The following is a 114,899-nucleotide window of genomic DNA, read 5'->3' as shown; positions in this document are numbered from 1 at the left end:
AAAAATCGAACCAATGAAAAATGAATCGTCGGACTAAAAGTCTGATCGTACGATTCAGGGGATTGTGCATATCCCTGAACAACAAGTCTCCCACGATACCTAACAATTTTCCTCGATTCATCTCTTTTAACATTGAAAACCCATCTCGATCCGATTGGTTTTTCATTTGCAGGCAAAGGTGTTAAATCCCACACTTTTCTAAAATGCATAACCTCTAATTCATCCCTCATTGAATCTAACCACTGGTCCTTTTGCTTAGATTTAAGAACCTGTTTGTAATTCTTAGGAATTACAATTTCATCATCTAGTCATAAGTTACATAAATTTAAATGAACAGTTTGATCAGAAATTTCACCTTGATATAAATTTTTACCATTAAAATCAAATAAATGTGACTTAAACAAAATAGCATTTTTAGAACAATATTTTTCAACATCATTTAAAGAACGTAATCGTTTAGAAGAATGTTTCTCACAAAAATAAATATCAGTACGAGATTTATCTGACCTTGGGATTGCTTTCCTCACCCATTCTGTTTCACGCAGCTGGGCGCGTGGTGGGTTTTCCCATAGGCGGATTTACGGGGGTGCCAGGGGGTGCGCCGCACCCCCAAAGATTTTGGTTAGGTTTTGAAAAAAATTAGTATATTTTTCACTCAGAAACACAGTTGGGGGAAAAAATTCATAGCTGCTATACTAGTAAATTTACTTGAATCCAGTGTATCACCACACATCGCTGGTGCAAGAAAAACATAACTGTGCTCATATTAAGAATTAAAGTAATTTTATCCATTTGGAAAAAAAAACTAATAAATAATTTCATGCAAATAAAGAAACTTCTCAAACAGTTTATTGTTCAGTGCTGTGTTATTATGTAGAATAATTTCATGTTCTGTAATTGGGTATTTATTCATATATCAATACCAATTCTTCTATTTTGAAACAACAATGGCTAATAAAGTCAGAAAAAAAAAAAAAAACAACAACATGGCTATTGCAAGAATGCAAGAAACTTTATCAATAAAATCTACACCGAAATCAACCGAAAAACAACATTTTTAAGGTAAATTTTCAAAAATTTTTGAAGGAGGACTCTCGGACATTTTGCTGCAGTGGTGCATCCAAGGGGGAGGGGGCACAAGGCTGGTGACCCTCCCCACAAAATGCTGAGTAGATGTTTAAAAAAAAATATTCTTTATTATTGAAGAGAAGAAAAGATCTCATTTTGGGAAAACGCAGTTATTTTACGAAAAAAAAAAGAATGTTGGGAAAAAAATCTTAATTTCTTTCAAAAATAAATATTGACATTTAAATTAACAGCTTCAGATTACTGGCGGCGAATTGTGTGCCTCCTCCTCCCTCCTCTCACAATCCTTTTTCTTTCATAATTCCCCCCTCCATTTTTTCTATTTCGTTTTCATTTTTTCTATTAGTCCTCAAAATTTTTCTTCTCCAAAGTGCCAAAGCCCTTTCTCCAGCCAAAGTTATTACAGAGTACCCCAAATTCGTTTCTTGAGCTTCACTTTCGCAAAATTTCCAAGGAAGATCTTCTAATCACCTAAATACATCGAAAATCGTTTAAAATTGCGTTTTTGGAGTTTTAGTTTTGAAAAATGCTGTGTTCCTAACGTTACCAAATATGATCTTACACTCATGTGTTTAAGACTTTAATTTTGAAAAATATTCGAACAAGGGCCTCCGACCCCTTTTCTCTAATATCATCAAAGAGTTAATATTTTGGTTTTGAAAACTACTATTTCGAAATATTTAAGTGGGAAATTCCTTTTTTTTTTTTTTTAATACCATGGAGTATTGCAGAAGAACTTCATTTTTTGGACTTCAATTTTGAAAATTTTCCCGGAGCGAGCTCCAGAACACCCCGTCCGGTAACAGCATCAAAAATTGTCCTCCGTGGTATTTTTGAAATTTCAATTATGAAAAGTTACAAGAGGTAGCGTGCGGGACGTATTTCTATCTGCTTTTCAAAAAAATCGATTGGAGACAGTCTGTGAGTCTCATTCCTAACCCAAACTATAAATATGGACTATAATCACATTTATAAGACTAAAATTTCTAAAAATAGCCTTGGAGCCACACGTACCTTTCCTGCCCCTAAAATATCACCAGGAACTGTAAAACTGCGTTTTCAAAACTACTCGTAATATTTCAAATTTTTTCTGGGACGTCAAACCCATTCCAAACCAGTAGCTGGAATCACATATTGCTTCCTATATCAACTTTCGTTTAAGACTTTTTCTGCAGTTTGAAATGTTAAGAATTGCCCATCCCCTAATCTTACTAAATATGGTTTACATCCCGTTTTTTAGATTTAAAAGTGTGTCCCGCCCTAAAATTATTTTCTGATTTCGTCACTGCCTTGTTAGTTCGGGAATACCCCCCCCCCCCATATCCCTGTTATTGTTGCACCCCCAAATATTTCGGCTTAAATCCGCCTATGGGTTTTCCCCATTTTCACTCAAGTCAGAATTCGAATCTGATTCATCCCCGCTCGTCTCGCTTTCACTCTCATCAGAAGATAAGAATTTAGACGGCGTACTCGGGCTTTCACTTCCGTTATCCGATTCAGAATTCGATTCATTTTCTGAATTTTCAGAATCTGATTGAATATTTGACCATTTGAGACAGGGACCCAGCACAGCTCCACTAGAATCACTCTCTGATATATTTTTAAAAGCTTCTTTGTAATAAACATTTTCATTAAAATTTACATTTATACTTTCAAAAATTTTTCCGCTTTCGGGAATCCAGATACGAAAACCCTTAGTGTTAAATGCATAGCCCAAAAATATACCTTTTTTGGCTTTAACATCAAGTTTATGTCTTTGCTGACGGGGTGTTCCAAGATAACACAAAACACCGAAAGGTTTGACGTGCCTAGCACTTGGCTTACGTCCACCATATAACTCAAAAGGTGTTTTAGTTTGTCCTGAGTGACAAATCCTATTCCAAGTATAATTGAAATAAAGCATAGCATCCGGCCAAAATCTTTTACTTAGCCCGCTTTCTTCCAATGATACTGTTGCAGCATTAGCGGCTGAGCGATTGTACACTTCGGCCAAACCGTTCATCTCTGGAATGAAAATATTGGTTAACTCATGTTTTATATCGTTATCCAAACAATAATTGTCAAAAACTTTATTTACGAATTCTCCCCCGTTGTCAGTTCTAACAGCTTTTACTTTAAGATTTAAAAATCTTTCAGCACGCTTTATGTGCCTTATGAAAATTTCTGGTACTTTGCTCTTTTCACTAATTGGATACAAAGCAGATTTACGTGAAAAATCATCAATAATTGATAAATAAAAACGTTCCCCCTTATTTCCCTTAATATTACACGGACCCCACACATCAGCATGAAGTAATTCAAGGGGACATTTAGACCGTATTTTACCTATTGGTTTAAATGAAACACGTTTAAATTTACCAATTTTACAATTTTTACAATCTATTTTTACGTTTTTGAATTTAGGCAGGCCATGGACACACTCAAATTCACCGCTCTTTCTGATACTATCGGTGTTAATATGTGCCAGCCTTCTATGCCACAATTCTAATTTTTCTACATTAGAGCATTCAATTTTCTCATTTTCGAAATGATCATTACTTTTATTTGGTTTTATACTTTCTTTATACGATTTATTATACAAAATTTGAGGTTTTACAAAATAAATCCCATTTCTTAAAATTGCTCTAAATATAAATCCATTTCGGCCAGATATCGCCACGGAGCCGTTTCCCCCTTCAAACTTAGCACCCCCCTTATCGAATTTAGTACCCGATAACAAATTTTGACGCAGATTAGGAGAGTACATTACATCTTTTAAAACAATGATAGTATCATCAAACTTTAATTTCACAGTTCCCATCCCCAAAATGGGGAAAGTTTCATTTCTAACGGCTACAGCCATTTCTTTGTTTCGCAATGGTTTAAAGTCCTCAAAAGCACTACGAATGTTGACAAAATGATGGGTGGAACCAGTGTCTAAAATAAATTCATTTGGGTCTTCTGATACTTCATTTAGATGTACTTCGGAAATGAAAAAGTTCTGGTACTCACATGCTTCCTTTTCCACTGATGGGGAACTGCACCTTGCAGTTTTCTTGTTCGCCTTCCTCTTATTCCGGATTGGTGATCTTGACTTTCTGTTTCGTTGCTCGAGGTCCTTGTCAAGCCTCTTATTTTGACACACCTTCCACTTATGACCGGGTTTATTACAGTTAAAACAAATTAGTTTCCCTTTTACTCCTTTCTTGTCAAAATTACCCGGTTTCTTTACAAAGTTAGCCCTGCCGATAATTTTATCATCCTCATCTTTTAGTCGAATTCGCGATTCCTTGGCAATAAGTTCGCTGACTACTTTATTAAATGTGAATTCCTGTGCAGTAGTTCTAAGAATAACTTGACAAATATTGTCAAATTCTGAGGGCAAATGACGCAAAATTTGAAAAATCAAATAATTTTCAGAGAAATTCGCGTCTATAGCCTTAATTCTTTCAAAAATTTGCCGAGTACGGGCAGCGAAAAGATTTATCGACTCTTCCTCTTTTATACGACATTGGGATAACTCTGAAAACAATGTCATATGCTGACAACGATTGTCAGGAAAGAAGTGATCTTTCAAAGTCTTCCAGGCATCAGCCGCGTTGACCTGATTTTCGATTATCTTTTTGAAATTTTTCTCCAAATTTAAATAAATTATGGATAGGGCCACATCTTGTCGATTTTGAAAATTACGAATCTCTTGCTCAGTAGCCTTTTTTTCATCATTAGAAAAAGGTTCTTTTTCAATGCCATTTACTATCTTCCACAGACCTCGTTCCATTAGGACAAATTTAATATCCGATGACCAACTCACATAGTTGTCAGACCTTAATTTTTCGATAGGAACACTCTGGGATGCCATGATTGATAAGAACACGAAAAACGCCAAAAAAAAATAAAAAAACCTAATTTCAAAAAAACAACCAACAAAATCTCAAAATATCCCCGAAAAAAAAAACCTAAATAGTGCAACTGTTACAGCTTCCCCCCTGGAACAAGTCCAGGTCTTCCGCTGAATTTAGCAGCCACTATTCTGCCTAACACCAAACCAACTATATCCCCCCATAAAATGCAAACGAAACGTCTGAGAAAAGTTTATACTACACATGGCTTAAAGATTCGATACAAATTTCCAAAAAGTAAAAGAAAAACTTCTATTTTCACAGTTTTCATTCAACGCCGATGCGGGGAAAACAATTTGAAAAGATTTCCAAACACTTGTCATCTACCGATTCAGCAAAAAGACAAGTCAGTTACAACATTCCATTTCATCACAAAAACACGAAGTCTAATACTCTACTCTGCTGACAATTCGAAAACATCTTAATACATTTCTGTAACTTATGATACTGAACACGTAATTATTATGATACAATTGGGTAGGGCTGGGCCCATAACCCTTATGATAACTTACGATGTTTAAACGAAAAGCCGAAGGGCTAAATTTCGTAAGTCAGTCAACAATGTTACATGCTTATACAAGCAGAGATAATACCACACAGTGGAAGGTGCAGAATCAAATGTTAATGTGAAGAAATAAACATTGGAAACTTGTTAAAATCTCACCAAAAATTTATTGGTCCATAGTAACTAAAATAAATAAACTAACAAAAATAAATTCATAAGAATAAACCCTGGCCATAAGTGGAGGCGGAGTTCGCAACTCCCCAACACCTATCGGACCTAACTCACAAGAGGCTGACGAACACAAAAGAAGAGAGAGAGAACGATTGGAATCGTTCACTATTTATACTTGCCTCATTTGCATATGATTGGGCATCAAAGGATGCCAACCTAAAACTGAAACTTTACACGTGCCGAAAGAGTTGAGAAGTTAATCTAATTTGAATAAAGTTAATTTTATATTACATTACATTAGGAATGAGAACGCGGATAAATATCGTTTACCGATGTCTATCATTTATAATTTCTCAGCTTCGTATTGGTCATACCAGATTCACACATGAACACCTTTTTTCTCAAAAACCAACTCCAATATGCAACATATGCAATGTAAATCAGACAGTGTTGCATATCCTTTGCAATTGTTCAATTTTCAATCGTATTCGTTTCAAATTTTTTATCAGTTTCATCCATCTTTGAAGGAGCTTTTGGGGGACACTCCTCATCCCCAATTGTTCCTCTTCCTTCAGGAGATTTGCTTTTTGTCTTTAATTTAGTCTTTGTCCCTGTGTTATTGTTTTTTGTCTGCTCTTTGTTTTGTTGTATATATGTTTTTTGTTTTTCAAAATTCATCAACATTTGATTATTTTGGCATCTTTTTCAAAATTCAAAACTTTGTTCTTGTTTCTTTTGAACATTTTCTTCTAAATTCCAGAAGTTTGTGCCTTTTACAGTTCAAGTAATTTTTCACTTTTGTTTTTTTTCCCCACTCTCTTATATCTTCAAAGCTATCGTTTGACGCAGTATTCTATGCAAGAGCCTGACTATTCAGGCTCTTGCATCATTAAAACTAATAGAACCAACCAACCAATCTATCTCTATTTGTAATGTAGTACTTCTTGCTGTAATCATTAGGTTATCTGGGAAAGGAGGAAAAACATACACACACACACGCACACAAGTATAAAAAAATAATCTCATTGATATTATCAACCCATTGCTTATTATATTTTCTATTCCGTGCAACATATCATCCACGTTCTGGCAAAAGTTGTTATAAGTCCACAAAAAAAAAAAAAGAAAATCACTACAATGAATTCGACTTAAAAGTTATTGCATGATGTAAACCAGTCATAAGGTTTAAAAGTTACATGAATAAACTTACTGTAAGACTTGGGGAAAGGAGGAGGGGGTGAAAGGGTTTTTGCTATTTTTCATTTAACCATTCAAAAGTTTGAATTGACTGTCAAAATACTGGAGTTTTGGACTTAGTGACTTTTGCTCGAACCCTGACGATAGGTGTCATATTGGAAGTAAAGGGGTTAAATGTCATCTCTCTTGTTAAAGTCCTAAAGAACAAAGAAAGCAAAGTCATGTACCAAAGTTTCATGATTCAAAATCGAAATGAAGTTTCCTTTTTTCAGTCTGTTTGTGTTACTCCTATGGTGCAACTCATCATTCGACTACCGGATGGTCAAACTATGCCTGTTCAGATACCCATGATGGCTTCCACTGCTACAACAAGTACTCAAAAAGCACAGCTAATTGCTCCAGCTCAACAAGTGCAACAAGTTAATTCTACAACATCATCTGTAACTAAAATGGTACTGTTGATCATTCGCAAATTTATATTTTACAAACATATGTACTCATGTTGTAACCCTTTCATTTTTACTTTCTTCTATATCTAATATATAGAAGAAAGTATTGGATTCGTGCAAATTTTCGAATTTCGAATTTTGACGGATTCGAACGTTTTGAGGTGTGCTGAGTCCATTTCGACCATTTTTGGAAAATGTCTGTCTGTCTGTGTGTGTGTGTGTGTATGTGTGTGTGTATGTGTGTCACGTCTGTGTGTGACCAGTTTTTTGTGGCCGCTCTACAACAAAAACTACCGCATGAAATCGAACGAAATTTAGTACACATATGTGCCCCTATGTGAACTTGTGCCCATTAGTTTTTGGCGCGAATTCCTCCAAGGGGGGTGGAGCAATAGGACGTTTTTCGAGTTACGCGTGCTTGCTATTCCTCGGGAAGTAACTGGCGGAATCAAACAAAATTTGGTACATATGTTGGTATTAACAGGAACAGGTGCTGATTCAATTTTGGTGTCAATAACTCAAACGGGGGTTGAGCTATAGAACGTTTTTTGTCGTCAATTGTGACTGCTGTATCTCAAGAAATAATGAACGGAATGAAAGAAAAATTTATCGGCAAGTAGCCCTTAGTGGGTATAAGAACTGATTTTATTTTTGTGTCAACAGCTAAAAAGGGGGTAGCGCAATCAATCGTTCTTTTTTTCCATTTTGAGTGCCCTATCTCAAGAAGTAATGCTACGTTCTGGTTGAAATTTGGAATATATGTGAATCTATATGTAAACAGGCTTTGGTTCAATTTTGACGCCGATCGCTCCAAGAGGTGTTGATTTTTTTTTTTTTTTTTTTTTTTGCGAATAAAAATATTTTTATTAATGCAACAATAAGAAAGATAAATCGTTATAGATTGTCGTCTGCGTATTTCTCGTGATTTTAATTGTATGGAAATGATAGGAAATATTATCTCAATGATTTAAAATTTTTAACTGTTGCCATCTTATGTTTGTTAACAAATAAAATATTTGTAATTAATTCAAGCAAGGCTTTTAAAATAACTTTCAATTTTTGCTCTTTGCTTTGCTTTTGCAATAATTCAGACATTGGGATAGTCGTCAAGTTTTTGCATGTGTAATTTTGTTTTTGTTGGGAATATTGCTTCCTCGTCAAGCATGGGGAGGGATCAGAAAAAAAAAAAAAAAAAGAAAAGAAAAATATAGAAGAAAGTTTCGTGATGGCCACAACATACTAGTTTTTCATGTGTTTAGTCTTTTGTTTTGTTTATAATGAGCCCCTCTGTTTAAGGCTGCTTTTGTAATTTTGAACAATTCAACAAATTTAATATTAGGCTCTGTAGGGAAATTTAAACCTTCATAAACCCTGATCAAAAGACATTTGCAGATTTAAAGCAGCATCATTCAACGCATCTTTTGATGAAAATCTTATACATATTGACCATTATGTTCTTCATTGTTTAAGTATGTTTCGCTCTTCAAAAAAAAGGAAAAAAATCATGAAGTATTATAATGCCATGAAAGACATCCTAGCAATATACCAGTATATATGAATGACATTAGTGTTAATGAACTTGGCAAAATTCTAGCTTCTTAATCTAAAATCCATTGAAAAATAATTGTTTTTACCCAAACATTCAAAATTAGAAAAAATAAATATCTGTAAAAACAAAATTAATTTGTTCTTAGACTTGTTGACTATTAACTAGTTAATTAAACAATCAACATATCACCAAAATGTCAGTTGTTGATTGTTTAAATGGTTAGATTAATTTTAGAAAATTTGAAAATTTCTCGTGCTCTTTATAAACAAAAACAATTTTCTTATGAAGTAGGTAAACATAGTGGCCATGAGAAATATTTGTAGTACTTTTTTTCTTTCGAGTTCTTCTCAGAACTACATTAATTTCTATAACCTAGCAAAGTTGCTAATTTAGCACAGCAATGGTCTCATATATGCTGAGTTTTAAGAGTGTGTATAAGAACTGCTGGTTCTTGTACAAATTTTTTTGTCTAGGTATTATGCAAAATCTCATAGTAAAGGTTTCAAAATCTTTCACTTAAGTAGGTGCTTTTTATTTTTTTATTGAAGTTTTCAGTTTGGTTTATAATTGTTTATGCATATTGTTTTGCATTTTTTTTTTCCAAATAATTACAGGTAAAAATGATGATGAAAAAAAAAAGTGACTACTTTTATTAGCTAAAATATTTTATGTGAATTGAAAAAGGAAACTAGAGGTGTACTGTGTTTTCCTGCGTATAATCCGTGGACTATGTTAAAAAAGGCAAAGTTCATTTTAAGCTTCTTATTTTCAGTCTGATATTTCTCTGTGCCTAAATGAACAAAAAAAAGCGTTGCAGTATGGAGTTAAAATACAGTAGACCCTTGTTTTATTCGGATATAATGTGAAATGCTCTTTTTGATTTGATAGTAAAAGAAGATCCCATTATGGAAATACGTGAGAAATGCATTAATGCCCTACAAAGAAATGTAGCTAAAACTAATTAATGACTGCAAACAGACTAATAACCGTCTATTTTTATAAACAGTGGGTTTATTAATGTTTTCTTTATGTGTGTTGTACGTATGAATTAAAATAATTACACATTCAGTTTGTCACACATTTATCTATCACTATAATGGAATATTTTTCTCATATCTAGAACCTAATCCTGATTTTAACATATTAATTTATGCAATTTTGATTTACACAGCATTTTTGTGGTATCTAAACTCCGCCTAAGACAAGGTTCTACTGTACTTTTAAAAAACATTTACTGTATATACGCGTATAAGTCGACCCCCTACTTTCAGGTATATATTATCGGGGGGGGGGGGTCGAAAACCCATGTTTAAGTAGAGTCCCTACTTTTGAAAAACACGGGAGCGTTTTGCCGCTAATTTTGACTTTAAACGTTATAAAAAGGAGGAAAATAAAATGTAATAAACATTTTTATGTCAAAAAACGTCCAATTTTCATTCTTTTGCATCAAAAATGTTCACTTAATAATCCAGATTTTTGTAAAGAGTTCGATTTTGCTATTGCATTTTTTTTACTTCTTGCTTTTATTTAGATTTTATATCACTAAAATTGTATGCTGTAGCCATATTATATTTTTTTTAAAAATGAGAAATAATTCACGACTATTGGGAAATTTCGCAAATACGGTGATCCCCGTACTTTTCACGTAGTCGACTGATTACTGTAATTATTTATGCTTCATTTCACAGATCATGTAAAATCATAACAAAATGTTTAAGTATTTACTTCTTTAGCATCTGCTTAAAAAGGATGGACTAAAATCGAAAAAATCGGTGAAAACTTTCGGAAATTCTGCCCCGGCGTATAAGTCGACTCCCGAACTTTAAACATCATTTTTCTAATAAATTTTTCAACTTATACGCTACAGTATGTAAAATTTTGTTGACAATGGTGCTAAGCATCCATTGAAATCTATATAATCAGATGGAAAAATGTTAATTCTTTTTACTCTTATCATTATGTAATTTTTAAATGGAGTACAATTATTAATTTATGATTACTTCTTCATTAATTTTAGAAACTGAAAGAGATCATTGAAATGAATCAAAAGTCACCTGCATCTAAGAAAGACACTTCGAAAGTAAAATCTCAACAAAGGCATCAAATTCATGACTATACAGACTCGTTAGATGGATTTGGTTTGAACCTGTCTCCTCCTTCATCTCCTCAGCCATCACCAAGACCGGGTGAACATGGGTATGTGTATATTGTATTCAAAAAGAATTTTAGGGGAATTTTCAAAAAACTAGTTTGTATGAGATGCGTTATTGGAAAAATGTCTTATGTACGCTAAAGAGCCTTCTTTAATCTTAGTTATGACTATTTGAGGAATTTTAACATCACACATGTATTTCATTTTTTAAATGAGCATGAAAGTCATTTTTATCTTTTACCATATAATTTTTAAAAAGACCAAATTTTCTTGACTGAAATATGAATGTGCTATGTTGAAGAATGTAATTATTAGTGCAATGCTGCAGATTCATAAAAATCTTATGATGAGGACAGTCCTCAACCACTGGACGAATTACAAGTCATCGAGTAACCCATTTTATAATTTGATGTCGCCCACTTGAGTTTTGGAAGTGTAGTGTACAAATATAAATTATAAAATATAAGTATAAACACACTTAAAAGATTAAATACATATAAAAAGATTAAAATGAAAATATTTTTGTTTGATTGTAAAGCTGTAGCAGCAAGCATGTCTTCTCATTTTATCAAAAATCAAAATTGGGACATAATTTCTGGAAGAAATTGAAAAGCCTAGACACATGAAAAGACCATTGATTTGAACAGATAATACTAGTATTGAAAATACCATTGACTCAAAATGCATTTTTAATAGACATTTTTGTCGATTGCGGCTATATAAAAAAAAAGGTTCCCCACATTTGGGTTACTTCAGTGTTATCTCATACTTTTCTTGTTTAAGGTTCCTTTTTAGTTTCTAAAATATCATAATTTTTAAGAATGTGGTTTTTATTTAGATATGTTCATATTAAACAGCAAATATGATAAACCTGAATAAAAAGAACCATATGAAAACAAAGTAGTGGGATAAAAAAAGTGTATTGTTTGTAGACAATTAACTAAGTTTCAGTTCAATAAATTGTTTTTAAAAAGTGAAATGCCGAAATTTAATTTAAAATTTACCAGTCTGGTATACAATCTAGCTTTAGGATACAGTAGAATTCTCCATTTCTTTTTTTTTAAACTCCTTTATTGTGTAATATTTTCTTCTTTCATTAAATTTCAATTAGGGAATTCAGCTCTTCATGGGTAAAAACTAGAGATTCCTTTTTTTTTCTCTCGCCAGAGTTCTTCATAACAAGATTTTTTGATATTAGTCACAAATTTCGTTTGATTACTTTTTACAGACATTTCATAATTACATTGATTGAATAGTTTTTAAATGTTTTAGTACTTTTTGTTGTTTCATGCATTGAGGCAAGTTCTGTTCAATTTATTGTTCGGTTAGGCCTCAGTTAATGTTTTCTTTTAATTAATAAAAAATAGTTTTTCAAAAACAATTTTGTAGCTACTTGTTTCAGTGTCGATTTTTTATAATGTAAAGAATCAAAATTCTTAAATTTTTACCAGAAGTAAAAGTAGTCTGAAAATTGATGTTGCTTATTAGATTATCTTTTAGAATCTCTAAAAGTAAATGTTTCACATTTTGAGTTTTAACACCTGCATATGCATCAATTTTTCAAGTTATATTTGTACTTTACATATGATTTTCATTTCAGACGCAAACGTAGAGATGTTAATAGTGATCCAGACGAGAAACGAAAGAAATCTCTTGAAAGAAACAGGTAAGCGTTATATTTATTTTTTCTTTAATTTATATTCTAAACATATTATTTTTTATTTACCGCAATATTAAGTGTTACTCAGTGAAAATATTTAAAAAGTCGACTTTTTTTTTAATGTACCAGTTACATAATTTTATTTTGCATTACACATTTGAATCAAAATACTTAAACTCACTATGTGCATAAAATTACATTTCTTATTAACTGTTTATAGTTGTTTTACCTGTAGCCAAGGCATCAATATAAAATTACTGTTATTAGTAGGTAGAAAGACCAAGATTAAAATGAAAATAGAATTGAATAGAAGTTTGCAAGATCTATCTACATTTAGCTAAGAGTTCTTTTTCATTTTAGTTTAGGGTTGATTATCATTAATAAAATAAATTTGGTGATCCCAACAAAAACGAAAATCTTTACTAGAATTAAGAAGTTATGAAAAGCTAAACCCCCAAATGAAAATGTTGACAAAACCATAAAAATAGCTTATTAATCAATGAAATACAAATCTTCCTACAAAGGGAACTATTCTCCAAGCATGGACAAATGAGGTTCTAAAAATATTCTGTACCATGTTCAACCATAGTTGTAGTATTTAATGTGCAATGAATGTGCTTGTCATACATCTTATAATTTAGGGGGAGTCTGTACATATTTGTATGTACAGTAAAACCCCTCATAACCAGACACCCCTCTTATATGGGCAGTTTTTAATTCCTCCACAGTGAGGCATTCATCTCTTGTACGATTTGCTCAAGGACAGGGCCGGACTGGGTGGTCGACAGGGCGCGGTAAAGCTGAGTTGAAGGGCGCCAACTGAGCCTCCATAATATCTGAGAAATTAAGATTTAGTGCGGACTTTTTATAAGGATAAAAAATCATTGAGAAGCAAATGAAGCCCTTTTTTGTTGCAGAAAATGTCCAAACAAGAAGTCATATTTTTTTGCAAGTTCAAAAATAGTAGGAGAGACCTCCCCCTCCCCCCAAAGAGTGTTGGCACATCCCCTTAAATATTAATGATTACCCCCTAGAAAGAGGCTCTCCCCTTAAAAAAGAGAGGAAAGACCACCAAAATACCCCCTGAAAATTTGAATAACTTCGGGCTGCGGTTGGGGGGGGGAATAATTTCTAGTTTCGAAGAATGAGAAGTTTTGCGAAATGTTTCTCAACAGACACTTCTTCCGAAAATTCACTTTCGGAAGATTTTTTTTGATACTTTTTTTTTTTTTGTGTGTTGTCGTTTGAATTTTTTTCACTGGTATCTGCTGCTGTTTTAAAACATGATGCTGTCATTTTGTTACACGAATTTGTCGATTCCTTAAGCTGACGAGGTTTTTCTCCATGCGATTGATATTCATGCCCAGGTTTTATTTTATTTTTGTCCCTGCACATACTAGTTTGTCATTTTCGACAAAATGCTTCTGCAATTTAAAATTAGAAAGAGATATACATGACGTTTCAAACTGTTGTCTGTTTTCAAAGATTGTTTTAAAATATTTTTTCCACTTTATTTATTGTGCTAAAGTTCAAAACTCAAAAAGAATGAATTAAAAATATCATTTCATTTGTAAATTTTTTTCATTGGATTGTTAAAAATCTTTGCATCTCTGCATGGTGCTCTTAATGTTTGCAATACATATTTTTTTATAAATAAAACATAAGTAATATCTAGAGTCTTTCAAGTCTATTTTTAAAGTTTGATTTTTTTTTTCAAATCCTATATTTATTTATTTATTCATTTATTAGTAACATGATCATGTCATAGCAAATATCTTGGGGGAAAGTTACAAGAAAATACAACCAATCGAATTCTAACTCATCCAGTGAACCTGATTGCGTCTTTGCAGTACGTAATAAATAGTATCATTTTTGATAACACTGAAACTAGTGGGAAATGCTCGAAATTAAATTATTTGAGGAATCATTTTTCTATGTATGGATATACATTTAAAATTACTATTATTGTTTGTGACGATTATAAGGAATAAATGAATTTGATTAATTAATTAATAAAACTTTTGCGAGAAAACACAAAGATTTCAGTTTAAAAGAAGAACAAATAAATTTCTTGACCATGTCCAATTTTCCTCTTGCCTCCATTTTTCATTTAAGAATTCCTTATTTTTTTTCGAAGTAAAATTAAAGTTACAAGTTTTTGTTCCACAGTATAAGAAAACAGGAGGGTTTTTCGTGATGATATTTTTTCCTCCAAATTCTTAGATCAGGATCTAATTTCTGAAAATTCGTTTCAGAAATTCTCGCTGTCCAAAGTGTTGTACTTTTTTAAGTATATATATATATATATATATATATATAAGGGTGGTCCTTATTTTTGAAGTTGCAGATATTTTACGCGACGCCCCCTCAATTTGTTCCATTGTACAAATAAATGATCCTTGCAAAATTTTAAACCAATTCATAAATATTAACACGTGCCCCTAGGGCCTCCTTCTTTGAGATTCGAAGAAAAAATTGTGGATTTTCTCATTTTTATGTAAAAAATATTCTACCGTTTTATATTTAAAGTAATTTTGAACCTCAATAGGTGCTGCTACTTCCAGACCGATCATTCTCTCACTTTCATTCTGTAAAATTTAGCATGTTACAGAGAATAAAATGTACACCAATGGCCTTGGGTTGAGCGTACCTCTCTTCTGCGCTTGTTCCAACCAAGCGGCAGGGGAACGTTTCTTCCCATCAAGATGGACACAAAGGATTCTATACGCCATTAATGAACGGCCTAGGCCATTAATGAACGATCTTTGACAACAACAAATTGCCTTCTCCAGGCTTTGGGGGTGTTGATTTACGAAATTCCCTGTGTATGTAATAGGTGTGACAAGTAGAATCGCAAGATTTCAATGCTATAAATATAAGTAATTGCAATTATATTTTAATTCGCTGTTCTTTAGTTATAAACATACCTAAATGCTTATGCAATTTTTAATTTTTAAAATATAAATTTCAAAAAATCTTCTATTACTCCTAACATAAAAATATACTGTATTTTCCATAGCTAAAATATAAATTTAAAATAAAATCCAGATCGGAACAATGTAGAAATCTATACTTTAAACTAATTTTCTTCTACTTCAGTACATAGTCCTTTATTATTATCAAATTCTTGCGAGTCATAAGATTTAGAAACCGAAATGGGTATCTATTCTAACCTGTTGAACTTTTGTTTTCTACGGCTGGTCTACCACAATGCAAAAAAGCTTGACAACTATTGATATCTGCTCGCCTTTCATCAGTTAGACAAATGACATATTAGGGATAAAGATGTTGTTCATTTATATGCGGTCTATGTAGATGCAGTAAATTTAAATCCAAATGACCTAGTGATCAATCGTACATTCCTTAAGAAAGCAAAAGAAAATCTTCGAGAGGTAAAATTAAATTTCATGAATTTAAATTTAGATTTTGTAGTTATTCACTGGGATACAAAGCTACATCCAGATGTAACTGGAAAAAGAACGCCGACAGGATTACCGTGATAGCTTCAGGTCCTAATATTGAACAGCTACTCGGAATTCCTTAGATATTTCTTCAGTTGTATATGATATCTTAGATGATAGCTCTTTATGGCTAACTGTTCTAGTTGTAGTGTTTGATACAATGACTTGCAATACCAACCGTATAAATTGTGCATGCAATTTTTTAGAGCAAAAACTGAACGGTGATACATTACATTTGGATTGCCATCATCATGCACTTGAAATCGTACTGCAGAGTGTGCCCTTAAAGAAGTTCTTGCCTTTCTTAGTTCTAGATCAGATTTTCAATTATTTAAGCACTTCAAAATTTTGTGGAAAGATCGCCATCATTCAGAACTTATAACATTTCAATCAAGTACACATACCACTTAAATTCTAAATGACGAAGTTGATGACATATTATTGTTCGTAAAAAGCGGAATCGAGAAAGATTACAGAGAATTCTCGTAACTTGTAATAATATTTCCTGGTGAATCTCCTCCTGCAGGGATATGTTTTCGGCAACCTGGATCTTATCTCTGAGCCACATGGGTGGCAAAAGGAATTTTTGTTTGAAAAATTTTATATTTAGAAAACCATTTAAATTGACCTTACATGAAAAGAAAGTCCTTCAATGCTGTTTTACAAAGCTGTTTTACAATTAAATGCTGCATGAAGATACGGTTTTTCGCAGCAACCCAATCGAGGCTCCTTTGAATAATATAATATATCTGAAAAACTAGCAGCGTACAAAATGGCGACAAACATGCAGCAGAAGCAGTGATTGGAAAATTCATAAATCACTTATGGTATTTAGGGGATAAACTAGTAGCTTCGTCCGTATTGGATGAAGGAATTAACTTTGAAGATAGGAAAAGACTAGTCCAAAAAATTCTTGTGATAAGGAACACGTGTCTGATGACTGTTTAACAAATTTCAGATAACAGTAGATGATTTGGAATACTTTCTTAGTAAAGATCTTCCTCTTTATAGAATCATCTACGAGTCAGTAAAACTGTTTGATAAGTTACAAATACTAAAAGATTTTTTCCTATTTGATCCTGATTCAGGCAAAATGAAGGAAGCTATTTAAAGGGAATTGTAAATGATACAACTGAAAGAGGAGCACAATATTAATCGAAGAATTTCACAACTAATTTACGAAATATAAGCCACGAAGCAATTTATTTTACAGACCGTCCAAGCCTATCGGAAAAAAATACACACTATCGAGATACATTGAGAAAAGCATACGATTCAGGAAAGTTTCTAAAGCATTATTTCATTCTTATTCAACGTAAAATCTTTAGATGAAAAAAAGTAATTAAAAAGATTAATTTTAGTGCTACCTCACTGTAAAAATATTTCGCAAACCTAAGAGAAACGATGTACTGGGTCTGAAGTAAAAGAGTGTGAGAAGATTTGTGAGAAAATTATCAAAAGTGTTAAAGTTCAACGGCCTAGGGGCACGTGTTATTATTGACCGATCGAGTTCAAATTTTGCACACGTTACTTTTTATTATAGTGTCACAAAACTTAGGGGGCGTCACTTGTTGAATTCCGAAAAAAAAATTTTCCCATATAAATAAGAACCACCCTAATATATATACATATATATAATATATATATATATATATATATATATATATATATATATATATGTATATATATATATGTATATATATATTTATATATATATATATATATATATATATATATATATATATATATATATATATATATATATAGCAACGATTATTTTAAACGTTTCTATTCATTTTCATGGCATTGTTGACTTAAAAGTTTCGAAAACTTTTTGAGTGTAAAATTTTGTTTTTGAAAACTGACCCGACCTAGAAAGAGCCGTCATAAAATAAACCAATTTTTTTTTTAAGATAGGGAGAATGAAAAAAATAGTTCATGGACAGGCTTGATCTTAATCTTTTTTACTTTTTAAAATAATAGTTTTCAATTGATAACACAAGACACTTAAATTTTATCTTTCAACTTATCTAAGTACGTTGTTTTCTTAACTATATGTATTGTCGAATATTTTGCAATATCATTTAGTTGTCGTTTCGCAGCTCATAGATCATGTTACAGTTAATTATGAATCATAGATCGTAATTCTATAACTTAAGATTATACACGAAGGAAAATATTTTCGCAATAAAATGAAAATGAAAACTGAAACGAGTAACCTACTGTTGAAAAGATCCTTGACTTAATGTATCCAATTTTTCTGCCGCTTCAAAATTACTTGTTCACTAATGCTAAAATCTGATCCAAATGACTCTTCGATTCATGTAAGTAATAGCAATCGGACCTCTGTCTCTGTCATCTAACTGGATACAATTTATGATAGTTGTCCTCCTTTGTCCAGTAGAAATCCGTTGCTACAAATTCCCAAGCATCGCAGATCCTGATCCGTAAAAAGCATCTTAAAAGGTGACATTTAAAGCCATAAAACAAGTGTGTGGTCTACATTTATGCTCCCTTTTTTTCTACTTACCATAAGATAGTTAGTCAAAAGCTCTTGTACAGTACAAGAATGCTTCGAAAGACCCTCATAAAATGCTTTAATGGTTAGAATCTTTAGCTTTTATTCTGTGAAAAAAAGTGCTCTCTATTTTTTAGGCTTTGTACTATCCTGATGTGTGAAAAACTAACTGCAGATAGGAAACGAATAGGGTTACTTCGATATTTTTCACATTACATTTCTAATACCACCTTTCTTGACTCTTATTAATATTTGTGATACCAGTGGCGTACCTAGCATGGGTGACACTCGGAGCGGTAATTAGTGATGTGTCACCCCCCCCCCCCCCTCTCCCTCTAAACGCAAAAAAAAAAAAAAAAATCCAGTTCTATGTAAACATGAAAATTTCACAATTTTTAGAAACAACTGTATTTTTGAAAAGCAAAACTTTTATGTGGGATAATGTACAAAAGACAAATAAAAACTATGAATGCTTTTTATGTAACTTGCCCTAGACGCATGTGTGCATCGAGAGATCAAAAAAATAAGGGAGTCTGTGAAATTGTTGGCCCCGTAATTACTTTAAACGTATCTCACACACAGGGAAAGATAATGGGTTTTCAGTTTTTTGTTATAAGAGGTCACTACTAGATCTAGGTATTGACAATATGAACCTAATTCTGAGTATAGTAGTATGTATTGATTCCATGGAGTGGGGTGAGAAATATTGGGGTCCGGGCGATCCCACTCCTTGTAAAATTTTCAAATTAGAAGTCTTAAAAATGCATTTCAGCTTCATTTTTTTTTTTTTCAAAAACTTGCAATTCCACTTTGGGTATCACCCCTCAGACAGTTAAACCCTAGGCGGACAACCCCACCCCCCTTCGTGACGTCAACTAGTAATAGCTTTGCGTTTTACTTATTAACAGCATCGTTATACATTCCTTCTTCAAACTCAAACTTCGAAATAATGAATTGTATTGTTTCATTGATGCAAAGTTTATTAATAATAATCTTCACAAGTCAGCAGGATAGCGAGGGAGGGCGGTATCGAGCTTCTCCTGAGGGAAAACACAAATGAAAATATTCCGAAAATGATATACAGGCAGAATAAAATGTAATAATATAATGATTTTATGCAGGAATTCAAATATTAATATTTTTAAGGTAGTATTGTAGCTTTTTTTTTAGATAAGAGCGACAACACCCCACCGCCTGGGGAATGACGAACCTCCTCCAACTGCTGCACAGCCCCCCCCCCCCCCCCCCGCCACCCAAGAACGTGACCCCCAAAATGAGATTTAAAAAATCTTAAGTTAACCCCTAACAATTTCAATGCCGAAGGCTATGCCATGACCCCCTTTCTTTGTGCACACCTCTAGCGAAAAAGACAGTGAAAGAATTAATCCAGTTAAAAAAACTGGAATATATTTTGAACACAAAGCTTCCCAACGGCAAAGATTTTGAACTTTTGTTATAATTTTTATTGACAAAATTTAGTTTAAAATCGAAAAATCTTTAATCTTTAAAAGTATTCGGCATCTTTATTGGTTTAGTCCAGTAATTCCCCAAATGTGCTCTGGGGAGCCCTGCAGTACTCCTAGGATCACATCGAAAATTAACTATTTTTTCGCAACTGATTTAGACTTATTTGTTAAAACCTTTTTTTATATTTTACAGAGCCCCTGCAGGATAAATAAGAGCTATTCAATGCAGATACACGACTCGTATTTATTTTTTGAGTGTCAGTTACAAGTCATATTTTTATTTTGGGAAGAGCGCCATGCGAAAATCTTAGTTCCAAAAAGGGCGCCTTGACTCGAAAAATCTAGGAATCACTGTACAGTCCTGTCCTAATAGTTTTTTTTTCTTGTGAAGCGACAAAAAATGCGACATCTGTCATCGTGTTCATCCATTCACAAAAATATTGCTTTTATGCGGCTTATTTAGACATTACACTATTTTTAATGAGCAGATTTCAAAAATTAACATTATTTGTCTTCTTACTTGCTTCTATTGCACTTATGGTCGTTAGCAGAACAGCAAACTTTTTTTTAATTAACTATATGTGAGAATAGATGCATGTTCATTCATGTATAATAGATATGCATGTTTTTTATGGAGTCATGCTATACGCTCTTTCACAGCAACTTAGTACAGTCAATAAATCAAACCATTCTCGTATTGAGCAAAAGATAAGCCACAAACGATGCCCTGGGAGCAGACCGTTTACGAAAGGAGAGAGGATTAATTGCCTTTATGAGAGTAATAAAAGGGAACGTTTTATAAATAAGAACATTGCTTTTGCATGTGAAAATACTCTCATGCAAAATCACTTTTTGGTTTCACATAATTTATTTCCATTTTGGTAAAACATTGTTTTGGAAAATAAGAAAAGAACAGAAGGGCGCCTTTCAAGAGGGCGCACCGGGAAAAGTCCCGGTCAAGTCTACGGCCAGTCCGGGCCTGCTCAAGGATGTCTGTAATCCGTTTGCAATAATGAGCGATCCTTTTCTAGCTGTCACATACACTGCTATAGTTTAAGCTGTAGTTAAAATTTCTGCAAGTGTTATCGATCTTTTTAAGCACTATGTGCGTGCGTACACTAGCATCATTTTTACCTACTTTGTGGATTATCCTCAAATTCGCTTGTCCGCATTTTCCATGCCTTCCTATTCTGCAGATAGTCGGGAGTTTACTGTATTTTAAAAAATCCTAATAAAATAGCGCTGATACTATATTTGAAAACTACTAAATCAAAAAGTACTGCAGTTTAAGTGTAAAATGTAACGATATTTAATGTTAAGAGTAAGAAATAAATAAAATAAGTTAAAACGATTATAAAACCTTCATCCTGCAGATTCCCCTGTTCTAAGGACAAAAAATGCTTGTCTCACTCGTATCTGCCCCAGAGGTTTTACTGTAAACACTTGTAAACAAATATTTTTTTTTTTTTTAATTCAAGTATTTAGAAACTATTTTCTTAAATATATTTACTCGAGTCCTTGTTAAAAATGCATTATTCATTGCACAAATATGATTTAAGAAATTTTTTTTAGCCAATTCCTCCTTTCATTATTCCAAAGATAGGGTGAGTAAAGTTGATGTTAAATTTATTACAAATCTCATACATATATTTTCATAATATAATTCTTGATGCAGGGCTGCTGCAATCAGGTGTCGAGAGAAACGAAAACAGTGGATTACCAATCTGGAAAAAAAAGCTGATGAACTTGCTCGTACTAATACTCAGTTACAGGTAATATATACTTTAATATCTTAATCTTTAAAAAACACTTGATTCTTTTTAATCTCTATTGGTTTTTAAAAATCCGTTAATAAAAGGAACAACCTGAATAAAGCATTTTAAATATAACTCTTGAAAATATTTTTCAACTTTTTTTTAATTAACTATATGTGAGAATAGATGCATGTTCATTCATGTATAATAGATATGCATGTTTTTTATGGAAGTATATTTGTGAAGTTTGTTTTCAACCAGCAATATATTTTGCTGTTTTTCAGCAACATAACATAATGTTTTCTCTCATATCAAGTTAATCATGAGTATATTTTTGTATTATCTCTTTTAGCATGAAGTTACAACACTGAGAAATGAAGTTGCTCACTTAAAAACTATGCTTTTGGCTCACAAAGATTGTCCTGTAACACTCCAACAGAAAGCTTCTGGTTATGAGGCTGATAGAGATAATTGTAAGTCTCTTTTCTGCTTGACTTTATCATTCATATGTACTGAAATTATTAATTCTAATATTTTTCTAAATTTTTCTTTATTTGTTCCAGGGTTGGCAAAAACCCGGGTTTTTGAAAAAGCCCATGGGCTCAGGTTTTTTTTTTAATAAAACCAAAAAAAAAAAAAACAACTAAAGCTGGGTTTTTTAAATGAAATGTGGTTTTTTTTTTTTTTTTTTTTTTTTTGTCTTTTTTTAGGGAAAATGTGGGCTACATCTAACATATTGTAGCCTAAGTATATAGACAAAGGGCAAAAATTGTCTTAGGGTAAAAAAAAGCTGGAAAACTAGTTAAAATTCAGCGTTATCTGAAGAAAAGTATAAAAGACGACGAAACCCAAGAATGCTGAAGTTTCAGATTTTTTAGTTTCCATGATTACCAACAGTTAAGGCAAAGTTACTTCTCGAATGATAAAACCAATTGTTCATTTTTAATTTTTTTTTTCTTTTGCATTTTACTTTATTGTATTTCATTTTGTTATGCAAAACTACTGTAGAACCTCATAGTTTAAATCAAGTAGTTCAATTTGTTTTCCGTGTTTACTAAATTCCAGCTTAATCAAGACTTTTCTTTGAATTTTATAATGCCTGTTTTTCTATTTCTGTGTACAGAGTAACTAACATTAAACTTTTTCTAAAGATAATGAAAATACTGTACTATCCTATTCTGTTTTCTGTCTGACCGTTTGTAAACCTGTTAATTTCTAAAAAAATATACCTTATTTATACGAAATTTGTGAGGTGTTGGTTTGCGGAATATAATTCATATGAAAGCCTTTTAGCTACAGTAGTTTACTCTGTACAATCTACAAATATTGAGAAAATAAGATGTGACAGGACTTAGTCAAGATAATTTGAGTTATTTATTGACCAGTTAAAGAAAGAAGTTCATTTTTTATGTCCATTGTCTGTGGTAAAGACCAAATAAAAAAGAAGTTTAAAGTGTAAAAGTATTTAAATTAATTATTTTTTTAAAAACTTCTCAGAAAATTTTTAAAACCCAAAAGTGGGCTAAATAATGGGGTTTTTTTAAAAGGGTTTTTTCAAAAAAAAAAAAAAAAAAACCATTGGGGCCAATCCGGCCAACTCTGATTTGTTCTCTAAGCAGATCCAATAGTATGCACCAAAATGTTGATAATAACTACTAAAATTTAGTACATTCACCCTATTTGGGGCCTCACTTTTTTAGGAGCCGCTCCCTCCTACGGTAAATCCATACTCACTATACTGACATGCTAAGCACAAAAGTCGTATCTATTCTTTTTGTCAAAATTGAGTTACAGTCACCAGGTGGTTCTTTGTCACATATTTCACCTAAATACAATATTTTATGGACATCTGTCGATGGGAATTGTTAAAAAAAACAAAAAACAATTAACTTGCATCTGAATCGAATACATGGAGGCACACAACTTTAAACGGTAATTTCTTCTTTTGAACTCAAATGCAGATACAACTTTTGTGCTTAGCCCGGCAGTATAGGAATATGGCTTTTTCAAATTGTAAGATAGCCTAAAATATAATATTTCAAATTGTTCCATCATCATCCAACTCTCTAAACTGTAGAGTTAAAAAGGAAAAAGAAAGAGAAGTGCAAATACCTAATATTTTTGGGTGATTATATAAAAATATTTCGTTTTTACCCCATATGGTATGCAATCTTGACTTAGGTACTTGTCAGTGTGTTACCTGAACTCATTTAATTCTAACTGGGATCAGGCTGCAATATTTTGATATCATGGCATTCAAAATAAAACAAAATATTTAGTCTTTTACTTGATGAAATTCATTTACTGTTTTGTTATTACGTTCAATTTTTTTTTTTTTTTTTTTGAAATTCTATATTCCATTTTAGTTTATTGGAAAAAATTAGTGTTTATTTAAATATTTTGCTACTGTAAAAAAGCTTCTTGTATTTAAAACTATATTTTGCCCTATTTGCTCTCAATTTTATGGCAAATGTTAGCGGTAAAATTTGGAATGGTAATAAGTCAATAAGTCCCAAAACCATTAAATCTTTTGGAAATCTGAAAAATTGCATATATGTTGCTTAAAATATGATCTACAAACATTAACACTTGCCTTTAAAAACACCAACTAAGGAAAATGTGTTGGGAATAGTCAATCACTTTTGAAAATGAACTTGTTTGATTTCTTTATCAATACATGCTGGATGGATATCTTTTTAGCAGAGATGGACAAAATTATTTGTTAAACTGTTAAATCATAGAAGCCAAGAAAAAATGTTTGACGCCATATGAACTATTTCTTGGAGTTTTACGAAAATTTAGTTTATCATGCCTCCTAAAAGATTCTTGTTATAAAAAGTCTGACCAGTCTCCAAGACATTTTTTGTTAAGTGGCCCAGACAATGTGGCGTCCAGAATTTATCAAACCCTGTCAATAAGTATGCATTGACATTTCTGTTAAAACACTTTTGTGCTTAACAAATAATGTGTCGTCTCATTTTCATAAATATTTAACTATAGTTATATTTTTTTACTATATATATTCCCCTTGATTTGTAGCTTTTTTTTTATTTTGAGTATGAATTTCACTGTACTTTTTAATTTTTATTAATGAACAAATAAAACTAGATTTTATTTGTCCTGTTCATTCATCTACATTTTTTAGATTAAGTTATTTTAAGAACACAAATTTCTTCGGGCTATTAAGCAAAACTAATGAAATATTTACCCCTACCATTTTTTGAAGGCTGAGGTGAGATATTCTTCTTTTATAATCTAAAATACAGATGGATACATTATTTTAAAACAGGTGTATGCAACAGAAAATATACTCTTCTCAGCTGTAGAAAGGTATCATCCAGATGAAATTGTCAACTATTGATACTGAACAGTTAATACAGTAGAACCTCACTATTCCTGACTAATAGGGGTTCCAGGTCATCCAAATTATTGAAACTGTTTTAAATCAAGTGATTTTTTTAAAAATAAAATCATTAATTAAAATCAGTTAATTCTATGTTCATAAATTAATTTTGCATTTCCTACAATAAATTGCAGGTGAAGAATTATTTTGAACAGTGAACATATCACCATTTAAATGTGCACACAATGTACATCTAAATGGCTGTCTGGATCGAGCAAAATCCAGTTTAATAAAGTCTATATTAATGAGAATTAACTAAATTTGACAGGTAGCTGGGCTGCTGAGAGCCAAGGCAGGCCCCTTGTCTGTTTGGTTTGCCAGGCTCCTTTCCTCCATAGAACTATAAAATTTATACTACTTCGAGCTGGGGCCCTAGTTTCCAACTAGGCCCTGCTTTAAACAATTTAAGAAAGATTTAATCAAACTTTTCTTCCAATATAGTTACATCCAATAACAACTATAATCCCACTTCCCACCAATAAATGAATACAATAGCACTAAATTCTTAAGTGTAGGAAAAGGGTTGTTTTATGTGAATCATTTTTAGAAAAGTAAATAATTTTCACGCTTTTATTTTGTTTCAGTAATATTTTGCTCTTTTTATCTCCAAAACAGTTACTACCATCCGCATCATCACATCTGTCCCAGAGGATGTACAGAGGGTGCCAAACAACTCCGTCATTTCACCATTAAATGTAGAATTCATGGAGATGGACGTAAATTCGGTACAAAGCAGCAGTGACGCATCTTTCACTTCCGATGCCAGTGAGGCGTCCTATCGAGAACGGTAGTAGTGGGGAAATAATTCATTTCAATGCATCTGTTTAACGCATATCTCAAAAATTGTGTTGACACATTTTAAAAATGAGTCACCATGGTGAATTTTTCATTGCATTTTGTACAGTATTTTTTATTTTTGATTATGAGGGTGGATATGACTTTTTCTTTAATGTATACCTGATAGTTTTAAAAAGAGGAATGAATGTGCCTTTTTTACCTTTTCAAATGTAAACAAAAAAAATTAGCTTTGTTTGAATGTGGAAAAGAAATGAGGCTACATGATGATTTTGGTGTAATGATGCGTTTCTGTATATAGGTTTGAGAGTGAAAGAAATTAAAATAATCCTGAAATACATAATGAATTATCCTGTTTATGGGTATTAATAGAAATGAATAAGCTTTTCTATTATGTTTCTTAAGTTTTTTCTAATATTGGGTCTACATTTCCTGAATGTAAAATTATTGATTGATTGCTAATCATAGCATTTAAAATTTAAATAATGGAAGTTTGATTTGCATTTTGTTGAAAAACTTGATGCTGACAGTAAAAATGCCAGTTATCTACAAATCATAATGAAGTCAATAATATTTTCAATGGCGACAATGTTTAGTGTTACAGCTAATAAATTATCTTCATCCCGTGCTTATTTCATGCCCCAAATCTCTGCATGTATTATAAAAGTGTTTATAATTGAGTGTTTAAAACAACGCCCCTTTAATACTAAATGCCTGTCGTTTTCTTGCTTTTAACAGAGCAAAAGTGAGCCCAAGTTGAGGGAAAAAGGAGAAGTAAATGTTGGTACACCTGCCACTGTCACCTAACAGAAGGTATTAAAAATTAATAGGCAGTTTAATTAAGGCAGTGAGAAGCAAAGGGATGTAAGTGGACATTTTCAAGTTTTGAGTAAAATGGGTTTCAAGATATGGTCATAGGTAGGCTTTTATTGAAAAGTTTTTCTAAATCATGCTGTATAACAGCACCTACCAGGACTACTAGTACTGTCTCTTTCCTCAAGACAGAGAAGAGGTTCACTTACCATGTGTACTGGTAGTCTCCAAATTTTTAATTTTGTGTCTCAATTGGTTAATTTCTAAATTTAAATTTTGAAGTTAACCAATTAACAGTTTGATTTGAATTGTTTGGATTCATTGCCATAGCAATGCCATCCTTGTATTATCGACAGGTAGCTTGAAAGGTGTATCGAAAGTCAACGCATTCATATGACAAAAGTACACTTTTTGAGGCAAATGCATTAGGCATTTAGTTTTAAGGGGGCATTGGTTTAAAGGGGTTAGAAGCTATGTTACTTTCCTCTTTTGTGAAAACAGTGAAACACACACCCTTGGTTCTTTGATACAAAAGGCCTTATCATTATGTACATAATGCTGTCATACATTTCCTGTGGGAGCTGCAAATCTTTAACTTAACTGCTGAGCAGTAGAATGTGTTTTCTGGTAAGTACTTACTGGTAATTTGTTAACAATCTTTTCCAAGTCTCATGACAACAGTTTCAACATTCTAAAAATGGTTTTTTAGCATTAGAGACTCAGTCTCAAAATATTACCATAGTTTACTGCTTCCATTATTATGTGTCCTGCTTCTAACCACTGAAAATTCAGTGATTCCTCTTTAAATATTTAGTTATTTAAATATTAGTTAGATCAGATTTTCAGTTTACATAAAAGATGACAAGCTTTTTGTTTTTGCATTGCAAAAGCTAATCGAGAGATTGTTTCATGCTGTTCTGCAAATAAATCCCATTTATTGGGCACTTCGTGGAGTACCATCCTTTCTGTTTACGTAAAGATTATTATGAGCCTGATTGCTATGCTATTAGTTTCAATTCTACCATTATTTCTGAAATAATTATTGAAAGGATGTTTAATAAATTCTAATAGTTGCCATTGGATTCTAAGCATAAGCAATCTCTTGCCACTGTTTTGCATGTGTAAAAACTGATCAGCGAAAAACTTATAAATGTTTATGAATTAAAAAATTTATTCTACAACCCAAAAGACCGAGTTCTTCCCCATAAAGTAGATCATGTTATTTTAAGAATTGCTTATCTACGTTATAAAATATTGAAGGAATTCTTCACTAAACTAGTCCTCTAATTTACAGGGTGTTTCAAAAAAGAATGATCCGATTTGAAATGCATATACAATGAAAACTTTAAAATAGACACTTCAGAATAATTTTAAAATTCATGGATAATAAATAATCAAGTTTTTGTACATTAAAGGTTCTCTATCTGTCCACCTATAGATGCACGGCATATGTCTACACGGTAGCCCAATACTTCTGCAATCATGTCTGCATCAACTGCTGCTGTTATGTGTGGCTTCAGTTCGTTTTTACAACGCCATGAAACTCTAGATTTTCCCCTTCCTAATGATACCTTATTTGATGATATGGATTAAAATCTGAATAGTTATAATTTTTTTGAAATTGGGTCATTTTTTTAAAACACCCTGTATATTAATGTTGGTAGACAAGTGAAGTTAATTTCACTTTTATAAAATGAATGTGTGTTTTAATTATGAAGTTGATTTTATTAACTGTTAAGTGTTGCACTGTGCCAAGATGAACGGCAATCTATTTTTCGTAAGATATTTTTTTTTATTGGTCTGAATTTGTTAAAATGTTAATGAAATATCTATTTAAAGTTAATTTAAATCTTGCTCATGATCATTTAACCAAGTTGTTTCAAATTGAAAAATGTGATGAATTCTCTCAATCAGTTTCCAGGCTGAATTAAATTTGTCTAGGGGTGGGGGGTTCACTTTTTCTAACAAAAGATAATGATTATCTTAATATTTGAAATCGATTGAATCCTGAAAATCAATCTGTGAAGTATAGTTCATATGTATATATCATTTCATACAATCAGTATTTCTTTTTAAGAGTAACATATGTAAATTTCTCTTGAATGTATTTTTTTCATGTGTGTTTTAAATTTGTTATTTAAAATGACAGTATGAGGAGATGGAAATCTATTGTAAATATATAGGAAATGAAATAAGATGTTGTAATGCCAATACCATGCATCAGTTGGAGAACAAAATATGCCATGTTGGATTTATATGAATGTCACCATAATACTTATTTCTTGCCATAATTCTATGCAAAGACTTGTAATTAAAATCATAGTAGAAACTCTATAGTGACTTAACTACAACCTTGAACTTTACTACAATTCTAACTTATTTAACGTTGAAATGTTTTTAAGGGTATATTTCAAGTTTTCCCTTCTTGGTCAAGCATTTACTTATTCATTTGTTTGTAATACAAGGATGAAAACTTATAGTATAGAATTTCTAATGTAAAACATACCTTTGTTTGGAAGGTATTGAATACTTGAGCTTTTTCTTTTTAATAAAATATTTGAATTGATCAGGCAAGGCAAAGTTTGTATTGCAGTTGCGATAATACATATACTTTTTTTTTCTTTCTCGTTTTGAATAGCAAATATAATAACCCTGGCTTGTATATTATTTTTCTGTTAAAGACTAGACAGAATGATTTAGAAGGAAAAATTTGATAATTGCTCTTGAAGGTTTTTGATAAATATATTTTGATATTCTGTTCTCTATTTTTCACTGTTTTGTAAAGTACCTGTTTTCAGCAATAATATTTCAATTTGTAAATTTTTATCTTTATTAAACTGTTCTTAGATATTTTTAGTATAATTGTTTATTTATAATCCACAACAGTTTATATTTTTTTAGTCTAATATTTTGGAATTGAAACCATAATTAAAATGCAAAAAGGCATGTATTTGCAAAATGTACCTAAAGAAATAGCATATACAACGGAATTTTTAAATGGAGACATATGACAACTACTTCCTTTAACCTTTTCTGATAAGAAAAAAGTAAAAAACAAATTTATTTACAGCATTCTAGAAATAATGCAGAAAAGTACCAGGTTATCCATTTTTATATTTCATTTCAAAAAGTATGCATAAAAAATATATGTATTGTAAACTTAAGACCTACTCTAACAGTTACAAGAATAATGCATATTATGAGTAAAAATTTATTCCTAAAAGTAAGCAATACATGTGTAAAACATAAAATCTTTGATCTTTGTATAATTTTAAAATTAGAAAAATTCATGGGTACCTCCAATGCACAAAATCGTGACTTAATTTTTCTCCAAAAATGTACAAATGACTTACTTTTAAATATAAGTCCTTGATACACCTACATGCCACTTTCTCCATGTTCGTTTTCATACAAAAGGGTTTTGAAATGTACAGAAATTGTTCATGCAAAAGGATTTTGAAAAGTTCAGAAATTGTTTCACAAGGGTAACAGTTCAACTGTTTCTAAAAATTTCCACTAGATCAAGTTGTCTAGTTTTGAAACATTTAATCTGGAAATTTCCTTTTGAAAAATCATAGAGACATTTCCAATTGTGAAATATATATACACAAAAATGAAAAAATAAAATTAAAGCCATGAAGTGAAGTTTAGAGTCTTATGCCGATCCTCTTCTCTTCTAAAATGCTTCTTCGAAGAATGAGAGCTTTTTACAAAAGTGTGGTTTTCTTTGGAAGTAAGTAATTTAAAATTCTTCAGTCCAAAGTATTAAAGTAATGCCAATACTTCATATCTGAGGAAAGCAATTTAGTTCTGCAAAATAGTGGATTGGAATTTCTTTAGCACCAAGTCAATTGATATTTTGTTGCACGCCTTTTATAAGAGACATATCAACGTCTTGCCTTCTAAAATCTCTTCTTGAACTTTGTCTGTGGATGTTGATACTTCTGCTTGCACTGATAGAACGGAGCAAATAAATGTCACTAATGTGCTGCCAATTGCAAGATAAAACGCTAGTCCTGAAATTAAAAGTAAGCACTTTTTACTTTAACTTTCGAATAAATTCACTTTTTTTGATAATTATATACAAGTAGCAATATCCGCAAAGCGATGCCTGTGCTAAGAATCTAAAGAAAGTCCGTTGAATTAAAAAAAATCCCAATTCCCCCCCCCCCCCTCCTCCACCCGATGTGAAATGATCATTTTTCTTCAACTAAGATACGTACACACGATTTCAAGTCTCTTTGAAATTTAAAAATATTTGCCAAAACACATAAAAAGATTAACAGTAGCTTTAAAACTCAAAATAATCCTTCAACTGTATAGTTCATCGCTTAACGCGCCAAGCAACCACGCTACCGTAACCCTGCCCTTTAGCGAGTGAAGTGGTTTTTTTTCTGTAATTTAAAATGTTTCACCAAATAAACAATTGCTATAATAATAAAAACGTTTGAAGAATAATCTCAATTGAATAATACCACAAATCAAGTTATTTGTTTAGATAAGTAACTATCTTCAACTTTAAGAACAAAAACTAACGTTGAAGAAATAAGGAAAACAAAACCCAATGGAAAAATCCTACAAAATCAAATTATGTACTTGAATATTGAAAAAAAAACTGATTCAAAAACCAGTTTGTTGATCACAACAGTCCCCCCCAATAGCGTAGCCGACCGCGCCTCTGAGCCGCGCGGGTTGCTCCTTGCAGCTATCGACCGACACTATCGGCCAGCACCCTCTCTATGAGTTAACTGATCCTGCCATCTATTAGGAATTCATAGAACTAAACAATTAAACATTTAATTTGTAATTAAATATTTCGTTCAATCTGATTAAAAATGTTAAAACAAGCCTATAGTCTTCCTCAATAAATGGACTATTCAACACAAAAAGAATTTTTCATTTCGAACCTGTACTTCCTGAGCTTAGTGCATTCAAACAAACTCTTCAGCTTTGTATTATTAGCATAGATTAAAATGCAGACATTGTCCTTGTGGTAAATTACATCTTACTTACAAATTATTTGCCCCTATGCATTTAGTTTTCTCATAAGTAGGTTAAATTATTTCCTAAAATGATTTCAATATTTTGTTTTGCTAAAGTAAGCATTGTTTTCCATTCACTTTTTTTCAGAGGGCAAGTTTTTACTTTAAGCCATTTTTCTCTAACTATAGTGACACATTTAAATGTTCAGAATTAAAAAAAATAATCTAAGTCCATAATTTCAGAAAGCTGCAAATTATTGATTTATGTTAATGTGAGTCGTCTCTGTTCTCCCCCCCCCCCCCCCGTAAGTATATATTTTGACTGTATTTTGTGGACATGGAGAATAAAGATGTTGCATGGATCTGATACATCAAAAATTCAAATTATGTATTTAGTATTTATGTGCTGTGTGTGACCAATAAACAAAACTCTTAATTTTGTATTGATAGCTGTTTTAAAAAGCTGTTAAAATGTTTCTTTTAAAAATCTTGCTTTTAACCTACTTTTACATAAAAGTAAATATTAATATAGAATAAAAATAAATATGAGAGAGATAAAAATAGTTAGGATTTTATGAGACAGTCTTATTTTATCAAAAAACAAAAAGTTCAATTCTTTCATGTTCAAAAGAAAATGGCTCTGACTTAAACTCTTATTCAATACAATTTTTTTTTAAGAGAGCCTAAAAAGTTGAAAGATGGAATTATGGTGGTGGAAAACGGATTCCTGGTGCAGGTATGAAAAGTTCATTAATCTAATGAAATATCTGCAAAATACCATCAAATACTAAAAGTGATACAAAAATAGAGCAAATTTTAAGAAGCAAAACAAAAAAATATACCAACCTAATGTGCAGTCGCCTGTGTTAAAAGGTTCGGCTTTATCTCCACAGATTAAGTGAACACGTCTGCTGTTCCATCCCGCTGGGTATAACATGAGGCCAAGAATGTAAAATAAACCTAAAAGTATTTCACATTTGAGACATGTCTATCAATGAAAAACACATGGTATTATTTCATTAGATAAAAAGGAAATGGAAGTTTAATTAAGCTCTGTCTAAGGGGGCTGTCCATAAATGATGTCACAGTTTGAGGGGGGAGGAGGTTCCTGAATTTGTGACAAGAGTGACATTACGCATTTTTTATTGTATGTTCATCAAAAATAGCGTGACAAGCTCAAAGGGGGAAGGGTATGATCAAGTTCAACGTTTTGTTACGGGCGGAGTCAAAATTTGAAAAAATGACGGCATTTATAAACAATTTCAGCTACATTAACTGCCATATCAGGCAGGAGCATGCACACTGCTAATAGTGTGTCAACATGATCTATCGTTTGTGACTCATACCTCATGTCAAGTAACATAGTAAGCCATTTGACAGCTGGAAGATCCAGTAAGAGAAAATCTTTTTTGGATAAACTATAACAATAACCTTAAAAATAGGGAGGGGGCGGAATTAAAAATCAGAAGAAAAAGTTGTTTTTATCCTTGTGTTAAACAAGTTGAAGTGTATTAAATTTTGAAGCTAAATTAACTTGTTGAAGTCTCAAATACTGAAGCTTCAACTATAAGTTTTTTTGAAAAAAAAACTCTTATTCTCTTTACACTTCTAAATTTTGTGTATTACACAAAAGGTTCAAAACAATCAACATTTTAAGTAACAATATATGTACTTTTTCATAATTGATTTTCTCTTCAACAATAATGCTCGTTACCGCGACCTTTCCGTATTTCAGAAATTTCCGGATTTTCTATTCTGACTCAAAATTTTTCACGTTTTTCTCAGTTTCGCTTATGTTGTGCTAAATTTCTTTTATTTTTCGATCAATCTGAATGAAAGTATATTTCATAATGCTAAAACAAAAGTCAGAGCTAATCTGCGGCGGCATAGTCCGCGGATGTCGCTTTATATTATTATGCGATGTACCGATCGATACAATAAATAAATCAAATTTTTTGTAAAAATAATTTTGTATTTTTGTTCAATAGACTTTGTATTGTATACTTATCAGAAGAAAATAAGATTCATCGTTAGCTGAAAGTGGATGTTAAAAGATTGCTGCATAATTACAGCAAAACGCTAATTTCCACATAACACATAGCAGTGAAAAAACGCTGGAAAAAAAAGCTGAACTGAAAGTACTGTGTACAAACGTCAACGATTTTGGATTTTTAAAACTGGGAAAAAAAAGTGGGGAGGGTTTTTTTTTTTTTTAATATTTAAGAAAAAAGTTCCGGTTTTCGGGTCTTCTGGATTTCGGGATTCCGGATTTGGAGTCTCAAACTATTGTAAGATAAGGAACGATCCGAAATACCTGCGATGGCCTGTATGGTTCCCGAGACGGTGAAGATGCTCTTCTTGAAGATGCTCTGGACACAGCATCCGAGGATGGAGGAGAGGAGGGTGACGAGCATGAGGGAGAGACCGCACCCGAAGAAGATGAGAGAGGCCTTCCAGAAGTTGGGGAACTGATCGGAGGGCATCGCGAAGCTGGTCACGAAGGGGGCACAGTTGTCTGTGTACATGCGGTTGATCTCGTGGATCTTGATGCAGCGGTTGTAGATGCCTGTGGGAAAGAAACAAAAATCTCGTCAGGTTCCGGTAATAACAAATTTAGCCGTTATATTCAGAGGTACCGATCTCCCCTAAGGGGAAGGGCGCACCCCCTCAATATCGCGGAGACCCCCGAAGAGCTAGTGCACCCAATTAAAAAAAATACCCCCAAAAAGGCCCCGTCCTCGAAAAATTTCATTGGCGCAGTGTGCGCCAAGATTCCCTTGGGTGGGCACCTCTGTTATATTGGAAAATCAATACCCGTGTAAAGATTTTGAGGGCAAAACACATTCCCAGCGCCATAGCCATCAAAAAATTTAGGGAAGGAGACAGGTTTGATTTATTGAGCTATAATAATAAGAGGAGAGTGAACTTGGCGGTCCGTTTTTTGCCCAAGCTAGTATGGCATAAGAAGCGCTTTTTTTTACACATTTAAACTCAAGTTTTATTGTATAAGGCGCTTTGGCCATGCATTTTTAGAGTCCTTAATCTGGAATGGGGAGTTCTCTCTCCTCTCAATTCTCGAAGATTCTCTCTCCTGAAGGGGGGGGGGGGATTTCGGTAGGGAACAGTGGTTTTTGGAAGCCCGTCGCAATACATTTTCGGGAGCAATTAGCACATGTAGATAAGCAATTTAGTTTTTACAGTTACTAGTCTCTACTCCACATTTTCCATCTGTTGATATTTTTATGCACTTTATTATTGTTTCCCTCCCTTAACTGGCAGAAGTAAAATCTGTTCAATTATGGCAGAACAGATGTGGCAGTATCTTCATGGAAGAAGTATTTAGGCTTTTGTAGGATCACGGAACAATTTGCTATTCCACAGAGTTTCCAAATGAAAAAGTAGTATATTTCTTTGTAGAAAAAAAAATGCATTTTCAATAATTCTTGCTTTTTTTTTTTCTTCTTCAAATATTGTTTCATAGATAGCAAAGATCAGTCAAAAAAAAAAAAAAAAGAAAAACTAAAGAAGAAAGCTATCATCATTTAACTGAAATCAATTATTTGACGGACACTTAGTTCTGCATTCTATCTTTCTTTTCTTTCCGACTATGTGACCAAGGATAAACATTCCTAACATCCCCTTTTTGAGAAATGAAGGATCGCTTATTGTTTTCATTTGCCCTCCTTTTTTGAAACCCTAAACAACAAAAGTATACACAGGGGTGCCTAGCCCCCTAAGAACAAGGGCGCAACCATCCCCTAAACATCGCAAAGACCCCCCCCCCCAAAAAAAAAAAACAAGACCTCCCCCAAAAAATGAGAAAAATACCCGTAAAAACACCCCCCCCCCAAAAAAAAAAAACTTCAATGGAGCAGTTTGCGCCATGACCCCCTTTAAGTAGGCACCCCTGGTATACATCGGGTGATCCAAAAGTCAGGACGGACTTTACAAATAAATAATGCAAAAACGAATAAAGGTAAAAAAGATACGGTTTGCACTAAACGGACGGTAAAGAAGTCGGGTTTGGTCTGACAACGAAAAAAAAAGAAAAAAAGTTCGGTCGGCGACCAACAAATGGCGCTGTCGGATTTCTGATTATGTGAAACAAGAGAGGCCATAAAAATTAGCAACGGCAGCAGGTAATGGTAGTCGAAGCTTATATGCATCGAAATGCTGCTTATAGTTGAGAAAGCCCTCTCAGTTAAACTGTATGTGCGAATTATTTAGAAATAAAAAGCTATAGCGCCATCTGTCGGTCGAAAGCAGAACTATTTTTGTTTTGTTGCCACACAAAACCCGGCTTCCGTACTACTCGTTCAATGCAAACGGCATCGTCCTGACTTTTGGATCACTCTGTATTTTCGACTGCATGTCACGCTATCTCTCAAGAATGGCCGGGATTTTAAAGGTTGAGAAAAGTTCGAAACGACTCGTAAGTTTTAAAAGGAATCCATTTTTGCCGGTCTTAAAAACGAAGATAGTCATGAAAAACCACAAAAAAAGCCTTTTCTTCAGCTCTTATTTTTAGTAACTTTGCTAACGCTAACACGGACGGCTTTCATCCATGCCTGACAAATTAAGTTCATAAAAACTAAAGTTTGTTGAAAAAAAAAAAAATTCCGCTTCTGGTAATACATATTCCCTACTAGCAAAATTTCTTGCATCAACCTTGACAGATCTTGATATTATACTGACGGCGTCAATATTGACATGTTTCATACTGCATAAAGCTTGCATAAAGATTAAAAAGCAATATTACAATAACAACACGTATGCAACATTGAATTCATCTTAAAATATCAATATTGATATTACCTTAAAATAACAACACGTATGCAACATTGCATTCATCTTAAAATATCAATATTGATATTACCTTACAATAACAACATTGCATACATGTTAACGCCGTCAAGATGATATTGATTTCATGCTGTCGCCGTCAAGGTAATTAGTACACAATAGAACAGGTGGACCTTCGTTGATACTTGCGCATGCGCACAGTTCTTTCTACCCAGCGTCCCTCGCATTGCTTGCTGGCACATCTTTCTAATTCGTTCGATTCAGTCGGTTCAGAGGAGCTGCACGTGGCGTTGCATTTCTTTAGGCTTCGTTAAGTTGGTTGCTTAGTTATTAGTGTGGAATCGTATTGTTTTAGGAATAACTTATGAATGACTGATAACTGCATTTGTTTATTAATATAGTACTAAACAAATCATATAGCAGACGATGTGCGATCAATGTTAAAAATGGCCGAAAATAACTTTTTTCGTCCCTAGACTTTGAAACAAAGGACATGAAGCCCAGAATTTAGTATTATCACTTCAATCTCATGAGTAAGATCAATTTTATTCAATGGTTATTTATGTTATTCTTTAAGATAAATTCATGTGTTTTGTCCATGGGATATTTCAATGCTGACATCCATTTGGAAATGTACTTTATTGTATTTATTTACTTATTTATTATTTTGCTTTCTTTCCTCCTAAATGTGTTATAAAAACTTCTGCAATTATTATTAACTAGGCATTTTATGTATTTATAATACAATTAGAAGCATGAATTTAAAAAATAAGTCAAGTATTACGCAAAACGAAGAAACTTTCATTTTTTAAATTAAATTGCGAGTACTATTAATACATTTATATGAATTTCCGATCAGATGTCAGCTTTAAGAAAATATTCTTAGGCTAGAAAACTAAATTGAAGAATAACAGAAATAATTAAAGAATGAAACTTAATTCCCGACTTTAAAGTGAAAATAATACAAAATATAAAATAAAATAAATAAATAAAATAAATAGATAAAACACCTTGCAGACGTGCTGATTTCATACTGTCATGACAATGTATCCTGACATTTTCCTGTCATATCAATACGTATGCAATGTTACAAAAGCAAGATCATCTTGCATAGACCTTGATTTCATGCTGTCATGACAACATCTTGATATTATCCTGTCATATCAATACGTATGCAAGATTACAAAAGCAAGATCATCTTGCCTAGACCTTGCTTTCATGCTGTCATGACAACATCTTGATATTATCCTGTCATATCAATACGTATGCAACATTACAAAAGCAGTATACCTTGATATTTTCCTGATATTATGCTGCATACACCTTGTCAGTCAATATTGCGGCAGCCTGCTGACAGCATAAATGGAGTAACATAACAACATTGAGGCAGCATTAATGCAAGATGATTTTTCTTGCACGTCAACCTTTATGCAATACTGAGGCAAGATATTTTGCTTACTGGGTTATCGTTTGCTGTTTTTGGAATATCCCCAACCCTCTTTTTTTTTGGTACTTTCTGAGGAGTTGGATTTCTTTTGTACTTGTAATTATTTTTTTATATTCAGCAGTATTATTTAATTTTAAACGTTTCCATACTGTATTCATAAACCCTAACTTTGCAGGTCAAAGGCATGAAAATTGAATGCATTCAAGTTATACTTTGCGTTTTCATTTCAACTGTTTTAAAATAAAAGCTTTTAAACGTACTACAATTTTTTAACAGCATGATTTTGCTGTACCTAGCAATTTAATATTATCGTGGTTCACATTTCTTGCTGTATAGATAATTCAATTTCTGATGTTCCGATTTATAAGCGCGTGTTGACAACAAATTTTTTTTCAGAATTGTTGTAAACAACAAATCTGAAAAAAAATAGTCTGAAATTTATGCTAAACTATAACTTTTGGAAGCGTAGAATAATTAACTACAGCATGTAAAACTATGCTTCTGGCACTTGCGCTCGAATATGAATCGTCTAGCTTCAAATAACAGCTGACCACACATACGGCCACTGACCTGTACGTAATATCGTGGGATGCTGTCTGCGGAAAAGTAACACGAAGCCATTATTTCGCATGGATGGACATCATTTCTGTTTGTTTCAAATTCGAAAGAGAGAGGGGGTGGAATTACGCTTCGTCAATTGAGTGTAATAATGATACGAAGTTGCAATTTAAATACAGTAAAACGTCGATTATTCGAAATTGTCGGGTTCGGCCCTAGTTCAGATTTGCAGAAGTTCTTTCAATTGGACAAACAACTTCAGAGAAGCTTCTGATAATAAGAAAACGATCATACATATTTTTTAAGGCTGAAAACTCATATTTCAATCAAATATAGCAGTGAATAGGTATATTTGAATTTTAAAAAATCTCATGCGGACTCCCTCACTCCTTTATGGTACGCCTATTAACTGATCGATGGTTTAATAATTCAAAAGATGGGTGTGTAAGTACGCCGACTACGGGGGTGCTACGATGCTTAAGAACCCCCCCCCCCAAAAAAAAAAGAAAAAAAACATTCGTAAAGGTGCTGGACACCCCCATAGCAAGTAAACAGGAAAAATAAGAGCGCGAAATAAAAATCTTAATTTTTCTTAAAAATTCATTCTAAGGCTTGAGATTGTTATTTACGTATCGGTTCTACGAGTACAAGAATGATTTTGATGCAGAAAGATTAATTTTGCACAGAAACTACATGATTAGGGATAAAAATTTTTGTGAAACAAAAAATTTTATCGTTCAAACAAACGGTTCAATGCATTTTTTTTTAATTCAAATAAACATGTCATTGAATGGATTCCAGACATGGTTAAATTGATAACCATCTCTTTAACCTATACTCATAAGATTTTTAAACTTTCACTCTCTCTTGACTTACAGTTTTGAAATATCAGCACACATTTTTGACGGTTCATGAGGTTTTGCAGTTATCTGCATTTTTTTTTCTTTTATCAAACTCAAAGACCAAACTAGACTTGTATTCCTAAAACTTATGAATATTTTTTCTATTTGCCCGAACGTATCTCCGCAGCCGTTTTTCGCTTCTGTCATATATGGACCCTGGTGCACCACATTTGCCATGTCGCTAATTTTGGACAGTTATCTTAACTAGTCTTCATTTTGCTCCACATTCCCCTACTAAAGTGTGCGTGTGTATAAATTAGTCAAGCAATTCATGTTTTTCCTTAAATGACACTCATTATCCTATTTTTACACTAAATATTTTTACAGTCAATACCGTAACAGATTAAGAATTATTATATTTTTGGCCTCTCTCTCTAATAAAAGTATTATTTTTCTTTCCTAAATTTATTTAGGGTTCAGTTAAAGGACCAGATGAATTTGCTGAGAGCTTGGCCCGAGGCGCACAAAGTTTATTAGGCCACGTCATTGGTAAGCTTTACTCACAGATGCTCTTTTGTTTTTCCCGAAATTAGTAACTTTATCATGACTTTGCCTCACTGATATAGTCCTTTCGCAAACAAATGACCCTTGTCGATCACTTGAGAAAACGAGTCCATTCCTTAAATTAGGCAGAGAAGAAAGAAAGAACGTGTGCCGTACTTTGGAGTTTAGCAACATTTTGACGATATGAAAAAAAAATGTACTCCTAGTTTTAAATAAAATGTTATTTATTTATTGAGCATATTGAATGTTTGCACTCATTCTTCGTGACAGAGAAACGTACCAGTTGGATTAATATCTGATAATAAATTGATGTAAAAACTTGTATTTCCCATAAATTATTTCTCTTTAAAAAAGAGTTAAAGCACGTTTTCTTGAAGGTTAAATTTTGAAAAGTTACCGTCTTTAGTACATTTTGCGCTATTCTATCTCTGATTTCTTTTAGCGTTGTCATTAAAAAAAAAAAACAATAGATAAAGCAGATGATAATCATATACAGGGTGAATTTGACCTAATGTGCCAGACGAAAGGCGGTGTTAGAAGAGCCCAAGTAAAGCATAGAACCACCCATTATCGTGTCCAATTCGTAATCGTAACCAAGTTACGGTCCAAAACACAAATTTCGGAATTTAAAACCGATTTCTGAAATTCCTGGGAATTCTACACACAAAATAAGAGCATATGAAAATAGCAGACAAAAATCCTATAAAATGAAATTTTTACAATCGAGCTAGTTTCATTTTTCAGCGAGGTACAAACTTTGAAACATTTGAAGTACTCAAAGTTGAAATGGCGCAAAAATCTGTAAACGGCCTTTTCAAAAACAATCTTTTAAGCTACAAGCGGTCAAATCTACTAAAAACTGGGCTACCTATTTTAGCTTTGAAATGATATCACTGTATATAGTACAGTAAAAATAGGGGTCGGACTCAAACATCCAAAAAAAAAAAAAAAGCTAAATCTGGTGCAAATTGTTTATTACCCTCCCAATAAGAACAGGTTTAAAGTCCCACCCCATTGTGCGTCGGGTTTTGGAATGGGGGGCATCTAAAAATTGCTGTTTTGGGTATTTTTCCAGAATTTTTAGAGTAAATTTAAAATGAGAATATTATGTTATACTAAATTTAAAGGCATGGAATTAAAGGTGTTTGACCGTCAAGAAGGATGACATAACCCATCAATGCTACAGAGCCCCCCTATCCCCGTAAAACGAAGCAGTACCCCCGAACCCCCCTCCGTACATTTCATATGGAAAAATTATTTTATGCCAAGTTAAAGTTAGAAATCAAGTGTGTCCATTCTCCAAGAGCGATGGTGCACCTCCTCTCAAAGCTACAACACCCCCCCCCCTCCGCCAAATAAAATAAATACTCACCCCCCTCCCCTTTTATTTCAAGTAGAAGTATTATTTCATGCAAATCTAAAATGCATTAAATCAAGACTGTCCACCCCATAAGAACAGTAGCTCACCTCCCGAAACGAAATTATATACTAAAATATTATCCTCCCCCCCCCCCCTCTGATGGTGCACATTTGATTCAATGGCCAGAAACATTACGCTGAATTGTTTTTTGCTTTCAAATGATTTCTCCTAAGCTTTAACAAAAAGTCTTCGTTATCATTTTTTTTTTTTTTTTTGGAATTTAGATTCTCAGCAAAATCGTTATTGTTGCACACTTCAGTCCACTTTCAGACTTTTCAAACACTCACTATATCCAATGAAACCCTCAGAGCAAGCACAAGGTTTGAGGCGCAGAAAGTCTTCTAGAGCTTGGCTGTTGAAATAAGACGCAGATCATGTTTCTGTGGTGCTTTCTTTGCACCCATCAAAAATGACACTAGCTTTCCCATACTTACAAGTGACCTATACACTGCATTGCTGGCATATTTCCTTGAAGCTTACGAAACCAAAAATATGATCAAGCAGGAAGCAGGTATCTTCCATCTATTACATATGATTCAGTGAGAAGCAAAGGGGTGTCAGTGGCAAAATTAAAAATTTGGAGATAACCAGTACAAATGGTTGGTGAACCTCTCCTCTATCTTGGGGCAAGAGATGGTACTAGTAGACCTGGTAGTTGCTTCTATACAGCATGATTTAGAAAAGAAAATCAATGAAAGCCTACCTGGGATGTTACCTTTAAACGCGTTTTATTCAAAACTTGAAAATGTTCACTTACATCCCTTTGCTTCTCACTGCCTCATATATGACACCAGCTGTTCGTTCTGTGATGGTGGATGAACCTTTTGTTTCAGATAATAGCACTTTAACGATACAGGATTTCTTTCCTTCTGAAACCAGATTCATCGAATACTGATGGAGGATCAGCGCATAACTCGTACCAGAAGCTTTTAGCAATTTGTTATTCCATCTTTACTGTTCATACCATTCGGTATAAAAGATGGTTTGGGCTTACACATCTTAACAGATAATAACTACTCTCGTAACAGAAGCTAAAGACATAACTGCTTACCTCCTTTACAAAGAAATGCCACAAAATTATTTGCCTTCAATATCCTTTGATTTTACTACACGAACGTTAAAGGTCTCATCGCAACTCACTTTATCATTTGCGAGCAATACTACTACCAACTTGAGAGGGAAGAAACTTTTGGGGGCTTTAGAAACAGATTGTAATTTCCAAACTGAGATACAAAAAGGTGTAAATATTTAGCATTCTATTGTTGTATTGCTTATTGCTCTCATCAAGACTTGTTTTATCGTTGAATCACTACAGGTTCTAGACCACCTGAATTTGTCACTGCGTTAGATCGTTGGATAGCTGATGTTTTAGCCTGATGTTTAATGTGATCAAATTTTTTTTGTCGCATAATGTACTCAAAAGTTTCAGATAGTGTTGAAAGTATATGTCCGCATATTTAGCATAATTCACATAACCATCTGCGTAAAAGAGAGGTAGCTTGGTGTTTGCAAATGAGAACCCCCCCACCGACTTAGAGGGTGCAGAATTGCAGCATTGCCCGTCTCACTATTGGCAATTTTGGTTTGTCCCCCCTTACGGTGATGGCAAAAGATTGTAGAAAAGTTGAAGTAAGTTAATCAAGAAGAAGTAGAGAAACTTTGGTCAATTTGGACTTTTTTTTATGCTGCACAGGAATTTGGTTTTCCAGCGCTCTAAACAGGTTAATAACTCCAGTCACAAATAATTTGGTTACTGAGCTCGCTTAGATCTTTTAGGATTATCATTCTGATATTACCATATCATTGTGTGACATTTTTTACTTCGGAAGAGTTTAACTCAGGGAATTTTTTTCGTGAACTTCACTGCAATAGTTGATTTTAGAATGTAAATTCAGGGTCTCCCCCCCCCCAAAGCGATGGCGCACCCCTTAAGTGTGACGGAGTACCCATCCAGAATAAAAGTCCTCAAAAAAGAAAGAAATAATCCTTGAAAAAAACTACCTTAAAAATTCCAAAAACGCAAAGCTGCTCCATGGACACCCCCCCCCCTCCGCCTGTCCACCCCTGTTAATTAGAATTTTTTTCTGTGAGAGTTTATTATTTTACTATTATAGAGTGGTTTCTGCGAGGTTTGAGAATTTTTTTTAAGTAATAGAAATTATTTTTATTAAATAGAAGATTATTTCGTCCCCCCCCCTTTCCCCCCAAAACCCGACGCGCAAAGTGCTGGGACTTTTTACCCCTTCTTGCTGGAAGGATAAGAAGTAATTTGCAACAGGTTTCGCCTTTTTTTTTTGGATGTTTGGGTTTGGCCATTTTTTGGCCTAATTTTACTGTACTAATATCAGATTGGAGTTCAAGTTTGGCAGAAATTAAGCCTTTTGTTTGAAACATTAAAATCAGTGTTTGTAAAAAAAAAAAAAGGACCAGTGAACGTAGCTCTTTAAGTACAAAATACCCCATGTGCAAATTTCTACCTCCATCTGTTTTGTGAACAAAACTCAATTTGTATTCATAATTATGATAAGATGCATGTTTTCGTCTTATTGTTTCAAAATGTGGTCGGACGTCGGGGAACCTCGCGCTATAGTTTTGGATTCTAGGTACGTTTTATCAGTTTTCGTTTTATACCGCAAAAACTTTTTATTTGCAGGTAAAACAACTTATGATGAGCTAAAGAGCATAAAATAACCTTTGAAAAAATATTTTCATTTTTATTGTAGCTGTTAGAGGCGCAGAGATATTTAATTTTAAAGTTCACGAATGTTGATCCAGAGTCTAGCTAAAACGAAAAGTGATATGTAATCCTTTCGCAGACACTAGAAAATAAAGAAAGTGGGGGGAAAATAGTCACTTACCAAAAAAAAAATCACCGGCGGAAATTGGAATTAAATATCTCCGAGCCTTTACAGTTACAATAAAAATAAATTTTTAAAGGTAATTTTGTGCTCTTTAGTTCGACATAAATTATTTTACCCGCAAAAAAAAAAAAAAAAAAATAATAATAATAATTTGAATTTTGTCATCTTTGAATTCAAATTATGTTTTTCGCAATCACGAGTGTGCGTTTGTATGTGTGTGTGGGGGGGTGGGGTATGTGTATGTGTGTAGGCATGTGTGTTTGTGTCTGTGTGCAATCATGAGAGTGGGTAGTTGTGTGTATGAGTCTTTGTGTGCGTGGGGGTGGGGGTGGGGTATGTGTATGTGTGTGTAAGCATATGTGTTTGTGTCTGTGTGCAGGCATGAATGTACGGGCAGTTGTGTGTATTTGTGTGTATGTGTTGGTGTCTGTATACATGCGTGTTTGTGTATGTGTGTAGGGGTATTTGTGTGTATGGTGGTGCTTGTGTTTGTGTGTGCGTGTGTGTTGGTGCGTGTATGTATGCGTGTGTGTGTAGGATATATACGCAACCTGGAGACGGTTTTCGCTAGAGGAGCAGCATCGTGAGGCCGGCCGCCGCGACGGGTGGTGCTGGCAGAGGGTGGCGCCGCGCCGGTGGGAAAAATGATAGCACGCCAAAAACAGTCAAATGAAAGCAATAAGCAATCGTGATTGCTCAAAAAAAAAGTTTTTCCGATATGAAATGAAAACCGAAACGAGCAGACGTGTGCATCACATGACTTCATTTTACGTCAATTCAATGATAATAGTGCCTTGGAGTAAGCAAAGAAACACTGAAAACATTTTTATCCCAAGTTTGTTGCGAACTGAATCAAAAAAAAAAAAAAAAACGTTTTATACAGATTAATTTTCCTAACATTGGACATTTTAATTTGATTCAATGGTTAACTCTCGATCTCGCCAATATAGTGGCCAAAACAAAACCAGATTTAAAAATTAAAAAAAAAATTATATTAATTTGAATTTTTGGCATCTTGAATTCAAATTATGTTTTTCGCAATCACGGGCGTGTGTGTGTATGAATGCGCGTGTGTGTTTGTGTAGGCGCATGTGTGTATGTTTGTGTAGGCGTATGTGTGTGTGTTTGTGTAGGCGTATGTGTGTGGGTGTGCGTGTTGTGTATGCAGTGCTGTGTGTGTACGCGTGTGTGTGTAGGCGTTCGTGTGTGTGTGTGTGTGTGTATGTATGTAGGCATATGTGTTTGTGTGCAGGCATGAGTGTGTGTATGTGTGTGTGTAGGAGTGTGTGTTTGTGTCTGTGCGCAGGCATGAGTGTGTATGCGTGTATGTGTAGGATATGGACGCAACCTAGAGACGGTTTTCGCAAGAGGAGCAGCATCGTGAGGCCGGTTGACGCGACGGTGGTGCTGGTGGGAAAATAAAATGATAATTCAAAACAGTCAAATGAGAACAATAAGCAATCGTGATTGCTCAGAAAAACACGCCAAATTTGAGCCAACTTGGTGATATGACGCCAAATTTTTGGTCGCCAAGTGTTTGCCAAATTATAACATCACTTGAGTTTGCAAAGTAACAATGATTTTCCCACAAAAACGTAAAATACCCCCTTTGGATCATCCGAATGCAAAAAAATTGAAGGTGGACAGCTAGCCTCCACTAGGAGTCTACGTACTAAATTTCAACTTTCTAGGACATACCGTTTTTGAGTTATGCGAGATACATACACACATACATACGGACGTCACGAGAAAACTCGTTGAAATTAATTTGAGTATCGTCGAAATGGATTTTTCTGGTGTCTATACGTTCTTCGGAATATAATTCGTTCTGTCCAGCGCGAATGCCTCGCACGGGTCATCTAAGTTAAATTAAACGACGCAGTGGTTCAGCAAAGGGTGGGGTCTTGGAGGTTAAAAAAAACAGAGGCATTGGTTTTAACATCTATGCAGATTATGCATATGAAAGGACTGTTTTGATTTAAAAAAAAAAAAACCCTCGAGAAGGTATTTCTAGATGCGCTAGTGATAACGCAAACGGCATACGACAAATTCAAACAGCTGCACCCCCCCCCCCCCCCCCGAGAAAAGTTGAAATTAAGGTACTAGAGTTAAATAAAAATTGTTGTAAACTTTTTGTGCTTACCGAGGGATGGCGAGTAGAGGTCTCGCTCCGCAGTGTCTCCCCTCGCTCTGACTCCAGGCCGCCTGGGGGCGCCTATGAGCCAGGTGGGCGTGACGACAGCAGCCAGCATGGCCAGCGTCGTCGCGATCGTCAACAGGCACCACAGCAACGTCCGGGACGTCACGATCACGTTACACATCCTCGCTCTCTGGGGAACCTGTTACAAATGAAACAAAAACACCAAATTGACTCAACATTTATTTCCACCGTTCTACCTACCAGTTCTTATACTGCAGCCAATTTTTTTTAAAGCAGCCACCGAAAGCGACAGTCTTGGCGTAAAAAGGTCGATGGCATAAAATGTGAACTACGCATCTTGCTGCTTGTGCATATTTATATGGGATAATGATAAAGAACATGTATTTTAAACAATTTTCGATTCCTACATAAAGTTTTTTTTTTAATCCTCATCTCAAAAAGTTTATTCTCTCCTTTTGGTCATATAAAAGATGTCGTACTTTTTTTCATCATTTTTGATCCCTTCCTTCCTTTGTCATAAAATGTCACTTCTTCAGTCCCCTTCCCTACCTCCTTTTTGTAATGTTACGATATTTTTCATAAACTCTTATAAAAAAAATGCGTGATGTCACACTTGTTACAAACTGTGACAATTTAATGAACTCCTTTCCCCTAAAAGCGCGATATTATTTGTGGACGGCCCCTAAGAGAAAACTAATAACAGTTCAGGCTCTAATATTATAGCTGAAAACTATTTTTAAAACTTAAAAATTTTTACGTGCATGAAAAAGAAAGAAGCAATTGATAAAAATTAATTACTAAACTTGCTTTTCCAAAATATTTATATTTTGTTACTATTGTAGAAATTTAATACAATATTAACATTTTGAGTCATATTTTTCACAATATCATAAACAAGATGCTGTAAGGCTTTAGAGACTTCCTCGCTATTTCAAATAAGTTTTTGTTTCCTAGTCGTTACACCTAGTTACTTTATTACAAGACGCCTGCATGCAAGTTATGAGTAAAAATACTTCTGTAAAAGTAGTTTCTTTGTGAGTGCAGTGTCGATGCAGTGAAAACAACTTATACTGGCTTTAATACGATGCTGTACTTGTTACCTACAAACTCCGCGGAAGTGAGACCGAGGCTTCCCCGGAAATTTCCGAATCCGTTGGTAACGGTTTCGGCCTTTGCTCCCGGATCTGTCAGAAGTAGCCGGACACAGACATTTGTTTACTATCAGTTTAAAGTGTATGTTTCTTACCAATTATACGCATACGAGATCAGGCGAAGTGGCTTCTTCGGAAATTTCCAAACCTATTTCGACTACCATCTCGATTCCCGGACTCCGAGTCACTGATGAGATGATGCCCGGCATAAATACATTTACTTACTCTTCGATTATGGTATTGTGTGGATCGAGTTGGGTTTTCTTTTTCCAACAAACAATTTCATCAGGACTTTTCAAACAATAATTTCTATTATTTTTTTTCTTTTTTGTACCTAAAAATAAATTTGCTCCACGATACGAACAAAAAAAGCACTTTTTAAGTAATTTGTAAAATATAACTTCAGAACTCAACAACAGATAGATTACATAAGTTTTAGCCTTCAGTAAAGTTACTCAGTATTTAGTTCTAGGAAATTTCTATCGAATGTCAATTGGAGGAGTAATTGGGATCAAGTTAATTAATCCCAATTGATGGATCCAGTTTTTGGTTTGAAGTGTGACATGGCATAACAATAAGCTTATTCATTTGGTATTTTTTACAATATGCTTATGAAAAGCAGCGTGGCAGGTAACAAAGTAGGGGGGGAGGTTAGGCTAAGTGTGACACAGGGAGAGGGAATCAATTTTTTTGAAAAAAAAGTGTGACATCATTTACAGCCCCGTATGAGCACACAAATCAAAAAGAGAATGAGGAGGGGTTTCATAATAGTAGTATTTGAATACAAATGAGCTGTGTGAGTCTGTCCTTGGTTGAAGGCCCCAAAACGTGAAAATTTACGGCTATCTGTGATGATGGCAAATAGTATTTACGTTCATGTATCCAAAGCAGCAGTCGGCAATTAGCGGTCTAAGTAAACCGCAGAAAAAGTTTTGAAAGTGTAAATTACACGAATAAATTAGTTTAAAGCAATTTTACGCAGAAAGTAATATCTTTATAGAAGCTTCTTTTGCAGAATACTTTTTTGAAGAATACTTTTTGCAGTATTTTGAAGTAATTGCTAGACTGATCTAAGTTTTTAATAGTTTGGGTAAAATATTTTTTTTTCTGGGCATCGATAAAAATTTTCAAAAGTGTCTGATCCTAGTTTAAATTTATTGTCGACCTCTGATCTTAAGTTTCGAATAAAACAAGTTGTTTGAAGTGCCACTCCTTGTAGCACCAATGACACATAAAACACGATTCTGACCCAAGTCGGAGATATTATTTATTTTCAAGCACTTAAGTCGTTTAAACGACACCCGTCATTCACACACTATATCTTTTGTCTCCTCTTAAATCTTGGAGAACGGAAACTAGAGAAAAAGAATGGAGAACTTCCTGCCACAATAAAAACCGCAACTGAAACACAGTAAAATATCCTCTTCTTAAGGTCAGTTGATGACTTCTCCGGAAGATGAACAAACCTACTGTGTTAGTGAAACATATCGCAGTGAAGGAAAACTCCACGTGAAACAACTTACATTAGCAGTCCTATAGCTAAATATTTTCGTTGGTTAGTGCTTGAGAAACAAGGAAGCTGTACAACTCAAGGAAACAAATACTCATTAAGTAGAGCTCCCCTGCAGAAAGGTGATCTGTTAATTGTCTGCTATTTGCGCACATTGTCTTAATCAACAGACGATTATGTAAGAGAATAGAAAGCGTTTTAAACCTTTTAAAAAATCGACCATATTTCCATGAAAAACAAAACGAATTCCAAAAAATATATTATCAATAAGTCATTAACGACACATATGAGGTTTTGAATACTTTAAAGCAATAACTCGAAGTTGTGACTGTGATAGATTTAAATATTTTTTTAACAAAAGAACTAAAAGCAAGCTGAAGTTTATGCTGAACTTTTTGAAATTGGTTTAAGCATTTTATGCTAATGCATATGAGAAATAAAATGAAAACAAACTGCGTTCTGTGGAAATAAACAATACCAATGTATTTACAGACATGCGTATGCCCGTCAAGAGCAATGGCATATCCCCCCCCCCCACACACACACAAATAAATTAATATTTTTAATTACTTTTAAATTTATGAACCAAAAACTAAGAGGGAAATGTGATGAGAAAACGGATGGAAAGAACTTGATGAACACAAATAGAAATATTATTGAGGTGAGGAGGGGGGGGGGTCATAGGGGCTATTCTCCATGCAAATTATACCAAAAACAACAGAAAACCATGTCCACTGACAAGGTCAGATTGAGGCATGGGCATATGGGTCACGGACCCAGGCCACCAAAACATGGGGGCACTTAATGAGCTACGAAATGTTTTGAAAAATGGACTAATTTCATATTGCTTAACGTAATACGTAAAAATGTAATCAAGAAAAAAAATCTCCATAGAATTTCAAAGCCATTTCAGCTTTAACACTAATAGTATTAGTACATTTAAAAGCTATATAATATATTACTTTGATATTTACATCTTACTGTAACCAGGAAAATTTGATGACATCTAACATCTTATTTTTTGCATGCTTTTTTATCGCATCACTTTTAATCAGAATATTTTCATTACTTAACTTATAAGCGTAAGCAAGGAAAAATACATTTATACGAGATCGTCAATTCAAATTTAAGAAATACAGTGGCTGCCGCTTATATGAATCACTTTTTTTCTAAACAGTTTTGATTCTATAAAGCGGCTTATTCAATAAAGTTGGATTTTGTTATGTTTTTGACGATTTGATTCAATAAAGCGGTTGATTCAATTAACCACTGATTCAACTAACCGGCGTCCACTGTATATTTGTTCAAGTTCAATACATTTATTCCCGTTCAGCAACCATCACCTCCCATTAAAACGACCAAAATTACAGGTGGAAGGGAGGACAGCCCCCCACATTCTCTACTTGTACCCCAAATATTATCATTACAATCTCCTTCCGACTTCTATGGTCATTTTAAGTAAGGCTTCATTTTAAGAACATTGCTTATTTTAGACTAGTGGTACCCGCAAGGCTTTGCCCGTAATAGAAAATTAAAAGGTCTTTTGGTTCGCCTATATATTTACAAATAATGTATGGTGAATTTTCTCGCAATCGGTTTGTGCCCATGTTACGGTTCCACGTTATGATAATTTCGTAATTTACTCGTCTATCTTATGATAATTTTGTTTTTAAAATTGGAATAGAAAAAGAACCACATTGAATTTTCGAAAAATCGCTTCGAGGTGCACACCCCCATACTACAAACTAACTTTGTGCCAAATTTCAACGCCTTGCCGATCGGTCTAGGCGCTATGCGCGTCACAGAGATCTTGACAGACAGAGAGAGAGACTTTCAGCTTTATTATTAGTAAAGAAGCACAGAGGAAAATCACGCTATGGTTTATTTTTTGATCAGATCGTTTTTCGAGGAAATACTCGTTAAAATCGGTTTTTCTAAAAAAAAAAAAGGAAAACATTTATACTCTCAAGTTAATTTTTAAAAAAAATTTATTACATTGCTGTTAATTTCTCTAATCGCCCCTCCCCACGGGTTCTGGGATAGATCATTTCACATCTATAGAACGACTTAATGTCACTTTAAATTTACTGAATGCTAGTATTTTTCATAAAAAATGTAACAATTTTCTCAAATCGATTTTGCAAGGCACCAAAAAGCATTGGTCATCTTGATATTATTTTAAGACATTTTGCTACGGATGGGATAAGGTTCATAGAATTAAAGAAAAATCTCGTTCTAATGACAATTCCGAGAATTCGGAAGTTCAAAGAACACTGTTTCATTGTATTCACCAACAAGAAAAATTTTAAGAATTTCCTCCATTAAATGCTGGGGTGCAAGAGGGGGTTAACAACCCTTGTTTTAAACCATTTTGCCGATCCCAAGTGTGGTATTTTATATTTATATGATATAAGGACTGTAAAATGACCTACTCCTTCCACCCCATTGGTAAATTCTGGCTGCGGAGGTGCATTGTAGCAAACTAAGGACGGATACAAGGGAGGAGCGATCCCCCCCCCCTCCTTGAACCGAGATGCAGAAACTCTCCTTCGGCATATTTTCGGTACTGAAGTTCCAAAAGCGTAATTTTTGAAGATCTTTCATAATGTTACAAAGAAGAGGGCTCTCCCTCGAAAAATTTCCCGAACTGTAGTCTAAAAAACGCATTTGGGGCAGTTTTCTTAACATTTTAGTAGGGGATCTGAACTTTGGACAGAAAGTTTTTCAAATTTCCAAAAGCTCAAATTTTGGACAATCTTATATGACATTAGATGGGGTTCGAGAACTCTCCTCTGGAGAGTCCAAAAAAAAAAAAAAAAAAAAAGCAATTGTAGGACACCGAAATAACGCTAAGGTTAAAGGATGGGATTCACTCCTCCGGACAATTCTGTAGAAATGGAAGTTCAAAAAAAAAAAAAAAACTTAATTTGAGACAATCTTTTATGATGTTAGGATGTTAATGTTTGGAAATTTGTAAAAGGGTAAGTATCTGAAATCAATCGCTCACACCTTGAATACTTTCTGGATCCGTCCTTGTAGCAAGCATAAGACTCTAATCACACAAACAAGTCATGAGATATTCCAGTTGAAGCAAAAGACAGGGCAAAAAGATACTCACCCAGCAAACGATTCTCCTATATCCCGACAGAAAGCGCAACAGCAGACGATCTGTAGGAAAGAGCTTTTTCCCGCCAACCGATCCCGCTTGTGGGCGGATCGAGGGAGGATTGCTGTCACGTGACCATCGGCTGAGGGGGGGGGGGGACCCCGCAAGCCCATTACTCAAACCGATGATCTTTCAGCCCGGAATCTCGCCCCCTTTTCCAGGGGGCGGAAGTCATCGGTTTTAGCTTAGGAACTCGGATCATAGAGTTCCAGGGAGGGGTGAAGGTGGCGCAACAAGGTCGTTCTCTTGCCTTTGAAAGCCACTCAGTCAGAAAGAAGGTTCAGACATCTTTTATGGAAAAGGGCGCTTTTTTTTTTCTTCCTCACATTCTTTTTCGCAACATTAGCACCAATCTTCAGATTGCATTCCCAGCATCAACAAATGTTCGGTTGAGGATCAGCAATGTAACAGGGAAGATAAGTTGTTTTATGAGAATACCGGCGAAGCAATCTTCTATTTTTTAGTGCCTAGACCCTCAACCTTTCAGGTTTTGCGCCTCCTTTGAACACTGATGTGAGATGAGGCCCCCGCCCCCTCATTACCACTACATGAGAAAAATAGGAATATTACAATTTAAAGCTGAACATGGTTAGAAAAAAGCTGAACTTGGCTTTTTCACGAAAATATAGATAATTTCATACACAGAAGTTAGCATCACTGTCAGAGGACTTAAATTTTTAGGCCGGCGGAAATTCTCAATTTGCAAAATAGAACTAAAAATTTTCCCGCATAGAACTCCAAATTTTTCCAAATGATGATAATCTTGGCGAATCCTTAGACAGACAAAATTTGCCGAATAAGGAAATGTTTAGGAGGTCACAGTGACCTGCAACAGGGGGCCCCTAATCGTTGTACAGGGAACAGGGGGATTCAGAAATAATGGAGGGGATTCAAACGTGTGTATTTCTAAGAGTAAAAATGGTACAAAATGAGATTTTGGATACATAATTAAACTGTTCCAAAGACGTTCCATGCGCCCTCCTTCTGAAGGGCAATATCGCACCTGTAAAGTTCTATCATATGCATTGCAGCCTGTACTCTGTCCACAGAAACAATTGCTGCAAGTGACCCTATTTTTCAGTTCGTCAAAATTAGTCAAGCTTGCTTATCTTTTACTTATCCCCACAGGAACAAATCGCATGGTGTTGTGTCTGGTGATCTCGAAGGGCGGGGGGAGGGGGAGGAATCATAAAGTGCGAACTCGCCCCTTCCTCGATCATCATTATGACTAACTAGATAGTAGTAAAAAAAAATGGAACTCAAAAGACAACACACAGAGACTTCTAGTCTATCGGTAACCAGTTTGTATTCAAGCTGCTCAACAGAGCTGTAGGTCCAGTATTCCTAAATTAAATTGGTACTCATATACGAAACCCCACCATTCTTTTTGCATCACCTAATACTTCACTTTATTTCAAACATATTATTAGGACTCACGAAACAAAAGAATGAAAGAAATAAACACCAATTAATTTGAGGTGAACTAAGACAATTGCGCGGCGTAATTTAACTTTTCATATTTTAGTTCAAAGTTGTTGATGTTTTCACAAATATCATGGTAAGTTTCCCCTCCCCCACTTTTTTGGGAGGGGGAGAGAGAGAGAGAAAATATGAATTAGATGATATATTCATTCGAATTTGAAAAAATGCAAAACAAAGTTCATTTCTTCTTCAACTTTTGTTTTTGTTATTCAAACACGAACTATTTCTTGATCTCATAACTTTAAGATGACTACATTTATCAATTCAAACTTTCCAGAGTTAGAGGAGAGCCGGTCCTATGCCTTTATTTATTCATTTATTTTCAGTGTTTCTATTGCAACATACCATTTAAATCAGGTGTGATTCATCGCCAATGACACAGATTTCTCGCCCCACCCCCCGCTCTATTTCCGATCTTTTTTTTCCTCCGACAAAGAGCACCCATTAATTCACCCTTTCAAGATTCAAAGCCCTATTTTCTATTTCTGTCGCCATGTAGAATATTCAGCGATTTATGACTCGGTCCTTTAAAAAAAAAAAAAAAAAAAAAGAACCCTGGCCGCATTAATTGCACAATTTCATGAAAATTGCCGAAAAGAATAAATTAGTTTAATGGATAAACAAATACAAATGGAGATCTCACTCAAGATAGTATTAATAAATGCTCGCCCAGCTTGTCTGCTGGTTCTTTACGACTTTCTCAGAAAAACCTCCTGCTGATCGACGAAAAAAACAACACTGAATAAAAACCAAATAAAATGATGCTGAAATTCGTAACCGAATCATTTTATTCCATCCAATTACTGTACCTTTTTACTCCAATGTGGCTGCCCAAGAAGAACATGTTTTACTTCAATGAACGAAAATGGCCGCATGTTGCTAGAGAAATGGGATGTGCTACGGAAGAATAAAAAACGATTTCCTTTGCTTGACAAGAACTTAGCGGCTTGATTTCCGGCTATGATTCTCAACTACTATGAAGGAAATTTCTCTTAACTTTACTCGGAAAGAATTGAGATGGAATACAAAGAACATTTGAGAACTAAAACCTAAGAAAATATTTTTAATTACGGATTTTCTTTTTTTTCTTTTTTAAATTTATTTTCGAAATTTAAATAAATAAGCTGCAGAATATTGAGTGCATTTAGAATGTCTAACTACATGACTGGCTCGCGGACTAGCAATACTGCATTTGACTTGACACCCAGAACATGACAGGGTTCTATAGTCTGGCTCTTACAAGTCGATTTTTGATCCGCTGAGGCTCCCACGAATCCATTTGTTAAAACAGAGGTGAGGAAAGGGGACGGGAAGATAATAATCATTGGCGCTATGCCAATCTAAGGATTTCTCTTCTTTACCCCCCAAATATATGTAAATATGCATTTCCAAGGTTAGGCATCAAATTACCAGAGGCCACGCTACATTATTGGTGTTGCTATCGCGGACCCAAGGGAGTGGCAATCGCCTTCTCCTTGAGTTTAGATTTAAAAAAACTCTCCAGCAGAATGTTTTTCGGCACTGAACTATCAAAAATTTCGGGGTCCTCCCCTGAAAAAGTTCCAGAATTGAAGCCCTAAAAAGAGCAGGCCATCCTTTGGGCAAGGGATGTGGCACGGTACTTTAGTACTGGAATTCAGGACACGTTTTAAGGGGAAACTAATAAAAATAAATCGTCCTCCCCTTGAAAAATTTCTGGATCCGCCCTTGAGTGGTTGCTGTAACCATTATCTATCGGATTGCTTGACAGAAGTTTCCCTGGTTTTCTTTTGATCAATCTGTAAATGATGGATAGACACTCTTAGACATTCACCAAGGAAGCTGCTTATCCCGAAAGGTCCTCTGAACGAGGGGAAAAAACTCCAGCTTCTTACAGGGGCAGTATAGTCCATTGAAATTTTTTAAACTATTTAGTCCAAAACACATAAAACATAAAACCACTGCATTGCTCTGAAAAACAAAGTGAAGAGTGATAATCAAAATAAAAGAAAAAGTTAAATAATCGGGACCATTGAACTTGAAATAGGCTTTTCTTCACAGTTTCGCCGAAGTTTCCTCACATAAATAATAGCCAGTGATAAAGTAACCCGCGTGTTTCAACACTGAAACTCGCGCCACGGCATGATAATTTGATAATGTGCTTTGCTAATGCTTAACATGCAGGGAAATGCTTCATGTGACGAGGCTGAAGTCGATCCGGTAACTTAACTGTTTTACTGGTAAGGACTGTCATTTCAGGAGAGCGAAGAAACGAAAAAGCAGTCAACTATGAACGCTAATCTACTGGAGTTGAGGGTTCACCACTGGAGTTAGGGTTACAATTTAACTATCAAAATATCACCATACAGGCAATGGCTTCGTCCAAATGTAGAAGAGAAAGCAATTTTCACCCATCATACCATGACAGGAGATTTTCTAGCATTAGAATAAATTGGGTTTTCCGGGGTATCATTTAAAGTTTTAAAGGCTTCATAGTAAACTATTAATATTAAAAGTACATCGGCATACTTCAATGCAGTCCTGGGTCACAGGTTAGGATACAGCATCAAAAAGAAAAAAAAGAAAGAAACAGAAGTAATACAATCAAGAAAAATGAAAGTATGAAAAAAAAACCAAGAACGGAAATAATTTTTTTTTCCAAAAGTATAGAAAAGAAACTAAGAAATAACTTTTCCATTCAAGGAGGGAATGTACTGAAAGAGGTCATTCGTATGCACTGGTAAGCACAGAGCTAAAAGAGAATCTGAATAGGTTCGAATTTTACAAAGGAAAATCTTTGAGAATGATTTTCTTTTTCTTTTGATATTCGTTATGATTACTAGGACCTCCCTTGTTACATAATGTTTATTCTATGCAGTTAGAATATTCTCACGTCATGCAGAGCATTTTGAAATGTAAAACGCGAGTTTCTTCGAAAGAGGCGAACATTTACTTCCATTCATAACTCGTTTACATGAGCGCATTTTGAAAAGAAAAAAAAATCAAAAAACTAAACTTAGCAGTAGTCAGGGTGGCAATTAGTCATGGTTGTTTGGAACGAAATATTTTTGCCCTCTACAATTAGGTGTTGACTATTTTCAGCAATCTATTTCCAATTTAAAAAAAATTCTGTGTATCAAAAACTTAAGTGCGAAATATGAATTTTAAAATGACCAAACAACGTCATCCCTCTTAAGCACTTACCTCAAAAAAACGTAACACCATCACCACCAACAAGATTCAGTTTGAATCAAAATGGCGGTTTACGGTAAAAACTTTCACTAGCACCACCCCCTTAGAGCAAATTAGTAACAAAAACTATTGAGCACCAGCTTATCAGTGTAGTGTCTTTTATTTACTTACGTGTACGAATACAATGTTGCCTTGGGCAACGAAGTCCGAGGACGACCGACTGGACTCCAGGAATTTTAGAACCTTCGACTCCAACTCCTTTACCCCAAAATCAGTCCAATTCCAACTCTGCAAGCACTGACAGATTCGGAGGGGAAAAAAACCGACTCCAACCATTGAGAAGAGTAAAAGGTAGAGAGAGTGAAGCCTCCAATTCTTGAAGCAAGGATCCCAAGTCGCGTGATATATTTAAAAGAAAAGTATTGGAAGAAATTAGTTTCACGCCCTAGCGCATCCAGAAATACCTTCTGGGGGGGGATCAAAAATGCCTACAGGAAGGGGGGGTTTTGATGAAAAATACCTACTGGAGGTTTTTTTTTTTTTTTTTTTTTTCTTGATGAAAAATACCTATTGGAGATGTTTTTTTCTCTTTTTTGATGAAAAATACCTTCTAGAGTTTTTTTTTTTTTTTGATGAAATATACCTTCTAAAGGAAATATTTTGATCAAAAACACCTTCTGAAGGTTTTTTTTTTTTTTAATATCAAAACAGCCCCTTTATGTGCATAAACTACTGTATTAGAATTTGCATTTATGTTAACACCAATGGCTCTGATGGTGTTTTCACTCTCTGAATATCCCATTAGCTGCGCCACTCACGTAAAACGTGTCTCCCATTCGTCGAACTTGAGCCATGTGACTTGAGATCTTGCCTCAGCATTTTTAAGGCAATGATTGGGTTTGCTCTCTCCGTCCCTCCATCTTCAATTCCTGCTCTAAGACTCCGACCTATTGGAATTTTAAACTTTCGACTCCGACTATTTTGCCCCAAAATCAGTCTAACTCCTCAGCCGTTGACTTCGACAATGTCTACTTCGTTTTGGAGAGTTCAGTGAAAAAAAGACGTGTTATTGGCGCGGATTCGAGTTGGAATTTTTCGCAAAACTACTAGGAAAGTAACTCAACACAACAGCAATCATGCTTATTGTCCCCAAAGAGAAGTAAACGTTGTGAATATCACACTAACTTATCACAGTCACACTATAGCAGTAACGCTTAAGTAGAAAAACATTCAATTGACTGTGGCGTCCCCTTTGTCCCGATTGACATTAAAAATTAATCTGCACAAATTTCCTCTCAGGGTCCATATGTGATTTTTTTTTTCTTTTTTCTTTTTTGCTTTACTAAAAAAAAATGGAGCGCTCGCAGAACTATCTTAATTCACACACAAATACACAATTTCGGAAGATGGCCAAACCAAGTAAGGCCACTCTAAGCCTAAAAATCGGTTAAAATTCGAATTTTTAAAAAATACTTTTTTTCTTCTTCTTTCAAATAAAAGAAAGTAAAAAGTCAGAAGGGAAAAGCATTCGTACTAAACACTCCTAACACCAAAAGATTCCTTGACTACAAACACAAATTACTTTATTCCTCCCAAGTCCACACGAATGTTGCATTCTTCTAAGCCTCCTTACATATTTTCCTCCGCAATTCCAAAACCGGTATAATCAATGGCAAACTGTCACAAGCCGCGCTCGTGGCAATATTACCCAGCCATTAGATCGGAAGATGGGTACTAGAGAATTACAGATAAAATGCCAACAGGGGAAGCTGACTGCATCAAGAACTCCGCCCCTCCCCCTATTAAGAATCCAGCCCCTTTATCGGCGTCAATAAACAAGATCGGATTCGAAATATGGGGGAACAAATCAGATTAGGCAACGGCCCAGGGCGGGTACTGGAAACTTCTGACCATGGAGTGCCCGGGCACATATGGTAATTTATTACTCCCAGGCGAGTTTCCCAGGTTGTAATCTGCCCGCCGCAGGAGTCAACCGATAGGAAGGGGGGAATTTTATAGGCAAAACACGCAGCAAGTAATAAAAATTGATTTCCGTTGAGAATCGGGGGGGGGGGGGATAAAAAGGTACTTTGGAGGTGAAATAAAAATTGATAACTGGAGCATTGTTAATATTGATTGGATGTTGCAAATATGGTAACCCTATACTCATGCATCATTAATTCGGTAACTCTACGGGAGTGCTCTTACCTGGAGGATGGAGCTGTAATCACAGAAGGTTATTTTTACGAAAACATCTGCCACCATCCGCAGCTCCCCTCTTTAATCAGCCGTGCGTGGGACCAAAATGTAAGGGCTGTAAACATTGTAAACTGTAGAATTTGGTAGATTTTTTTTAAGAATATATACATTTTATTTTAGTTAAGTTCGATGATTCAGATTTCTAGAATTCCTAAGAAAGTTAACTTTACATTGGAAAATCAGAGCGAGAATGAGTATCTTATCTTTACTAATAATAAAGCTGTACGTCTGTATGTCAGGATGTCTGTTACCAGGCCCGGCTCTAGGGGAAGGCGGCCGCCTAGGGCGGCAAATTCCGAAATTGATTTTTTTTTTTAAAGTATGAATATCTGTTTCAGCGCCTCCCCCCCCCCCCATAAGAGATGCACTATTTTAATGTTTATAAAAATATAATTTAAAGTGTGTACCAGGGCTTAGAATGCAAACCCCAGTTTGGAATTTAACTAGAAACTCCCTTTAATTGTAAACACTTTACTATTATTTTTATTTTATTCAAATATCATTAGTTTATTCTTTTATTATTTTTATTGGGGAGGGGGGGCGGCACTTGTCAATATCGCCTAGGGCGGCAGAACTACTAAAGCCGGTCCTGTCTGTTACACGCACAGCGCATAGACCATTCGGCTAATTTTCATGAAATTTGGCACAGAATTAGTTCGTAGCATAGGGGTGAGCACCTTGAAGCGATTTTTCGAAAATTCGATTTTGTTCTTTTTTTATTCCAATTCTAAGAACATTTTACCGAGCAAAGTATCATAACGTGGACCAGTAAATTACCAAATTGTCATAACGTGGAACCGAACATGGACGAGCAAATGAACATAGCAAATTGGCGAGAAATTCATCATCCATTATTTGTTAATATACAGGCGAACCAAATGACCTTTTAATTTTCTACTTCGGGCAAAGCCGTGCGGGTACCGCTAGTATTTAACAAATGAAAACATTTTTTTTCCTTTAGTTGCTATTAATGCCAAGCAAAATAGTTTCACGAAAACAGCTCTCACGTAGCTGTTTTTATGTCGTGAAAATCAACGCCAAGCAGACGGCGAAAATTTCTTTATTCTTTTCAATAGCAGAGAAATTACCCAAAAACTCAAAATCTGACAAACCATTTGTTTACTTTCTTACTATCTTTCAGCTGGACAAAGTAGTATATACAGCAGGAATTAATGCAGAAGAAGGCGGCCCGTGTGAACATGAGGCCCACATAAGAGCAGGAGTAGTATTATATGTCTCGACCGATGATAGATGGCAGCGCCAACTATCACCACTTCCACAATTAAGGCATGGTTCTGAAAGGGAGAGGAAGTTTACAGGCACCCTGAACCCATGGCAAAATAAACGTGTAAAAGATCTGCATCAATTACAAAAACTCAAAATCCATTTTTCGTATGAGAAGAAACACGAAGTACTTCTTAACAAAATTTAGCAGAAATTACCAAACCCCAAATTCTGTTTTGTTTATTAATCCAAACCAGTGGCATCGCGAGCTGGAAGGTCACCCCCTCCCCCTCCCACCTCAGCCTTTGTTTTTAAAAGTATTACAAATCTCAAAACAGTAGATCATAAACATGTAAGGACTTATAATTCTCACCTCCCCCCCCCCCCCAGAAGATAAATTCTGGCTGCGGTAATGACCCAAACGCTTATTTACAGATTTTGTGATAGTAACTTTAATGGAACTTGATGTTTAACCCGCAATACCATGTCATAAAAATAATAACCAAGCAGACCTTAATTCGATTCAAGTAGCAAACACATCTAAAGTAGTGCCACTGAAGATTTCCTTCCGAAAACATGTGGACGATATTGCCATTTTAGATCCCTTGACCTTTAATTCTTCCTCGAAGGGAGACTCGATTATGAACGAATAACCAATAGGAAAAAATAGCGTTGTAGTGTTCTGAAAGCCCTTCCAACCGGATGTTTATAAGATTTGCGCACAGTACACAGTTCATATGTGTATTTATTTTTAAATGGCACGTTGAGACGCATTTGGGCATTTATTATTCTCTAGTGTGGCGCATTGAAGGTCAATATTAGCTGTCGACACTTGCCACGTGGCGATTATATAAAAACTAGCGACTAAAAATATATCATTCGCTGTACTAACCTTTATTTAAGGGGGTCCGGGACACATTTTGAATTTTTTTTTATTATGTACTTTAGAGTTTTGAAATTTTTTGAACTGATTCATCATTTATTTAATAAGCAAAATCATAACATAAATATGAAAAAAAATTATTTTTTTATTTAAATTTAATTAGTTTTTTTCAAAAAAATGGGGTTGCTTTAAATTGCTATAACTCAAAATATTGTTGGTCAATTTTCAATTTTTTTTCAAAAAAGTATGCACAAATATCTAAGCTTTAATTTTTATTCGGTGATTTTAAAAATATTGATTCAATAAAAAATAAAAAATATTTGAAGAAAAATTTCGAAAAATTCGAAGATACTTTTTTTTTTAAAAATCATAATTTTTGAAGTAAACGTTTTTTTCAAATTCGCCGAATAAAAATTAAAGTAAATTGCTTGAAAAAGATATGCTCCAAGTTTCATTACTTTATCTCTATCGGTTCCTGACTTATAAGAGTTTGAATGCAAGAAATCGGAAAAATTGCATCATGGAGAAAAACGCGTTTAAAGTTTTAAAGTTATGTACACATTCGTTAGATGCATGCAACAAAAATAACTATAACTTTCGTTCTATTTAAGGTAGAAACAAGATTCAAACGTCCTCTTAAGCAGAAAAAAACGGAGCAATTTTTCAAATTATAAAAAAAAATTGCAAAATTTGAGGATTTTTGTGTCCCGGACATAAAGTAATAATTTGTATTATTATTATTTTCTTATTTTATTTTATTTATTTTTTAAAGCAATGTAAAAGCTAATTTGATTCTTTGTTAATTTTCTGGTCAACAAAAAAGTGGCGACTAGAAAGAAAGTAGTGGCGACTAATAAATTTGCTTCTACTAGTCACTGATGACCGGAAAAAGTTCTCAAACTTGATTTTAAAACTTTTTTTTTTAATGTTTACTAAAAACAACTGTACATTTAAAAAAAATCTAGAAATGTTTCATTCATTTCGGCAGGCATCTTTATCACCATCAGTAGGGCCAATGTATTCCAGCCAAAACGTGGGCACTTTCGTTCACATATTTCTAAAGTCATGGGATGGCGATGGGGAAATACCTATCTTTCAGTTTTGAACAACTAAAAATATATATCCAGAAAAAAAAAAAAAAAAAAACTCTACGGGTAAATAGAATTCTAATATGATGACCTCAAACAAATTTAACGTCAACGCCTACTAGAAGAGAATGCAAAACTTGTTATCAAAGACACCAACAATGCTGAAAAATTGTTAACACAAGACATGAAGAATAAGTTTTGAATCACAATAATGAAATAAATTTCTCCATAGACTCAGTATTGACGAAGGTAAGAGATCGATTGATGAGGCAATTACTAAATTCACTCAATTTATAGTGCTTTATTTTTCTCCAAGAAAAAAAGTCTGCAAACGATTTTATTTTTATTTTAATGGTATGAATTTAAAAAATTTTCATTCTAATTTACTCTATTTTTTTAGTTTCATTTTTAAAACTCTTTTACAAACTTATTTAAAGCATTTTCTCTAAATTTAATACGAAGAATGCTACTGATAAATTTGGTTAAATATTTTGTCAAGACGGCTGCTGCCGCGGGAAGGTAAAGCGCAGCATCTGCAAATTTTTCTTTTCTTTTTTTATCTTTGTTTATTTTTTGCAATTTTTGTCATCTACTCTACATTAGCTTTCGCTTGCTTATTAGCTTATTATCAGTAGCAAGAGTGCTACTGATAAACTTGATTAAATATTTGTTGAGACGGCTGCTGTCGAGGGAAGGCAAAGCGCAGCATTTGAAAATTCTTTTCTTTTTTTATTTTTATTTATTTATTTTGCAATTTCTGTCATCTATTGTACTTTAGCTTTGGCTTGCTTATTAGCTGATCATCAGTTATCAGTTCCGAAGAGTGCTACTTATAAATTTGATTAAATAAATGCTTTGTCAAGACGGCTGCTGCCGTGGGAAGGTAAAGCGCAGCATCTGCAATTTTTTTTTCTTTTTACTTATTTATTTATAATTTTATTTATTTATTTATTTATTTATTTATTGCAATTTTTGTCACTTATTGTTTTTTTGCTTTATTGCACAGGGTTGCTTATTTGGTTTCCGCTGAAAATAAAGCACGAAAAAAAAAACGTCAAGTTTCAACATATCCCAGATTGTTAGCACTTAAACAAAAACGGGTTTCTTCAAGCATGTCAGAACTCCGTGAAATACACCGCCAGCTCCGTCATTTCCAGCCGAGGACTGCAGTTTCGTGCTTATTAGCACTCATCAGCCCGGCATAGGAAAGTGACTGAGCTGGAGATGGAAATAAACCTCTTAAGGAAGCCAAGAGTGCGAAACAAACAGGTAGCTAATCATGGGCGGATTTATGGGGGGTCAGAGGGGGGCAATGCCCCCCCCCCAGTTTTGGGAGGACTTTATGTAGTAACAACACATTTTCCAAAAATTAAAAAAAAAAAATCATTATTTTTTCGTTTTTGAATAGTTCAGAAGAGCATGGGTGGATTTATAGGGGGGGGGGGGGTCAAAGGGGACAATGCTCCCCAGTTTTGGGAGGAGTTTGTATAATAACAATTTATCTTCCAAAATCTTATAACAAAAAAAAAAAATCTTGATTTTTTCTTTTTTGAATAGGAAGTTAAAGTTTATTTTTTCTTTTAAACTTAAAATAGCCGTTTCTTACAAAGTTTGAACAATACTGTACAAGTGTATAATCTACTACTCAATTTCAGAGGCTGGAAAGTGCAAATTATTAATAGGTTCTAAAATCCCTGAAAAGATTGGCGCAGTATAGCCTACAAGGGCTCTTGAACCAAAAACCCAATCTAACCAACCAAACCTTGAAAATAATTAGACAAGTCTTTGAAACTCCTAAGCAAAGTGTGCTTCAATTTTATTTCTTATCAAGTGTATAAATTAAGAATTGTTCAAATGGGTAGTATGTTACTCTCTTGATACCTATTCTCTAAATCTGTGCACCATTTCTTTTAAAGTATTAACTTGCATCACAAAGCACTTTTAAAGCGTAAAACTTTAAAAAAAAAAAAAATTATTTGCCTATTATTTCCAATTAACCCTTATAAGACTTCAAAATGCAGAATTTTATACCCATTTTAGATAATTTCCTCCGGGGGAGTAACCCCCGGGCCCCCTAAAACTGGAGATATTCTATATCCCACTTAAAAGGGAGCACTGCATTACTCTCTTAATACCAGCCCCCTCTCTTTTAAGGTCAATTTAAAAAGGACAGCATGATTACACACAGTAATGAAAACGACACATAAAAAAGTAAAGAATGGCCTTACGCATCACAGAAAACAGACAAAAACATGGGAAGGGGAGGGCAATTAAAAATGTTGCTCCAAAAAATCCTGCCCCCCCCAGGAACTCGGTCCTAAATCCGCTTATGTAGCTAATATAGAATTAGCAGACTTCGCACTCTTGGCTTCGTTAAGAGGTTTTCCATCTCTAGCTCAGTCACTTTCCTATGCCGGGCTGATGAGTGCTAATAAGCACGAAACTGCAGTCCTCGGCTGGAAATGACTGAGCTGGCGGTGTATTTCACGTATTTTGCTTTAGCCCTGGCTAATGGGCGGTAATTTACTGAATATGTCAGAACTCATTTCGGCTTTAGCTTTACCTTCCCACGGCAGGGTATTTTTGCTTACAGTTTTACTATTATTCAAGTTTTTATGTTACTACACTATTAAAACGGGTTGCTTAGTCCAAGGGGTCACTTAGTCTTGGGGTCCAAGACTATTTAGACAAAATAGCTTATTTTTAAGCACATCACTTACTCGAAATGGCTCCGAACTAATTTGGCATAAAATTGAAAAATAAGAGTTCTTACTTATGAAATACCCCCCCCCCCTCCCCCTCAGAAGAGGATCTCCTTCTTGAGAGGACACGTACTCGCTTTTGAGAAAACACGTACTCGTTCTTAAATCATGAACGTATCGTTAATCCATAAATTATTAATTTGCTGCAATAAAAGCAAGACAATGTTTGCCTTTTTTGTGATATGGAAGCATTCCTTAGTTTGAGCAGATCCATTTGAACATTCCTTAAATGCTCTTATTTGAAACTTACACCTTCTCCTGTTGGAGTGAAAATTACTCAGAAAAAAATAAGTACGTGCAATTGCTCGTTTTAAAGTAGGATCATTTTAACAGTTTAGGTAGTATATTTCTTGCTACCTTTTTATTCCTTTAAAGTGTCCTACATTTTCTTTAATGCACAGAAGTTTAACACGCACACGCATAACAAACACATGAAAAAAGAAAAATGAGGAAAAAAATGAAAACCGCGAGTTTTGTAACAATAAAAGCTCTGTTTAGGTATAACTTATTTTAGGACTATTTAGGTATCGCCAATGTAGTCTCTTGATCCATCCTGAGTAATCTTTAAAAGGTTACTTTTCAACAGACCGCACACGTTCGTATCCTTTTTACTTTCCCTCTTTCGAACCTCTGAATGAAAACATACATGTTCCCGGAACGTATTTACGCAGGGGTGAGGCGACACACAGTCTGCCCATTCGAGTTGGAGGAGTGGGGAGATCTCGAGGTAAGATCGTCTGCTTCGAAGAGCAGCCGATCTTGTTTGTCAGGAATGCCTTTTTTCTTTTTTTTTTTTTTTTTTGGCAGAAAGGGAGAGAACTTGTCAAGGGTGAAGGTTTCGGAGGGGCTGGAGAATATAGATTTTTCTCCAAAAAGAAATGGCATTGCTACTCAGGCAGAGGCCTGCCTAAGAAAAGGCTTTCAGTCTTCCTATTGCAGCCCTAATTTTGGAAAAACATTTTTTTTTTTGACACATTCATCGATTTTTATTTATTTTATTCACTTAAAATCTTTTTCCTTTTCGCTTCTTCAAACTAGATTTCGCTTCCAAGCAATTATCAGCCCCCCCCCCTCCAGTGGCGGCGCTAGGCGTCGCGGATGTCGGCGACTGCCGACGGCCTCGCGCAGATAGGGCCTCGCAAAATTCTCAGAAGTAAATTCTCAAAAGTTTTAAGCAATTTCCATGTTTTCAATTGAAGCTCTTATTAAATGCAACAGACGCAAAAGCAATCAAAATAGTGCGTGTAGCGGAGACTGCACAGAGCAAGCCTTAGCAAATGCGGGGCCCAATTCTGTCGGGGCCTGATTTTAAAATATTCAGTAGCTACAGCTTATTGATCAGTTAACTCTATTCTCCCCACCCCCGTCCTATTTCTTTTCTTTTTCTCTTGTTTCCTATGTTCGTCTAAAAATAAGAAAATATTCAAAATGCTGCTCCTCCGAACACACACCCCTCCCCCACTTCCCTACACACCCCTCCATACACACGCACACCGAAAGCATTATGGAGCATCTGAAATTTCGTTTCCAGATCTTAAATTTCGCGATATTTCCAGCTTAAAGCCCCCCAAATACTAAACAACATCGAAAATCGCTTAAAATTCTGTTTTTGTAGCTTGAATTTCAAAGATTACCGAGCCTAATATTACAAAATATGGCCTTACAATCGCACTTTTAAGGCTTGAATTTCAGAAAATATTCGGGCAAGGGTCCCCATACACCCTTTCTTTTATATCATTAGCAATTAGGTTTTTTCAACTACATTTAACAAAAAGTTTAAGTGGACTGGCTCCTGAACATAAAATATTGCTAAAGTTTTTAGGACCGTAATTTTCAAAATTTTTCGAGGGAATAACTCCCTTCCTTCCCGTAAAATCTTCAAAGTTTGTCTAAAATTCTGTTTTTGAAGCTTCAATTTCGAGAATTTGCAATTGATTTTGACCTATTTTTTAAACAAAAGAATCGATCTGGGACAGTCTCTGACCCTAAAGTCAATAAATGCGGCCTATAATTGCGTTTTTAAGGCTTCAGTTACTAGAAATTTCCACCGAGACCTCTGAAAATTTTTTCCCGTGACATCAGCAAAGAAAGCCTAAAATGGCGTTTTTAAACTACAAATTTTAAAAAAAATTCCGGGGGAGGACCCCCGGACCCCCCCCCCCTTCTCTCAGGTCATTTTCTCCCTTTCAATGTACCGCCCCCTCCCCACACCACGAAAAAAACTTTTCGATTGCGCTACTAGTCACGAACTGTTTTTGTCCTAGCAATTAAGTGAATTGGGAACTCTAAGTACCAATAGTTAGTACAAAAATTAATTCCATGGATTTGTCTGAAAATATTTTATGATTGAAAGGGCCTCGCAAAACTGCGTCGCCGACGTCTACTTTTGCTCTCGCGCCGCCACTGCCCCCCTCCCCAAGTGGGTGGACATAGGGAACATGGGAATGGCAGTGGCGGATTTAGCATGCCGCAGCTGTCGCAATCGCGAGGGGCACCGATGAAGATTCAAAGATGTACATGATAAATGTTTTATATAGTTATTCTGCGACGGGTAAAAAGGATCTCCACAAATGTATTCGACGGGTTCCCAAACTTGTTTCCGCCATTGGGGAATGGTACTTACCATTTAAAGAACGATAATACTTAAATGATATGGTTAAGAGCAAATTTTACAGCACATAGATTGATCCTTTTTAAGAGTTCTTTTTTAAAAAAGCTTGACAAAGTGAATGGGGGCCTGATAACTGACAAATTCAATTTTCCTGAAACTTTCGGGATATTTTACTAGTATTGTGATAAGAAAAAGTGAAACTTCTTTCCTCTCAAATTTTACTTGTTGGCCCTCGCGTGGAGGTCAAAATTTAAGGTCATGAGAAAAAAAAAAGAGCTAAATATATGATTGCTTTGCTTCAAAAGCAATGAGTGAACTAAGCCAATTCTTTAAAAAGTGGATACTACTTGATACTAGGTACATTCTAGCATAAATATTTTGGTGACTCACTCATGGCTTTAATGGCAAAGGTCAATTGAAAATTCAACTGTTTAAACATTTTTTGCCTTGTTTGGGCCCGGATATCTGCTAAAGCCGTGAGTAACCCTCGGAAATAAGTATATGATTAACTACTCACCACAGTATAGTACTAAGAAAAACATGAAGTAGCATTGGTTTCTTTTGGCTTAGGTAGTTAAACGGTCTCAAAGTCGATGTTTTTTTTTTAATGGCCAAGTTTAGAGGTACGCAACTTTTTGCGCAACGGGTCAACAACTTTGGGACACAGCTGTAGTTACAGTCCGAGTGGTGTAGTTTAAGGTCTAGATTAGAAACCCAAGGCAACTAATCAACTGTTTAAATTATGCGGTCTCAAAGTTGATAATTTGAAACAAAAAGAATCAAAGTTTTAGGTTAATTACTCTAAAACGCCTGAGTCAATAACTTTGAGCAAGAGCTGTAATTATACTCTACGTGGTGTAGTTTTAAACTCATGTCAGAAAATAGGCCTATATTAATGGAAAATTCTTACCCCCGTGAATCTCACTTCCGGGACAGACCATATCAATGTCATTATTTATGAGGTGAAAATAAATGATGGAGGTTAAACACATCAATCTTAGGCATTCTACCACAATTTTAAATTGCCAATATATTCTCAAATTTACTAAACATTTTTAACACATCATTGAACTAAAACGATAACTACTAATTAAGCCGTATTTTAACTAAGATAGCTTAATATTAAATTCCCACTAATCATTTGTTTGCACAATTAACAAAATTACTTTGATATTAAATTGGCCTCAATTTTTAAACATTAAACAAAATTTTCTTTTTTTTTTATTTCCGTGAACAAGACATTTTTTAATTTTTTCATTTATGAGTAAAATAATTGAAACTTAGCTGGGCCATTTTCTAGCAGGTAACACTTTTATGTAAAAATTAAAAAACGGAAAACAAAAGATTTAGAAATTGAAAAATATTTGCGTTCAAAAGTTGCGTTTTCTGGAGAATGACCCATATATAAATATAACGTCAAAAAAGACAAAAAAAAAAAAAAAAGCACAGATTTGTTAGACAATAACAAAAGATGCGGGTGAAATGTGATAATGTTTGTATTACAGTGATTCCATGTCAACTGACCTGGTTTTTCAAACTGTCCCCGCTCGATCATCCCCGAGTGGGATGAAATTTCATAGAGGCGTAACGATTTGAAACTAACCCAATGCAAATTTTCAGTTTTCGAGATCCGAATCCTGAGGATCTAGGATCTCCGAAAAATAGTGCTTCAAAAAGGCGGATCTGCTTTGTGAGACGAATTGCCATGTTGTGGTAAAGGTTACAGAAAATTTTATTACACTGAAAGCATGAAGTTTTGGGAACTTAAAATACATTTGGCTGTTGATTCGTTCTAGTATTTATGTCAGCTTGCTTGAGCTCATAAGATTTTGAGTAGCACGCATATAAACTCGTGAAAAAACGCTCTTTTATACTGAAATCATCATTTTTGAGACCGTTTAATTAAGATAATTAGATCTCATGGTTTTTTGACGTGTGTCTCAAACTACACCACGTGGAACATAATTTCAGCTCTTGATCAAAGTTATTGACCTCTAAACATGGTCATTTAAAAAAAATAATTGACTTTGAGACCGAATGATGAAGTTTCACCGAATAGAACTCCAAATTTCGCCGAATGGGGATAATTTTGTTCAATCGCCAAACAAAATTTGCCGAATAATGAAATTTTCGGAAGGTCACGGCGACCTCCCATAGGGCGCTCCCGACTGCACCCTTGTGTCTACACAAACGATGGGAAAATCATTATATTCACCCCAAATCTGAATAAAACAAAAGATAATTAAATTGAAAGTAGGATACAGAAGGTATACACACACAGGATATACATAGTTGTAATTGCCCCTTCATAGCACCTGGCGACCACGGACTCAAGTTTCAATTCTCTCTCTCTCTGGAATAAATCTGACTCATAAATCTCCCTGATTTGCTTTAAAAAAATGAAAGCGTGCTGGGATAGATCGGAGGATGAAGAGAATAGGGTTACCACATGGAATTAATGAGCGACAAAAAAGAAAGGAGATCGTGAATTGATTTTTTTTTTTTCTATTCAATTTCAAAACTGAACTTTTATTATTAAAAATTATTCATGGGTCGTTGGACAATACGACTAGAAAAAATAGTGGAAACTCGTGTTTAAAAAAAGTGTTTTCAACAAAAGAAGGAGTAAAGGAAGGTAATTAAAATCGATTTCCAAGTTTTGTGCAAATGCTATCATGATAATGTGTTCAGAAATGACGATGAGGGTAAATTATTTTATTCATATCCAGATAACTTTGTAATAGCTTTAAGTATTCTAATGGTATCATCTCAATGCCAAAACCAAAGTTGATAGCGCAGAATGTAGATGCTTGTTTTTATGAACCTGTACAAACTAGCAAGAAACGGAACCAGTTTCTGACGAAGAGTTTGTTATGTGGAAAACATTTATATTTTGAGCATCTAACTCAAAGCAATATTAAGAGTCAGAATCTCAAAAGATTTTGTTCATTGAAATGGGATTCTTTGTGGCATCGAAACATTCCAATGAAATATTTTTTGTCCCTTCCCCACCCCTCCCCTTTTACACGTACTCGAGAAATAGCGTCCTGCACGTCAACGCTCGAAGAGGATATGTGTGTGCGTTTTTTTTTTTTTTTACTCTGAATTTTATTTTATGACAAAACAGGGTCAAGGTTTTTTTTTTTTTTTTTTTGGCGCAAAGTACGTAGACATCGATTTAGTCCGCAGACCGATAAAATTTGTGAAAATAATTTCTCTGGTCGACGTTATTTTTCCCCTGAGAAAAAAAAGTTACATGGCATTTAAAAGCATTAGTTGAGTTGGTGGTAATATTCTTACTTTAAGTTCGGTGGCCTTCCAAAAATGCCCTTATTCGGCAAGTTTTTTCCGACGATTCGGCGAAAATTTTTATTCGGCAAATTGAGAATTTTCGCCCTCCCAAAAATATACGTTCGGGGCGCCCCTGGATGAGAGAACAGGAAACTTCCATCTGCCATTCTTTTTCTTTTCTCCAATCAAATATTTGAACTAATTAAAATTAAGAACCGAAATGAGAATTCAAACGAACGCTTCGAAAACGCGAGTAAAAAGTTCCAGGTGCTAAATACCTGCTTTACAAACTGCCATCCAGAGGCCGTGTCCGCCTAGTTCGAAACTAGGAACCAGACTTATCATTTCAAATTCTCTCGGATCAAAGGGTGTATACGTTCAGCAAATAAAACCAAAAAACAGCAAAAACCACGCCCACTAGCACGTTAGTTATTAATTTTTCCTCAGCAGTGCAAGGGCGCGGCAATAGGCGGGTAAATGGGGGCTCAAGCCCCCCCCCCCCCTCTTAAAATTAAAACTTCTTTGCTTTTAGTACTTTTTTTCTTTGCAAAAATGAAAAACATTTCTTCTCCAGCCTATAGTGAATAAGTTATTAAAAATATCAAATTTTAATAACTCGAATCTGTACTGAAATTGACTATATGGGGAAAGTATGTTATTTAAAATTTTGCATATGGGCGCCCATGCAGCAGTGTGCCCCCCTCCCCGCCCCCCGAGACCCCAAAATGACGGGCCTGGCAGGAGCCCGGCTCGGAATCGGAGCAGGTAAAGTTTTATAAGTTTAACGGAAAGGAGATAAGGGGGGGGCAAGGGGGGACAAACTGTCAAGAGGCCCTAAACCCCGTCATTTCTTCATTTAAAGGTAGGTCAATTTCTCTTATATGTTTTTCATACAAATGTGCATAGTTTTTGCCTTTTACCGATAAAATTTTCAATAATTGAATTAAATTACCTCCCCCCTCCCCCCCTGGAAAAATTTGAAACCACTGACCTGCGGTCCATTTTGGTTCTCTGCTTTTCTTTGAAATGTTCATATTTGGAAAATTTAGAACAAGAAAAATTTTATTTTCGAAAAGAACAGGAAAAAGTCCGGCATAAAAGAAAATAATACATTGGTTGGAAACAAAAATTTATAAGGAAGTACGAAAACTACTTAATTCAGTGCAAAGAGCCAGAAATATATAAATAAATCGAGAAGAAATGTTGTATCAGAATAATATCAAGAAATGATGAAGATAAAGAGAGTAAAAAGAAGAAAAAAGTTATTTTCATCCTATTTGTTGAAACGACTCGAGATGACTCACCATAGCAGCACTAATTGGCATTTATTAGAAGCGGTAATACGTTGTGATTTGGCGACTTATCTTAGTTATGGCTGAACAGAAACTTTTTTTTCTTCTAAAAATAATTAGATCCGGTTTGTTGCAAAAAATAGGGCTTACGTTCAGGGGATGTCACTTTTTTTTACGTAGAATAATTAATGTTGGTTCATGCTTAAAAAACATTGACACGGGTTCAAGAAATACATTTTATTAAACTTAAGGATACATTTATTCAAATTCAGTAATCATCCAAAAATGAGTCTTCAAGCGCAAATCCAGGGGCGATCATAAATTAATTCCGGAAGGGGGTTCAATTTTGAGAAATTAAGCTATAAAAAATGTTTATTTTGAGGTGCTCTTTTGAATGACGATCTTAACTAGGGCTTATTTTAGTTGGGCAAATGTTGAAAGTCAGCAGAAAAATCGTGCTTGACTTATTTCTTGATTGGTCTCAATTTCAGAGAAAACGGTATTTGAAATAGACAAAAGAGTACAAACTTTAAAATAGCGATATATTTGCAGAGAAAATTACTTTTTTCGATTAATAATAAGATAGCAATAAGAGCTTATCGATAGCAATAAGAGATGAGGCCAAATAAACCTCGACTTAAATTTTAGATGCGATGCACAAAATATTTTATCTGCTTGTCCGGTAAATGAACATTAAGAAAAATAATTAATAAATAATAATTAAAAATCCATACACACTTAGCAAACACAATTTAGTTTAAAATAACTATCAGGGCTCGATTATGGCCTGGGGCAGAAATTTCATCGGAAGCCTCCTTATACGTTGTTTTAACAATGAGAATAAAATTAAACTATCCCAAAATATGAAAATGTTTTGCATATATCTAGGCAGAAAAATCTGGTTCTATGGAAGTAGTAAAACAACACAGCATTTACCTAAAGGACAGGGACGTCCCGAAATCAAATTTTTGGGAGGGGGGAATTTTCAAATTAACAAAAGAAAATCCCATTTTTACAGAACAATAAAAGATGAGTATGCAGATAAACAAAATGAGAAGAGAGACTGGGACGTAAAAAAAAGAAAATCTTCTCTCCAAATTCACCGAATCGTCAAAGATTGCCAAATAAGGAAATTTTTAGAAGGTCAGTGATCTCCAGGGCCCGATATAGAAATTTTAGGACTGTAAGCACAACAAACCTGTGGGGCCCCCTCAGTGATGTTCCCATCAATTTTTCCGAGGGTATACTCCTCAGTAATCCATTACGCACAATATGTGTGTGCGACAAGGGCGCCCATATAGGGGGGCAAGGGGGGAGGCTCGAGTCCCCACTTTGAAATTAGAACTTCCTTGCGTTTAATACTTTTTTCTTTGCAAAAATGTAAAAACATTTCTTCTACAACCATTAATACATAAGTTATTAAAAATGTCAAATTTTAATGACTCTAATCTGTCCTGAAATCGGGAAAATATCCAGCTAAACCACGGGGAAAATATTTGAGCCCCCCCCCCCCTTGAAACTTTGCATATGGGCGCCCATGGTGTGAGATCATATACATAATTTGTCATAATATGAAATTTTTTTAAGCTTGAGGGTACACGTTATGTGTCTAAAAAATGTTTGAGAGTATACGGCGTATGGGAACACCACTGGGCCCCCTTAAATTGTACAATCGAAGAACGTGCTCAATCGCACATATTTTCGTCATTGCAGAGGTTTCCATTCTCCAAGAGCAGTGGCGTACCCTCAAAAAAAAAAAAAGCTTGCACCTGCCCCCCCCCCCACAAAAAAAATCTGGTCTAGTCTGTATCACTGATACTTTTTTTCGGGGGGGGGTGCATTCATCCCCCTCCCTTTGACACCCTAGGCATTTGCATGGCTATAGCCTGCCATGTATAGCCCTCCAATCTTAAAAGGAAGTTCTGAAGTTACTAAGTAATTTCTGTATAAATGTACATTTGTAATTTGAAGTTCACATAAATAAACAATCACAAAGGATTCAAAAATCTTGAAATATTGTAAATTAACAAAAACAAAATAAATGCCATAAGCAGTAACGTAACTAGGGGTTGGCGGTAGTGACTCTCGCCAGGGGCGCAGCAGCCAAGAGGACGGCACTTCGACTGATTAAAAAAAATTTAAAAGAAATTTTTTTTTTTAATCATAGAATTTGAAAAATGCTTCAAAATTTTTTTTAAAAAACTTGCAAGAAAAAGGGCTAGAGGAATAATATATATATATATATATATATATATATATATATATATATATATATATATATATATATATATATATATATATATATATATAACATCTACAGTGAAGGAACACTGGGGATCATTGAAAACAATTCTAAAAAAGAAAATAGGGAAAAAAAATTACAATGCTGCCTCCTACTTGTTCAAACTAATGTTAAAAAAAAAAAAAATCTCATGTGGAAAATCACATGGGAAATTGCGCCCCCTGGCGAACTAAGGAAATTGCGCCCCCCAGGGGTGCTGGACCCCATATTTGCGCTACTGGCCATAAGCTGTAATAGTCAGCAACATTCTAACAAGGAGTGACAGGTGAGTATATCTAATTCTAAGATAGATCGCTCTTCGGATAATTGTATCAATGGGAGAAAGTTGGTTTTCCACTGAACTCATAAACTTTGTTGAAACAGAGTCAGCAATAAACAATTAAGTTTTTAAACTTACACCTGAACAAAAATATTTCTCAAAATTGTATAGTTCAAAACAATTGAAAACATTTATATATGTAAAACAAATCTGGTAATTTTTTTGGGGGCCTTAAGCGGGGCTTCGCGGGCTTACACTTAAATCAAGCCCAGCTCTATCGGGGCGTCCCTACAAATGGCTAAAATTTCCTTTTCTTAGCAGAAAAATATTTTTCAAGTACACCTTATGATTTTCGTTGGATATACACAATTAGTACGCACAATTTATTGAACAATTACACAGGAGTTTTGTACATTTATTCGAAATACAAATCGATTGTTTGGCGAACTTAGAGTGACGTTCTTGCTATCATAATTTCAAATTGAAATAAAGGTGAATATATATCTATATATATAACTAGTATGTTGTGGCCATCACGAAACTTTCTTCTATATTTTTCCTTTTTCTGATCCCTCCCCATGCTTGACGAGGAAGCAATATTCCTAACAAAAACAAAATTACACATGCAAAAACTTGACGACCATCCCAATGTCTGAATTATTCGCAACTCCAACGAACTATAGGGGGCACTGAAGTCACTGTCTAATGGCGGACTTGAAAACTAAAACAAACGCACATGGTAACGAAGAAAATGCTAAAAGTGTTGTGATTTTTGTTCGTGCGTATGATTTTTTCGCTTTATTCTTTTTAAATTAATTTTCAAAGTCTTGTGGATATTCTGGCCCACGTAGAAAGAAATGAGAATTCAAGAAGCATTACTAAACGTCAAAGATTAATGCAAACTACGTAGTTCGTAGTTCTAAGCAGCTATTTCCACGATGTTGAATTCGATATTTATCAATTCTTGATAAAACTAAATAATAATTGTGGCCTGACAAGAAAAACAATTAATGCTAGAAAATTCAATATGACATTACAAATTGTTATCGAAAGAAGATGATACTTTTTTGCCTTGCTTGGCTAGCGCTTATTGTTTTCCATTTGTAGCTGAGTTATTTCTCTCGAATTCCCGAATCGGTTATTTAAAAATTTTCTGTTTCGATTTTTCTAATTTCTGAGTTACAATTTAATTGTGTCATGTTATGCAAATCATCAACAAAATTCTCACGGATATATGGTGGTAGTTTTCTTTTCAGTTGATTGACCATTATTTCTTTCACTTATCGAATTCTGTAATCTTACTACCATTTTATTCCACTCATGATAAAAATTAAAAATGGTTTAACTAAAAACGCGAAATCTCGCCAAGGCTACTTTACTCGCACTATACTAAAACTATAACCCTAAACAAATTTGGCGAAACCTTTCAGCTGAGAATAAAAGGAATAAAGTAAATTCTTTCTCGGTTATTCATTTTGTTCTACGATAATATATTCAAGAAAATATTTTGCATACTGTCCATTCCAACTAAATGCTGCTGTAAAATATGGTAAGTTTAATTAATTTAAGATTAAAAAAAACCCCATATTCTTACAAATTCATACAAAACAATAAAAATTTTTTACCTTGTATAACGTTATCCAAGTTTGTTAATCCAGAATTTTTGCTTTCACCAATTATTAAGGAAATAATGAAAACTAACATTATTTTGAGAAGCTCGAGAATACTACTAAGGGACGAATTAATTTCTGTAGCTGAAAGCAAACTAAGACACATCGATTGCGTTAATAAATACTCAGAACAAACTGCCTGTGTTTACGTCAACAGACACACGTGGAACGCAACGTGGCAATGTTTTAGTTTCATTTGCAGTTTTGTAAATCACCGCAAGGTAGCGTATTCGAGCGCTGGGTTCCGAGTGCAAAAGCAAAGCAAAGAACGAAAATTGAAAGTTATTTTAAAAGCCTTGCTTGAATTAATTACAAATATTTTATTTGTTAACAAACATAAGATGGCAACAGTTAAAAATTTTAAATCATTGAGACATAGACTAATAATAAGAATAGACCGAGCTATGGCAACCCTTTTGCTGCTCATAAACCAAACCATGTGACTGGTGGATATCCTAGCAACAGCGGGCGTTGATGGTAGCAGACGATCAACGGACGCGAGAAATAAAATTAATAGAATTGATGGAACACGGAAGAATGATCTTTTATGGAGTCCGATTTGTAAATTTGTTATTCTAAGTTGTAAATATTTTGTTAATATAGTGAGTTTTTCGTTTAGATAGTATTGTGCATTTTCTTTAGTCAATTTCAATAACTCTCTAAGCAATTAAAGATGCAAGCGCCCAAAAAGAATCGGCAAACGGTAAGATTTTTACCTACAATTTCAATTTAAGATACCGATTAGTACATTTTTGCGTTAACGCAAAACGTTTACGCCATTACGTTCACGCCAACGCTGACGTAGCAGTTCCAAATGAAATAAAAGTTACTGAAAACTGTGATCAAAAACTAATTACTAATGTCAAAATAATGCATAACTAAAAGAAAAACAGTTCAATCTCTGCACCTGGAAAAAAATTATAATGAAAACACATTACGTCTTAAAATACATGTCGAGTGCCAAACTATAGATAATGTTGCCATCTAGCAACCATGCTGCCAAAGTTTTCGCCAAGCCCTTCCACCAGTCACATGATATATCCATGAACCAATTTTTTTCATCAGCAAGTCTGAGAAAGCTCGGTCTACTCTTATTATTAGTCTATGATTGATAATATTTCCGATCATTTCCATACAATTAAAATCACGAGAAATACGCAGACGACAATCTATTACGATTTATCTTTCTTATTGTTGCATTAATAAAGCTATTTTTATTCGCTAAAAAATAATGATAATAAAAATAAATCAGCACCTCTTGGCGCGATTGGCGCCAAAATTGAACCAAAGCCTGTTTACATATGGATTCACATATATTCCAAATTTCAACCAGAACGTAGCATTACTTCTTGAGATAGGGCACTCACAATGGAAAAAAAGAACGGGCGATTGCGCTACCCCCTTTTTAGCTGTTGACACCAAAATAAAATCAGCTTTTATACCCACTAAGGGCTACTTGCCGATAAATTTTTCTTTCATTCCGTTCATTATTTCTTGAGATACAGCAGTCACAATTGACGACAAAAAACGTTCTATAGCTCAACCCCCGTTTGAGTTATTGACACCAAAATTGAATCAGCACCTGTTCCTGTTACTGGCAACATATGGACCAAATTTTGTTTGATTCCGCCAGTTACTTCCTGAGGAATAGCAATCACGCGTAACTCAAAAAACGTCCCATTGCTCCACCCCCCTTGGAGGAATTCGCGCCAAAAACCAATGGGCACAAGTTCACATAGGGGCACATATGTGTACCAAATTTCGTTCGATTTCATGCGGTAGTTTTTGCTGTAGAGCGTACAAAACTGGTCACACACAGACGTGACACACACACACACACACACACACAGACAGACATTTTCCAAAATATAGTCGAAATGGACTCAGCACACCAAAACGTTCGAATTATTCGAAATTCAAAAATTTGCAATCAATACTTTCTTCTATATATATTAGGTATTAGTCGGTGGAGTTTGTGCAAAAACATTTCACTTCCGGATACCAGTATGAAATTTTGTACAGCACTTATATTCATATAAGAGAGCAAAAAAACGCCGGGAGGCAATTGATTGGAGGTCAAGACCTCCCTGTGGTGACGTCATCAAAATGGCCGCCATGTATTGGTTAGCATGTTGGTTTAACTGCTTAGAACTACATAATTGGTCATAATTTTGTAAAATTCAAATACATTATCTGAAAGCCGTTTAAAAAAGCTCTTCAACAGTGCTTAAATATATTTTCTACTAACGGTACCCGCACGGCTTTGCTCGTAGTAGAAAAATTAAAAGTTCATTTGATTCGTCTGTATATTTACAAACAATGGATGATGAATTTTTCCTCAATTTGCTTGGCCATTTTACGGTTCCTTCCTTCCTTCCTCAGGTGCACGACAGCCCTGGGTGGCCCTGGCCTTTTCAACAGTTGCTTCATGTTACGGTTCCACGTTACGATAATTTTGTAATTTACTCGTCCACGTTATGATAATTTGCTCGGTAAAATATTCTTAAAATTGAAATAGAAAAAGAACAAAATCGAATTTTCGAAAAATCGCTTCGAGGTGCACACCAACATGTTACAATTTAATTCTGTGCCAAGTTTCGGGAAAATAGGCCGAACGGTTTAGGTGCTATGCTCGTCACAGAGAGACATCTGGACAGATATCCCGACAAACTTTGAGCTTTATTATTAGTAAAGAAGACAAATAGTTTAATTATTATTACAATATCAACGTGAAAATTGGTAGGAAAACTGACTTTCCTGTATTCTGCGATATTGGAGTAAAATTTTTACTGTTATACCTGCATTATAAAAGAACCTTTCCAATTTCAGTAAATTTAAATTTGTATTTCATGTTTTAACATTTTATGTCAGTATATTACTTTTATATTGAATGAAAGAAAGGTTAAAATGCAGAAATAATCAAAGTCACCGCCCCAAATGGATCGAGAACTTAATTATTAATGCTATCGTATAATAAAACAATTTTGTTAAAATGTTTACATTTTAAACATATAAGACAAATAGACGAAAATTACATGTTTTAATACAAAGAAAAAATACCTGTTACAACAAAAACCGTAATAAGTGTTTGTAAAGAACGTTTTACGCATTGCACTGACCCTCACAACTACAAAGAAGTGTACAATTCAGATCTGATTTGACGCATCGACAGCGTGTAGACATCTCTTTGCACTTGCCTGATATAAGTTCCTGAATTTTCTCCATTGTTATTTCGGGGTGTGCATACCAAAGAGGTTCAAACTCTTCACCAATTTTTACCCATCCCCACTGATATGGATCCAAGAGCTGAAAATTTTGCTGAAGACATTTTGTCCACGGTAAACACTGTAATATTACTCTCTTAAGGTGATGCAGAAGATCATTGCTAGAAGGTGGAATACAGTCAACTGGTCTGTTTTACTGGGTGAAGAAAATTCTCCTAGCCTCATTTGCTGTTTCCATTGAGCTTGATGAATGATTCGTCAGGACTTCGAAGCGCTGAATAAGTAGGAAATGCTCATCGTCTTCATTGATGCTCTCGGGTACTTTAGTATAGTGCAAAAAAAACTTTGTCAACATCTCTAATTGCCATCCACATTTTCCATGCAGTACCTAGTTTTACCAATGCTGGTAAAACTAGACACCGTGTGCTCATGTAAAGGCATGGGAAAAAGGCAGAAGATCTGGAACACCTTGTGGAACTTTACGGTGCAAAACGTAGATGGGAAGATACCGCAGATATTTTCCACTTCCATACTCCACCCATAGCTCTTGCAGTTTCGGAACTCGGAACATAGCAATCACTACATCATCACTGTCAACAGTTTTCACGGTGATCTTTGCATGACCTGAGTATTTCGAGTATTCATGCTGCACATAAAGGAATAGCCTCGCATCGGCTTCTTCGTGAATACGGGAGGCATGGTTTCAAAACTGTTCTTGACTCAAGCAATTACAGTGTCTTTGTAGGAGCATACAACCTGCTTCCCATCTGGTAGATCCATCTTCACGAGATTTTCTGCCAACAATTCAAAAAGCTCCTCTGTATTTTCATCTTTCGCAAGAAATTTAGTAAATGACTTTGGCATCAAAACATTGGATTTAATACTCATTCTTGGTCCAGATCCTCTCTATTGTCTCGTGTCGCTTTTCAAACTTCCTTTTGAATACCGGTCAAAAACTAAATCTACCCTATAAACGCTTTTTAGTCTCATTAATATTCACAATCTGATCGCAATTTTGTTGGACAGTTCCAGAAGACTGAGGAACAAGCATGGAATCAGTGCAGCCCCATAAATGAACAATTGCTTCCGGAATAGCTGTCAAAACCAGTCCAGTTGATTGGACGATACAAGAAACTACGTCGGACTTTTTTTCTTGGTTTCCTAAATTTGCCAAAGTTGGATATAGAAGGTGGACACGAGCTGTTTTCATGAGAAAAAATTCTTTTACATCTATTTGAATTGCTTGGCAGGCAACATATAGCTCAGTAAAAAGAGTGCTGCCCCTCCTCAAATCAACAATATTTTGCTTGTCTTTGGACTGAACAGATATATTTTTCTGCTCATCAAGAGGAGATTGTTTCTTTTAATAACATCATGTATGGATAATTTTCTTAACACTAAGCGATCTTCTACAAATGAATTGAATTGGCTTGCGCTGACATCACAGAAATGGCACTTTTTTCCGAGAGAACAATTTTGTTGCTGTTTACTGTAGTTAAATCGTCATCTTCGAAAAGATTCCCGTGTTCTTCAAATGTTTCAACTAGGCTGGAAACATGAGTTTCATACCGAATACAAAAGCTTCTAGTATCTTCATGTATCTAGTATCTAGCTTTTCAGTATTGACGTCAGACTTCAGGCTCTGATTTTCTTCAAACTCCCCAATCATGCGCACAACTTCCGGTCCAGCAACCATCCACTGTATTAATGACGCCTCATGACTTAAACGTGATAGATTAGTTGATGATTTTTAAATCAATTTGTTGTTTTGCTCATGCAAATGGTCGTGTGCCATCCTGGAAAATTTCCTCTCAGTTTTGGAGCCAGATAAATTTCCCCTATGAAACTCCTGAAAAATAGCTGGATGCATCTCTGGTAACTGCTTCAAATTGAACAGAAATACTGAAGGCCATCGGGCATAACTTGTATGATCAAGAACAAACATCCATGGACATATGTTCTCAAGAGGGACAGTAAAATCTGAGAAATTCCCTTGACGAATAGTGCGCACCAGATTTAAAAATATACATTCTAGCTCCATGGTGATCTTCCAGTACTTAAACTAAGGCAATTCTTCTGATCTTCGCTTAACCCAGTCTGTAAATGTTTCCTCTGTATCTTTTCGATTTTGATACGCTTTCTCTAACAGAACTTGGAGAGTAGTTACTGCAAAGTCGTGAGCTTATCGAACTTCTCTTCATATGCGAAACTTTTAGTGTTCTTTCTGCTCTTCCCGATGTTGTTACATGAGCTTCTACTAGAAGTTCAGTTCATCCACTTCCTTCAAGCCATGTACCTATTGCAGATGAAACAGCCATTTCTATGTGGAGACCACCTGACATGACCAACATTTTATCTTCGCCATACTCATTCAGCATAGGCCACTGAATAGATTTTAGCAGGGCGTAGATGGGACCCAGATTACAAACACTCAATTCATTAAATATTTTACTTTTTCAAAAGCACATGAAAGAAATGATTGCAAGCTAGGTTAGTATTTTGAGGTCACATGGACCAAATGAAGGAGAAACATTTATTCTAAAAAATATTACGAATTTTAAATACGTTTTGTTTATTGAAAAGGACATAAAGAAATGAATACAAGCTATATGATAATTTTAATGCTAGATGGAACCAACAATTGAAGTTATCGATTTCAAACCGTAACAGAATTATATGACTGATCTTTATTTGATATTATTTGCTACAGCATTAACCAGTCAAATATTCAGTTATTGAAAATTATATCTGAATAATAAACATATCACTATGGAATTAATTATTGCTGAGAACAGCAGAACTGGAAAGAAACGAGCTAGGTGGACTGCAATCCAAAGTTACAGCTTATTGGTGGGAAAAAATCGAGTAGTAGTTCTGATTCTTGCCGCGAGACGGCTGACGTTCGCACTTGCAGGAGAAGTGAATTATTATGTGACAATACATATGTGTATTGAATCCGGTAAGGAATTTTTAATTAAAAGTTTCAGTGCGGGTTAGATGTGGCGGAACAGTTGGAACAATTCAATGAGAATGCCCCCCCCCTCCCGCCCTATGCAGTTACGTTATTGCAGTGAAATTTTTTAAACTCTTTACTAAGGGGGAGGGGGGAGAACAAATGCATATTTTTATAGTTTATTTTAGAGATTTTAATTAGTGTAGCTATTTTTTACAGAAGAATGATTTCTAATGGCATTTTGAGCAGTTAAACGAAACTTTTCACCTTTTCGCGACGGCCATTTTAATGACGGAAATTTTAATAACTCTAAAACTACTTGTCTTAGGAGGAAAAATCAATATCTCTTAAATAGCTCTTTTAAAGCTCTTTCAGATGATATGCATTCATATCACAATATAAAGATCTGTAATGTAGTTCGAAGCAGTTAAACGTACGTACTTACCTTTTCAGGCGGCCATTTTGATGACGTTATTTGTAATAACTCTTAAACTATTTGTGATAGGAAAAAAAGTCAATCACTATTAAATAGCTCTTTTAAAGTGCTTTTAAATGATATACTTTAATATCGCAATATTAAGATCCATAATAGAGTTCTAAGCAGTTAAACGAACGCACTTTTCTTAATAAGGCGGCCATTTTGATGACGTCATCACAGGGGGTTCATGACCTCTGATCAAATGCCTCCCGGCGGATTTTTGTTCTTAAATATGTACATAAGCACTGTGCAAAATTTCAGACTGGTATCCGGAAGTGAAATGTTTTGGGTATTTTTGTCACAACTCCACGGACTATAGAAGAAAGTAAAATGGAGTTTGGTAAATTTGTTCCCTAAGATCTCAAACTACCCGGCAGATTTGGCTGAAACTTTCACCGTTTGTTCAGTTTGGTACTGGGAAGGTTTATAGACCAGTTCGAAAAAAATCCGATTGATAGTTCCCTTTTTATTCCAATTTTAGTCCCAATTTTCGCATAAATGCCCCAATATGGGGTGGAAAAAAACGTGCACATATTAACATTATATGTCCATCGAAAGCGCCAATTTTTCTGCTGAAGATAGCATCTGTTCGAAGTTTCTAAGTTGTATAAAAACGAGTTATGAGCTTTTTTGTTCCCTGTTCGAAGGCTTTCATCAACCCAAGTCATTATTTAGTGTGTCATCTCAACTCCCAAGAATTGTTGTATTGTTGAATATTTTTGCGTTTCGTCTGACTTTTTGAGGCTTTTCTCAAGTCAAATCTTAAAGTAACGTTTTTCCACAAGATTGGCTAAAATAAATGGATTTGGCTGATCATTTTACTTTTAAACGGAACTTTTGTAATTAATGGTTTATTATTATTATTTATGCTGATTGGACACTTGCTCACTATATCCAACCAACCAGCAGAAATATCGCCAGAATTTTTTCAGAAAGATTTCAGTAGCTGATGCATTTGGCAGTTTTTCCACTGTCGCTGTTTTTGAGCCCAAAGACTACGTAATAATGTTTCTCAGCTTTCACCATATAAACAAAATATCGCCAATCAAAGATACTTAAAAAAAAATACTGTGTAAAATAATTCAACAACTAAATTAGGCAAATCCATAAACCGCACAAAAACTTCCATTAATTTTTCTTTTTGCACGATTTCAAACAATCGCCAAATTTTACAACTTATTTTAGAAACATTTCGGAGAAACCGTTTAGCGCCATTTTACTTTGACCAAAAGTATCTCAGCATCTGGCAACAATATTTCTATATAAAAAATTAGTAAGGAGGGGGAGTATTATCGAAAGTGTCCCAAAATGATTCTTGCAAATTTGGTAAGATTTTAAACCGTACCAAGTGCCCACAAAAATTTTAATTTCCCCAAAATAACTAAAGCAAGTGTAAGGGGAACACGGGCGGCTACATTTTTTAAAACAGGTTCGTACATCAATAGCCATACAGAGAAGGTTTTAGATTAAAAAAAAAGTACTAACAGATAAATCTTTTTAAACATGTAAAGTTTAATTTCATATTTCGGAAATTCTTCAAATTTGTAGCTTAAATGTCGTGCTTCCGTTTCAAATTGAATACTATTTTGTTCTTTATACTTATTGCTATTTTAGTTTAATGAGTAAGGAAGAAGCTCGATTTTTAATCACGTCAAAAAGGTTTGTCTCATCAACGTTATCCGGATCATTCGAAGAACCGGATCAACGATTGCTCGAAGATTCTAGCAGTTTAGTTTGCTGTCTCCTAAAAAATTATTTCTGGTATTATAGTAAATCCGTATTAATTCGTACCATATTAAACCGAACTTAACTTAATCCGGACAGCCATTTAGGTGTGCAAAACGTAAAAACAAAAAGGAGAGTTATCGCACACATTTTTGTAATTTTCTCTTAATAGAGTTATATTTCACGAGCTGCGTTGCCCGGCTTTGCCAGGTCTATCTTGAAAATAAAAATTGTGTCAAGGGACGAATATTCAACAATCAAGCGTAAATAAAAGAAAAAAAAAACATAATCCAAAATTTCCTTTCCAAACAATGGCGACAGATATTAAAATACTTTTAAGAAATTCAAATGAGAAAGGATGACTTAAAAAGCGTAACCATGGAAACACAAAATAAATATTTTCCAAAAATTTGAAATGAATTTTTCACCCCTGTATTCCGGAATTTATGCGAAAATTGGCCCTCAATCGGAATAAAAAAAAATAACTATTCATCGGATTTTTTTTCGAACTGGTCTGCCAACCTTTCCGGTGCTAAAAGAAAGATGCTGTGAAAATTTCAGCGAAATTGGATGGGTAGTTCTCGAGTTTTGCGCGTTTGAGCAAACAGACGCTCTTTGGAGACTGCATTTTATACTATGTAGAGATTCTCTTAAATTCAAAGTACAATTTTTACTGTTTACAGTAGTTGGCTTATGTTATGCTTGGCTCAATTTATAGGTAATTTTGTTTAATCCGTACTTTCATTAATTCGGACGATCTGAATCCCCTATTAATGAGGGCCTACAGTATAGTAATTTGAATCATGCACTTGTTGACCGATTCTCTTACGGGTGTAAATGGCTTTGGACCTGGGGCCTGGTTACAGGGGCGGATACAGACAACCATTTTAGGGAGAGGTCATGCTAAAGAATGATTCCCTCCTCCCCGAACGAACCTACGGTTTTGGGCACGAAAAAATTCTTAAAATGCTTGAGTGTCAATAAAAAGTACGAAATCGGTCAAGAATTGGGCTCCTAATAGGCATAAACGTTTGAAATAAATTTCATAAGCATTGAAAGGAGAAATTTTAAAAAATTACTTTCAAAAATCTTTACTAATAATAAAGCTGAAAGTCTCTCTGTCTGGATCTCTCTCTTTCTGTCTGTCAGGATCTCTGTGACGCGCATAGTGCCTAGACCGTTCGGCTGATTTTCATGAAATTTGGCAAACTTAATTTGTAGCATGGGGGGGGGGGGGTGCATTTTTCGAAAATTCGATGTGGTTCTTTTTCTATTTCAATTTTAAGAACATTTTCCCGAGCAAAATTATCATAAGATGGACGAGTAAATTACGAAATTATCATAACGTGGAACCGTAACATGGGCACAAGCCGATTGGCGAGAAAATTCATATTATTTATAAAAATACAGACGAACCAAAAGACCTTTTAATTTTTCTATTACGGGCAAAGCCGTGCGGGTACCACCAGTAATTAATAAATTGAAAAGACAACTGAAATTGTTTACATTTCATTCATTCAGTGTTTGAACACAATGTGGACGGATACTAATGTCGACGGTTTAGGGGGGGGGGTCACGATCCACGACCCTCCCCTTGTATCCGCTGCTGGGCCTGGACGTATGTAATTCTTTCCCTTCCAAAGAATACAATAAACACTCTACATGCACTAAAAAATAATAATAAAGGGTGGACGAATTCTTACTTCTCGACTCCAGCTCTTGTAGCCATCTCTGAACATGTTTGCACAAACTAACAGTTAGAACTCTGGCGAAGAGAGGAGCTGCAGCTTAGGTATGTGACTGGAACACAGGGGAACACGCTGTCGTATACCCACTTAAAACATGAATAAAAAGCGACAAATTCAGAACAGAATGAATCTTTGTTCCAATGAATATTGTCGAGAAAGACAAACACAAAAACGCTTTTGTTTTTTCATGACCCTGCCAGAAAATGTTGTACCATTAACTGTAACTGAAACTGACTGCGTCAGCGAAATGAACTCTTTGACGTAAGAAATGCGTTGCTCCCCGTGTTGTGAAGAAACAAAAAAAATCATTTTTACCAGAACGTTGTGTGTCAGAATCACACGTTCTTTCTTTAAGGAAAAAAAAAGAAATATAAATTTTTGTTAATTGTAAGTGTAAGACTTCCACGCCCTTTCTTTTCTAACTAAATTATTTAACAAAAGTTCAAAGTGAACTTGTTTTGGACAATTTAATGAAAAAGTGCTAAATTGATTATGGGAAAATACAACTCAACAACGTTTTGCGAGGAAAACAGTAGTGTCGCAAACTAAACGTTAAATCCCGGTTATCACAAATTTGCCATTTCAACTGCGCTTGCGCGCGGACTTAGCTTTTTGGGCTTTCTGTTTTAAGATTTAGCGTTGCTTCTTTATATTTAGGCTGAGTGAGGGTTCCACTAAATTAATGAATGCGATTAGAATATTTTCACAGCGATTTCGTGAATATTATATGAAACTACGGATATGAATAACTGATAATCTTAAGAGAAAAATGACACTTCAATATTTATTAGTTTGGAAATATTTCTTTAACATAAATGTGAAACACGTTGTGTACTTCGAAATTGATTGTAATATTAGTACAGAAACCCGTCTTTTGAGGATATTTTACTTTAGGCGTAAACAACTTAGTATTATATATTTTTATTTAAGTTGAGGGTTCGGCTTTGTATTAGAAGTGAAGCTGCAATTCTAGTACGCTCTTCTGAGGTTAAAAATTTGATCCTGAAAAAGGACAGACAAATCAGACACCGAATCCATTAATAATTAAGACGCAAAATTCAATCTTTACCGAGGCCTAAAAACTAAATCAGAGAAAACTTTGTGATTTCTAATTTTTATCTGTTGCTATCTCATATTTATTACCAAATTTAAAATGTTTGTAATTAATTTCGCTTGAAGAACTTGAGCTGGATATCTAGCCGCTCGTCAGTATGTTTCACTCAATTATCTCTAAAAGACTAATTAGTTATTGGTTCGTTCTTTATTTAATTTTAAAAATTCGCAATTGCCATTAATTTTTTTATAATTTTAAAATTATTATCAACTTCATTTGTAAGAAATAATTTTCTACTCCTCTACTTTCTAAAAAAAAAAAAACATTTTGTCTACGTTCGAACAATTACACTTAAAAAACGAACTCAGTTCGACTGGTTTTGGTTTTGAATTTTAAGGGTTCGATTAAAAGAAAAAATTGTGCGGGCATTTAAGCCGTAACAGTTAAAGCAGCCTGCCATGGGAAATTGTTCAATATTCAAAAATAAAAACACTTATTTTCAATCGAATTTATTACTTCTCTAGAATATTTGTTTCAATCGCTTCGTGAGATCTTCCTCATTCTTTAATCAAATTCCATGTTTTACGAATAATTTTAAATTGTATCATGCTGGCTAATGACAAAACATAGACGCATGATTTTTTTTTTTTTTTTTGCTGTTTTTTATTACGCATTCCTTCAAAGAATAGCATTCGAAAAGGAAGGCGCAATTGCTAGGTTTGTTGGAGTGTCGTGCTGTTAATCAGAATGGCGCCAGTTCGAATTCGTGCCAATAAATATCTCTTTAATGTTTCATTTTTTTCCGACAGATGCTCACATGGGCTGGACTGTATTTGCCACAACCTGTTTTTTCACATGCAAAATTACTGCTTTTTCACGAGTCACTCAGCCACACTTTTAATGATATTTATGCTTGCATTGAAATTACGTACAACCAAAAGGTGAGCGATGATGAAATTATCACAGGCTTGTATTTACCAAGGTTTTGTTACTGATGTCTTCAAATTACATGCCTTCTCTTGTGCGCTTACTTTTTTCGGTTCTTCTTCATAATGTTCTTTCTTTGAAATTTTTGAAGAGCGAAATGCCTTCCGAAACGTTTCGAAGCAAAGTGCGGAGTTCCGCACGGGTCGACTAGTTTAAAATAATACATCGCAGTCAACCACTCACTAAGGCCTACAGAAAAGTCAGGTACGGGCAAAGTGACAGCAACATGCAATTTTAATTGATCAAAAATTAAAAAAAACAACGAATTCCTAACGTCAAGACGTCAATAAAAGCTGAGATACTTGTAAGGAATTTAAAAATCGTACTTATTTTGTTACTTCTAAACGCAATTACAAAATTATAGTGCACAATATTGATAAAATCGATGGGTTAGGTGAAAAATACATAAAATGGTATAAAAGTGTACGTCAAAAAAGACACAGAAAACAGTCAAAGTCTTGCAGAAAAATAAGTTTTTTAGTTAAAAGATATTAAAACTCTTCAATGGCAGTTCATTCTAGGCAGAAATTCAAAATAGGGAAGTTTTCGATTTTTCAATTTTATTTTTATATGATAGAGTAACATGTATGAACATCATAGGTGAAAAAAATTTTGCGATACGATAAGTAGTTTTTTTTAAATTAATTTTTAAAGTTCAAGCTCTTGTGACGTCAAATGGCATAGGAAGTGACGTCATCCCCTCTTCCGATAGGGGAGAAGCGAAGGTCACGCATTCGACTTCGAAGACGAAACGTAAAAGGCTTTCTCCTCGCATTTAACTCCTCGCGTTTCTGGAACATTAAACCTCTCATCCTCTCGAAAATATTCGAATATCTCATTGGTGTTACTTGAGGAAGATTATTTAGATTGTGCTTTAACGAATCCGGCCTCCATAGTGTGTTCAAAAGGATTATTGAATTTCTAAAAAATAAAAATATCAGCGCGCTCAAAATGTTCCTAGCGAAAACAAGGGATCTTCGGCGGAAGGCTGCCCATTCGCGCCCTGTGACGTAGGCTCGTGACGTTTCAGAAGCGCGCACTTTTGCGCGTGGATTTTTAAAAATTCATTAAAAATCAACCACGGTGTTTTAAAATTCGGCGATGGTGAATTTTTTAGTTTTGAGGGTCAATTAACAATATCCAATAGCTAAAATATGAACATTTAATAGGTTGCAACTTCCTATTCTTTTATTGAGCAATCACGATTTGCTTTTTTTCCTTACTTGACCAAAATTGATGTTGCTCTGATTTTCATATGACAACTGTTGTTTTTAGCCCACTTTCCCAGTAAAAGTCAGAAAGAGCATGAAAGAAGGCTTAATGCATCTTAAAAATATCGCGAAAAACAAAAAAAAAGTCAAAAATAAATAAAATAATTAAATAAATATCGAAAAATTAAAAATTGGAAAGTAGGGTATTGAGATGGGGAAAAATGTCTGTCGGTCTGTCCCCCCAATAACTTTTGAATGAATAGTCCGATTCGAACAAACTTTTTTGTGTTCGAAAGATCTCGGCGAGAACACCTCATTCCCATATTTCACTTTTTGATTTGAACTATTTTGTTCAACTTTGAACAGTTCAAAAAAACTTAACATTAGCGCCTACGGGGAAATTCAAGGCAATTTCGAACTGTGAGGCGAATTTGCGTCAAACAAACTTTGTAAGAAAAAGTTTTTGATGAAAAACTTGTATATAAAATATCTTCTTGATTTGAACAATTTTCCGTTCAATTTTGAACAGTTCAAATCCCTTAACATTAGCGCCTACGGGGAAACTGAAAGTTAATGTAGATTCCGTACTTGAAGGCGGATTTACTTCAAACAAATTTTGTTGGAAATAGCTCTTGACGCCAAACTCCAGACTCCGAGAATTTAGGGGTACCTGACTCCGACTCCTGTGCCCGATAATTAATCGGACTACGACTCCCCGACTTCGACTGACTTCGAAGCTTTGGCAAAAATTTATACACGGAGGACAAATGACTGAGTCCGATTCTCGGATATTCGACTCCGACTCTTTTACCTCAAAATGAGATTAACTCCGACTCCGCAGCTATGGTTTTAACTGCGAAATAATTGTTGTTGATATGACTTTTTTTTTTTCAAGCTAAAGTTTTAATATATGTATTAGTTTTCGTGGAATAAACTCGAAGTCATTCATGTTTCTATATAAAGATATGCGCAGACGATTATTATTATTGAGCAATCACGATTGCTTATTGTTCTCACTTCACCGTCCTTGATGTTACGGTTCCTTTTTCAGCTTGGACCAGGGCCTCTACACTGCCGTGCTAAGCACAGATGTGGTATCTGCAGTAGAGCTCAAAATGAGAAATTGATGATTAAAGTTTTACAACTCGTTTCTTTGATTTATGACTTAATTAAATGCTCAACTTGCGGTAGTTGTTTAGTAAATAATTTGTCTAAAACCTGTAAGAGAGTATGTTTGTAAAAATCTTAATTTGAAATTAATAAATGTAGTTACGACAAATTTTCTTTTCTAAACCTTTCCATATATTAAGCTATTTGCACCGTAAGTGACAATTACTAGGCATTTTTTGGGGTATCTACACAGATACGACAAAAGTAGCTTAGGAAAACGTGCTCAATGTATCATTAAATAATACTGAAAACATCTGCTTTCTTTGGACTTGGCTGTTTCGCTTTATTTGGTAATACAAATCTAGCAGAATCTATCTTCTGAAAGATACCATTTTATTCAAAACTCCGGACAGTTAAAACTGTAATCCATAACAATTTTCTGTTTTTTATATTCAAAGAATGTGTTTTTTTAATGTTTTATTTTCTAGATTCATTTTTACCGAACATGAAGATAATTTTGACAGCAGACGATACTTATAAAAAAAAAATATTATTGGCCGTAGAATGAAATGCGTTTTTTTTTTGCATGAAAGAATTGGTGAATATTTTACATGCATTTCATCTTTAGAATTCGCATTTTAAATAACCATTTAAATAGAAAAAGCTGAATATTTACTTTAACAATTATGCAAAGTTGTATTAGTTTTTATTATCAACCTGTATCAATTATTCAACGGTAAACTAATTTTAATATTCTGTGTTACAATAAACTGCTACATTATTAAATTTGCTGCTTTACTAAGGTGTAAAAGTCGTATCTACAAATTACTAAGGAAAAAAGTGGTAACTGAGCAGATACCACATTAAAGGCTTGGTATTTGTCACTTACGTTCACATTGCCTTAGCAAACTAAGCAAATTTGCAGTTACGACTTTTTTCTTAAAGCTTTTTTTAATATTTCGCGTTTACAAATTGCCAAAAAACTTGAGATTTGGGTAAATTAAATTACTAACGACCACCTGGTGACAATAACTCAATTTTGATAATATGTGCAGACACCACATCTGTGCTTAGCACGGCAGTACAGCACCACCGCCCGCCGGCCGTCCTCCAGGCGCGGCTGTCCCCCGGTCCTGAGCTACCCGCTTCTCCTGGTTGGAGACCCGCTTCTCCTGGTTGGTCCCGCTTCTCCATGTCCTACACACACGCACGCTCACACACATACAAACAAACGACTTCACACACTCCTACACACACACACATACACACACTCATGCCTGCACACAGAGACAAACACACATGCCTGCATACACACACACACACGCGAACGCCTACACACACATGAACGCGCGTACACAACACTTACTCACACACATGCATACATACACTTACACACACGCACCCACACACAAACGCCTACAAAAACACACACATGCGCCTACACAAACATACACGCGCGCGTGATTGCGAAAAACATTTGAATTCAAGATGCCAAAAATTCAAATTAATATAATTTATTTATTTATTTATTTATTATTTTTTTTTTTTTGACAATGAAAAGTATTTCTTTAAGTTGACATTTTATTGTTTTTATTTATTTTGGTAAGTGCATGAATTCATTTAAAAAATTATTTTTGGCAACAGGGGAAAAAGAAACGATTTTCTTTTTGTATTTGAGCAATCACGATTGCTTATTGCTTTCATTTGACCGTCCTTGGCAGTGTTGCCAGATTGGGGAAAATTTCCCCATTTTGGGGAAATCTGGTGCTTTCTGGGGAAATTTTGGGGAAATGGGTTTTGAGGGGAATTCTTTGGGGAAAAATTTTTTCCTTGGGGAAAATCTGGGGAAAAAAACCTCGGGGAAAAAAGATTTTTTCCGTATTTAAATTTGCGGGTAATTTTAAAGTAGTGGGAACACTGTTTGTATCAAACAGCGTTGGGTTAGCTTTGCTCAACTTTATGGAATTCGCATTTCGCATTATGTGGAATATTACGCTATGGAATTCGTATTAATGTTCTGCGTGAGTAACCAGTTGATACGTGAAACGGGTAAAAATAAGTGTGATGAAGAGTGTCCTTGGATAAATATATACAAAAATCATAGTTTAAATGTACATACAGAAGCAGAATAGTAAATGCGAGTAAAAAAAAAAATATTTCGTTATTTCTTATCTTTCGGTCAGGCGCTTGTATTTATGACTAGTGGCACTCGCACGGCTTTGCCCGTAGTAGAAAATTAAAAGGTCTTTTGGTCTCCCTGTTTGGTCCCGTATTGGGAGATGAATACGCTGGTGAAAGTGGTGAATCTGTCGATAGACAGATAGCAGTATATGTGCCATTTGCAACAGAAGCATAATGGGATGACGCGATAAGCATCGTCATGTGTTGTGGAGGTGCATATTAAAAATGGTGGTAACAAATAATGCATGATGAATTTCTCGCCAATTGGCTTGCCCACGTTACGGTTCCACACAGAGCCGTGTCCAAGGGGAGGGTTTTAGGGGTTAAACCCCTCCCATTGAAAAAAAAATCAATGAATCATTAAACGATTCTCCAAAATGTATTTTAAGTTTTAATTAATTTTAGAGCTAAACTCTGATACAGTATTTACCCTCTTTAATATTTCCCCATGCTTAACAATTAGCATTTTCCTCAATTGTAGGATTCAAGCTCCTTCGCTTCTAAGTGCTTGAAAGAATTAATGCGGAGGAACGGTTGAAGAGTCCGGCAATGCTGTAAGCATGCAGGGGAAATGCATGTTCCGCTTCTCCTGGTCGGAGGCGTCCATGTCTAACACACATGCGCGCTCATACACACAAGCCTTTACACACATACACACACGCCTACGTGCATACACACAGGTCTACGCACACACACAAGCCTACACATGCACGCACGCGTGCCTACATATACACACACGCCTGCACGTACACACACAACTATACACACGTAACCGCCTAGGAGGAGGGGTAGGCTTGGGGGGACAAGAGCTGTTTCTAGAAACAATAGCCCCCCATGAGTAGGGCACTGTCGCAACTCGTGATTGCGAAAAACATAATTTGAATTCAAAATTTCAGAATTAAAATTAATTTTGAAAATTCGAATTTTTTTTTTTTTTTTTTTTGATATGATGTATTTATTTTAATGAGCTTAATAATTTTTATTTTATTTTTTCGTTTTGAAAGCTGTTAAAGATTTTTTTTTTAATGGAAAAAGTGTAGTAGCTGCTTTGTTTAAAAGGTGCTGCTATTTTATTTGTTCGTTTTTTTTTTTTTTTTTTTTTGAGCAATCACGATTGCTTATTGCTTTCATTTGACCGTCCTTGATGTTGTGGTTCCTTTTTCAGCTTGGACCAGGGACACCAGCACTACCTCCCACGGGCCTCTGCAAGCCGGTTGGCATTTTTCTACGCATTTTTTTACGCATCTAATTTTTTTAGATGAGTGAGGAATATTTTATTCCTAGAAATCAGCTTAAAGTATTTAAAAAATATGTTTGAAACAATTTGCGATTTTAGCTATTTTTGAGCATATTGATCAGGTACTAGAAAGTAGTATGGGTATACGGGAAAATAAGCTCGTATAGTTCTAGACAGAACTTCTTGTTAATATTTATTTGGAGGGCGTAATTTTCAGCAGCATAGATACGAATCGTCTGCAGTTTGATCTTTTTCATACTTTTTTCAGGACTCAAACAGATTTCATATTTAATTTTTTTTTTTTTTTTTGTGTGTGTGAAAAATCACGTGTTTTTTTCAATAAAAAGATCAACATAAATGAACTTAAACAGCAAAACTTCATCTAAATACAAAATTTCCAGATTACTAATTCCCATCATTTAATATTGATCAGAAATAAAATACATTACGTTATACGCAGTAAATAATCATGATAAGTGTACTGATGAATATCAGCCATAAAATCATTAGCTTTGTTACCACATCCTAAATCACCATTTCTTTTTTATGGACGTGCCTTGTATTACCTATTCTAGTCCTATCATAATATGATGGGTGCAAATTTCTTGGCTTTTTCCATTCCATCCAATTTATAGAAAAAAGAAACTCAACGAGTAGGGTCCTATCGCAATTCGTGATTGCAAAAACCATAATTTGAGCAAAGACGTCAAAATTCAAGATTTTTTTCTCCCTCGCTGTGATTGGCAGCTTGTGTTAACGTAAATGCACATGCTGATAACACGCTGATATCTCGCCTTCCCCTATGTAGTAAAATAAATAATTCTGTCATTTGAAAACACATAAAACTTTGGTCAGTAGCCTTGGAGGCGCACATTTCCGTGTCCGACGAAGAACTTTGAGAGCCAAGAAGAGGCATCCTAATGGCACCAGTTTCTATGACAACCAACACTGATTAATCGATTACGGTCCATAACTTTGGACGGAGGAGTTCATGGTCATTTATCGCATTTTTGCAAAGTTTCGTTGGTGAAAAATTCTGCCGTGACAGAGAGAGACCGAGAAGGAAAAGATGGTTTCATTTTTACTTCCTTTTACAAAAAAGGAAGTATTGTATTCGTAAAAAAAAATTTCATTCAAAAATCGACCTTAATTTCCATTTTGCTCACCCCCGAATGAATGTTGAGTTTTTTTTTTCGACTCGTACACACGTGGATAAGAGCCTAAGAACGTATAGACACGCGAAATATCCATAATGACGATTCCCGAGTTAGTTGCAACGAGTTTTCTCGTGACGTCTGTATGTACGTATGTATGTCGCATAACTCAAGAACGGTATGTCCTAGAAAGTTGAAATTTGGTATGTAGACTCCTAGTGGGGTCTAGTTGTGCACCTCCCCTTTCGGTTGCATTCGGGTGTTTCTAAGGGGGTCTTTTGTCCATTTTTGGGGGGGGGGAAATCATTGTTAATTTCGATGTAAACTCAAGTGGTGTTAGAATTTGGCGGACACTTGGCGATATATCGCCAGTCTTTTGGTCGCCAAATTTTGTCACCAACTTGGCGACAAATTTGGCGTTTTTTTTTTTTTTTTTAAATCTGGTTTCAATTTGGCCACTGTTGGTCATATTTAGAGAGTAAAATAGTGAATCACATTAAAATGACCAATAATGGGAAAATGACATTCAATTGGAGTAAAAGGAAGTAATGTGAGGCACACATCAGTTCGTTTTAATTAAAATAAAACGGCGAGCCGGGCTTGATTATTGAAAAGGCTCAGGAAGATGGAGGTTTCAATAAGAATTTACTTAGGAATCCAAAAACGATTTTAAAACTTTTATTAGAAATATCAGTTTATGTTTTTAACGGGGCTGCAGAGTCGGAATTGTTTTGGGGAAAACGAGTCGGAGCAGCTGGAGTCGTTAGTCGAAAGTTAAAAATACCAAGAGTCGGAGTGGGTAATTTTCCCTCAAAGCCCGCAACTCTGCCAGTGCTTGCGGAGTCGGATCGATTCTGGAGTAATGAAGCGGAGTCCAATGCTCTAAAATTTTCGGAATAGGAGTCGAACATTCCCCCCCCCCCCAAACTCCGCAGCCCTGGTTTAATATTTTTGCGTAGATTTTAGAGACAAATCCCCAACCAAAAAGTAAGGGGTCTCTGAAAAGACACTGAGCTTTCCTTAACTTCAGATTCTTTCTTTAACTGCAAATTTTTCATTTTTTTCGCCTATTGTCGTTACCTTTACTGTACAAACTCGCTTATTTGGATTCTGCTGATAAAAAAAAGCGAAAAAAACGTCTAATTCCAACATTTTCCTAATGTTAGTATTAAATCCACCACACAATTCTTCAAATATCTCGAAAACTCATTTCTGCAGATACTGCCATTTACCTGCACATGGCAGAATTGGGTTTTGACGGCGAAAAAAAAAAGGTGTTGGCTATTTGTCTCGCATTATGTTCGTTTGGTTCTAGTTATGCGCCATTTAATAGTCAGAGAGCAACAGTGTATCAATAACTATGTGAATTCTTGAGTATCTAAGGTCCTCGTGCCCAATTTGGAAAAAATCCGACATAAGCTGAGGATTTGAAAAAAGAACACACACAGGCACAAAATAAATAAAAAATAATTTTTTTTTTATTATGAACGTTCTTTGCAAATGGACAAAAATTTAGGACGTTCAAAGAAAAATAGTTAACATTTCGCTCCATTTTTTGGGAAATAAAAGTTTTTAAAAAATGGAAAATGAAAGAAACATGTTTCAGTAATTTTCAACATATATAACTTCCGTACTAGTGCACGAAAAGTCTCGTTTTTGCGATCGTGATCGTTTTACCGAGGGATTTTTCTCGAAATTCTAATCACTTAAAACCCACAATTTTTGGAGAAATTTCGTTGCTTTGATGAAAATTCGGGAGATATTTACTACTTCATTCGGGAGAAGGCATCAAAATTCTGGAGTCTTCCGAGCGAATCGGAAGAGTTGGCGGCTATACTGCCGTGTGCAGGTAAAGGGCAGTAACTGCAAATTTTTCTTTTTTTTTTCATCTATTGTACGTTATCTTTACTGTACAAGCTCTCTTATTTGGTTTCCGCTAAAAAAAGCGCGGAAAAAAAACCCGTTTAATTCCAACATTTTCTCATTGTTAGTATGGAATCCACCAACCATTTCTTCAAACATCTCAAACACTCAATTCTGCAGATACTGCCGTTTACCTGCACACGGCAGTACATTTGCATAGTACTGCAGTCGTAAAAGTAGCAGAAGGTAAACTATAGGGAGAAAAAAAAGAGGGTGTGCACGGAAACTTTAGAAGAAAGATGAGTAACATAGCTGAAAATGTTGAAAATAAGTAATTTATATTTTGCTGAAAATTCATCTCATATACAGCGATGCATATTTGTATATGATAGTACACGTATAAAACTTGATGAAAAATAAATGATAAAAATCAAATTAGAAAAATAGACATTTATGAATGTCGAGTCCAGTGGCGGATTTACCAAGTCGCAAATGCGAGCGACCCCAACGACATACGGGCCCCAAACAGGATCCAAAACGGTCCATGAAAAATATTTTCCCTAGTTCTATTCATCTCTAAGAACCCTCACAAAACTCATTGCGATGAACCCAAATTTGTAAATCTGCCACTGTGTATCAGATATTGCTGGGCCATAATTTTTCACATTACACACGCAGTGGCGCAACCAAAAATAGTTTTAGGGGGTAAACTTTGAAAGTCACTACTCGAATGTGAAAACGCAGGATTAGGGGGTCTCAGGGGGTTCTCCCCCGGAAAATTTCCGAAACTTCAGTTTCAAAAGAGCAGTTTTAGACGAACCTTTGTAATGTTTGGGGCAAGAAGCGTTCGACAACATCCCCAAAAATTTTTCAAAATTTATGTCTTAAAAACGAGATTATAGACCGTTTTTGTTGACATTAGAGGAAGTAATGAGAAGCAAGGAATGTACCCGATCGATTTACCTTCCACAAACCAATGTTTCATAATTGAAGTTGTTAAAACACAACTACCTGATTTTTTTTTAATTTTTAATTGAAATAAGTTTTTAGATCGTTTATGATGTTACGGAGAGAAGTTCTCAGAGATACTCCCAATTAAATTTTTTGAAATTGTAATACGAAAAAATTGTAGTTCGAAATTGTAAAAACGCAATTTTCTTCGTTCTTTGGTCACACTAGATAGAGGAGTTCCTGAAGGCTCCTTTCCGGGAATAATTCGAAATGGAAGTTCTAAAAATGCAATTGCAATCCATATTGAATAAGGTTAGGGGTCTGGGATTTTTTCGAAATTGAAGCTCTAAATTCGTAATTTAGACGATTTTTGATGTTGTTAGTGGGCGGGCTCTTTTCCGGGAATTTTTATGAAAATGAAGCCCTGAAAACAAAATATGACTCTCTCTTACGATTTGAACGGGGAGGGGGGGAGGATGCTTCAGGGTCGTAGCTTTCGTATTTTCAGACAGACTAGAAAAGTTGAAAAATGAAGAAATAGAGGATTGAAAGAAAGAGGTAGGTGGGAGGTGGAACGTAATTAGTTGACGAATAATCTGAAAATGGGATTGGAAATTAAATAAAAACGCTTAAATAATTGCTTCAGTATAAAATTAAAAAGTAATGAAATACGTGTTGTCGAATGCCAGAACTCCTTTTCCACAAATGATGAGGCACCTCTTAAATGATCGGATTTTTGGGATGAACTCATTTGTTATGACGAACACGGCCATAATTTATTTTCCATATAATTAACCAACAGCCATCTGAAATACATCACAACAGCACCGAAAAAAAAAATCCCTTTTCAACTTGAAACACATATGGACTTCTTTTTTCTGGGAAAGACGCAGGGGAAAAAAACGGGCGGTTCGTAAAAAGAGCGTTATCGAGAGCGATTACGTCATCTGCTTCCTCAATTCGTGACTTTTTGGAACTAACTCGTGCACAATGTCAAGGTTATGAAAGAAACAGTAGTTAGAGAAATATTTCATTAAAGATAAAAAGAGAGTCTGGTGGATGAACTTTTCATTTGAAGTGTTAACATATCGTCACATTATTTCACACTGCCCAAATTAATTACAAATGAACAGCGTTCAGCTTTTTTTTTTTTTTTTTCTTTTTTCAAAGAGTGTTGAGGGTGGACTTTTTTTTTTTTTGTCAGCAGTTATCTCTCAGAATGTGTTTTTTCCCGTAATAGGAGACTCTACAAGCACTAGCAAAATTTTCCTTCTGTGCAGAGGGGGGGGATAAGTCTTTGCATGTAAAAAAAACTACCGCATTAGGATTGGCAAATTATGTTAAAACTAAGGTCTCGGCAGGGGTGGGCTGGGTCCCCCAAGAGGGCGCCAACCTTGACTCCCCCCCCCCCCAAAAAAAACGAAGGCGAACAGGTTTGAAGAAGCAAAAAAAAAAGCGCACATGTTTGAGGGCGCACAGGTTCGAGAGCACAAAAAAGAAAAGAAAGATAAAGAAACAAAGGCGCATCGGTGTAAAAAAAAGACGGAAGGCGCACAGGTTTGAGGGTGCAATAAGAAACGAAGGCGCATACATTCGAGAGCGCAAAAATAAAATGCAAAAAACAAAGGTACGAGAGTGTGGATGGAAAAAAAAGGGAAGTCTCGCATAGGCTTGAGGACGCAAACAAAAACTAGGGCACTCAGGTTTTAGGACGAAAAAAAAAACTGAAGGCGAGCAGGTTCGGGGCGTAGAAAAAACAAAGGCGCACGGGCTCAAGGGAAGAAAAAAAGAATGAAGGAAAGAAAAAACGATATAGCGCATACTTAAGGGCGAAAAGGACCTGGGAGCACAAGTTTAAGGACGCAAGAAAAAAAAAAAAAAACGAAGGCGCCGAGAAGGCGTTTCAGGGTTCATCGGCCCGCGGGCCGATGGGCCGGTCTGCCCTGGGACCCGGGGAGGGGTTGAGAAGGTCCGTCAGTCAGAGTGCACTCACTCAACCATTGATGTTCCCACAGAAACCTACCAGTAGAATTAATCAGTGGCCTTCGGTCAGTTCATATTTTCTGTCACGTAAATTTAAAGCATTTTCTTGAGGGTAAAAATTTGAGACCTTATTCGGTTTCGGATATCCATCCCTGTTTTATGTACGTCGTGTTTGAACATCCCTCCCCCCATGTGCGCCCATATGGTGGGCAACTGGGGGTTCAAGCCTCCTCCCCCTTAGAAGATAAAACTTCTTTGCTTTTAGTACTTTTTTTCAATGCAAAAATGTAAAAACATTTCTTCTCCAGCCATTAAGCCTTCTCCAGCCATTAATTACTTTACAACTAATTCATAAAAATTGGTTGTAAAAAATGTCAAATTTTAATAACTCTAATCTGTACTGAAATCGGTTCGCATGGGAAAAATATTCTGCTAAACCACGGGGAAAATATCTGAGCCCCCCATAAAAATTTTGCATATGGGCGCCATTCCCCCCTCCCTCGCCCCCCGTCGTCCTTATTCTCAAAACCCGGCGCCATTATCATACATAATACATTTTTTTTTTGAGTAGCAATAATACAAAAAGCAAAATATGTGTGATAAATGTACATAATAATCAGGGTCAACGAGAGGCAATGTCAATCTAAACAAAAAACTAGGGTCCCGGTCCCGGTCCTTGAGAAGTTCAAATAGTATAAATTTTACCAGTTTTACAGGGGGAGGGGGCCCGCTTAAGCTCCCAGCTGCCCCGATTAGGCATAATATAGGGAAATTTTGCATATGATTTGCAACAAGACCTAAATATCAAATATATCCGTTACATAAGTTGGAAATGCATAACAATAATGTAAACATAGCGTTCAGCCTGAAGATTTGAGATTTGCAAAAAAGATTGAAATTTAAAGGATAATTTTTTTATGTTGCAAAAGTACGATATGAAGTTGCTCGAATTTTTTGAAAATTTACTTCAGATTTGGTGCCCTCCCCCCTATTTCGGTGCCGTGAGCCGGCACCCAATGCCTCAACCTGACCCTTCCCCAGGCTCGTTATTTAGGGGGGTCTAAAGGGGTTACACCCCCTCCCCCACTTTGAGAAATAAAAGTACTCAAACATATATAGGAGTGATTTTTGTTGTTTTTCGACACAATTTACATTGAATAGATACTCTTTGTCCCAGTCCCCTGGAAAATGACGGGCCTGCCCGACCTTTTAAATGTCGGGCCAAGAGCACGGATATTAAAACCGAAAGCATCTAAATTGTAAACAAGTAAAGAATTTTAATACAAAATCATAACTTTGCAAAGAAAGGGGGAGGTGATGTTCATACATAATTCCCGCACTACTTAGTATGATTACAATTAATTCGAGATATTACTTACCCAATTTACTTGCTGGAGAACATCTTCAAACAGCAAAAGCGATTTCCAGATGATTCAACGTAGAGCGGGAACTCAAGCGCTGTTCCTTCTGAGCCAGGCAGGCAAAGCAGCAATGAAAACAAGCCGGCTGTCAGCTCAGCGGTCGCTCAACCAAAGAGCCTAAGTACAGGGTTGCCAGATTGGCGACGGTCATTTATTCCTCAAAAGGAAAAAAATAAGATGATTTTCTTTTTATGTTGAGCGAAGCAGATGCAAATGGGAATGAGCAAGCCAAAAGAATACTTATTACTGTTCACATTAATCCAGACTAATAGCAAGCCCGTCATTAGACGATAAGGAGGGTGGGGGGGGGGGTCAATTGGCCCTCCCCTGTATTCTATGTAATTGTGTTTTTATTTTTCTTGTCTTTTGTGCAGTGGCGTAGCTAGACCCGACTTTCGGGGGGGGTTACTTTTTTATATATATATATATATATATATATATATATATATATATATATATATATATATATATATATATATATGTATATATATATATATATCGCTTGGAATTTTTTCCTTTTCTTCTTTTTTTTTCTTTCTCTTCTCTCTTCTTTTTCTCTTTTTTTTTTTGAGACTAACGTTTCGGGGGGGGTTTTGTCCCCAAAACCCCCCTTAGCTACACCCCTGTTTTGTTGTGTTTTCATAAATGTATTGAATACGAACCCTTTGTTCTCGCCAGGAAATTTTTAAACGAAGTGTATTATAACCAGGGTTGCCAGATTTAAAAACTGTAAATACAGGACAGGCTTCTAGAAGTGAAAGGGGGGCATTTTTGAGGTTGCAGGTAAAAACTGGGCATTTTTAAGGGGTGATTTTAGATGTAGAACGTCTCTCCATGATGAATCTATGAAATTTATAAAAATCGTTTTCATTGTGATTGTGATTGGCGACGCATACGCATTGGATATATTTCCAACATTAGTCAATGAGCAAAGAGGAAGCAATCATTCGACTCCTCATGGTCTGCCGCCAAAACAAAAACCAAATTGAAACGCAAAAATTTTTTGTGTTTGCTGCCACAAGATTTTCTTAGTGCTCTTTATTTCACATTTTTTGTTTTATTTTATTTTTTCCCTTTAAATAATGTCTCGTTCTGTAAAATATTGTTATTAGCCAGAATACGGGACTTTAGCCGTCCCGTATGAAAGTTCCCCCGGACGTGGGACAATTTTCCAAAATACGGGACTGTCCCTTGAAATCCGGGATGTCTGGCAACCCTGATTATAACATAGGCGGATTTAGGACTGAGTTCCTGGTGGGGGGGGGGGTTCCTTTGAGCAACATTTTAAAAGTCCTTCTCCCCCCTCTCCATATCTTTGTCTTTTACCTGCGATTCATGAGGCCATGCTTTACTTTTTGTGTGTGTGTGGTTATTATTAATGTGTTTGCATGCTGTCAATTTTGATTTGACTTTAATAGGCGGACTGATATCAAGAGAGTGACGCAGGATTCTCATTTAAGTGAGGTACAGACTATCTCCAATTTTAGAGGCTCCTGTTGTTTTAATAATTTTGAGTAGTTTTGAAAAATGGATAGAAAATTCTGCATTTTGAAGCCTTGTAAGAGGTAATTGGATAGACAAAAATTTCAGAAAAAAATAAGCAAATGAATTTTTTTTTAAGTTTTATGCTTTAAACTAGCAAAAATACCCGGCGTTGCCTGGGTCAGTAATAATTATTAGAAAAATCGTTACTTGCTTTTGTTTTCTGCTTTAAGTGAAAGAATTTAAAACACATCTTTTTGACGTGATTAAAAATCGAGTTTCTTCCTTACCCATAAAACTAAAATAGCAATAAGTATAAAGAACAAAGTAGTATTGATTTAGAAACGAAAGCACTATATTTACATATACAAATTTAAAAAACATGAAATTAATCTTCTCATGTTTAAAAAGATTAATCTGTTGATACTTTTTTTTAACATGGAGTCTAAAACCTTCTCTGTATGGCTAATGAAGTACGAAGTGATTAAAAAAAAGTAGCTGCGCTCGTAATCCCCTTATACTTGCTTTAGTTATTTCGGGAAATTTCAATCATTGTGGCTCTTGGTGCGATTTTACCGAATTTGCGAAAGTCGTTTCGGGGTACCTTCGATGATGCTCCCCCATTCTTTCCTTACTTTGTAAAACGATATGATATTAATTTTCGTTACAGAGATATCGTCGCCAGATGCTGAGATATTTTTGGTCACCATAAAATGGCGCTAAACAGTTTCATCCGAAATGTTACCAAAATAAGTAATAAATTTGGTGATTGTTTGAAATTGTGCAAAAAGGAAAATGGATTTTGTGCTTATGGATTTGCCTAATTTAGTTGCTGGATTATTTAACACAGTAAAAAAAGTCTTTTGAAAATTCTTTGATTGGCGATATTTTGTTTACATGATGAAAGCTGAGAAACATTATGACGTAGTCTTCGGCTTCAAAAACAGCAACGTTGAAAAAACTGCCAAATGCATCAGCTACGGAAATCTTTCTGCAAAAATTTTGGCGATCTGCTGGTTGTTTGGATAATGAGTAAGTGTTCAATCAGCATAAATAATAATAATGATGAAAGCTGAGAAACATTATGGCCGTAGTCTTCGGCTTCAAAAACAGCAACGTTGAAAAAACTGCCAAATGCATCAGCTACGGAAATCTTTCTGCAAAAATTTTGGCGATCTGCTGGTTGTTTGGATAATGAGTAAGTGTTCAATCAGCATAAATAATAATAAAAACCATTAATTACATTAAAGTTCCGTTTAAATGGAAAATCATCAGCCAAATCATGTATTATTTGCCAATTTTGTGCAAAAATCTTACTTCAAGATTTGACTTGAGAAAAGCCTTGAACAATCACGAAAAGCAAAGAAAGTCAACAATACAACAATTGTCGCTATCGACAGGGAGTTGAGATGATACACTAAATACTGTATTGAGTTGAGGAAAGCCTTCGAACATGGATCTAAAAAGCTCATAACTCGTTTTTTATTCTACTTAGAAATTTCGAACAGGTGCCATCTTCAGCAGAAAAATCAGAGCTTTCGATGGACATATAATGTAAATATGTGCAAGTATTTTTTCATCCCAATATTAGAGAATTTATACAAAAATTGTGTTTTATTGCCCCCCTAAGGGGGTTTTGCCCCCCATAACGGGACGAAAACTACCCTATGTGTTATTCTGATGCATAAGCTATATTACTGTAAAGTTTCATCAAAATCCGTTCAGTAGTTTTTGCGTGAAAGAGTAACAAACATCCATCCATACATCCATACAAACAAACTTTCGCATATATAATATTAGTAAGATGTGCTTTTGTAATGTAAGTTAATGCTTTAAAAGAAATGTTGTAGTTTTAGAAAATATGTAATAAGAGAGTAACATACTGCCCATTTAAACAATTCATAATTATAACACTGGATAAGAAATAAAATTGAAATATAGTTGCACGGTTTTATTAGGAGTTTCAAAGACTCATCGAATTCTTTTCAAGAATTCTAGAACATTTAATTATTTAAAGCACCTCAATTGCAAATTCCAGTTTCTGAAATTGGGTACTAGAGTGCAGTTTTACGATATTGTTCAAACTTTGTAAAGAATAGCTATTTTAAGTTTAAAAGAAAAAATAAACTATGGATTTCTCATTACAACAACCTTTTTTTCAATTAACTGTAGCGCATAAAACGATAAGGAGAAGAGATGGTGTTTTTTTCCCTTCTTTTTTTAGGGGGGGGGAGGGGCTAAACAGATTAATAATATACAGTAGAAGTAATATAAAAGCAAGCAATACAAAAGAATTTCTAAACTGCTGAATTCGACACATTTTGGCTTTCCTCCCCCTACCAGTACTACCTACCAAATACCTACCTATCCTTCCCTTACCAACTCCCATTTGTTGGAAATTTTAAAACTTAAGGTTTGTAGCCACACTTTTCCAAATTTTCAAGGTTGTCAAGAACTTGAAAATGAAATTAGATTTTCAAGCACTTTCCCTTTCTGTTGGAATGAATCATGCAATTTTTCAGGAGTTGGGGGTCCACCTCAAAGCAGGCTTGTTTATTATAGCTTGTTTAACTTTTGGCAAATCCGGCCCTCTGCCTGTAATTCACCCTACCTGCAGATCTCTGTTCATTTTTTGTAATTTTTAGAAAAACTCGTCAGCTTTTACGGCTTGTTAAAGTTACGATGCAACAAATCTGTTTAGACTTTTGTCGATTTTTATCAAATTTTAGCAAATTTTTCTGAAATTTTTGATGACTGAATTATTTAGATTTCAATTATATGACAATGGCTGGCTTCTTTAGATTTAGATGATTATGACTTATCTTACTTTTTACATAGCAGTGGCGTACCTAGCATAAGTGACACCCGGGGCGGTGATTTGTTGCGTCCTCTACCCCCCCCCCCCCACCTACAAACGTGGGGAAAAATGGTTCTATTTTCACATGAAAACACGAAAATCATACAATTTTAAGAAACAAGTACATTTGTGTTACAACGAAATTTTAAGTTGGCTACTATGACTATGAACGCTTTTTATATCTTGCGCTAGACGCATTTGTGTGCAAGGGCTGTCGCAAGGTCAAAAAAGTAAGGCGGTGTATGAAATTGACAGCCCCTTAACTGCTTCAAACGTATATCAAACACACTGCCCCCTCCAGAGGGTGTCTCCCAGCGCAAGCGCAATATCCTTTCTCGTCTCCCGTGGTGATGCAGAGTAAATATCATTCGAAATATTGGGAAAATCTTCTGAATTGAATTATTTCTATTTTTTAAAAAATTGCAATTCCACTTTGGGTTTTCCCCTCGAGACGGGTGACATGACACCCCCGGCGGACCACCTCTGCCCCCCCCCCCGCCTGTAGCGACGCCACTGCAAACAGTATTTAGGAAGTAAGTAAAATGGTACTTTCCCACTAGGTTAAAAAAAAATCAATTTAGTATTAATTTTATCTCTCTCTCACACACTGACTCTCTCTCTCTCAAAAAAAAAAAAAAACTATCCGAAGATTTTCTTAATGAAACGATTTTACGAGAACTATGCAAAACTTTCCCCCCTCCCCGTTCCAGAAATACATCTCTCTCACCTTTTCTCTTATTCAGACGTTTTCCTAACAAAGTATGATTCTGGAAAATCTGAAATTTAGTTTTGAACTGCTGGAGATTGAAATTCCTATTTTTGTTCCTAAAAAGTCAATGCATTGTTGATAGTGCTTTTAAATTTTTGATTGTGCAATGGTCGGACAAGTTTTCCTGCTTTTTGTTTCATTGTTACATCTTACATAAATTCGTTGAGTATGGTGTTTGGTGTTAACTGTTACATTTAACAGTATTTTGCTGAACAAAAACCTTTTCGCTCTGTACTTTTTTTGCAATAGCATTCTCTTCAATTCAGCCAATTTCATTTGAACACATGAAACCAAAAGGTTAGTCAAAATTTTTCGTCTATAACAACCCAAAATATTTAGCTTTTGAAATCACGCAAATTGAAAAAAAAAAAAAAATAATAATAATAATAATAATTAAGTATTGCAGCTGAATGCATAGCTCGTTTAGCCTCTATTTTCATTTATATATACTTGCCCAAATGGTTTTTAGTCCAAAATAGTCAATTTACACACATTTTCAGTACCGCAGTGACAGCTTTACTATTTGTATTCAATATTTCCGGTGTTTTCTTTTTTCTTTTTCCCTTCAGAAAAGAACATTCGCTATTCTCTTTATATTCCCTTCTGAACTATTCAAAAAAGGAAAAAAAATCATGATTTTTTTGTATTAAGAATTTGGAAGACGTGTTGTTACTACATACCTCCCAAAACTGGGAGGGGGGCATTACCCATCGTATCCCCCCCACATAAATCGCCCATGGTAATATACGCCCACGGTAATGGTAATATAGGGGATCCAGGTCGTCCGAATTAATGATACATTTTAAACAAAATAACCTACAAAATTGTACCAAGGTACATAAACTATTGTACACAGTACAAATTGCGATTTGAATTATTTGATTTATTCTCTTGAATAAAATTTATATTTGATTTATTCTCTTGAATAAAATTTTAAACCACAATGGAGAAAATTCAGTGCATTGTGTACATACAGAATTTTACTTACAATATACATCACAGGGGTGCCCACCACCTAAGGACAAGAGCGCACCCCCTCCCTAAATTTCGTAAAGACCCCTCAAAAGCAAAAGCCCCCCCCCAAAGTAAAAAATACCCCTCAAAACATACCTCCCCTCCCCAAATCCAATGACGCAGTCTGCGCCATGACCCCCCCCCCCCTCTAGGTGAGCACCCCTGTACATCAGATGAAAAACTACTTTGAACATGATAGTCCATGCTCATCATCACTAACCACACTTGACACGCTCACTGATGGTAGCCAAAAAAAAAAACTATTCATCTTTTGTTGTTTTACTTTAATGGTCATTTCTTGATCAATTAATTCACGGAGATTTCTAAAATTGCGTAACATATAGCCTAAAATACATTATTGCTTTAACTTGCCTTCAGATGCATACTACATACTTCGTCAATTAACTTGATGCGTTCGCATCGGTTATGTGTGCGCCAACATTCCCGCAAAATATTTTTTGATAGTTTTTTAACTTTATGTCTGACCAGCACTTGCAATACCTGCACAGCGATGCCCGTGCTAAGAATTTAAAGGAAGTCTGTTGAATAAAAAAAAAAATACGCCTCTACTCCCTTCTGATGTGTAATGAGCATTTTTCTTCAACTAAAATGCGTACGCACCTTTTCAAAAAACCTATTAAAGCCTCTTTTGAATTTGAAACTTTTCGCCAAAACACATAAAAAGATTAACAGTAGCTCTAAAACTCAAAATAATTCTTCAACTGTACAGTTCATCGCTTAACGCGCTGAGCAACGACGCTACCGTAACCCTGCCCTTTTGCGAATGAAGCGTTTTTTTTTTCTGTAATTTAAAATGCTTCGTTAAAGAAACAATACTAGGATAAAAACGTTATAAAGAACAATCACAATTGAATAATACGACAAATCAAATTATATATTTAGATAAGTAACTATCTTCAACTATAAAATATAAGAACAAAAATAAACGTTGAAGAAATAAGGAAAACAAAATCCAATAGAATCAAATTATGTACTTGAATATCGAAAACAAAAACCGCATTCAAAAATCAGTTCGCTGACCACAACAGTGAAACAATAGCGTAGCCAACCACGCGTCTGAGCCGCACGGCATGGTTCATCGCAGCTATTGACACTGTCGGCCAGCGCCCTCTCGATGAGTTAACTTACCCCGCCATCTACTAGGAATTCATAGAACTAAGCAATTAATTAATCGTATTTAATTTGCAATTACAAATATTTCAGTCGATCTGATTTTTAAAAAAAATAGCCTATATCCTTCCTCAATAAATGGACTATTCAAAACAAGAAGAATTTTTAAATTCGAATCTGTAGTTCCTGAGGTTAGCACGTTCAAAGAAACAAACAAACTCTTCAGCTTTATATTATTGGTATCATTATTAGGAAATAATCGAGTAACGCTTCTAACGTCATCAACAATGAAACGCACTCCACGGCATGATAATTTGATAATATTTTTTTGTAATGTTTGAAATGCAGGGAAATGCTTTGTTTTGACGAGGCTGAACTGGATCCGGTAACTTAACTGTTTTACTGGTATAACTGTAATTTTAGGAGGATGAGAAAACGAAAAAGTGGTCAACAATGAACGCTATCCACTGGGGTTTAGGGTTAAGCCACTGGAGTCAGGGTTGGAAAAAACCCGGGTTTTTTTTTTAAAAAGCCCATGGATCCAGGGTTTTTTTAAATAAAACCCAAAAAAAACCAACTAAAGTTGGGTTTTTTAAAAGAAATGTGGTTTTTTTTGTCTTTTTTTTAGGGAAAATGTGGGATACTTATAGCATATTGTAGCGCAAGTATATGGACAAAGTGCAAAAATTGTCTTCGGGAAAAAAAAGCTGGGAAACTAGTTAAAATTCAGCGTTTTCACAAGAAAAGTATGAAAGACGAAAAAACCCACGAATGGTGAAGTTTCTGATTTTTTAATTTTCATTATTACCAACAGTCAGGGCAAAGTTACTTCTCGAGTGATAAAATCTATTGATAGTTTTTTAATTACTACATTTTTTTTTTTTTTTTTTGGCATTTTACTTCATTGTATTTCATTTTGTTATGCAAAACTACTGTAGAACCTCAAGTAGTTTAAATCCCTTTTTACTGAATTCCAGCTTAATCAAAACATTTCTTTGAATTTTATGTTGGCTGTTTTTCTATTTTTGTGTACAGAGTGAGAAATATTAAACTTTTTCGTAAGATAATGAAAATACTGTACATTTTCTGTTTTCCATCAACCGTTTGAAAAATTTGTTTATTTCTAAAAAATATACCTTGTGTTTATTCGCGATTTGTGACGTGTTGGTTAGCAGAAAATAATTCAAATGAAAGCCTTTTAACTAGATTAGTTTCCTCTGTACAATCTACATATATTGAGAAAATCAGACGTGACAGGACTTGGTCAAGATAATTTGAGTTATTTTTTGACCAGTTAAAGAAAAAAAGTTAAATACATTTATTTAAAATCTTTGAAGTATTTTTTTAATGCCGTTAAGAGTTAAGAAATACTATTAAAGTTCAAAATTCATTTTTTATATTCATTGTCTGTGGTGAAGAACAAATAAAAAAGTTTAAATTGTAAAAGTATTTAAATTAATTAATTTTTTTAAAAACTTCTCAGAAATTTTAAAAAACCCAAAAGTGGGCTAAATAATGGGTTTTTTTTTAAATGGGTTTTTTCAAAAAAACCCATTGGGTCCAACCCAATTGGGTCCAATTCGGCCAACCCTGACTGGAGTTAGCTTTAATATTTCAACTATCAGAATAATCGCCAAACAAGCAATTGCTTCGTTCAAATGTAGGAGCTATTTCACCCGTCATAACTTGACAGGCGATTTTCTAGTAGATTGATAAAAACTCTAAAATAGATGTCCATTAAAATACAGTTTCTTGTTTTTAATTCCTGTAATTAAACATTAAAGTGTTATATTAAGGAGGCACTCACTTTTTACATGACCAATCAAGAGATCTCAGTCCCAACTGATGGACTGGCAATCTTCTCTGACTCAAAAGCGACCTTAGAAGCTATAAAAAACGGAGCAACCAACATCACCTCTGCCATAAATGCCCTACTCGAAGACTTGCACGGCAATGGAAAATCCTGCATGCTGCAATGGATACCGGCACACGTGAATATTGAAGGTAATGAGTGTGCGGATTCCCTAGCAAAAGAAGGCAGAAACATTGGCAAACCTTGCACCACCATCACGCTAGCAGACTCAAATGCTGTCGCAAAACATAGACTTCTGCCACATACCTTTAAGAAGTCCCTCATCAACGACTTTGATTGCCCCAGAATCCTAACATCTACAATTGCAAGATTAAGAACAAACCACTATAAAGGGATGAAAATTCTTCCCGACAAAACGAGAACTTATATTCCCTGCAAGAACTGCACCGATGCCCAACTGACTCCGGATCACATTCTTGAGTGCCCGGCCCTTATCCCACATGTTCTGCAGCTGGGTATGGTGCCACTGGCTTCAGAACTTCGAGAGGTCCTCTACAGCACAGATGCGTTGCAGCTAGCGGACGCAGTCTTGAAGACACACGGAGCCATTTAATTGTCCATGGACACGACAAAAAAAAAAAAAAAAAAAAAAAAAAAGTGTTTAATAGTTAAACTCATTGTCGTATTGGAATAACAACTGAAGTTATGCGGTCGGGCTGGGTGATGCATCGACGTATCGCCGAAAACCGAAGTGCATCCCATATCCATCATCAAACCGGTTTGGAATTTTTCACCGGTCCACGATTGTTACCGTTTTATTAGTCTCTAATTTCTTCACACTAATATTAAATTAGCGTTGTTTCAATCCAATCTACATTAACAACGAAGGTGTGAAGGGTTAGACCTTCACTCTTCCCCAAAGCTAGATAAAGTAGATACGCGCGCACGCTGTGCGCGGGTACATCTGCTGACGTGCGGATACATTCGCTGCGGAGTTGCACGTCATCCGATAATCGTAAAAGTTCTTACTCGTAACTTTTAATTCGTCTTAAATTGATATTGATATTATCTTATATCTTTAAACGAGCAATTCTTTAGGGTATGTATATATATATTTATATTTCGTATCTCGAAAACGACTCTAACGATTTGGATGAAATTTTGGATTTAATTGTAGTTTTGCATTCTAAGTTCATCTACATCAGAATTTTTTCTGCAAAAACGCGATTTTCTACAAAAAACAGTTTTTTAATATAAAGTGTAATTAAGTTAAGCCTTGAAGTAAACTGTGAATTCACGCATCAGGCAGACGATTTGCACAACCATAACAATGAAAATTTGTCTCTTCTCGCTTTAAAATTTTAAACTTGCTTAGGGTTGCCAGGCTTGACCATAGACTAATAATAAGAGTAGACCGAGCTATGGCAACCCTTTTGCTGCTCATAAACCAAACCATGTGACTGGTGGATATCCTAGTAACAGCGGGCGTTAATCGTAGCAGACGATCAACGCCAGCGCGAAATGAAATAAATAGAATTGATGGAACACGGAAGAATGATCTTTTATGGAGTCCGATCTGTAAATTTGTTATTCTAAGTCGTAAATATTTTGTGAGTAAATATTATAGTGAGTTTTTCGTTTAGATAGCATTGTGCATTTTCTTTAGTCAATTTCAACAACTCTCTAAGCAATAAAAGATGCAAGCGACCAAGAAGAATCAGCAAACGGTAAGATTTTTATCTACAGTTTCAATTTAAGATACCGATTAGTACATTTTTGCGTTAACGCAAAACGTTTACGCCATTTCGTTCACGCCAACGCTGACAGCTCCAAATGAAATAAAAGTTACCGGAAACTGATCAAAAACTATTACTAATGTCAAAATAATGCATAACTAAAAGAAAAAACAGTTCAATCTTTGCACCTGGAAGTATTTTTTAATGAAAACACATTGTCTTAAAATACATGTCGAGTGCCAAACTATAGATAATGCTGCCATCTAGCAACCATGCTGCCAAAGTCTTCGCCAAACCCTTCCACTAGTCACATGATACATCTATGAACCAATTTTCTTTATCAGCAAGAATGAGAAAGCTCGGTCTACTCTTATTATTAGTCTATGGGCTTGACTGATATTGGCCACTTGGGCTAATTTCAAACACATTTGGCTGAAACCAAATTCAAAAGCATTATGTAAGTCGATGTAAGGCTTTTTTTCTTATTTAAGTGAAACTATTGCTTGACCGTCCTATTTTATTTTATTTATTTATTTTCTTTTTACACTTCAAATAGTTTAACATGTTTTTTAAATCACGCATCTAAATTTTATTCCGAAGAAACGTATGTCTTAAGACTGTTTATGTTTTGTTAAGTCAGTTGTTATCATTTGTTGGAATGGTTTGTGGATCATCATTTTTGATTCATATCATGCTGTATGTAGCATTTTCTGGCGTAAAGTGACCAACTACACTAAAAGTACTTATTCAAAAAGAAAATCTCAATTGGGATAAAATCGTGAAATGCATCATAGTATGAAAGGAAGTATTCGGAACTCCAGCGCTCGAATACGCTACCTTGCGGTGATTTATAAAACTGCGAATGCAACTAAAACATTGCCACGTTGCGCTCCACATGTATCTGTTGACGTAAACGCGGTCAGTTTGTTCTGAGTAACGCATTCAACATGTCTAAGAACGCCTTCAACAACAGAAATTAATTCGTCCCTTAGTAGTATTCTCGAGCTTCTCAAAATAATGTTAGTTTTCCTTATTTCTTTCAAAAAAGTATTAAATGGTGGAAGCGTAAATAAGAAAACTCTGGATTAACAAAATTGGATAACGTTATACCAGGTAAAATTATTTATTGTTTTGTATGAATTTGTAAGAATATGAGTTTTTTTTTAAATCTTAAATTAATTTAACTAATCATATTTTACAGCAGCATTTAGTTGGAATGGACAGTATGCAAAATATTTTCTTGAATTTATTATCGTAGAACAAAATGAAAAATGTTTAACCGAGAAAGAATTTACTTTATTCCTTTTATTCTCAGCTGAAAGGTTTCGCCAAATTTGTTTAGGGTTATAGTTTTGGAATTGTGCGACCAAAGTAGCCTTGGCGAGATTTCGCGTTTTTAGTGAAACCATTTTTTAATTTTTATCATGAGTGGAATAAAATGATAGTAAGATTACAGAATTCGATAAGTAAAAAGAAATAATGGTCAATCAACTGAAAAGAAAACTACCACCATATATAAACTGTGAGTACACATTTTATTTATTTTGTTCTGAGTGAATTTGAATAAATATCAGTTTTTCAATTCGATGAAGAAAAAAAAAAACGAACTTAACAACATTGACTGGACATTTTTCCTTAACCTAATTCCACATAAATGATTTAAATAACCTTTGTTACTACAGTATCCTACTGAAATAGAAAGTGTGCAAATAAATTTTCTTGAAAATATTTATGGCTGAACAGATTGAAAAATCCAGAAAGAACGTTAAGAATTTGAACAATAAAAAATAAAAGTTCGCCAAAAATCTGTTTATAAGGTTATGGTTTTAAAATTGTGTGAAAGAATAATGTATCTTGACAAGATTTCGCATATCAGGTAAATCATTTCCATGACGAATGAATTAAATGCATGATTTCTTTAGATATCCAATCATATAGTCATAGAAATAAAATATCTAGTGTTAAACGTTACTCTTGACAGTCTGCCACGTATGTGCACTATGTGACAAAAATGTCAACAAATGCCGGAAATGTCACGAAACTGAACTTAATATGTACTAATGTATAGAAAAAAACGGTACAAAATGAAAATGCCGTTCGAAGCGAACCAAAAATTTATGAATTCCGAATTCAACATCGTGAAAATGGCTGCTTCAGAACAACTTACTGTGTGTTCTGCATTAATTGTTTACTTTCGTAAT

General features: G+C 34.9%; 2 protein-coding genes across 4 annotated transcripts; one reads left to right on the top strand and one right to left on the bottom strand.

The window, feature by feature from the left end:
* Positions 1 to 7,127: 7,127 nt before the first annotated feature.
* On the top strand, positions 7,128 to 26,354 carry LOC129223224 (cyclic AMP-dependent transcription factor ATF-2-like). Its single transcript, XM_054857789.1, has 6 exons — positions 7,128 to 7,289; positions 10,853 to 11,031; positions 12,588 to 12,653; positions 21,768 to 21,864; positions 22,199 to 22,319; positions 25,865 to 26,354. Exons 1-6 carry the CDS (start codon positions 7,128 to 7,130, stop codon positions 26,038 to 26,040), a joined length of 801 nt encoding a protein of 266 aa, XP_054713764.1. The 3' UTR covers positions 26,041 to 26,354.
* Positions 26,355 to 30,582: 4,228 nt separating this feature from the next.
* On the bottom strand, positions 30,583 to 101,974 carry LOC129222376 (LHFPL tetraspan subfamily member 2a protein-like). 3 transcript variants are annotated; one of them, XM_054856873.1, is made up of 5 exons: positions 101,855 to 101,974; positions 46,478 to 46,673; positions 34,154 to 34,405; positions 32,686 to 32,799; positions 30,583 to 30,873 (listed from the first exon to the last, which is right to left on the bottom strand). In XM_054856873.1, exons 2-5 carry the CDS (start codon positions 46,653 to 46,655, stop codon positions 30,731 to 30,733), a joined length of 687 nt encoding a protein of 228 aa, XP_054712848.1. In that variant the 5' UTR covers positions 46,656 to 46,673; positions 101,855 to 101,974; the 3' UTR covers positions 30,583 to 30,730. The 3 variants fall into 3 exon arrangements, with proteins under 3 accessions (XP_054712848.1, XP_054712847.1, XP_054712849.1); XM_054856872.1 differs by lacking the exon at positions 101,855 to 101,974 and adding an exon at positions 86,700 to 86,843; XM_054856874.1 differs by lacking the exon at positions 101,855 to 101,974 and adding an exon at positions 52,275 to 52,305.
* Positions 101,975 to 114,899: the final 12,925 nt, after the last annotated feature.

This window comes from Uloborus diversus, chromosome 5 (genome assembly GCF_026930045.1).
Source record: "Uloborus diversus isolate 005 chromosome 5, Udiv.v.3.1, whole genome shotgun sequence".
In the NCBI taxonomy this organism is placed as follows: Eukaryota; Metazoa; Arthropoda; class Arachnida; order Araneae; family Uloboridae; genus Uloborus; species Uloborus diversus.
Note: the sequence above shows the minus strand (reverse complement) of the source record. Positions and strands in the feature narration are given on the sequence as shown.

What these genes read in the sequence shown, in the direction of transcription:
- LOC129223224 (XM_054857789.1), top strand. Translation starts at nt 7,128, where the DNA reads ATGGTGCAACTCATCATTCGACTACCGGATGGTCAAACTATGCCTGTT. An exon ending in CATCATCTGTAACTAAAATG is followed by an intron (nt 7,290 to 10,852) that starts GTACTGTTGATC and finishes CATTAATTTTAG; the next exon opens with AAACTGAAAGAGATCATTGA. An exon ending in CCAAGACCGGGTGAACATGG is followed by an intron (nt 11,032 to 12,587) that starts GTATGTGTATAT and finishes TTTTCATTTCAG; the next exon opens with ACGCAAACGTAGAGATGTTA.
- LOC129222376 (XM_054856872.1), bottom strand. Translation starts at nt 86,735, where the DNA reads ATGTTCAGAGATGGCTACAAGAGCTGGAGTCGAGAA. An exon ending in AACCATACAGGCCATCGCAG is followed by an intron (nt 32,800 to 34,153) that starts GTATTTCGGATC and finishes AAATACTTTTAG; the next exon opens with GTTTATTTTACATTCTTGGC. An exon ending in CACAGGCGACTGCACATTAG is followed by an intron (nt 30,874 to 32,685) that starts GTTGGTATATTT and finishes TTTTAATTTCAG; the next exon opens with GACTAGCGTTTTATCTTGCA.